Genomic DNA, 139,752 nt, shown 5'->3' with positions numbered 1-139,752 from the left:
TTCCAGAAAGCCAAGAGAGATCCATTTTCCTTTGAAGCTCTCCTTGGCACAAGGCACTGCACATATCAGAAGGCTCAGGCACCCAGACACAGATGATACAGCCTTAAAAAAAAACTTTATAAACTCATCTATTTCATGAACCTGCATGTAGAAACTTTGTCACTGCCACGGGCATGTTACAACTTCCTCCCTGGAGTGAACTAAAGCTCCGTGAAAGAAAAAAATCTTTAAAGAATCTGGAGTAAAACCCAGGGATGAATCCTCCTGCAGCCAGTCTTTATAAGAGATGTGGTGTTGAGACTTCAAGAGAAGCATCTCCAACTTTTACACCCCTTCAATTTAAGAGCTACAGAACAAATAATCACTGAATCACTTCAAAAGTACTTTAATACCTTCATGAAGTGTTCAAATGAAAGACCCCAAACTCTGTGGCAGATGAGAAAGCAGTCAAATCATGCTGAACAAGCACACTCCAACCTATCCAACCCTGCACTGATATTGCCTAATCAGGCTCAAACTTGCTCTTTGGGAGTCTGACCTAATAGTTCTACTCCAGCCTGAGACAACAGGGAGTGCAGAATATTCCACGAAACTCTGGATGGGCTCTTCCACCTCTCAGGCAGGTCCAGGCTCTCTCAGTTTCCATGTATTACTGCTCCTTTAAGAGCAAATCACTCCAGAAGGGGAACAAGCACCAAGTTCACAGAAATCAGGGATCCTGTTTTCACTCTCCTGGTTTATAGCAAAGCCCTGCATCTCACTGGAGCTCTGGGAAACATCAGAGAGGGAGAGTGGGAAGTGCTGCTGCAGTTACTGCAGTCAACTACCTGTGCTTTTGATCCTTTGGGGACAACAATTAACCACAGGGAAAGAATACAGGGAAGAGACAAACTGACAGGGCTGCAATCACTCTCCCTCCAGAGCAGGAAATACCCACAGACAGAACGACTGCCTGATGAGCACAGCAGCTACAACATTCACCTTCCCCAGCACAGGAAATGGGAAAACTGACAGCACACTCCCTCTGCCCCCATTACTGGAAATCACCCCTCTCCAAAGGGTATGGATGCTGTAATACACTGGCAGCTGAAGGAGGGACTCATGAAAAGAGATCCATTGTGACAGGCACTGAGGGCATGACTTTTTTTCATGGGTTTTTATTCAGAAACCACTCCTTGGACAGCACAACCTGGACACCCACCTGAGTGGCACAGAGCTCTTCTCCTAACAGCCAACAAACCCAAACTCTTGGGTAATACTTGTTGGGCTGAGGAGGTTCAGCCTGGAGAACAAAATTTTCCGAGGATACTTTTCTGTAGCTTGTGGATTGTAAGAAATACTGAAACAGACTTTTGATCATGGCTTGCAGGGACAGGAAAAAGGGCAAAGTTTTAAACAGGAAAAGGGTAGATTTACATTTGATATAAGGAAGACAATTCTTTAAAAATTAATTATTTATTCTTCCTTATGAGGTCAGACACTGGCACAGGCTGCCCAGAGAAGCTGTGGCTGCCTCATCCCTGGAAGTGTCCCAGGCCAGGCTGAACAAAGCTTAGAGCAACTTGAGCTAGTGGAAGGTGTCCCTGCCCATGGCAGGGGGGGGGAATGGATGGGCTTTAAGGTCTCTTTCCAACCCAAACCATGCTGGGATTCTAGGATTCTCTTGTTATGGCTTTAAACCTGGAATTTCAACTCCCCTAATGTCAGAACAGTGTCTTCAGTTTCTCAAGCTCGGATCCTGGTGAGAAAAAAAGAAGTGTTTTTTCTCTCCAGGAGGTTATTCTTCCTCACAGTACCTACTCAAAGAACCTCAGTTCACATTTTGCAAAGATCTGGAATACTCCACCCCCACTCCCCATTGTTTCCTGGCATTTGGGGCACCACTGGACTTCATTTTATCACTTTCAGAATGCACCTCTGGGTTAAACAAGGCAGTTGTGGAGCAGCTCATACTTTTGGGAAGGGATAATTTAACTCCATAGACAAAGCTTTTATTCCTTGTCTATTTTCCATGACCCTCAGGCTTCATTGCCTTCAGCAAAGAGATACTTTAATGGCTCTCATACCCATCAAGCTTTTATGGTCCTGCCCTGCTTCTGCTTGTGCCAGAACAGCAGTGTGTGTGTGGCCACAGAATGACTGAGATCAAGGAAAAACTCTGGTTACAAGAGAATTTTTGCAGTTTTTTTCTTCCAACCAGATCAAATTCCCAACTTATCACATGTCCCAGCCACACACACAGCAGTAACAGCCAGGGTGTGAAAATGAAGCTGTGTAATATCAGCACTGCAAGTGAGCTGCTGTGAGGAGAGGGGATGGTACAGGTTTTATTCCTTGCAAAATTCTGCTGCCCAAGCCAACCTTAGCAGCAAAACCTACTCTACTCTTTTTACACACAGATCCTTTTTAATGCTGGGAAATTCTCTACAGGGATGAATGCCATCACTGCACTGAATCCTTCCCTGCAAAGGGAAGAGCTTTTTTTCCTATAGCACATGAATGTGCCACAGACACAAGCCACTATAAGGGAGAATTATGGATTTAGGAGTGCATTGGAAGCCCCATTTTGGGAAAGCAATTCAGTAAGAGGTCATGGGAGGCAGCTAAATTAAGATCACTTTTGACAAATGTTATGTTGTTTAATCCAATGCTATAAAAAGTAGCTCGCGTGCCAAGGGCCAAGTTTTTGAGAACTGTTATTAAATAAGAGCCAAGAAATAAAAAAGACGGAACTGTTTGGCAGTGAAAGGGAACAGAAGAAGGCAGAATTCAGAAAATATTCCCCAAATACTAGAAAGAAGCAAATTTTTTGGTTTTTAAATAAGAGAAGCCGGGCTGGGAGAGCTGGGGGTGTTCACCTGGAGAAGAGAAGGCTCCAGGGAGACATTAGAGCCCCCAAAAGGAGCTCCAGGAGAGGTGGAGAGGGATTTGGGACAAGGGATGGAGGGACAGGACCTGCTTTAAGCTGCCAGAGGGCAGGACTAGATGAGATTCTGGGAAGAAATCCTTCCCTGTGAGGGAGGTGAGGCCCTGGCACAGTTGCCCAGAGAAGCTGTGGCTGCCCCTGGATCCCTGGGACTGTCCAAGGCCAGGTTGGACAGGGCTTGGAGCAGCCTGGGACAGTGGAAGGTGTCCCTGCCCCTGTCAGGGGTGGGACTGGGTAATCTTCAAGGTCCCTTCCAACCCAAACCATTCCATTATTCTATTTCATGTGAGAGGGAAGAGCACCAGAAACATTTGATTGTGCCAGACCAAGGTGGCTGCTTCCTTTAAGCAACATATTTTCCTTAAAGGTAGCAGAGAATAAATGGGTAGCAGAAAGATTCAACAAGAAAATTCAGCATCTTCACCATTTCCCAATCAGGATCTTCAAAAATTAATAGCCAGGCAAAAAAGAATTAAAGAAGTTGTCAAATGAAAAGCCAAAGGCAACTAAAATGAGAAAAATAAATGAAAAACCAAAGGCAACAGAAATGACAAAAACAAGTGGTAAAACAACCACTGCACTGGGAATTTGGCAAAAAGAGAACTTGTGATGATTGCAGAGGAAGGGATAGATGCAGGATACAGGGATACATGTAGGATGCTTGTAATTTACACATGGCATACATGTGACAGACATGAGGACATTTGCAATACTTTCATCTACACCCACCCTGCTCTTTAAGTCTACCTATGCCCATTTCAAGGTATTTCCTGAACACAGGTGCTGTATTTGGACAAATTCAGTTCTAAATGCCAGCTCTCACACTTCAGCTGCAAAGCTTAAGGAAGGCAGAAACTATGCCCTGTCTTTTGTACAGCCATGCATTTGTAAAAGATTTTTAAGATACATTCCAGGTGTTTTTCCAGCAATTTGCAGGGGACAAGGCTGTGACTGGGAAGACAATGACATGCTGAGGAAAAAAACTCAATATAATTTTCTACTTAGAAGAATAATAAACAAAAGTATTCAAGGGTGATGACTGAAAGCACTGGTGGAGAACACATGCATTTTTCTTCCATATAAGATTGCTGCTCCCTCTGGCTGAAGGAAGCATCCAAACTGCTTTTGCTTTTCATCATTTGCATATTTTGGGGAGAAGGGGGTTGTTGTAAAGCCAGGCTTGGCACCCTCAGCCTGCAGCACAATTCAAACCCCTGCACACAAACCCACTCCTTCATGCAAACATACCTTTAACAGTTTTGACAAAAACTTGTTTCTCTTTACTGGGGTCTTTTTCTTCGATTAGAATTCCATGGAAAATGCGTCCAAACGTGCCTGGGAACAGAACAACCAATCAGTAAAGTAAAGAAACACTGATAATATTAAGAGTATCTTGAGCAAACAGTACCTTTCAGAGCAGAAAGTGAGGATTGCCTGCAGTTAAAGTGTCTCCAAACCAAATAAAGTCACCAAGAGAGAACTCAACTGCTCCCCAGCACGAGGGGGATTCACAACTACAGGCAGCAAATGTGAAGTTTTACATAAATAAAAAGGGGAAAAGCATGAGAGTGAACTAGTGAGAGTAGCAGAACTCAGAGAAATTAAATATCAATATGATGATGGTTTATTTGTGGCACTTCAGTCAAAACTCTCTGCACTAAGAACTGGAATTCTAAGCCAAGGCACTGCTCACAAGGATCAAGTTTTTTTGGAAACATTCACAAGCAATTGTGGCCAGCCAGCACACATGGAACACTTTGAAACAGCCAGCACCACATTATTCACAAGTTTCACCTCAGCTGGAAGGTGCTGGGGTTGTTTGGGGATCATTCAGGCTCTCCAGCATTTTTCCATTCACAAGATGTTCCTGATGCTATGGCAGGAAGAGGAGCTAACTCTGAGGAGCTGGGCTGAGAACAACTGGTAACACACAGAGAATTAATTGGCTTTTACTGCTCAACTGCTCAGCTTGGCAACACCTTCCTGCACCAAGGTGAGCATCATCTCCACACAGTCCATTCCAGCATAACAGCTCCTTCCCAAAGATCCCTCCTGCCTGACTAGGTTGAAAGGTCTTTGACAGTATGAAATACAGGTCTTGTTTGTTTTTAAATACCTTAAACAGGGGCAGTGCAACACTTCTGTCACCTGCCCTGGGGTGCAAGGAAACCCTGCATGACAGGGATCTTCAAACTGCCATCTCAGTAAGCAGAAGCTGAACTCAGGAGACTCTCAGGCAACCACAACACCCTGAATTACTTAATAGCAACTAAATTCCTCCTGTCTTGGTTTTTGAAGACTTTGAGAAAGTGCCTGAATATATATTTCCAAAATGTAAAAGCAGGTGAAGCTACGTGAAGTTTATAAACAATCTGTGGCCAATATCTGTAAAAGTTCCTTGCATGCATTTACTTCATCCCCTTCTTCCCCTCTGAAGCTCTTTTGTTCTCCAATGGCAGAGACTCAGCACCACTATGATCCTGAACTAAAATTGGTCAGGATGTGGCACTTGGGGACATGGGTGAAATTGGCAGTGCTGGGGGAGTGCTTGGACTCGATGACCTCAGAGGGCTTTTCTAACCTTAATGACTCTGTGATTAACTTTTGAAGGTTCTGACTCAAAGTACCAGCTGGAGGCTAAGAAACGAGATCCCAGGATTAACTGGGTGCAAACTGCATTCAACAGCTCCTTATGCCTCATCTGGCAGAGCAGGACAGCTCTGCCACCAAACATCTGCTGGGGCACTGAGTCACTTCTAGTCGTGGGTGACTCCCAACATGCCAGCTCCAGGCAGCCCAGAGCAACACAAAGCACACATGCCAAGGAAGGTTTTTGCAGAGCCCACACTGGGAGTGAGAACAGAGCTGTCACCCCAGAGGTTCAGAGGCACACACTGAACAAGAATGGGAACATCCTCCACTGCTGCTCAGACTAACACAAAGCATTCTGCCTCCAAAGGATGATTATCTCCAATCTCCAGCTTTGGGAAGTTTGATTTCTCAGGGAACAGAGACTTGAAATTGCAGCAGTAAAGGTGAATGACAAAGTAAATTAAACATTTAAGCCTATTTTTCAAATTCAGTTTCAACAGGAATTAATTCATGTTGTGCATGAACACTTTCAAAGTGCACAGGAAACAAAGAGTGAACAATTCAGAAGGCTGGATGATCCTTGTGGGTCTTTTCAACTCAGGATATTCCAGGAAAACAATCAAGGAGTCTCTGAATCTTTTATATCAGGGCTGTAAATATTGCATCTACCAATTAGATTTCCAAAGCAAAGTTATCAAACTGAGACACCAAATTTGGACAACCAGAGTTTCTCTGAGCTTTGGGTAGGTTTTGCTTTGATTTTTATGTTGTTAAGAGCAGTTCTCCTGTAGGAACTCCCAGAAGTGAGTTACCTTGGCACTGAGAGCCCTGAGTGAATCCCTTTCTCCTCAGCCACCCTTCATTGCAGGCAGCAGGTTATTAAGACAGACAAGCTCAGTGACTTACTGAGCACACCTGGTCACTCCCCCAGCCTAATTAACTCTGGAAGCTGCTTTCCCCACCCCCACACCCCAAATGCAAACATAACTCCTCATTCCTCCCATCCACCAAAGCTACAAAGATCAGAAACACCATCCGTGAATGATTTCAGAAAAATCTGTAAATAAATATCCATCTATTTATATTTACATATCTACAGCATGTTGTAGGAATGAAGGGTCTGAGAGCTGTAAATACCTTCTTGGAGCACATCTTTGAGGGTGATCCTCTCCCTGGAGATGGCTATGTCTTTCACTTTAGCTTTGGCCTCCATGAGAGTGACACTTTTCAGATCATTCTTCTCTATCCGTAATGTGGGATAACCTGAGGAGCCAGCAGAGCCAAACAATCCAACATAAATACCCTTGGAATGAGACCAGGCACAGGGCTTCACCTCTGACCACCTATGGCTCCACACACCAGGGAGCAGCACCATCTTAAATATATGATAAATAAATTATTTTAAAATATGATAGTATTTAGCAAGGAAAAACACAACAATAATCATCTGCAGGAAAAGAAATTGCACAGGAATTCTCTGTAGTGTCATGCAAACAACTTTGATTATTAACTCTGGGTGAAGGAAACTCCTGTGCTGAAGGTGATCAACACTGCACTGCCCTCAGGAGGAGGAAACAGACTGGGAAGATGCCTTACCCCAGCAGGACATTACCAAACTACCAGTGCCCTCTTCTGGCACTTTCCAGACATCTGGATACACCAGGAAAGTCAGAAAACCTGGAATATTTTGGTACATGTGTATGAATTATTAGAGAAATCTTGAGAATTACTCTGATAATAGTTTCTTCAAAATTAAAATGTTACTGAAAGCAAAATTATGCAACTGTGGAATGACCAAGAATGTCAATCCTGCTTTTTTTCCACACATCCAACCTTTTCTCTTCTTTTCCCAATCTTCACTATTTCCAGGGGTGCTGGGGATGCCCCAAAGCAGGTAAGAGACACAGTGAAGCAAGGGCTGTCCCCAGAGTAAACAGGTGCCACTTGGGCACAGTGGCCACCATCACCCTGGGCTCGGTCCCCTGCCCGTGGCCAGAGGATTGTGGGGAACAACATTCCAGCAACTGGAACTCAGCCAAACTAACCTGAGTCACTTGGAAAGCCAAACAAAAAAACTGAGGGTGACAGGACATCAGCAGCTCAAGCTGAGCTGGGATAAGACACTGAGAGGCTGGAGCATGTCCAGGGAAGGGAACAGAGCTGGGGAAGGGGCTGGGGCACCAGGAGTGGCTGAGAGAGCTGGAAAGGGGCTCAGCCTGGAGAAAAGGAGGCTCAGGGGGGACCTTGTGGCTCTGCACAACTCCTGACAGGAGAGGACAGCCAGAGGGGTTGGGTTCTGCTCCCAGGGAGCAGGGACAGGAGGAGAGGGAACGGCCTTGAGTTGCACCAGGGGAGGGTCAAACTGGATATTGGGAATATTTATTGACAGAAAGGATGGTCAGACATTGGAACAGGCTGCCTGGGGCACTGGTTGAGGATTTGTCTGGAGGGGTTTACATGGGTCAGTGGTGGCCTTGGCAGTGCTGGGGGAACACCTGAACATGATGATCAGGGCCTTTCCAACCTAAATGATTCTGTGCTTCTAAGAGACAGAAAATCAAAAGGCTGGGGAGGGACTGAGGTGACAAGAGGGAAACCAGCTCTAGGACCAGCTCTAGGATAATTGCAGGGTAAGGTCTCTTCCAAACTCTGTGAAAAGGAATTTTTAAAACTTTTTTAACATTTCATATATTAAATTTTTATAAGCCTGTTTTTAAATTAATGCTTATACCAAATACATTTTAAAGGCAGCTCTTTGCAGGGGAAAGATAAACTCAGATGACAAATAAGTTTGTTGGGATTTTTTTTAGGGAGATACAGTACAATTTAGAAGTGAGCCAAATCTCTTTCAGAGGTGCAGTTCAACCTCAGGTAAACACCTGTTTCCACACAGGGGGAGGAAAAAAGGAGAACACAGGAGGGCTGAGATGACTTTTCTGCTGTGCTCCCTGAAGATGGGACAGTCACTAAGTGCCATCAGAGAACAATGGGAGAGACTTTGGGGTCTTATTAGCTGGTTTAAAAAAAAAATCTATGCTGGTCACCTTCCCCCCCAGCTGGAACAGTCCCTTCCCTGGAGCAGGGCTGGATGGGATAGCCCTCCATCAGACAGTAATTTGAGGAGTAAAAATTCCACAGGTAACAAATATGTTCATTAACAACAGAATTAACTCAGACACAGCTGAGAGCACTTGGTCTGTTCAACATGGAGGAGACTGAAAGGCCTAGTCCCAGTCTGCAGCTCCTCCCAAGGGGAGCTCTCAGCTCTTCTCTCTGTGACCAGGGACAGGACCCCAGGAATGGCTGGAGCTGTGTCAGGGGGTGTAGGCTGGAGATCAGGGAAAGGTTCTTCCCCCAGAGGGTGCTGGGCACTGCCCAGGCTCCCCAGGGAATGGGCACAGCCCCAAGGCTGCCAGAGCTCCAGGAGAGTTTGGACAATGCTCTCAGGGATGTGCATGGTGGGATTGTTGGGGTGTCTGTGCAGGGCCAGGTTGGACTGGATGATCCCTGTGGGTCCCTTCCAGCTGGGATATTCTGTGATTCTGTGGTATCAGTTACTAGGTCAGTATCCAAACTGCTGCCACTCTTCCTTCCCTCTCACTGCTCTCTTCAGCTGTTTTCTATCATTTCAAGCAAAGCTGTAAGCAACAGGAGATGACAGGAACAGCACATCAGGATTCATGCACATGGCATCACCTGCTTTAGGAACTGATCCCAGGGTTGGGTGGACACATCCTGTTCCCTCTCCTCTGCTTGGACTGCATGAGGCAGGCTCTTCCCAGGGCTAAAACAGATACTTCACAGCTACTGGTGAAGTCTGGCTGGCTGCTCTGGGTGCAGGGAGAATAACCCAAGGCACAAACACAGCCTCATGCTCATACAACCACTCACATCCCCCCGAACTCACTCCTGACTATGGCAGGGCTGGATAAAACACACTCTGTGTGAATTCATGAAGCAAAGTGACAGAGCCAGAGAATTATTCACGTTCCTTTCTTGCATTTGCCACCCAAGCAGCGTGGCAGGAGGCTCTGTGCTTAGATTAACACTTACTGGTTACTGGTGTGGCGTTGTTGGGCGTGTCAGCCCGCAGGTACTGCGTCGTCTGCGTGGAGGGCTGCGACAGCCCCTGCGAGCTGCTGCTGTCACTGATGCTGTGGGGAGACAAAAATGCGCATCAACATCACTGCTTGCCACTCCAGCACATCCCAAATTAACCTGCTGAGGTCAAAACCAGGAGATTTTCCAGGCAAGACTTCAAAATCTCTGGTATTTTAAAGTCACTCACACACGAGAATGTCTTTCAGGTGACTCAAAAATCTCGGTACTAAGCATGAACAGCTTCCTCCTATTTGCTTTCCAGAACTTGCTCTATCTTCTGGTACTTCTCCCCACTTTTGAATAATCAAAGTGACAAAACATTCCTTGCCAGAACCACCCTGTCATACCAAGAACAACTACTACATTCCAGGAAAGATTTGCACACATTTCTCTCATGGCATTGATGTTCCACTCAGACAAGGGCTCTATTTCACAGCCTACCCTACTTTGCCACTGCCCTCCCTGAGGGTACCTGTTGCCACTTCCAGCACCACCTAAAATGTGCTTTTTGAGATGCTTTCTTTGGGCAGAAGGACCCAGGGGCCCACAGAGTATCCATGAAAAAGGCCCACAGAGTATCCATGAAAAAGGTAAACCACAGCCTAATCCACAGCTGGCTCACTTCTGTCTTATTTTCATAGTCAAAACCCTAAAAAAAGGGCTGTTGCAGCTGTAATGGACCAAAACTGCTGTTAGCAGGTCAGATGGCAGGGCCAGAAGGTTTTTTGTAGTTCTTCCCCTCCAAACACACACAAACATCTCCCCCTTTGATCCAACTTCAAGTGGATTTTTCAATGCTGTCTGTATTGGGAGGACAAAGAGAAAACTGGTTTGGGATATGACCTCTGATTTGCCAAATAATCAACATTTAAGGTTTCTTGAGCTGCTGCTGAGCACTGGCCAAGTAGGGCCAGGATTGTCAGACATGGCTGGTGATGCCCTCTAGGCCCACTGCTACCTTTGAAGCCAGGCTTCCTTTAGAAACCAGAAATCCAAGTCCACTCTTCCCTATTATAGCCCAACCATGGATGAACCCACTGAATTTTTTATTTGGAACAGAATCTACTGAATCTCACAATACAAATGTACTCATTTATAGCTGGCCTCAATCTCTCCCTGAACTTTTTTTTTACAGTTATTCCCACTTCCAGGTGCAGGGTTCCAGCACATCACTTAGCACGAGCCTAAAAACCACAGATGCTGGTCTAGCTCCTCCCCTTTAACTTCCTTCAAAGTTTTTGAATGAATATTCTTTGGTGCTGGCAACTTATTACTGCTTATTTGAACTGCTCCCACTGTTGCATCCATGAGCTGCCTCACTATGATCCACTCTGCAGCAGCTCCCCAGGAAGGAGAGTCCTGGCATGGTCACCACATCAAACACCAAGGCACAACTTGCATTTCCTTTTCTTGCTCTGGCTGGAAACTCCTTTTGTAACCTGATCACTCACTAGCCCTGTGGATTCCTTTGGCTGGAGGCAAGTGTAAGGAAGGAATTATTCTTTTAATGCCTGCTGCAAGATTGAAAAACTGCCTTTTGGGTTGGCTTCATTCTGGTTTTTAGGTCTAACTCACTTCCTGAGCTTCCTCACTTGCATATTCTGTCAGCTATTTGAACCATGCCTTCTTGCTTTAATGGCTCCCATTATCCCGCTGTTAAGCCATGCCAGCTTTCCTGGGCACTTTTCCAGTGCCTTTGCTCTGAGGTTTGCAGATTGGCTGTGGACTTCCAATACAATGCTCCTAAATAATCCATGTGCAGCCTGTAAACTCGGCTTGAGCTTCCAGTTAACAACCCTCCTTGGTTTTATTTAGTTCTGGGGGTTGAAATTAAGAGCACCAGTGGGTTTTCTAGGCTCTGTTGTTCCTGGGAGGTCGTTAACCCTAATGACATTGTCATATTCCATTCAGGAACCTTTCACAGAAACACTCTGAGATTATTCACAATTAAATCAGAAATTTTTGCTTTAAAACAAATCCCACACACCTCCTCATTTCCAGGCACATTTTGCTTCTGTTACACCTTTGCTCTGGCACTGCCTCAGCAACAGTTCTTACACAGCAGCACATCCAGGCAAGGCATCTTCAGGCTCAAAAAATAAGTCATGGTGTTTGAAGAGCTAAACCCCAGGAGCTGCACAAATTTCATAAAAATCACACAATGGTCTGGGTTGGAAGAGACCTCCAAGATCATCTCATTCCAAACTCTTTCCACAGATAGGGAAAGTGCCCCGAATTTATACAGGGATTCAGAGCAAATTAACACCTGCAAACCACAAAGGACTAACATCAGATGGATTTTTAGCTTTATCTCCACAGAAAGCCAGTTGGTTTTTCAGGATTTTTACTTTGTATCTCCCCAGAAATCCAGTGCAATGGAGTAGAGGGGAGGACATCTGATCACACTGCTGGGCTGGACACCTCAACACCTCACTATCCCACACCACAAATGGAATGTTCTTCCTTTCTGAATTAAAGCAAGCTGCACATCCTTTAACACCTCCACCTGATTCAAACCCCTCCATCAGACAAGCAGGCACAAAGGAATTGAGGAAGGCTTACAAGTTCATTTGGTTACAATGAAGAAACCACAACTGCTCAGTGCAGTGACACTGCCAAAGCCACACGGGCTGGGGACACCAGGGGAGGGAAGGGCAGGGAGAAAACTGAAAGGAACAGATGAATGGATAAGGAGGAGGATGAAAAGATAAAACTACTCCATGAGGCTGCAGGCAGCACAGAAGCAGTTCAAGACATCCTTTAGTTCAAGATATCCTTTCACAGGGGTGACCACCCACAGGCTGTTTTCCAAAGGATCCAGTTTCACACTGCCTGCTCCTGAACAGTTGCATCTGATGCAGGCTGTTCACACAGCCTCACTCCACCTGCTTTTCCAGCCTCCCTTCTCCTTGGTGCTTAATCCCCACTCCAATGCCCTTGGACTCATGTTACAACTCCATTTTCCATGCATGTGCTACATTTTTTCCTGATTGGAAATATATTTGAGAGAGCCCAAGACTGCCAGGTTTATAACCAAGCAGTTGTAAAGCTCAGGCTGTACCCTAAGGCTGAACTGAATACTGGAAAATCAATCAAAGCAGGGAAAACTGAAATTCAGTCTCCTGCAGGTGTCAGTAAAACCCAAATGTTTTCATCCAATCATGTAAAAGCATGGAATGGTTTGGGTGGGAAGGGACCTTTAAGCTCATCCAGTTCCATTCCTGCCATGGGTAAGGACACTTTCCACTACCCCAGGTTGCTCCAAGCCCTGTCCAGCCTGGAACACTTCCAGGGATCCAGAGGCAGCCCCAGCTTCTCTGGGCAACCTCTGCCAGGGCCTCCCCACCCTCCCAGGGATGAATTTCTTCCCAATATCCCAGCTAAGGCAAAATAAAGGTAAAAACTCTCTGGCAGTGGAAAGCCATTCCCCCTTCTCTTGGCATTCCAAGCCCTTATCCAGGAGCCCCCTTAGGCACTGAAAGGGACTCTAAGGTCCCTCTGGCATTTTCTCTTCTCCAGTATGAACACCCCCAGCTCTCCCAGCCTGCCTTCCCAGCGAGCCCAAGTCCATTTTTCCTTCAACCCTGACAATCCCTTATTCTGTCTGAATCTTCCCACTCCACACAAATATTCTGGCAAAACCTGAACAACCCTTCCACCTCATAAACAGCAGAGCACCTGCAACTGCTGCCTTTCTGCAGCACAGCTCTCACCACAGCCCCACACAGGCAGCATCTCAGCTTGCCACTGAGAGCAGAAATTGCAAACCTCCACAGAGTGCTCCTTTTGAGATTGAACTCCCCCTAATCTGAGTAAATATGTCCCAAAACCACACTGGGAAAGCTTGAACACATACCTGTCATCCAACTCTATCCTTTTCATGCTGTGGAGGTGCAAGACAGCCAGGATGATTGCCACCAGGAATATCACAGCACAGCACACACCCACACTGATATAGAACACTCGGGTCGAAGTGGTGGGAGCTGCATTTACAGGATCAACTGCAACAGATGTGGAAAGTTACTGAACCCTTCTCAAAAAGGAGAAAAACCAACAAAAAAACCCAAAGAAACAACATTTGTTAGTTTGTTATGGCAACACAAGCAGAGGGGCTGGAGGCAGGGAGAGGCAGCAGCCTCAGCCATCCCCAATGTTCTGTAAGGTATCCTGGAGAACAACTACCCTGGAGGAGACAGTGGGAGGTAAAGAGAGCACTGAGCACTCTTTCCCACTGCTTTCCAACAGCATTTTGGCAAAAACACTCCCATTTTTGGGTATTATGGAGCAACAGTCAGCCAATGATATTTCCAGCTAGAAGAGGAGGAAAGGAAACTACCTCATTCTATTCCTTCAATAGTGATAAATTGAAACAGCAAACCAGACAGGTCCTAAGGTCAAGAAAACAGATCAGAGCCATGGACAGAAACCAGAGCCCCTAAGATGTGATACAGAAGTTGTTACAAGACTTGGAATAGGGTTTTTTCCTCTTCACCAGTTAAAACAATTAATTATCAAAAACCCACTGCAATACTGGGTGTAGTACAGACTACCTGGGGGCTGTTTGCATAGGGAAAGCTGTGGAATCAAAGCACATGAAAAGTTTTTCGGGTTTTAAACCCCAAGTTGTACATTCAGGATTACTTACAGATAGCCTTGCTGCTGTTTTTATCAGCTGTTGGAGATTTGACTTCTGGTTCAAGCTCTAAAGAGATGAGAGGGAGAAAACCATTAAGTTTGGAGTACATTTATTCCAGCAGCCCTTCACATTGTCTCAGGCATGGAAAAAACAGATCTGCTTTTCCAAAGGGAAGAGCTGATTCAAGGACTACACTAATCCCGACATTTCCATTTAAATACCTAACCAGGTAGAATTAAAATCACACTGAAATACATGTCCAGGGAGGCAAAGTTTGAACCCACTGAATCCTTGTAAAACCCTGCAGCTTGTCCAAGTTCCAAAGAAGAGGTGCAGAGAATGTTGAGTGCCTTAGCAAACACAAAGACCTCACAGAATCAGTTCTTACAGGAGAGAAAATCATTGCTGGGATGTTCAGTGAAGACTACCCTGATCTTTTGGAGGAAATCCTGGCTCCAGTCTAATGTTGCTCATCCTAGGAAGGGGTCAGAGATGCAACCACAGGCACTGTGCCTTCTCAGTTGATGCCAGTCAGGAGTCAAAGAGTTAAAACAGAAGGATGGAAGAGGTGATGTCCATTTAAATACCCAAAAATATGCAAGTGAAGGCAGGAGGACAACACAGCTCATGTGAGGAGCAGTCCTTTAGAAAGTGGGTAAATCTTCATTAAGCTTACTCTGAGTCTGGTTACCAAGAGGAGCAGTGCAAACCTGGGGAATGCAGGAGATACCTCCAGATAAACCCCCCTGAGGATCTGCAGACAGCAGAGGGAATCCCATGGATTTCTGCAGCTGCACAGGCACAGTCCCACTTGCACACCCCCCTTCCTGCTCTCAGTTGTGTCAAACAGTCCACAGCCCCTTCCCACTCCTTGTTAAGCCAGTGCAGCTTAGGAAAAAGTAATCCAAGGGAGTGAAAAATCAGTTTTTCTTTTTTTAATCCCTTTTTTGAACTTGAGGAGGAGCTATCAGCAATGCCCTGAGCAAAACCACCAGCAAGTTCCTGCATATTCCTAACTTATGCATTAAATTCAGTCAGAAACCCTCATATGCTCTACACCCATCAACACACAGCAAACAAAGCCATCTTTTTGTTTTTATGAACCTGCAGAAATGAGATCTCTGTAAGGAACACTTCTGATGGATCAGGCAGTGGCTCTGTCTCACCCCTCAGTAAACTGTGTGGTGCTTCTGGAAAGCTCCATCATACATCCACAGCTCAGTAAGCTGTGAATGGCTCAGCAGGGCTGACTTCCCCCACTTGGAGTATTTGAAAAAATACCCAGGAAAACATGAAATAAAGGTAAAAATATCAACATTATCAGCCAGACCTCCATTTTACTAGAAGGAGATACACCCTTTCAATTAAGAATGGCCTTCCTGAAGAAAGGAACATGAGCATCCCAACGTTATGTGCTACAAGGCATGGTTGACTCTTCCATCCACACCTTCTCCAAGCTCATCCTTTGATATTTATACTCAAGAGAAGTGATAAACCCCTCTTTGGAAAGACAGCTACTGTCCTCAAAAGCTCCAGGTAAGTTGAAACAGGCAGGAGGGGCATGCAAAGAGAGTGGTGGCCATCCCCAAATACTACCTAGGAGTGGAACACCACAGGCATTTTTAAGGAGTGCACAGCTCCTGGGATTCTCTAAAATAATCTTCTTCTGATGCCTATGAAAATACTAGAAAATCCTAGGAAAATTCTAGGAGGCAGCAACAGTAAACAGGAACACTCCAAGAATAAATTATGCTTGCAGATTCCCAAGTGGTAACACAGAAGAGTCAATTAAGGATTTCCAAAATCTGGATTATCTCCCAAGATCATTTTGTACTTCACATCTAACAGACTAACACCTCCTACACTCCCTAAACAGCAAATTTTATCACAGTTTATAAACTTAAGTAGATTTTCTTGGTAATTTTTAGGACAATTTGAATTCTTAGTTTTGAGGGAACTGATTTCTTCTTTCCAAACATTTTCCAAGAGAGAAAATGTTTTTTGTTACATATCTGTTAAAAGGTCAGTCAGTGCAGTGGAACTCTTGGGGAAAGTTGGTTAAAGCAGAAGCTGATGAATGAACAAAAGTCCTCATTCCTCTCTGAAAGGCAGGATTTTACCTGGTTTCTTCCAATCCCCCCCAAAATTCACTCTGTCTCTCCCATCCTGGATCAAACACCATCCCACTCCCTTTTCCTATCACACTTCAACAGCAAAAACTTTAAAATATCTGAAACTCAATCTCTTACTCTTGTAGCACATTTTCCTCCGTTTGAAATTTAACACTGTGATGTTTTTTGAGGAATTTATTGTTAAGTTGAGCTGCATCAGTATTGTGACGTCGGAGTCGAGTCTGCCGGTGCAGGAGAGTTCGACACGGAACACTGTGAACACAGCACAGGGGTTACAGGGGAGTGGAACACTCTCAGACTCTGAGATAACACTTAAATAAGGGTATCTGGAGATTATGTTCATGAAGTACATTACAGACATCATAAATTATCACATTATAAAGAACTCAATACTAAGAAATGCTGTTTTAGTCTTCACGCCTCACCACTTCAGCTATTAGAGCATTAAAGGACATGGATGTTAAATTCATTTTTGTCAACTTTATGAAGTGTTCACAGATCACTAAAACTGCATTTGTGGCTAAATGACCATTATTCATCCTTCAGCTGGATGGAGGGGGGGGAGTTTACCTGAGAGGGTGCGAGGAACTTCTCCTTGTAGAGAAATGTTGGCCTGGGGCAGAGCCATAGCCATGGGATCATGGACCTGAAATCCCAGCTTGTACTCAACCTGTAACAACAGATGGGAGAGAGAAAACACATCAGAAATCTGTCTTGCAGTATAAAGAAATGCAACATCCCTTTTCATAATTCTTCTTGAAAATAAAAACCCATACTTTTTTTCAAGGAGTTCTGGTAATTTTAGGCAACCATATTCCAAGTTGCTTATTTGACATTTTAGTATCAAGACTTCTGTGACAGTTCAAATGAAGAAAGCCAAAACAGAAGCTACTCTTCAAATCATTCCTTAAAATCTGGGGTAGAATTCAAAGTGCTTGTATTAAAAAAAATCCCCCACAAACTTCACTCAATCATACTTTTAACCTTGTTCAAAGTCAGTTTGTTAAAGCTGCTAGAATTCAAAAAACTCCCCCTCCCAGAATCAGTTTAAGAAACAAAATTGCTTAGAAATAGTTTATTCAACTATAGTCCAAGATTTTGTTTCCACTTAAGAAGCCGACTCTGCAAACATTCATTCAAAAAAAAGTACAGGACCTACTCTAAGTCAAGCTCCTCTTGGAAATTCATCCTACCCCTCCACTCTCAGCTGAATTAATTTGACTTTGTGCCAATAGTTAGTTTTCCCCCCCTTTCTAAAACAAGATATGGTTCATTTCTGATATCAATTTATTTTTTAGTCAAGATGCCAAGGGAAGAGACACAACCCTCTTTCTGAGCTCCTGCAAATCACACTACACCAGGTTAGAGAGGAAGATGCTGAGGGATGGAATCCCAGGAATGGGAAGCTCCAAAATTCCTCCTCAGAATTCACAGCCAGGCCCAAGGAAACACAGGGCAGGGCCAGCAGTGCAGGGAGCCTGGGCTGAAGCTGTGACAAGGGAACTCCTCTCAAATGACAAGAGACTGAACTGTCACTGTGCATGTGGAATATGGGATCAGGGCTGGCTGGCACTGGACCCAACTCCACTGCAGGCCCAAAGTCACTCCTCTTAACAAGGCACACCTCAAAGGGAAGGACAATGGCAGGAGGAATCTTCAGGACCTGCACTGGTGGAGTTGTTTAACACTACTGCTCCTGCTGCAGCCTTTCCTACTTAAGGGCAGAAGAGGCATCACTTATGTTTAAAAGAACAGAATGAACATCTGGCCGAGACTAAACAGATCATTTCATATATGAAAATAAATTGTTCAGTAACTGGAAATGTTTCAGAATGTAAGAGCATACGCAATCTCTCTGACAGCTGCTGCTGCATGCTCCAGGCACTGTGATTAAGTGACATAAAAAGCCTTTCCCATTTCATCAGGGCTCAGTAATAACACACTGGATGCTGCTTTTATAGGCTCTCCTTGTCTCCAAGCATATGTTTCTAGAAATCTCTACAACAATTGCTCTACATATGATTTCCAGAGGCTTCAGTTCATGGCTGCCCTTCTGTGTGTCCAGTGCACCAAGGGAAAAGATTCCAAAGCCAGTGAGTTGGATGAAGAAGTATAAAATACTTTGAAATAACTGCTTCAACTTTCCAAATTAAGGAGCAGCTTGGATGTATTCCATCTTAACTTATTGCCTGCAGTCATATAAATAAGTATTTTGCACCTTGCATATGCTAATTTTTGCAAAGAAAAAAGCCATTCAGTGTGGGGTATTCACCAAGCAGCTCGTGTCTCAAGTAGCCAGAGCAGAAGTCATGCCTGCTCACCTTGGATTTGGCATGCCAGGTGAAGTGGAGATTGTTGGTCTCGCTGGGTATCAGGAGATTGAAGGACAAGGCATAGTGATTAACCACATCATTCCTCACATAAGACAGCTCTGCATCCAGACCTGTAAGAAAAAAGAGGAGAATAAGACAGGGAAGAACAGGACCAAACACATTGGAACAGGCAACTTTCAGGAGCAGCAGCTCCACTTATATCTGCATGTTGAAGCAAACACTTCCTCCAGTCCCTAAATTCCAAGGCAGGTTTGGAGACCAAGGCTCACACCCAGCAGCTCTCACAGAGTGCTCCAAAGCCTTACAGAGCAATCAGAAAGGTGCCACAGCCCTAAGGAACAGGTAAAAGCTAGAATGTAATGGAAGGAAACACAACTTTTCACACAAACATCCAGGAGAGTCATTACAGGCTCTCCTGAACACCACCTGTTCTGCTTCTGGGAATCATGGCTTGTTTTATTTACAACTGTGCTCACTCAAACCAAACTGCTCTGGATTATCAACTGGTTAATCACAGGTAATTCCTTCTGGAATAGCTCATTTCTTCAGCCCAACACCTAGGCAGTATGGAATTAGCTTCAAGGAAATTAGATCACAGAAACACAGTGTTGGATTTAAAGCCCCTGCCATGGGCAGGGACACCTTCCACTAGCCCAGGTTGCTCCAAGCCCCACCCAGCTGGGCCTGGAACACTTCCAGGGATCCAGGGGCAGCCACAGCTTCTCTGGGCACCCTAACCACCCTCTCAGGGAACACTTTCTTCCTAATATCTAATCTAAATATCTCTTTTATAGTTTAAAGCCATTCCCCCTTGCCCTATCACAGTCTGCTTGTGTAAAAGATGAGTCCTCCTCACACAGAGTGAGAGGTGACATTGGTACATCCAGCAATACCAATGTTTTGTGCCAACCCTTTGCTTTCTGAACATTTAAGTACACCTAGAGACCTGAAAGCCCCACAAAACTATTCATGTCAGGACCCTAAGGTGCATTTCCCTCCATAAGACACAGCCTGTGATATGACAAACACTGCAGCTGCTGTTACTTTTTGTGGCACAGGATCCAAGGTCACACTGAACACAGGACAGGACCTTGCAGCTTGCCCTGGGTGTCAATAGCAATTAGTGCTAGGGCAAGCATTGCTTCTCTGCAGGGGTAAAATTAATCCCAGCTCCATAACCTCAGGACAAAACCACAGTGGATTTGCAGGCAGTACCATGTGGCCCTGTCTCATCCAGCTCATCCTCCCAGTTAAATGCTATCAAGGCTCTTGGACATGCCAGGAGAACAATGGGGTAAATCAGACATGGAGTATTCCACACTGAGAGAAGAGAGCTCAAACAGCCACTGTCCAAATGGGGATGGAGATAGCAGATTCTGGGATGCCTCCTCATGGTCTTCCAGTACCTAAAGGGGGCTTTTAAAATACAGGAAGATATTTTTCAAAGTGAGGCAGTGACAGGACAAAGGGGAATGGTTTTAAACTAAAAGAGGAGTGATTTAGATGGGATGTTAGGAAAAAATTCTTCCCTGTGAGGGTGGGCAGGCCCTGGCACAGGGTGCCCAGAGAAGCTGTGGCTGCTCCAACCCTGGAAGTGTTCCAGGCCAGGCTGGATGGGGCTTGGAGCAACCTGGGATACTGAAAGTTGTCCTTACCCATGGCAGGGGGTGGAAATGGATTAATTTTTTCCAACCTAAACCATTCTGTGATTCCATGAATTATTATCTTTATAGCTAGAAAGTAGAAAATATTGGAGAGGCTGTGACTTCAAGATGACAGCATTTCAGGCATCCTGAAATCATTTCAAGAATACAGGGAACCATGAAAGGCTGGGTTTTCTTAAGAAATTAAGGAAAAATAAATTCAAGCCAACCACTGAACTGTGAAGATAAGCTGCATTTGAAGAAGGGGAGCATAAGTTCAAGAGAAGAAATTCCTCCTGTTTAGTGCAAAAGCTGGGTACAGATCAGTACAAAGTAACATTTTCTCTTATTTCAGAACTTGATTTAATCCACCTTGTTTCCACAAGTACAAAAAAGCAGACAAGATGTTCCTCTTCATTCTTCTTGCTGTTAACCACTTTTATTCCCTACTGGCTCATCAGGGTCCCAAAATTTAACCAAAGACCCACAGTTTAATCAAAGGTACTGGGGGTGGCGAGGGGGAGAACTCCAAAGACTGGATGCACAAAAGGAATCAAGATCATGGAGTAATCCCAGGGAGAAATGATCTCACATGAGATGTTGAGCAGAAGATGATGCAGGTGCTGCTCTAAGTGTTAATGTAAACAGCCTGAGACAGATCTTGTACACACAGCCCCTATTTCCACTTAAAAATAAATGGGAAATGCAAAAACGTATCCACCAGCAAAAGAGGGAGGAGGGGGAAGCCCACACAGCCCCAGAAACAAAACTAAATTTTGAAAACACATAAAAGCAACAGCTAACTTCAAAAACCCCTGCCTGGATAATTTTTACATGTCTACATGTTTATACATGAAACCCAACTCAGAGTAAGCAAACACAGGAGTGTGGAGAAGAGCTCACTACTATGAGACACTTGGCATTAGATCCAACCAAGATGGGAAGGTTTAAAGGCAGAACTTTCATTCAAATTAACACCATTAAGTACAAATAATTTTTAAAATTATGGAAACAATGTGAAACAATGCAACTGGAACAAGGAAGCTGCCTCTGGAATAAAGAAAACCTTCTCTTGTTGATAAATGGTCCCAGCAACTAGAGGTTTACAGAAACATTTCAAAATTTCAGGATGATAATCCTTGATTTAAAAGAAACTTTGTAGAAAAACTGGTGATTGTAATCAAATGGGTACACAGCAATAAAATTGCCTATTGCAAAAACACAGCTTCATAAGAATAATATAAAATGCAATCCTAACTGAGGCTGTCAGAAGTATCTTGATGTGCAATATCATCCAAAGATGTACAAAACCAAGTTACCCTATCAAACCTCTAAGCTTTAATAGTGGTACAAAACTGAGCAATTTCATTTTATAGGACACCAATGTTTTGTGCCTGTACTGCCAGAAAAAGCTCTACACTAATAGGAGGCACTAATTATATGAACTTCACAAGTAAAATATAAAAGCTGCATGAGCATCAATGTTGTGTTGTATTCAAAATCTTATGCTTCAAGACTGACATAGAAAAATAATTCTAGAGGTTTTGTATTACAGCTCTGAATTCCTTAAAAAAAGGCAGAAGATTGTCTGGCTCAGAGTTCTGTTCCCACCAGGGAGCTAAAGAAACTGCCTAGGAAAGGACTCAAACCCAAGGACACAGTGACACTTTACCAGCAGATCCTGTGCCTCCTGTGTTCATGGGTCACAAACTTCAGGAAGTTCCTCAAAAAGGCTGGAGTGGGACCTTTTAAAAGGGGCTTCCCACTGCCAGAGGGCAGGGTTAGATGGGATATTGGGAAGGAATTCCCTGTGAGGGTGATGGGGCCCTGGCACAGTGTTTTAAGGCCAGGCTGGATGAGGTTTGGAGCACCCTGGGTTAGTGCAATTGTGTCTCTGCCCATGGCAGGGGGTGGGACTGGATGGGCTTTAAGATCTCTTCCAACCCAAACCTTTCCATGATTCTGTGATTAAACTCCCAGGCAGTATCTCCCAACTGCTTCTCACTAGATAGTTTTTCTCCTAGGAATCTGGGTCAATGTTTTCTCCAAGCCTGGAAGCAGATGGATTCACTCTTGGGAAATGTTAGTTTCAAAACAGTACAGTAATTTCCCCTTTTAAGCTTATCAAGGATTAAAACATTTCCCCTCTAGAACATCTTTTCCCATCAGTGGACTCAGACAAAATCCCTTTTCCCATGCACAGCTAAGAACCAGGGTCCTCCCCAGACAAGCCAGCTCCCATCTCCCCACCTCCAATTCACTACAGGACAGATGTGCTTCCAGACCATCCTTCCATTTCTAATTTTTCATCCCCTCACTACCTCCCCAACTCAATCCTGAATTCCCCAAGCACTCTGTCTGTATAATTTATCTCAATCAGGCCAGCAAAACACACAGAACTTTGCAGCTGAACCTGCCAGTGAGAAAGAGCCCCAGCCTGTGCTGCAGGCAGGCAGCCAGACAGGCAAGTGTGTTCTGCAGGCACAGGGGAGCCCAGTGCCCATCCTGGGAGCTGCACCACATTCCAGCCCTAGGGGATGGCACTGGGAAGGTACAGCCAGGGCAGGAATCACACAGAGCACTGCAGAGAACAGCAGTGAGAGGCCAGAGCCCTGGTTCACTGATGGGGTGTGGGATCTGAGACTGTGACAGCTGAACTCAGAACTGATTTAATTCTGCATTTCCCCCTCTTCCTTCAAACTCACACATGACTGGCAACATTTCTTATTTAAGCCTTCAGCAAGCCAAGTGCAAGGAGTCAAGCTAGCACTATGCAGGGAGAGAAAACAAGTGGGGGAACACTCCTCAGTGAGGTAAACTCCCTGGATTAATGAGGATAGCCAGGAACATCCACATGGAGGGTGAGACTGCAGCAGCACTAGATGGAGTTTACACTGAAACAGTCCTGTGACTTCATCAGATGCTGTAAGGTTTTTCCAAAGCATGCTTTGGACTTAGGTAGCTTAGAAAAACAGCATCAAATGAAGCAGGTCACTGCCAATACAGAGCCTAAAGCAGCAACCTCAAGGTTTCACTTTTTTAGTGTAAATCTCTTCCAAACTCAGCAGCAGCACAAGATGCACCAGCTGAGGTAGCAGGCTGCAGAGGGAAAGAGAAACAAGTTCTACTTTCTCAGTTGTTTCAGATTTCAAGAATGCTCAGTAAACTACTAAACCTAGCCCTCCTTACTGGTGGAGGGGAGGGAAATGAGAAATGAGAAAATGTCATTCTGCAAGATGCTGAGTTCCTCTGAAGGTGCTCAATTCTTCCTTTGCACTATGTAGGGTAAATCCAAGATGAATTTAATGTTTTATGTCCTAAATTGAATAATAAAAGGGGAAAACAGGTGACTCTGGGAGGAAAACACAGATGCAATAGAAACAGCTACAGGAAATGGGCAGCTCCTCAGTAATTTTCTAGGCAAAGTGGCAAAACATAAAGAAAGGGGTAGAGAGCCCTACGAAGAAATATCACAAAATGCAGAGGAGGAAAAGCAGCTTCTGTTGGTTTAAGCAGAATATTGGTGATCAATTCTGACCAGTTTGAAAAAAGCTGGGCTGCAGCTTTGCTTTGGCAAAGCTCCCTAAACAAGTCCATATGCAGACAAGGCACAGCACAGAAGGATCTGGTTTCTCCTTACTTGGACTTGACTAACCTACACCAACACACATGAAATCAGAGCAATGCTCTGCTGGATTTCGAGGCAAAACCACCAACCTTTTACCCAGGCAACCTCTAAATCTCATTATTAACTTCCCCATCTTTGTACCTTGGGCACAGACTTGAAAGAATAAATTAAAGTTGAAGGCAAACAAAAAAGTAAATTTAAGCAGCAGCACAGAGAAAGTCTGTCATTCTTTGCACTGTTTAACATAACAAAGCATCTGAAGAAGCTCAGAAAGGAAGGGGAGAGGCCAACTTTCATTCCTAGATGCCAAGGATGCTGGGCAGCCCTTGTGTTCATGAAAAAATTGAATCATGTCAGTCTAGCAACCTAACAAAACACTTCTTTTCAAATGCCCCTGTGCAAATGCAGTCTAGCTTCAACTTTTTTTTTCTTTTTTTTTTCATTTTAATCACAATATACAAAAGGAACTTGCCTCTGCCACCATGGGAAAATTGGGTTTTATTTTTATGAAGAAAATAGATCCTGCAACATGCACCAGTACTTACATGATCTTCTTAAAGATGACAGCAGTGTTTAGGGATCTCTTACCTGATTTTCTTACTAAATCATTTGAAATCTCCATAAGTCTGGCAGATTTGTCTTAAATGAGGAGACAGAAAATAAAGTGTGCAATGCAAGAGTTTCCTATTATTTTTGCTGCCTTCCAAAAAGCAGCATTTCAATAAAAGCAGTCTGGTAACAATAGCTGACAATTATCTGTCCAGTGGCTACCCAGCAGAGAAATGACTGAAATTGGGAGTTGTTTTCTTAATGCTCTAGTCTGTAATTTAAAAGAGTTTCTTCATCAGCAGCTGAGAAATCTCTGTTTGTGACATCAAACTACCACAGCCCACCCAGAGCAGAGCCACTCCTGATCCTGACTCACAGCCACTGAAACCAATTAAAGGCAAGATTTACCCAGTTCAGTGAGTTATGATCTTTATATAAATATTTTATTTGTTCTATTATGTACTCCAGAGAACGAGGCCTCTGCTCCTGAGCTGCTCATCTGAGTCAGTCCTCTGGCCACAGCAGAATTTTCCACGCCAGGATGAACACTCTGAGAGAGTGTTCTCACACTTTGAGAGAGTACAAACCCCAAGGTTCAACACCCCTCCAGCCCCCCCCCCCTCCCAAGCCTGCTCATCCCACTCCATAAACACACTGGATTCTCCCAGCACTGGACCACTTACCTTGCTGAAAAAGACAGCTTTTTTTAACTTCAATTTTCCTTTAATTTAAAGTGCACCTTAAGTCTGAAACACTGACTTTAAATGCTAAACTTTTCTGGTTTTGCAGCATGTTCTGCAAATGTCCATTGGAAAATACAGCCCAAACACAAGGCAATGTGACGGCAGAATTAAAAATCAGCTCTTGACTACTGAAACTTCTTTTTTTTTTGTGTGGTTTTTTTTTTTTTTTTTACAGGGTAGAAAGAACATGTTCCCAGAACAAGCCTTATTAGTTTGAATTAATTAACTTAATTAATTCAACAATCAGCTTTGCCCAGGGCTGAAACTACAGCTGGGAGTTCAAAGATACAAGGGAAAAAATGAAAACTGATCCACATGGATCAATGTAGTTTAGAAAATAGCAAACTACTGGGAATGCAATACTAATCCTCTGAAAATATTGACACACAAAAAACTACTTACATCATATTTGTGCATATCCAGTGTATACAATCATAAAGTGAATTTTGTTTTAATAAAACAAGTAACTGACCACAGCCTTCCACCTGCATTTTTACTTAAGCTTTCCACAAAGCTACAGTCTGTCAGAGTTGCTGGTCAGGATTTTGGGCTGAAATACTTGTTTTTAAACACCTTACACGTTGGGAGTATGTGGAAAAGATGACTGATGAAAAATAAAACAGGAAAAACCAAGGTAAACCTTCAGCAACATGGAGATGATGAAGCAGCAGCATTTCAGTCTCCTAACACAGGCACCAGCGACTGTCAAAGGATGGTGATCAGTGTCAAGCCAAAAGACAAAGCTGCAGCACAAACCCAGCAGTGCTCACACCTCTGCAAGCTCACCCAACTCCAAGCAGCAGCAGCAGAAGGAAAACGGGCTGTGGTTATTTGTTACCTGGGCAGAGTTAACTTCTCATGAGCTGACGGGGAGAATACAACGTGCAAGGCATTCAATTTGAGGAAATATCCAACATAACTTCAAGGTTTTCAAGGGTGCAATTAATGCACCCTTGAAAACCAACCAAGACTGCCCGGCAGGAAATCTTAGCAGGAAGCTTCCCAACATCCAGCAAATGGGAGAAAAACTCTTAGCTGAGAGCTCTCATTAAGTCCTTGTGAATCTTCACAGGCAGTTTACCCCCAATTCACCTCATTCATACTGGTAAATACAATTTGCAAATTCAAAGCCCCAGGCAAATGGGATTTTTTTTTCCACTGAAAGGCCTTTTGGAAAGTCAGAGGGAGGACTTCACTTCCACAGGAAGAAGCTCCCCTAGGAGATGCCACCTGCTGAAGTACAATCAATATTTAACTCGATCCATACTAAACAGAAAATATTTATTGTTCCTATGACCCACCTGCTTACCCTTTATCTCTGAACAGCAACAACCACATTTCAACCACCTGCTTGCTCTTCTCTCCACCTACAGGAAAAAAAATCTCCACTTTTCTGCTAGGTAGGATATAAAGATCCCTGCAGAAATAGTTAAATGACCCTTCTTAATTGGGGGGGGGGAACCCAAACCAAAACTATATATCTCACCTCAGAGCAAAATGGACACTGCTCCTGAGAACATCTTTCTAAATGAAATTTGGCCATTGCAAGAATTAAAAGAAAACCTAGAAACTCACCAAAACAGCAGCCACGTTGCTGTTAATAGGCAGGATGATGCACATGAGTTACCTGAAGCACCAATTCCAAAGGAAAAATCCAGCAGAGATGAACAAAATGAATACTTGAAGGCATAGGAAAATTAGTGGCAAGGACTTACACACAGGGAAAGGGGAAATGGGACAAGTGGGAATAGGAATGGCACATGTACAGGGCAGGAAGCAACTGAAAGGAAACTCAGTAATACAAAAAAATAAATCTAACTTCAGGGAAAAATATGAAAGAACTTTATTCTTAGGTGTACTTATGAAATAAAAATTAAACTTAGCAGCTATGGCAAATATCATAATTACTGTAATATTAAGTTTGATGCTTCTTTTGAATTAGAATGAAAGCAAGCACTGAGAATAGAAAAAAAGCTTCCCTCCTCATGAACTGCAGTTGCCAAGACCATAGCCCTCAAAATAAAACTTCTGATCAAATGCTCAGTAGTGCCCCAAAGCTTTGGGAGGGAGCTGCTGTCACCTTCCCAGCTAAAACACCACCACCTCACAGAGGTATGCCAGGTGTCATTTGGGCTCGTGAATAACATGTGTTTGTGGTGTTTCAGTGTCACCTACCCAGAGAAACTGTGCCTTTTTATTTTGTTTAGTTACAGCAATGCTCCCACACTGATTTAGTTATCCCTGTAGACAAGACCCTAAGTCACCTCAGGAACAGTGTCTGGGCCAGTGCCATGGCTATTCCAATAATGAGCACCTGGCAGAGTAAATTAATATTAATACTAAATAAATAAATATTACTATTAAATAAATTAATATTAATAAATAAAATTAAAATAAATTAATATTAATATGAAATAAATTTAATATCAATTAAGAAGCACAGACACAGCCTCTCCCTCAGTGCATCATGTGGGAAATGGATTTATAGAAAGTTTTTAAAGTTTGATAGAGGGTTCATATAGTGTGTATTTGTTTGTAAATTTTTAGATAAGAAATGTTGATTTAGAAATGTTATGGAATAGGACAGATATTGTTGAGAGAGAAATTGAAATAAGTTTTACAAGGTGGTTTTGTAGAAAAGATTAGATATTTTAGAGAAATAGAACTATGAAAGCTTTTGTAGTAGGATTTATGAGAGGTCATTTTAGATGATTGATTTTAAGGTATTTGTGGTATAGTGTGGTAAAAGTTGATAGGTTAAGAAATGTTTATAGTGTATTGTAATTAAGAAATAGTTGGGGTTTGATTGTAAGGGTGTGAATTAAAACATTTGTATTGTTTTACTTTTTATATGAGACTGAAAATGGAATAAAAGTTTTTAAAACACCACAACAAACTCACTTCAGATCCCTCAGCCTTTAAGTCTGTACTCCTAGTTCTGTGCCCGAAGGGATTGCTGAAGGGATGATGGACTGTCCACATCTTTTGAGATGTTTTGAACACTCTCATCAGTGACACAGATTGTTTAACACAAAACCAAGCTCTAAACAAACCAAGACAGGCCTGTTCACTCCTGTGGCCATCTCTAAACCTACAGAGCTTAGTATTTTTTTCTTTTATTAGGAATTACTCTGCGAGGCCATCCACTTATTTCACAAAGGCCCAACCAGATTGGAGAGGATAACCATCATTAGTTTATTAGTCTGCTCTAGATTCCCAAGCCACAGCTCCCATGCCTGTGCTCCCGCTCTGCTCTTTCCCAAGCAGCGTGCTGAAATCAATATACTGGTTAATTTAATTACAGCTATTCAACACCCAGTAAGTGGCAGGGAAATTCTAAAGCATCACATTAGTTTCATGCTGTTGCTTCTGCTCCCAGCTCTCTGGAGCAGTCAGTGCAAATATGTGAGTTATCCGCTTGAAAGAAGGACAAAGGCAGCGATGGAAGAGGAATAATGCCTTTGAAGCCTCTGCCATCGAGCCCTTTGTGCCACCACAAGGCATTTGCAGAGAGTGTTAGCATTCATCCCGACATGGGAGCTGCTGGTGCTGCTGCCATTCTGGGGGAAAAAGGGAAAAGAGCTCAATTCACCAGGCACAACTCATTAAATACACTTCAGCCTGTACTCCCTGCTCTCATGGCTGAAACCTCGAGTACGATTCAATCCTGCACGCTAAAGTACAGAGGAGTAACTCTGACTCCACTGCAAGGAAAGCAGGAGCCTCCACGATATTCCAGTCTGGATAGTTTCAGGTAGGAATTAGTCATCAAGTCATTTCACTAGAGCTCAGCACAACCGTGAATCAACACATTTGGAATCTGCCTCATTAATTCAGCTTTTCCAGTATCCAAACACAACTGTGAATAGCAGAAGGGGAGGAGAAAAACACAAGGCTTCATCCTTTAAAATACCCAGAGTGCACGGTACAGCTGCCTCCCCAGCTCCCACTCTCAGGAAAACACCACCCTGGGATTTTCTGTGCCTGTGAACATGACCCCTATCTCCTTTATTTCCCTCTGCGCAGGTGGTGTTTAGGAGCAGCTTCGGTCCCTGCCTTCCTCTCAGTATCCTGAGCCTTTCTTGCTGGCTTTTCTCATGCATGCAGGGAGCTGTGCCTCCATTTCCTCTCTTTCGTTTCCATTCTGTCTGTGCACTGGAGGGAGAAAGAGACCGAACAATCAGCAGTGATAAATAGGATGCTGCCAAACAGAATGCAGGTGTAAAGTCACAGGAGTAAGGAATGCAGCTTCGGGAATTTTTCCCCTCACCACCACCAGGACAGACTTCAGAGGTCAGGTTTCTTCCAAGTCCCCGACACACAAATGTTACAAGAGCCACAAACATTTATCACTAGACAGACCTTGGCCTCTGGGGAGCTGAAATGGCTGTTTCCTCCCAGGCCTGAGCACAGACAGAGCTGCACCAGGCAGCCCAGCTGCACTCCAACCTTGCATTCCCCCCGAACACTGATTTCCAGAAGGAAAGAGCCTTCTCCAGGCAGGATTCAGACAGACCCCCCAGCACTGGAAATCCCAACACATCAGCTGATGTGGTAAAGCAGGATTCAGAAATCAACCACCCACCTCAGCAATGCTGAGCAAATCAACACACACAAGGCCTGATGTTTATTTCAGACTTCCACCTTAGTGGCATCACAGAATATGTTTTCAAAGCAATCCTAATCCAGGCCAGAGGCTGCCTCCTTTAGGAAGAAGGCCTTCCACTGGCTATTTCAAGCTTCTAGAAGCTTATTCTTCTGCAGGTGTGCAAGCATTACCAATACTACAGTGGCTTCTACAATTTCACACATCCCCAAAGAAATGGCACTGTTATTAGAAGTGTGCAAGCTAAAGGGGAGGTAACAGAATGGAAAGGGACAGAGGAGCCCCAACTGCAGCTGGTTCACAGAAGCCTCAATATGGACATGAACCATGGTGCTGGGTCAATCAGATCATCAGACACCCAGGCACAGTGGGAGGCTCCAGAAGGAACACAGGTAAATCAGACAGACACCCAGGCACAGTGGGAGGCTCCAGAAGGAACACAGGCTGCTGCAGGGAACGTGTCTCAACCTGCTGCTGCTGCAAAGCCCTGAATACCTGCCTGTCCCCAGCCCCACAGCTCCAGAGCAGGCTGGGTAATGCCTGTCCACAATCCCAAACCCACCAGCTACTGCCCAGCCATCACAGACTGTCAGTGGGTTAAAGGGCTTTACAGAGCAAAGTAACAGAATTATTATCCTAAAAACAGCACCTGCACTTCACTGGATATATTAGAACATTTTCAGCAGTTCAGTTTTGTTTCAGCGTGTGGTGTCTGCCAGGATTAGAAGTACACTTTCCATCCAGGTGTGCACCTATGTAAATCTTCCCTTTCTACTGGTGCCATGAAGTGGGATTTTGTACTCCTGCAAAGACAGGCATGTGGAACACTGACAAAGTACAGCCTGCAAAAAGCTTCTGTTCTTCAAAGCCAAGCACTTAAAAGCTATGAAATGAAGATTTCAGAACACATATAGAAGAGAACCTGACCTTGAACTCTACCTCTTGTACCACACACACATTGGCTTCTACACCTTGGGGTACTCAAACATCTGCTCCTTGGGGGACATCTCCTTCATCCTGCTGCAACTTTAGAGGCTCTTTGCTGCATTTTTTCCAGTACCTCTGAGTTCCCCAACTCCCATGGAAAATTATCTTGGGTGCTGCTAACAACCCTCACAAAGAGCACAGCACTGGCTGGCTGGTGATGCTTCAGGCTGTGATTCTGTCCAAGGCAGGCTGAGTGGGATTTTAACAAGGCCCTGAAGCTTTTCAAGAATCACAAAGAATACACACTTTCAGCTCCCTTTCATAACAATCAGGCAACAAAGGAACAAGAGGATTTCTAGTCACTATAGAGGCTGTGCAAGTACCATAAAGCACTTTTGATGGGAACTCCTGTCTGTAGCCAACTCCCCAAAACAGTGACATCAACAAAGATGTTTCACAGTATAAAATGAAGACAATAAACATCATCTGCTGCAATAAGATTATGTTTAGATTACATTTCTAACATATAAAATTGCACTTGGCCTCTAACTTCCCAGGGCTCTGCTCAGCCCTGGTGAAGGCGCACCTGGAGCACTGGGCTTCCCAAGAGACGAGCAACAGAGCTACAAGAGAGGGTTCAGTGAAGGACCACAAAGAGAATTAAAGGAACTGCAACACCTCTACTGTGAGAAGACACTGAGAAAGCTGGAGCTGTTCAGCTTGGAGGAGAGCTGGCTCAGGGGGATCTCATCAATGTATATAAATATCCAAGGGTGTGTGCAGAGAGAATGGAAGCAGGTTCTTCCCACCAGTGCCCAGTGAGAAGATCCAAAAATCAGGCACAAACTGAAACACAGGAAGGTCTGCCTGAGCAGCAATAAAAATTCATACAGAGAGGGTGACTGAGCACTGGCACAGGCTGCCCAGAAAAGTGGTGAAGTCTCCATCCTCTGAGACATTCAAAAGCTCCTGGATGTGGCACTGGACAAGCAGCTCTGGGTGGCCCAGCTCGGGTAAGGGGTGGGACCAGATGACCTCCAGAGGTCCCTGCCAACCTCAACCACCCTGTGAGTCACCACCTCAATTTACAAACCAAACAAACAACCTTCTGCTGTAATAGATTTTGCATCGATGTTGCATCTTGCAGCCAGACAACTCATTTTAGTAAACTGCACAATGGCTTTTAAAGAAACTCTAGAACACATAAGTACAAGTCACATAAGTGAAATTAATTTAACTCTGTAATTGAGTGAGTGCAAATATAAAACTAACAACAGACAGCATTCAGTGATTGCTCAGAAGAAACTAGGCCAGAGAAAACTAAATTTGGAAACTCAATGTAAACACTGCAGGACTTCTGACTTTAAAATTCCCCTGCAATTCTAATTTATCCCCCCCGTATACATGCATTATGATAGCCCTTAGTTATACAATAATGTGGTGGTATTTTCCCCCCATGGGACTAAAGTCTCAGTTAACATCCAGACCAGACTCCTAAAAAGATCCAGAGCCATGTGACAGGAGGGCTATCCACAAGACCAATTTCACAGCTGAAAGGCACGTAGTCTCTAAAAAAACCCCTGCAGGGACAGAAAGGGTTGTCCTCACTGCTTAAGCACCTTATTGCTGCTATGAATGCTGCAAAAGAACAGCATGCAATGCCAGGAGAGCTGCTAAAGCCAAGTTTTCACAGGCAGCTATTGATTCTGGTCCTCAGAATCAGAGGGCAGAACCTGTGAGGCTGAGCTCAGAACTGCTGGGAACTCACAATCAAGGTCTAAGAGATGCATCAGGAATGTACAAAGTGCCAAATAACACCGTGTTCTGAAACAGACGAGATCCAATCCTTAATAATTAAAGTGAGCTACCTAATAATAATGAGTATTTTCTACCTTATTCTCTAAACCTTAGATTGGTAACTGCAAAACAGGGATATACCAGCCTTCACATCCCAGGATCCTGTGAAAAGCAGGACAACGGAGCATTTCAACACGAGGCAAACACCACATTCTGACTTCATGGGAAAACTGCAATGAAAGTCACTAAATCAAGTAGAGACCTCCTACTGAGTAACTCATCACTAACTCCACACCACTTGCACACTCAGCACCACAGGGTGGTCACTGGAAAAAGGAACAGGATCAGGTGGTGCTCTCACACCTGTTCAGTCGCTACATAAAACTAACAAAACTTTCTTTGGGTCTAAGCACAGGCCCAAAAAAGGTTCTCCAGACGAACCAGCTCTAAAAAGCTACAGATGATGGTGCCAAGAGAGTTCACAGACACCCCTAAAATTATTGTGGTGCTCTGGATGTCTCTCTCCAAGAAGCAGCACTTCCCTTCCTCCTCCCCAACTCCCCCTCACCCTGACACCTCTGCCTCCTGCTGCCATCGCTGGAGTCATCTCAGCCAAGTCCCCTCAGCTAACTCCTTCCTACTCCATTCCCTCTAGTGCCGAATCCTGCCTGGTTTAAGTGGAATCTGACACATTCAACTATGTGAAAACCACAGATTATTTTTCCCAAAGGCTTGTAGTCTGGATGGCTGGGAATATTTTCCATGGGAATGGCAAGAGATATTTCTGACAGAGACACCATATGCCTGCCATATAGCAAGTCTTGCTTTCAGACCCTGAGAACTCCACAGTGTTTCGAAATAAAAATTCACCTCACACAACAAGACAAGCCAGTTTCCTCTGGTTTTCTTCTACATAAAGTCCTGAAGACTACAAACCAATTCCTCCTAAGGCAGACACATGGTCAGAATTCCACAGCCCGACGGTGGAAATCTGGCGTGTGCACAGAGGAAAGGAGCAGGCAGCTTTCACTGTAAATCACTGTATCTGTCCTTCCTCTGTGCCACAAAGAACAGCAGCCACAAATAATCTGCAACAAGCTCCTATTTCACTTCCAAGAGCCTCAGCCTGATTATAACACAACGCATGGTTCTGCAAGACACTGAACCCCGAGTTTGGGGAAAGCAGCAGCACCAGATACTCCACTGAGCCGTGTCAGCCTGGCTGATGGAGAGACCACATGGGGATATGGCCCCACAGAGTTTCCACCAGACCCTGGGATGCTCCAGCTCTGCATTGCTGTCTGTGACTGATTCAGCAGCCACATGTGTGCTTACATTTATTCCTAATCAAATTTGTCACCTAAAGATGTAGAGGGGGGTTATTTAGAAGCATGAAAACAGCACGGGCTGTAGTAACTGTAGTAATTCCACGTAACATTTGCGTTTATGAGCAGAAAATCTGAGAGTTTCTGTTCAGCCACAGCAAGACAGTAGCAGACACAAAGTTGTTTAGAGACAAAAGGTGAAAGAATCCAGTTTTTATTAGCAGCTTCACTGAACTTAACACTTCACTTCACAAGCAACCTCATTTTCCTATCCCCCGTGACTGACTATCCCAGCATCTGCTGACCCACAGCTTTTCTCAGGGGAGCTCCAGAAGCTGAACCCCCTCATTGCTCTCTGCAAGTTCACACATCAGTATGAGACCTTAAACCATGAACTTGATTGTATGTAAATCCCAATCAGATACTACTAAATGGAACATATGAAAAGCTGGGTTTGTTTTCAGAATACTGAACACCTGGAACAAAACTGTCTGTCCCTCTGGATTTTTTTTTCTGCCAAAAGAATACATGAACCTATTGATAAATTGGCCTGTGTCTAAATGCCTCCTTAAACTACATCTCACCTACAGCCAACAGCACGTGTAGAGATACCCCTAAAATTAAATCTTCTTATGCCAACAACACCATTTAGATCATGAAAGCTTAGTTTGCAACAGATTTCCAGTGATCTGAACCCCACTAACTGAAGGAAGTCCCAGTTTACCTCCACATTAGATTCCAATTTACCCAAGTCTCTGGGGTCACAGAGGCAGAACAGATCATTCATGTCAGATACTAAAAGTGATATAAACCAGCTACAGACAGCTGAGTAGTAAGTGCAAGTGCCTTCAGCCACGTAGTAACAGACACCCATAAGGGAAGCTAAAGGAAGAAATTCAGCTCAAAAAATACTAACAGCACATCTTGCCTCCTCAGTTGCTACTTCATGATGAATAATTATGCCAGTGGGCCACGGAAGCCTGAACAAATCCAACTAAGAGAGAGTTCAGGCACTAGACAGGGGAGAGCTCAAACCTTACCATTCAGTACTCCCAAGATTAACTACTTATTTAGAATCCCAGCTCAGCAGCAAGCCAGACGTTTTACCCTCTATCTGTACCAGAGCACCTGGCAGCAAGCACGTGCCACATACAAATGACAACAGCAGGACACTGATCACCAGGGCAAACCATGAGGGAAAAATGCTTACAGTGTTCTTCAGTCCCCAGATCCCCTGACTTGGGTCAGCTGTGTGCTCACAGAGTGCAAATTAACTGGAGATATTTTTATTTTGTCCATTGGACGCAAATAAAATCCTGCCAGTTTTCCAGCTTGCAGAGATGCAGAGCACTTGGGAAAAACAAATCACTGGGGACACCAACAGATTTGTTTTGAGACTCCAGCCACCAACTCTAAACAAGAGCCTATAGAAGGCAAAGCCTACAGAAAACAAATCTTTGTTTAAGTCAGACTCTCCAAGCACAGAACTCCTGTGAAAGCCTTCCACAGCGGGCCAGATGGGGGACTTCAGGAACTGCCTCCAAGTCCTTGCGCAGCAATTGTCAGCCTGCCTAGAAATTAAGATTCCTTTCACACACACACCCAATTATTGCCAGGTCTCCTCTCTGCCCTCTGCATGTCGCTTGCCTGGCTAATTAAATCATGGGCCTGAGCTCACCTCTTCCAGGGCTTACCCTGCTCCCACAGGACACCATCCCCAGTTGCTCCAATCTGGGGAGCCTCTCACCATAAGGGTGAAGCCTTTTCTTCCTCTAACCACACACACACAAAGCAGCACAGAGACCCCTTTGACTCATCTATTCTCACCATGACCCCAGTCCTACAAAACCCACAGATCCCTGGGATCACCCACCCCCACCCCAGTTCCATAGTTCTCCATCCCCTCCTGAGCTCCAGGTCCTTCATCCACACTCACAACCCTTTCCATCCTCCTCTGCACCCCCAAATCTTCATCTCACAGATATCCCCCGTCTCCTGGAGGCCCCAGCAAAGCCCTGGTCCTGCTGACACCCACCATTCCCAACCCAGTGCCTCAGCCCCCCACCCTCCCGAGCCCCAGGTCCTCCATCCCCGCTCGCAGCCACTCGCACAGAACCCACACAAATCTCTGGATTCACCTATTCCCACCGCAGACCCCCATTCTCTCATAACCCGGAATTCCTTCATCCCCACTCACAGCCTCTCCAGCCTCCCCAGCATCCGAGATCTGTTTCCCTCTCAACATTCCCATAGACACCCCAATTCCCTCCTGGACCCCACAGCCACCTCCGGTCCTGCTAACGCCCATCATTCCCAGCCCAGTCCCACAGCTCCCATCCTTTTCCAGATCCCTCAAACTTCCACCCCGGCCCGCAGAACTCCCCTCAGTCCCTTCTGAGCGGCCGGACTCCCCCCGCACCGGCCCCGGGCCGCCCAGGGGCTCACTCACCGATCAGCTGCCGCACCTCCTCCTCGCTCAGGTAGATGCTGAGGCTGGGCCCGGGGCCGCTGGGGGGCCAGTCCGGGGCATGCGGGCCGGGGCCGGGCTGGCCCTGGACGCCGGCGGGCAGCACCAGCAGCAGCAGAAGCGGCAGCGGCAGGAGGCGGAGGAGATGGCGGCGCGGGCCCCGCACCCGCCGGCCCCGCCGCGGCCCCGCGCCCGCCTCCCCCGCCGCCTCACGGGGCCGGGCCCGCCGCCCCCCGCCGGGCTCCCGGCGCCGCGGCACCATCGCTCCGCGGGGACGGAGGGACGGACGCAGGGCCGGGGGGAAGCGGGCGGGACCCCCCGCCCCGCCGGACCCTCGCACGGCGCGGCCGCCGCCAGGCCCCGCCCCGCGCACGCGCCGCTCCCGCCGCCGCGGGCGGCCCCTCAGCGCGGGCGGGAGGGGCGGGATCCCCCTCACGGCTCTTCCCGCCTCTTCCCGCATCCCTCCCGGCGCCGGGAGGAAGAGGAGGAGGGAGAGAGAGCATCCCCGCTCTCTGCGTTGCGCTAGTCACAGAATGACAAAATCGCTGAGGTCGGAGAAGACTTCGAGACCATCGGGTCCAAGCTGTGACCGATTCCCGCCTTGTCACCGAGCCCAGGGCACTCAGCGCCACGTCCGGGCCTTGCTTGGACACCTCCAGGGATGGGGGCTCCAAACCTCCTTAGGCAGCCCCTGCTAATTCCTGACCACCCTTTCCATGATGCCCAATATGAATCTGCCCTGGCACAGCTTGAGACTGTTCCTTCTCTGTGGCATTCACATTCTCTGGAAAAATCCTTTCACCCAGGAATTTTCTCCTGGGAAGTTGAGAAGCCTCAGAGAAAAGGGAAACAATTGTTATCTCATTTGCTTCTCCTGTGTTTTTCCCCTTTGGAATGTGTTTGGAGATTGTTTACCCACAGGTGATTGTTCCATTGGATTTGTGAGTTGTTTTCACTCATTGGCCAATCGCGGCCGAGCTGTGTCAGGACTCTGGAGAGAGTCACAACATTTCATTATTTTTAGCATTCTATAGGTATCATTTCTGTGTTCTTTAGTATAGTTTAGTGTAGTATTCTTTAATATAGTATCATAAAATAATAAATTAGCCTTCTGAGAACATGGAGTCAGATTCATCGTTCCTTCCTGCATTGGAGCACCCTGCAAATACTTCTCATCCTGTCCCTGTCCCCTGGGAGCAAAGCCTGACCCCCACCTGACTGTCCCCTCCTGTCAGGGAGTTGTGCAGAGCCACAAGGTCCCCCCTGACCCTCCTTTTCTCCAGGCTGAGCCCCTCTCCCAGCTCCAGCCCCTTCCCCATCTCCGTTTCCTTCCCTGAACGCGCTCCAGCCCCGCAATGTCCTTGTCATGAGGGCCAGAACTGGACATAGCACTTGAGGAGCCTCACAGTGCCCAGTCATTGCCACTGCCCTGGTCCTGCTGGACCCATTGGCCTCTTGCCCACATGGGCACACCTGGGCTCATGTTCAGCCACTGTTGACCAGCATCTCCAAAGCCTTGGCGTGGTCCTTTATGGCATCTGACCCCAATCCCCCATCAGTGGGATCCACCCACTGAATCACCTCATGCTCATCCTGAGACCCTGCACATCCCCATGCTCCCACTTAGCTGTGGCTGACTCCATCCTAAATCCTTCCAGCCCCCATTCAGGATGGGCCAGGGGGTCATGGCCAAAACTGGAAATGCTCTGCCAAAATATCCCTGAAAAAAGATAAACCCCGAGTGACAGACTGTGGGATGCCTGGTGCCCACCAAAGCTGCTCCATCAGCTGGACAGGGGAGAGAAAATATAATGCTCCTAAGTTGAGATAGAAACAGGAAGAGACCACTCAGCAATTACTGTCATGGGCAAAACAGGAGGGAAGTTGCAGGAAATTTATGGAGTTTATTACCAGATTTGTAGGATAATGAGAAGCCTGTTTTAGAGCAGGCCGACATCAGCTCCATAAGACACAGGGGAAGCCTTCTGGCAGCTTCTCAAAGAAACCACTCCTATAGCTCCCCCACTGCCCAAAACCCAACACACTGCCCAGAAGCTTTCCCAATTGGAAATACTGCTGGAATGCCAGTGTTTTAGTTTAAGAGAATTTCCTTTTTTGGTAATTTTTTTAAAACAAGAAATTGAGGGTGTTTTTTTTTAATGCACTGTTTATAAGTATAAAAAACATACTGATGTTATATTTAATGTTTTAATCTGCTTTTTTATCTTACAGTCCTTTCGAGCTAAGAAGCAGCAGCATTTCATTTCACTGTAACAAAGGGCCTTTGGCCCACAGAGGATGGGGATTTCAGCTCCAGCCAAGCCATTGCTGCCTGTAATGATCCTGAAGTAAAACCCAAACTGTAAACACATCTCCTGTTCTGTTACAGTATGGAATGCCAGCAGCAGGGCTGCTTGACAGCTGATATATTTTAAAAGAATGCAATAATAATCAAATCCAACGATGCAAACAACATTAAATTCCAGTGTGAGGCTTTGAATTTCCTATGCAAACATTCCTGACCTTTTCCCAAAATCCTCTGCTGTGCAGTATTTCAAAAGTAAGGATTTCTGTGGCAGTTTGGTGCAAAACCCTTTCTCAAGGTGTCCACCTTTCCCCCGAAACACAAAACCTCTGTTCCAATTGGCCTAGGAAGGGGATTTTGTTTTTCTGAGCTGGCTGCTGGCCTAAACACACGTTGTTCCTCATTTGTCAAGGCTGAAGAGCCACCTGCATTGTCACCTTCCTACCTGCTGTCACACCTGGCTGCTCTCCAGCTCCTCTAGAATCCCTAGAGCAGTGACAGCTTTGCTCTTAGCAAATCCATTCCTGGGAGCTGCCTGCTTGGTTGAGATTTTCAGCAGAAGCATCACAAAATTCACTTATGACCATTAAATCCCTTAATGTCTTTAAATTCTGCGCTCCCTCCTGACCTGCCAGGAGGAATTTTTTCCTGTGGGACACCGTGACAAGAGGACACTGCAGGCTAATTGGTCACAGCAGGGTTTAATCACTGAGTCTTTCAGCTCATAATCATAAGAGTGGAAAGTGTGTAGGAAGTTCTGTTCTTCTAATCACTGAGGTGAAAGAGAAATTGCTCGCACTCCTCCCCACAATATCCATCACTTACTTAAACAGTGTGAGGTGAAAAAAAAATAAAATACCAAACTGGGATGGAGCTGGAAATTACATGCAGGCCTGTAGTAGGGGGATGTGGCCCAGGCTGCTGAGCCCTCCACACCACAGCTTCTCCACAGGCCATTTCCTCAGCCTGGAAGCACGGCGCCTGGGCATCTGTGTTTATTTGCCCTGCAGATGTAGCCTGAATCCCAGACCCGGCGTGGTTTCTGATGCACCTCACTTAGGGACTCACGGACAGACAGACAACGTGTGGGATCTGATGTGATCAAAACCAAGACTGAGGCTCACCAGCCAGAGACCAAGCAAAATTTTGATGCCCTTTTCTGGTGACTTGGGCAGGCAGCTTATGTGGGAAGGCACTGACAGAGTGTTGGCATGGATTTATCTCTTGGAGGGACCCCTGCTTCACTCACAATGAGCGTGAAGGAACAGCAGAAATTGCTGCTGCTCTCTGGAGGCTGGATGAGCCCAGTGAGGTCGAAAACGTGGTGTAGGCACCAGGCAGGTGACAAACAGCTCTTTTTATCTGTGAGTTTTTCAAAAGTCAGAAGAAGAAACAGAAAAACACAGACACTCCTCAGCTGTAACAGCCTGTAATGGTGGCAGGACCCACAGGAACCCCAACATGGGGGTCCATTTTTCATTTTCCACTACGCCCCATTTCCCCCAAACTTATTTCTGGCCTGTCCTTCTTCATGAGGACCAAAGGGTCAATATTCATGCAGCCACCATGGATAACAGACATGAATTTAACCTTAACCTCAGCCACCCCTGCCTTAGGCATAAGGACAAAATATTCAGCACAAATGTGACGTTCAGCAGAAGGGCCCGTGCGGGGTTATTTCCCTGCATTTCTTTTCAGTGAGTATGTAACTTTGCCTCCTGGAAGCCACTGGCTGATTTTAACAAAAGGTCACCAAAACCACATAAACCAAACACAAATAAACACATTCTTGGGCTGCAGCTGCCAGCCTGTGCACGGCCACTCACGGGGCTACAGGCCTGGCTGGGCCCCCCTTGCCCATGAAGCCAATTGCTTGCTGGGCTCTGATGTTGTAATTAAAATGCAGGCTGCAAGGATAATTGGGGGTATTAGAAGCCAAATGAAGGTTTCATGGATGTCAAGAAACATCTCATTGGAAAAAGGTGAAAAATGCAATTCACGGGCCAGCTCAAACACTGAAGATCTTGTGTTGATTTTTTTTGGCTGCACAGACTATTTTTGGCAGGATCGAGTTCACGGTCTTTCAAAACCATTCTGGGGAAGATTATATTGCAAGAGGATACACAAAGTCTGTCCGTGGCAAGCTGCTAGCAATAGCTGTGAACTCGCAGCACTCACATGGAAAAGTTTTGCTTGGATAGACACTGGGATGCCTCACTGCATGTGCTCCCAGCCTGATTGTATCAGCATTTACCACTGCCGTGTCCCGAGAGGCACAGAGGAGCTGGGATTCATTTCTGCATGTAAAACAAATCTGTAAAAGCAAATAGCTGACAATTAATGGCACCGATAGGAATTTGATACATGAGGGCCTCATGGAAGACACACGATATTGGGATGTTTATGTGGGTGCTGGAAGATGGGAGACAGGGCTTTGGGAATGATTGCTCCCTGTCCAGACTCGCTCACACACGCTGCTGCGATAGGGGCTGGCTTTTCCCACCTCCTCTTTATGATTGTCAGTGACTGTGCAGCATTCCCTGGGGAGGAGAGCTGGCCCCTTCACACAGACACAGGAATGAAGCCCTGCTGCCTCTTCCAATCAGTCTTCCAACATTTTCCCCTTCAAACAGCTTCTCTCCTTTACGAGTACTAGGTGACCTCAGTGTTTGGATGGCTTCCAACTCAACTGCACCTTGGTTCTGTCACCCAGGAATCTTCAGCTCATCATTTGCTTAAGGACCTCTGCCCACAAGGCTTCTCTGCAGAAATGCTCTGGAGCTTTGGTTTTACTCGTGGTTGAGCATTAGAAATGGGCAAGAGGGCTTCAGATTTAGAAGTGCTAGGAAAAGATGGCACAGCTGAGCTTGTGCAAGCAGCAGGCTTCCTTAACTATTTAGTATTAATTGACCTCTTTATTATTTAGTATTCCCCTTTATTTAGTATTTATTTGTCCCACCCATGGACAAGGATGAATCCATACACCTCTGAGAAGGGATAAACCTATTCATTCGCTCTGCTTCACTTCCTGCCATTTCCTGAGGGGTTGCCCTCTTCTGTCTTTCCCAGAGCATGGTGCCCCAGGATTTCCAGTTCTCCTTGCTCATCAGGGTGGAACAAACTGGCAGCTTGCTGCTCATTTTCTCCCACATCCCTGAATTTGTCATGCCTTTACCCAAAGCAGGAGGAGAACTGAGAATGAGGGAATGGACAACATATTGAGTAATCTAAATAGACAGATGGCTTCACTCAAATCAGCACTGACCCATGGAGTCTTCCAGGGGAGGGAAGAGCTGAAATTTCAAAGTTTAAAATGTACAGACCTTCCCACAAACTCTTTTTGTCCCATTACATCAAGCATAAACAGGCAGCACTGTTGGGAAGACCAGTGTCCCCTGTCACTTGAATAGCACTGAGGGGAAGATCAAAGCCTTCAGACTTCCAACCTGCTCCCCTTTGCATCAGATTTCTATTTTTCTTTTATTTATTTCCTAATTGTGCACACAGGTTCATAAAGCTGCCCTGGAGAAGGAAGAGTTGTCTGCTCCATTGCTGCAGTCAGACTGCTTGGGCTGGGATATACAGAGAGGAAATGTCACACAACAGCAGAGGGAAATGTGTGTACAAGTTCCTGGAAATGTAGCATTTAATGGCAAAAACATCCTGGGAACATGAAGCTGGCTGGAGCTGCTGTGGCATGAAGCAAGGGAGGCTGGGGGAGAGCAGAGCCTCGGAATACAGTTTCAGCATGTGGTTGGGAAGGCACATGCCATTTCTGTGTTTGCCTTAAAAGGGGAGTGTGCATGCCATGATATTGCTAAATATGAAATAAATTGTTTGGGGGCTGGCTGTGTCACCTCTTCCCTCCCCAGGACACCCAGGGTTGATGGCTGATGTTTGTGTGTCATTGGGATCCTTTTCCTTGCCAGTGGATGCCAGGATTTGGGGCCATGGATGTTGCACAATAAGGCTTATAATGCTGTTACAGTTTGTTCTGCACTCGATCAGAGCTTGATGCTCAGGTGAGTGTTGGTATCAGGACAGAAAACTACAAATCAAACCATTTTCAATGGACAAATGGAGGGGAAATTGAGTATCTGTCAGCGGGAGAAGGAAAGCAGGCACCTGAACCTACTCCTGCTTGGTCTTTTGTTGGCTTTTCAGTGCAAATGATCCTTCAAAATTTGTCTCCAGGGGTTTTATCATGTCTCTGCTCAAACAACAGACCTTTCATTGTAGTTCAGCACAAGACTCCAAACACAGCACCCATCCTCAGAAAGCTCAGTCTTCTCCATGACTTCCCCTTTCCCTTGGGAAGCCAACAGAGCAGCAGTTACAGACTGATGTGGTTGTGTTTTACAGGTCACTTATGCAAGTGTTTCCCTGTGCTCTGGCAGTTGGAGCTGGTTTCTGGTTTACCACGGTTTTTCAGAGCCCACACACAATACAGGAATGGAGATAATTAATTGTAGGAGTCACTGTATCCCATCCCTCTTTTACAAAAGCACAATTGGAGCATTTGCCAAGGAAGTGGAAAATATTTATGTGACTTTCTCTCTGAGAATGTATTAAAATCCCCATTTTCACTGGGATAAATGAGAAGCAGAGAGAAGTTCTGAGCAAACGCCACATCCTCTACAGAAGAGATTGTGGAGCCCCTGCATCCATCAGAACTGGAAGCAGGAAAGAGCAGGACTCTCCCACTCCTCTCAGGATTTAGATTGCTCTGGGCAGCAGCAAGCCTGAATTGCTTCAGGTGGCAGAGATCTAACTCTTGTCTCCCATTTCCTGTGCAAATGGCATTACAATTCTTGGAATGTCACCAGCACCACCCAGCAAAGGGGCTGGGAAGCTGCAGACCCAGGTACCTTTCTCTTTTCCCAGCACTGGGCAATGCTTTTGCACCTGAGCTCACCTGGATGCTTTTATTGAAGACAAATATATTCTATTTCTGAAAAAACCCAGATTCCTCTGGCTGATATATTCTCATATGGATAAAAATAGATGGATTTTAATCACGCTTACATTGCAGATCCCACAAGCCAACTATTTTAATAGATTCAGAGTCCTTTTCTTTGGGCTTGGAACAGGCTCAACACCAATAAACCAAAAGACTTAGCAGGATGTTTTTGCCTCATTAAAATGCTTTGTGCCTTTGGCTCTATTCTGTTCTTCCAGTGATGGTGTGTTTTCATAGATCCTCATCTTGAAATTGTGGGAAGAGTCAGGAAAAAGGCTTTGGAAAGGCAACCTGTCCTCCTCCCATCCAACCATTCCTGGGTGATTTCAGAATCCTGGGCAGACCATTTGCTCTGCAGCAGCTCCCACCATGTGAAGTCCTGTATACCTGAAATTCAATGAAAACTTCTTTCAAAAAAATAAAAAAACCCAAAATATTTTTAAATGCTTCTAGTAAAACCTGCAGTATTCCCACATTGATTTCTGTGCTAGGAAATTTTTTAAAGCCCCAGAGACAGTGAGAAGGGATCCTGGAAGTGAAAAGGGATCCTGGAAGCAAGAAGGGATCCTGGAAGCAAGAACTTGCACAGGTCAGGTCTTGCCTTAGTTTGGATGACGACTGCAGGATCCTCACACATTTTCAGCAGCTGATTAAATTTTGTCTCCATTGTGGCAAAAATCCACAGGCATTTTCTTGCTTTGTGATGATTGTGCTCAGCTGTTTTGCTTGCATGAGTTAAAAAAAGCTGCATTTCCTTGGGCTTTCCCTGTGAAGTGGAAGTCTGACCTTGAACCAGTTCCATAGATCTTATTTCAGCATTTTCTTGAGCTGTGGGTGACAGGGCTGGACACTGATGGGTCACAGCAATTCATTCTGTCCCGTTTCCTACTGGAGGCATCTCCTTGTCAGGCAGGGTGAGGGTTAGGTCAGCTGGAAAGGAACTTTCTGCTGCTTAATATCTCTTGAACCCCACGAAAAGCAAAAGGCATGTCTTGGAAAACCATCCACAGGCATTTTTAATGGGTGAAAGCTGTACAGCCATGCATTTCACTCACAAAATTGCTTTTAGATTGGTGATATTTGCATATCACTGCCCGTGCAGTGAGATTATCCCTCCTGGACTGGGCAACAGATCCCCTGTCTCTCATTTCTCAATCCTGTTGCATGTTGCTTTGTCCTGAACATGCAACAGGATTGTCATTAAAGACTCATTATTGTGAGCAGAATGGAACCAGCCAGGGAGAAATTGTCCTGAATGAATCATGGGGGAAAGGCCTTGGCTGGAAAACACCAATGCCATGCTCCACTGTGGGGAATGGGTGACTAAACACAATATAGAGGTCGTCTCGTAGACTCTTTTAAGTTAGAAAGAAGACTAAAGAAGACTCTTTAAGACTAAAGATTCCAAGAGTTCCCCTAGCACTGCCAAGGCTTTCACTGACCCATGCCCCCAAGTGCTACATCCACCTGGCTTTAAGCCCCTCCAGGAGTGGGCACTCCACTCCTGGCACAGCTGGGCAGCTGTGCCAGGCTGAACAGCCCTTTCCATGAAGAAATTCCCTTCACATCCAATCTAAACTTCCCCTGGTACAACTCGAGGCTGCTTCCTCCTTTTCCTGACCCTGTTACCTGGGAGCAGAGCCCGACCATCCCCAGCTGTCCTCTCCTGTCAGGGAGCTGTGCAGAGCCACAAGGTACCCCCTGAGCCTCCTTTTCTCCAGGCTGAGCCCCTTTCCAGCTCTCTCAGCCTCTCCTGGTGCCCCAGCCCCTTCCCCAGCCCCGTTCCCTGCCCCGGACACGCTCCAGCCCCCGGGATTGGCGGGGCCCGGGCGGGGGTGCAGCGGCGGCGCGGACCGCCAGGTGTCGCTGTCGGCGCGGGAGAGAAGGGAAGGGAAGGGAAGGGAAGGGAAGGGAAGGGAAGGGAAGGGAAGGGAAGGGAAGGGAAGGGAAGGGAAGGGAAGGGAAGGGAAGGGAAGGGAAGGGAAGGGAAGGGAAGGGAAGGGAAGGGAAGGGAAGGGAAGGGAAGGGAAGGGAAGGGAAGGGAAGGGAAGGGAAGGGAAGGGAAGGGAAGGGAAGGGAAGGGAGGGAAGGGAAAGGGAAGGGAAGGGAAGGGAAGGGGAAGGGAAGGGAAGGGAAGGGAAGGGAAGGGAAGGGAAGGGAAGGGAAGGGAAGGGAAGGCGGGAAGGGAAGGGAGGGAAGGGAAGGGGAAGGGAAGGGAAGGGAAGGGAAGGGAAGGGAAGGGAAGGGAAGGGAAGGGAAGGGAAGGGAAGGGAAGGGAAGGGAAGGGAAGGGAAGGGAAAAGGAGCTGGGATCACCTCATTGCACCTTCCAGAGCTAAGGGGGATCTGGGAGAGCTGTAGAGGGACCTGGGAAAAGGACCTGGAATGACAAGACAAGAGGGAATGATTTCCCACTGCCAGATGGGATATTGGAAATAAATTCTTCCCTGGGAGGGTGGAGAGCCCATGGCACAAGTTGCCCAGAGAAGCTGTGTCTGTTCCATCCTTGGAAGTGTTCCAGGCCAGGTTGGACAGGGCTTGGAGCAACCTGAGATAGTGAAAGGTGTCCCTGCCTGTCTCAGGGGGTGAAGATAGGTGATCTTTAAGGTCCCTTCCCACCCAAACCTGATTCTGATTTTATCCCTTGGGAAATTGTTCCTGTTCACATCCAGCTCCAGACCAGCTCTTGCATGTGGTCAGACAGTGCTGGCACTCCCGGCATGGAGCAGAGACCATGGCACCATCGTTCCATATCGTGTAATTAACAGTGGGAATCCCAGGAGAGAATAAACATTGCTGCAGATCCAGATTCCTCCAGGAGATATGGGAGTCAAATGTACCGGATCATTGCAGGGTTTTAAATCCAGCTGGATTCTGGCATGCCTGTGGCTCCCCTGTGAACTCCAACTGGTACCACAGGGATACATGAACCAGACTTGCATTACTGTGGCCAGAGTGGGAACTCCAGGCTCCCGATGTTGTGCACTGCCTCTGCATGAGAAAGGGATGCTTTTCCAGAGTGCCACGGACACGAAGCACAGGAAGGAATCCATGTGCCAAAACCTGCTCATAGAAAACTGCCCACAGAGTGGGCACTGATAGCAACAAGTGCACTGATAGCAACAAGTCCCTCCTGGATGAGAGGAGCCAGGATACCTCACTGCCTGCAGGTGTGCATCTCACCCTCACTCAGGCTCGGCTTGCTGCTCAGCTCAGCTCCATTCTCATGCTGGAGCCAGCCCTTGCCTGTCTTTGCCCAGCCTCTCCAAGGCTCTGATCCTGTAACTTAGGGGTTGATATCCCACATTGCTGTTTGCCAGCTCTGCACTGGGTCCTGCTCTCAGGATCCAGCCCTGCTGCCATGCTGCCAGCAGCTCCTCTGCAGCAGGCTGCCTTCCCCAGCCAGCAGGGATGTTTTGCTTCCAGCCCCTCTCCTGGAGCCCGGGACCAGCTTTTAACAACGTTCCCGAGCAGCGCGTGGTGCTGCAGAGCCCCAGCTGGTGCCAGGAGTCATGGTTTTAATAACACACAGTAAATATTGGAACAGCCTGAGCTGTGGAGAACTCCTCAGACACCAGTTTCTAAGGATGATCTAATACATTTCTTGGACTCGCTCGTCCTTCTCATTACTCTTCTGCATTTTTCCCCCTCCTATTTTTCTTCCCTCCCATTGAAATGTTTTGGTTTTCTCCTTTTATTTTTTTCGCTGCTTGAGTCTCTGAAATATGCAGCCATGGCAACAGGCTGGAGGAGCGAATTCCCCTGATCCGCCTGCATGTCCTTGGGGTCTGCTGGGGAGCGAGGGGGTGAATTCCAGCCATTCCCTCTCGCCGGGAGCAGTGTTTAGTAAACACACGGCAGCACACATGTGCTAACCCTGCCCGGCTCTGCCAGCTCGGCAAAGGCTTTTCTGCGGGTGGAGCCTGTCTCCCCTAATCCCCCGGAGCGAGTGGCACCCTCTCCCCGGCACTCTCCGGGCTGGCATTCTTTGGGAGCAGCATCGGGGAGGAATGCAAGCCCCTGGCGTCCGGACAGGAGCTGACATTCCCGGCCCTAGGCTGAAGAATGTGGACATAGTGTCCGCTCCAAACTCCAGCTCTGGAGTTCATTCACCCTGGAGGAGGGGGACGCTGGAATCTGAGCAGGACTTGGCCCTCGGTGACCAGGCTGTCATAACCTGGGGGTGATGGTCTCCTCTGTCACTCCCAAGGAAGAATCTCCCCACGTCATGCCATGGCATCTGGGGACTCGTTCGTCCTTGTTTTGGTGGCTCTGTGGCCTCTGCCCCTCAATCTGCAGCTGCGTCAGCTTTTTCTTGGAAAAGCTGGGGGAACATGAGGATGCTGCTGGCTGAGGAGTTGGGTTCAAGGCAGCAGGCAGCTCTAACTTAGGAGAAGCCAAAGCCATCCTTGGTGAGCCTCTGGCAGGGAAGGAGACCAGCAGCTGGGGACCAGCACCCCATTTGATGGGTGTTACTTAAAGACCCAGAATAGGCAGTACAGGCTGAATGTATTAAGCAAAGCCAACTTGTTTTAGTGTCTGTAACGTGGCAGGAACCAGAACTGAGTGTGAATTCAAGCCCCAGGCCCATAGCTGGCTCTCAGCTCATCTTTCCAAGGCAAACAGGACTGCTCTAATTCCCCCTGCCCCTCCGACACACCCGGCCAGGGCTATTTATACACTTTACAATGTTACACACCGCTTGGATTACTGCATGGCATCCAGGCTGCTTGGAGCAGGCTCCCACCAAGCAGAATAGTTTTGCATGAATACAGTTCCCACCAGCTCCTAGGTTTGACACTGCATTCAGAGGGGTTACTCTCCATTTACTCCGGCTGGATTGTGTGGGGCTTTGTGGATTAAAATAGCAAAACTTCAGCACTAACAGCGATACAACATGGTTTAGGCTGAAAGATCCCCACTGATTCACCACCCTCTTACATCAGCATTTCAACACCAGGAAATGCTGCTCATTCCACAGATTTTGGAGGACTGTGAAGCCCCGAGATTGCAGCGAGGCTGAGAAAGTTGGGGAGTTTTGAAAAAATTTGTGGAATTTTTGCACAAAACCTGAATACAAGAGGAGAGCTTCCCCCAACCCATGGGTAACTGTTCAAGAACAGGCTAAAACAGAAGAAGGTATCACAAAATCTGCCTTGGTTCTGCTGCTGGGGAGGGGGTGAGTGCAGCAGCATTGCCAACCCGCTGTGCCAGGAACCTCGAGGTGTGGGACTGCAGGCTGACCCGGCAGCATTCCCAGCTCAGGCTCCCATCCCTCCCTACCTGCCAGCCTCTGGAAAGGCTCCAGGTGTTGCACAAAAGCACAGCAGCAGCAGTTTGTTGCAGAACCTGCAGGAAGAGGCAGTGCTTGCCTCGGCACGTTGGAGCCAGCCAGCACTTTCTAGTCATGCTCTGAAAGTCAGGCTTGGGGAGCACACGGGGTTACCTGGCAGATTCAGTCTCCAGGAGGGAATCATTAAATCCCAGAGGGTTTGGGTTGGAAGGGATCTTAAAGCACATCTCATTCCACCCCCCTGCCATGGGTAAGGACACCTTCCAATGGCCCAGGTTGCTCCAAGCCTCATCCAACCTGGTTTGGAACACTTCCAGATTTGGGCTAGCCGCTGCTTCTCTGGGCAATCTGTGCCAGGGCCTCACCACCCTCACAGGGAAGAATTTTTTCCCAATATCCCACCTAACACTGCCCTCTGTCAGCAGGGAGCCATTCCTCCTTGTCCTGTACCTCCTTGCCCTTGCTCAAAGACCCTTTTCAGCTCTCTCAGAGCCCCTTTAGCCACTGCAAGGCTGCAGCATTTGGGTAACCCCAAAGCTCTCTCTTCTCCAGGCTGTTCTGTGGTGGTAGAGCTCACCCTGGAATTCTCCTGCTTTGTCATCCCAGGATTTTTTCCCTGGCCTGTGAGTAAGATGTGGCAGTCTGGGGCGTGCAGAGCTGTGCCTCAGCTGTGCAGCACATGACTCTGTGTCTGTGTGTCTGTGTGTCTGTGTGTCTGTGTGTCTGTGTGTCTGTGTGTCTGTGTGTCTGTGTGTAGGCAGCCAGAAGGATCCACAGCACAACAGGAGCCCGTATGCTCAGGATTCCATCCCTAAGTGTTTGTGCCATGCTCACCCCAAGGATCCCTAGTTCTAGCCCCGAGGATCCTGGTGCTGAAGCCAGGAGAGGTTGTGGAGCTGGAAATGTTCCAGCGTTGGGGTTGTTTTCAGTGTTCTCCCAGCTGGCAGGGCACCAGCCTTCAGGGAGCACTGGGAGTGGAGATGGACCATGGACTGGAGATGGTCTTTGGACCACGGGAGTGGGGATGGTGTTTGGTGGAGCATGAAAAGCCTGTGGTTTGGAAGGGCTGGGACTGGTTCTCCTGCCTGGAAGCGGGCGGAGGCTGAGGGGGGTGGTGTGATGGCATGACTGTCCTGCTTCACCACAGAATGACACTTTCTCCAAACTCTCTCCAAACCTCCCAAGCCAGCAGCCTGCCAGCAGTCTCCAGGGAGATGTCCATTCCCATTCACTCCTGTTCCCCTGACCACAAAGCCATGAGCTGGCTCCCTGAGCTCTGCTGCAGCCGTGGCACACATCCCTCTTTTCCATGGGTTTTCTCCTCCCTTACAGCTGTTTTGGACCTTGCAAAGGCAGAGTGGATTTTCCTGCATTGTCTGCCCAGCTTCCCTCACACTCTCCTGGATGCAGCTCTGTGGCAGGGCAGGGAATCACTGCCAGCAAATGCCTGGCATAGAAGAGGAGGACAGAAGGGATTACACCCTGTAAGCAGTTGTAAACAAGAGAGCAGAGTGCAAAAAAACTCCTGGAATTTACAATCCAATCTTCCTGATTGCCCTGTGCTGGGTGCTGGGCGATGCTGAGCATTCCTCCCCACTGATCCATGGGCATTCCCAAACCATGATGGCTCCAGGCACTGCTCAGCCTTGGAGCCAGCTGAACATGGGGAAGGAAAGCAAGGCTGCTGATTAAACAAAGACACAAAGCTGAGGGAGATGGGGAGAAAAAAGGATGGAAGAGAAAGGAGCAAGGAACAAAATATTGGGGCTTTTGGGCAGGATGAGCTGTTTGGGCCACAGGGACGGAGCCACCCGGGTGCTGGAGACACATTTAACTCTGCAGGGACACAACCCAAAATAGCTGCCATGGGGTAATGTCTCCATGGGGGCTCTATTCTGGGATGGAGCCGCTCCTGGTCTGGGCATGGGGCAGCAGCAGCTCAGGAATAGCCTCGGCTGGTGAGGGCAGCCCCACGAGCATCTTCCTTGCTTGTATGCATCCAGCATTCCTCAGGGAGGGCCAGGGAGAGGGACCAGCCAGCTAGTTTTCCATCTGATTTCATTTTCTTAGAATTTCCTCTAATGGTTCCATTTTTTTTTTCTCTAATTCCAACCCTTTTTTTTTTTTTTTTTTTGAGGCAGCTGGAAAAAATAATGTTTTGGTTGCCTTGGAAACACACTCCTAAACTTTTAGTAGATCCAAGACATGCCTGGAGTTCCAGGATGGCCAGTCAGGGTGGTGGGGGCTTGCCCTCCCTTCCCAAAAGTGGCAGGAGCTGCTCTCCAGTGGCTTTGGACACACGTGGCCCTGACCTACCCTCTGTCCCGACCCCTGTTTACTCTGCAAATACAACATTGCTTACAAATTCCTGGGACATGCCATGGGAGCTGTAGGCTGGGTAGTGTTACTTCATGCTGGACCCTATGCAAAAGGAAAAAAAAAAAGAAAAAACCCAGGATCACACTTTAAGGCTGTAAAAATGCGGGTGGGAATATTTTCCAGCCTGTGTCATTTTCCATCAAGGCCAAAATTCACATTCTGCCTTTCTCTATTTGTGTTTTTCACCCTGAAACTTGGATTTTTTTATTTTTTTTATTCTCCAGCTTTCTCGAATGAAAAATTAGGAAATTCAAGGAAAGTGATTCTCCACCTCACTGTGTTTCAAGGAAACTTTGTACATACACAGTTTCAAGTGTCAGGAGTTAAAACTTTCCTTTGGCCTGAAGCCAAATGTTTTCCCGAAGATTCAGTGTTTCTGTGATTTTCTGGGAAAGTGGGATACGGGCCCCTTCTCTTTCTTTAACCAACACACATTCTTAAATGCTTGTTTATTCAGAAGAGTTTCAGCTCCAAAGGAGGGAGGAGAGGAAAGGAAAATCACAATGAAATGTTTCCCCTGCAGTGGGCAGAGAAACCAAACATCCAATTTTTCCTGGAAGGAAGAAGACAAGTTTTTTTAATTAAAAAGAAAAGGGAAAAAAAAAAAAAAGAAAGGAAAAAGAATAACCAAAACACCCCAAGGCACTTCTGTATGAGAAAACACTTGAAACTGAAGTTTCACTTGAAATGGCCTGAGCAAAATTAGTGTGCAATGACTCTGTACTGGGAGAGAGGCCTGGGGAATGAAGCTGGGTGGGTTTGAAAGGCTTTCCCTTCCTGGAGTGATGGCTCCAGCCATCTCCATCTCCTGCAGCTGGATGTCGTTTCCCCTCCAGCTGAGGAAGTGCCCTTTCCAAACCCCTTTGCTTCCAAATGAGCTTCTAATGACCACAGTTTTTCTCCATCCAGTTAATTAATCCCTGGTTCCCTCCAGATATTATTCCAGAGCATGTTGCAGCACCCTGTGGTGGGACATGGCCCATCATCCCAGGGACTTGCCCTTCACTCCATGCTGCATCCAGCCGTGTGTGCCAGGACCTGCCACAAACCTCTCAAATTTTCCTGCTGCCGCCAAAATAAGCGAGCAACCAAAAGAAAAAAACCCAAAAACATTAGATCTAGCAGGATGTTCCTTTCCCTTTCCCTTTCCCTTTCCCTTTCCCTTTCCCTTTCCCTTTCCCTTTCCCTTTCCCTTTCCCTTTCCCTTTCCCTTCCCCCATGCCATGCTCTCTCTGGCCCCTGCCACCTCTGCCAAAGGCCCTGGTCCAGGGAAAGTTCTCCAAGGGAGGATGAGGAGGCAGGAAAGAGAAGGAAGTAGTCTCAGACCTGTCAGGGGACCTGTGGAGGGAACCAGGGAGCACCTGCTGCCTGCAAGGCCTGGATGGTCAGGCTGTTCTCATGGCCCTCTCAGCTCCCAGCTGCCCACACCATCCCTGAGCACACCTTCCAGCTCCTGGGGATGCAAAGTGAGGAGGCAGCACCCCATGCCCGTGCCCCAGATGTCCGTGTGAGCTGCACCCACCAGAGTCCCCTCCACCAGGGCCTTCAGCATCCCTGGCCTCCTCCAGCATCCCCAGCACCTCAATGAACCCCAGAAGCTCAAGGATCCCCAGCGCCTTTGAGCATCCCAAACCTCCTCAAACATCCCCAGCACCTCCAGCATCCCCAGCCTCCTTGGGCATCCTCAGCACCTCCAGCATCCCAGGAGCCTCCAACATCCCAAACACCTCCAACATCCCTAGCACTTCCAGCATTCCCAGCACCTCCAGAATCCCCAGCCTCCTTGGGCATCCTTAGCACCTCCTACATCCCAGGAGCCTCCAACATCCCCAGCACTTCAAGCATCGCCAGCACCTCCAGCATCCCGCTTCTCCACCAACCCCAGCACCTCCATCATCCCCAGCCTCCTTGGGCATCCTCAGCATGTCCACCATCCCGGGAGCCTCCAACATCCCGAGCACCTCCAGCATCCCCAGCACCTCCAGAACCCCCAGTGCCTTCAGCATCCTCATCCTCCTCTGGCATCCCCAGCTCCTCAATCAACCCCATCTCCTCAATCATGCCCAGCTCCTCAAGCATCCCCAAGCTCCTCTGGCATCCCTAACACCTCCTTGAGCATCCCTAGCTCCCCATCCAGGGGAGGAGACGAGCAGGATGCCCGGCTGGCCAGCGCTGCTCCCCCACCAGGCTCAGCCCCTAATTCCGTGGTTGCCGGCCCCGGGGAGCAGCGGGAGCGGCAGCCGGAGCACGGCCGGGGAGCGGGTGCGAGCAGAGACAGCCGGGGAGCTCATCCGCCTGGTTTTTCAAGGTCACAGAGGTGGTGGGAAGGAAAGAAAAGAGAACTAGGAGGAAAAAAAAAAAAAAAAAGTTGACTCAGAAACCGCAGGGAATTTTTTGCCTTTTTAGAATACTGGGAAGAGAAAAAAATAGCCGCAGTTATTCAAAGCATCCAGGATAATAACAGCCTGTTTACTGTTTGCATGCAAAGATGGCAGGCAGGCAGCACAGCGCAGGGAAGAGGAATGAGGAATTCGCCGCGCTCGCACCGCGGGTCCGACCGCTTCTGCTGAGCCCAGCAAAGCCCGGTGGGGATCCTGGCTGTGAGAGCAGGAGCTGGGCAGCCCCGCCGTGACACCTGGGCAGTCCCCACCTCCCAAGGGTCCTGGAGGAAGGGTTTCAGGTGGCCCTGATGCTGGGGACAATGGGGAGGGAGCTTCCAAGCTGGAATATGCTCCAAGGCTGAGTGGATGGAGCGTCCCAGAGGGTGTTATGGCCAACCCCTAAATAACGACCCCCATCCTGCCATCCCATCCCTGCCACAGAGCATCTCTGATGCTCAACAGGCATCTCCAGCCACCCCCTGGCAGGGTCGTGGGAAGCCAGGGGGACAGGGGTGCAAGGACTGAGGGCACAGGGATAGAGATCAAAGACAGAGGGGTGCAGGGTCAGGGGAATGCAGAAATCAAGACACGCTGATGTTCTGAAGGGAGGTGACACCTTGGGGTGGCTCATTCCGCAATGGAATGCAAATCCCGATGAAAGGAATTCGGGAAGGGAGCGTTGAGCCCCTGGCAGAAGAAAGCCTGGGGGGCACCTGCCAACAAGCTCTGGACACAGAGAGGAGCCTGGAAGCCTGGGGACCTCCGGGAAAGGGGTGGGATGAGAGAAGGAGGGAGGGGGAAGGGAAAGGTTCAGCAGGACCAGCGGGGAGAGCTTCATTCCTGCCGGTCCGACGAGCAAGCCGGGACTTGAGGCGAGAGAAAGCGCCCGGTTTGCCTGACTGGTTTGCTGGGATGAGGCTGCAGGGCTGGCCCACAGCCTTGCCAGACTTCCCCCAAGAGGATCGGGATTATTTGGAAGGGGGGGTGAAATTTCCTTTCTCCCAAATTCCAGTGAGGATTTCTTTGTTTTCGAAAGTTTTCCATATGGAGAGTGTGATGAGCTTGTCTTTCCCCATTCAGCTTTAGCATTCAGCAAGTGGAAAAGGAGTGGGAATGCATGAGGAGATGAGGAGGAGGAACCACGGCCCACAAAGGACATGCCAAAATTCAAGGATGCTCCAAGGACCAAGTTCCAATGCTCTCCAAAGAGAAATGAGGAAAAACAGGAACCACAAGCTGCAGAGAGGTTGCTGTGGTGTGGCACCAAGGGAATGAGGTGCTCCTGGCTGGGAATGGGGCTTGATGGACAGCCAGGGAGCCCCAAGGAAATCCTTGGCCTTGTCCCAGCCCACTGTGACCACAGAGGGACCAGAACTCCCCAGACAGCCCTGGAGCAGCAGAGCCATCTCCCTGTCACCCACAAGAGCTGCTGCCCCGGGATAGGGCATCCCACCCAAAGCCACCAAAGTGACACTGGTGGCTCTTGGAGCAGAGCCTGCTGGCCCTTCCCCATCTCTCCAGGGATGCAGACGGGCAGCCCACAGGAGGAGTCTCATGCAGGTGCCAACTCTGCAGGCACCTCCAGCATCCCCTTCCAGGACATGGGAGCCCTGTGTCCTAGACAGGATGCAGGGATGCAGGGATACAGGCATGGAGAATGAAGGACACAGAAACAGAATGACACAGGGCTGCAGGGACACAAGGATGCAAGGATCAAGGACACAGAGATCACAGGGATGGGAGCAGGAGGTTTGGCTCCCACCTGGCATTTCAGCTGTGCCATGGTGACAGGGACATGGGATAAAGGACAGACATGGGGTAAAGGACAGTGGGTCCAGGCAATGCTGATGAAATCCAGGGAGACGGTGTGGGAAGGGCAGACGGAAATGCCTGTGGGGACAGAGCAGGTGATAACCCACCCCCACAGCAGCTTCCATGGCCAAGGTGTGCAGCTCCTTTGGGATGTTGCTCTGGCTGAACAGCATCCCTACCAAAGCACATGACTCCTTAAGAAGTGTGGCAAGAAGAGATCTCCTGTCTACCTGCTGGATTTAGGAATCCTCTCCCTACAGCCCAATTCCTGTACCCACAGGTGGGCTTTGTACTTTTTTCTGACTGCCCAGAGACTGAGAGCTCGGGGGGTGAGGATCAATGGGAAAAGCTCTCAACAGGAGCCCATTCCCTGAATCCCTGGTCCCAGAAAGCTCCCTGCAGATAGCCAGACCTGCAGCCAGGCCACTCTGCATCCGGATTTGGGTAAATAAAGCATGGGGTGTGAGAGCTGTGGTATGCCAGGAATGCTGCCGGCCTTCCCGGCTCTGGAGCGGCTGGAGCTGGGGGAGGCAGGGCAGGTACAGCCCTGGCTGGAGGCCACCAGGATGCCCCAGACATATTCCTGACCTCAACAGTTCCCTGTGAGCTTCCCACTCTGTTCTTCCCATCTCTGGCCCAGTTTCAGGGTCCTTTTCAGGCTTCTGCAAGGGCAGAGCTGATTTCCCTGCTCACAACACCCAGGAGAAGCCATTGGTGCATAGGAGGATCCCAGCTCCCAGCTTCACGTTGCTCCCAGTCTCCCTAACCTGCTCCTCAGGGATGGAGACCTGTTCCACAGCCATAGAAAGACCCAAATTTTCATTTTTTAGCCATACTTCTTCCAGATTCCTGAGTGGGAAGGTTGGGGCTCAGGTGGGATTCAGCATCACTGTCCCACCAAGTGATCCTCCATGGAATCCTAAGGCATCCTGCCCAGGGAAGGGATGGAATCAGAATCCTTGGAAGTGTTGAAAAACATGTTGATGTGGTACTTGGGGGCATGGTTTAGTGGTGGCTTTGGCACTTCTGGGTTAACAGTCGGGCTTGATGATCTTGAAGTGCTTTTCCAAGCTAAATGATTCCATGATTCCATGGTTCCATGGAAGAGCTGGCAGCAAAACTGATTTCTGATGCTGTTGTTCCACATAATCCAAGCTAAACCCCATTGCAAAGCACAAGAGTTCCTGGTACCCAGGGACAGCAGGATAACAAAGAGCTCCCAGCTAATGCCAAGGAGTGGCACAAAGGGAAAGCCTTGGCCTGGCTGGAGATGGTAGAGTCCCTGGGGATGTTCCCTGGAAAGCATTAACATCACAGTTATCAGAAAATAAAAGTCCAAAAGTCCTGGAAAACTTCTGGTCTTCCAGAAGACGAAGGAGCCAGGCAGAGTGGGAAGGGCTTAAAGATGGCTGACAAAGCCAAGGAGAGCTTGGAGAACGGGTCCATCCATGCTGGAAGACATCAGGGAGTCCCTGTGGCAAGGGCTGAGGAGGGCAGGAAGCTTTGTGAGGAGGAGGAGGATCCCATCAGGATGCGGTTATGGGATGCAGAGATCAAGGCCAGCAAGGTGCAAGGATTGAGGATAGAGGGATGCAGGGTCATGAGGATGCAGGAACCAAAGACACAGGGATGCAGGGAAGGAAACCACACCAACACTTTCAGGCAACTCCATTCTTTTCCCCTACGAAGGTGAGGGGAATATGATCCCAATGGGATTTTGGGGAATGCAGAAATGCTCCTGAGCATTCTTCCCCTCTCCCAAATCCCTCTGCCCTGGGGAGCTGGGAAGGACATGTGAACCACGGGGTCAGCACTCCCAGACCCTCTTCCCCTGGTGGCACCTCCATCTCTCTGCTTTGCATGGAAAAAAAAGAGAATCCATGGATCAATATTTGGGTTTTTTTATTAAAATATTGTTATACCAAGTGGAATGCTACAGCAATCTCGGTATAGGGTGGCATAACGAAACAGCCAGGTTTATGTTTAAATACTTAAAGATAACTTAAAACGCACAAACGAGAACTTGTCATCTTTGGCAGGAAAAAAAGTTCACAGCACGAAAAAAATACTTAAAAAGAAATACCAATATTAATATAAAATATATTAAGTCATGGGGTTTGGGGTTTTTTTTCCTCTTTCATAATTTTTTGTTTCTTTTCCATTTTGTAAACAATGCACAAGAACCGAACGCATTTTTTACGTGTCTGGGGAGAGAAAAATAAAAAATGCAGTTGGCCAGCAAATGCACACGTTGAAAGGGGAAAGAAATAAAGAAAAATATATATATTTACATGAAGGGCAAGGATGGGAAGCTCCAAGGAGCAGGATGTCCGTGCTGGCTACAGGCAGAAGCCAGCTGCCAGTAGCCGGGGGATGCAGCCAGGAGAAGAGTGGCACATCCTGCTGCCTCCACCCTCAGAGCCTTTCACCTCCACTTTTCCTCCACCCTTCATCCCCTCCACTGTAATTTTTGTTTCACTGTCACCCCATCGCAAAGCCCTCACCTGCCCATGATGGGCAGGATGCAGGTGATGGAAATTTGGTGCTCCCAGTGCTTGTCTTGGCCATGTGGATCCAGGAGTTCGATGGGACGCACAGAGGATCCCTTCCAGCTCTGCCCTCGTGCAGAGAGTTCAGCTTGTGGGTACAGTTTGGGCCATCAGAGAGGGATTTTGCAGTTGTAAGCCAAGCACCTGGGTGGGTGCAGATGGCCGAGACCCAGAAGTGGGAGCTGGGATAGGGATCAAGTTGGGATAGAGCCAGGATGGGGGTGGAGCCACCTCGGGGTCCCCGGGCTCCAGCACGCTCTGCGCAGCCAGGGACCCGTGTGGGCACTGAGGGGACAGTGACCCTGCCACACCCCGGAGTCACTGCTGAGACCGAGGGGACACCGCTGAGCTCCTGGCTCGGCCCCTCCTTCCCAGACGCTTCTCCATCCCGACAGGCTGGCAGGAGGGGTGGAGAGGCCACCATGCAGCCCTGGGTGGCCTTAAATCAGGATCTCCACCATGTCAGACAGGTCCAGGGCTCTGGCAGCAGCCGAGCTCTCTGCAGAGAAAGAAAGGATTTACAGGGATTCACAGGGATTCGAACCCACCCAACTCAACTGGGGCCTCAAAAATGCCTTAAAAATTGCTGATGCTTGTGCAGAGCCCATCCCAGGGATGCTAAGCCCACATGCTGGGCCATCCCAACTCCCTGCCCCATGCCATCTGGGGGGACTCACCCAGCACTGCGGTGCCCTCGCCCTGCTCGCTGCTCCCAGCTGCTCCGTCTGTCTGTGTGCTGCCGTCCTTGCTGCCGTGCTTGGAGTGGGATGGCAAGGGAAGGGCAGTGGACACTGCTGTCCCTTCAGTGGCGGCTTTGCCTGCTGGAGGAGACTCTGTTAGGGATTCAAGGTAAGGGATTCAAGTTGTTAAGGCCACATTACACGGGGCTTGAAGCAACCTGGCCTAGTGGAAGCTGTCCCTGCCCATAGCAGAGGGTAGAACAAGATGAGCTTAAAGGTCCCTTCCAAACCAAACCACTGAGATTCTGTGATTGCTGGCTGATCCTGGAGGAATCATCCCTCCCCAAGCTCTCCAACTCCAAAACCATAGGAGAAAATTGCATGCAGGTCCCCACTGCCAAGTGAAGGTAGGGAGCGGGCAGGTGTCCCTATTTACCTGTGCTGCCACGGGAGCTGCCCTCTGGTGACTGGTCACTCTGGCCAGCCCCTGGCCAGCTTGGGGCGGCGGAGGCAGCGAAGATGGAGGGCACGGATTTGGCCGGCCGCAGGGAGCCCTGAAGGGCTTTGCTGGGGTCCCTCCGTGAGCGCTGCTGGAGGACCTTGATGACAGCATCCTTCTCCAGGATTTGGGCATGAAGGGCTTTTAACCTGGAGAGGAGGAAAGGCAGAAGCTGGAGGAGGAGCTGGATGGGAAGAGGAGGATCCAGGCACTGCCCAACCAAAAAGTTTGATGCCAAATGCCTCTGGCAAACTGGGACTAACCTGTTCTCCATCTCCTGGTGCTTGTGGCTGGCCAGGAGAAGGTCCTCGTTGAAGCTGCTGTTGGGGGAGTGCCGTGGGGAGTGGCTGATGAGGGTGGTGTCGCGCTGGGCGGCCGCCGTGGCCGCGGCGTCCATGGCGAACTGGCGCATGGTGCACTCCTCCAGGTACTTCTGCTCCCACTTGGTCATGTCGGCCTCCAGCGCCAGGATCTTCTCCTCCCTCTCCCTCAGCTGCTCTGACAGCGTGTGGGCACTCAGCTCCGGCGTCCCTCCGCTCGCGGTGCCCGCCTGCCTCTGCAGCAGCCAAAACAAAGCCCCGGTGAGGATGAGGAGGTGCCGGGAGCACGCAGCACTCGCCGTGCCTGGCTGGAGCCGCCGTGCCTCGCCAGCACCCACCTGCTGAGCCCGCAGCATCTTCAGCTCCTGCTCCAGGCGGGTACGGAGCCGCAGCTCCAGCTGCTCCCGCTTCTCGCAGGCGGCCTGGAGCTGCCCCAGGGCCGCCTGCAGCCGCTCCACCTTCTCCACGTAGGCTCGTTTCTTCCGCAGCTCGGCCTCTGCCTTGGCCGCCCGCGCCTGGGCGCTGCCCAGCGCCTGCTCCAGCAGCTCTGCCCGCCGCCGCTGGTCCTCGTTTGCGCTGCGCAGCAGGGACACCTCCCGCTCCAGCTTCTCCTTCTCCTGCTGGTGCTCGTAGCCTGCAAGGGAACCCCAGAAATCTCAGATATTCGGCTTTCCTAAGGCTGGTCTGTGAAGCCCAGTGGGGATTCTTTGCTTCCCAACATCTGGCCATGCCACCCCTTCCTCCAGCTCTTCTATCAAATGGGGGTCAGGACATTCCAGCCACTTGGGCAGATGGCCAGAAGCCTCCACATGCCATATTCCAGCCTAAATTTTAGCTCAGGAAAGGTGAAACCTGCCTGGCATTAATCCAGCCACCTTAGGGAAAGGCATGAAATTCTTCCTACTAACACCAACATCCTGTCTCTCCGCTAAAATTTAAGTACATTTTCCCCCCAAAAAGCCCAGGCTGGAATGGCTGCGAAGTGCAGGAGGGAGGAGGAAGAGAACGGCCGGGCTGGCGTGGGGCGGGAGTGCGGGCTTGGTGCTGGAAGAGCCGGAGCTGCGGCAGGAATGTGGGGAATGCGGGTCACGCCGCCGGCCGGCCGCCGGGATTAATGGCTCGAGTCCAGCGCCAAGAACTGCTCCATCCTCCCTGGGGAAGGGCGAGAGCTGCCGCCCGACACCCGCCTCCTCCTCCAGCCGAGCCCTGCTCGCTGATGCCCAGGGAGCCGGGCAGGGATGGGTGTCCCCCAGGACTTACTCTGTGCCAAGAGTTTGGCCACGCTGCCCTGGTTGCTCTCCTGGTTTTCCTGGGTCTTGCTGGCCAGCTGCTTGTTCGCCGATTCCAACCGCTCTGGTTCAAAACAATCCAACCCAAATAAGATTTAAATACAAGATTTTGGCTGGAGGAAGGGGGAAAAGCCTAAGGAAGGTTTCCTAAGGAAACAGCTGGGGGACACAGAGCACCCACAGGGGATGGGGACACAGAAGGTCCCTCACCTTTCAGGTCCCGGTTGAAATCCTGCAGCCGTCGCATCTCACAATCTCTCTTGTTCCTCATGGCTTTCTCCAAGGCTTCCCGCTTGGAAGACGCCTTGACGAGATTTTCGTAATCCTCTGAGATGCGCTGGATCTCGCTCTCCAGCTGGGGTGGAGGAAGGGACAAGCCAGGGTTAGACATTCATGGAATGAGGAAAGGGAGATGCCAGCCAAAGCCCAGCCGGGGTGCTCAGCCCAACCTGAGCTGCCAGAGGAGCTCAGTGCACCCCAAGCTGACCCCCAGCACATGTTTTGGGGGGGAAAACTGATTTTTTTTTTGGTCTTTTCTCTTATGGAAGAGTTTCTCCACAGATTTTTGGCTCTGCCTTAGCCCAGCCACGGGGAACAGCCGCCCCTTGTAGACGGCCACACAAAGGGCTTTCTGTGGTGGCTGGGATGGGGGGACAGACGGAGGGAGAGGGTCACTGGAGAATGGGCTCCTTCTCCCCAATCCCGGCTGCCGTGCTGCAGCTGCTCCGAGGGGAACAAGCCGCCAGAGGGAGGAGGAGAAAGGATTAAATCACTGAAGGGGGTGAATTTTCACAGCAGCTGGTCGAGCATCGCCCCAGGCAGGAGACACACGGGGAAGCCGCCACCATTCCCTCACCTTCTGGATGCGGCTCGCCTTCTCGGCATAGCCCTCCAGCTCCCGCCGCAGCTTCTCGCTCTCCCGCTGGAGCCTCTCGTTCTCCCGCAGGACGGCGTCTGCCCGGGCCAGGCGGCTGCCGGCTGACACCGCCTGGGCGCTGACCAGCGCCTCCACGCCGGCCGGACCCAGCGCGCCCGGACACAGCGGCAGGAACGCGGCTGGCACCGAGGTGGGCAGCACCCTGCAGAGAGCGAGGAGGGGGTGTCAAAGTGGGCAGGGTGGGAGAGCTGGCTGCAGCTCCAGCATCCCATCAAGCACGTGCTGCTGCCTCCAAGTCAGCTCAAAGGAGGTGGAAGTGCCTATCCTGCTTTTTAGAACTGGGAAGCACTCGCTCTCTAACCACAAATCCCACCTTGCAGGGATGCCTTGACCTGACCCCTGGGACCTGGCCAGTGGGTCTGGATGGGCTCCCAACCCCCCAGGTCCCTCTCTTGCTGGGAATGCTGCAGGCAGCCTGGCATAGGATGCACCTTGGAATCCGGCATTTTCCTTATTTTCTGTGCAAAGCAAAGGCTCCTGACACAGGTCCTCACTGCCAAACTGTGGATGTGTCCTTTTTACATTGGGAGGAGCCAGGCCAGCCTGGCTGCCCCTTGTGCCACAGCTCCAGCATCACACCACAACATCCCTCCTGGAATGCCCTGAACAGGGTGGCTGTGCACGGCCCAGCCCCGCTGCGCTCCCACACGGGCTGCCCGCCAAGGGCCTGCATTCCTGCGGGATGATATAGGAGCAAGGAAGAATAAAAACATCTTCCTCGCAGCTCCCCTTCCCCTCTTTGTTCCCTGGAAGGAGAAGGTTTTCCTGCTGGAGATGCTATCGCTCTCTGCCTGGATAGATCAGCAGGGCTGGGAGCAGTGTGTCCTCACCAGTTCCCTTCTTCCCATCATTTTCCACACTGGAAGAGGTTGTTTCCAGTCCTCCTCAAATTCCAGGCACTGCCTGGACCCCCAGATGTCCATCTCACAGTCACCCGGGGGCTTTGCCAGAGGCATTGAGCTGCCAAAGGGACCACAGACCACCCGGCACCAGCCCAGGCTCTGCTCAGCAGCAATTCCAAGTGTCTTGGACATTCCCAGCTCAGGACCATGGCATGGGTTTCTGTGGAGCAGGGAGCATATTTATCTTCCACCCTGGCCCATACCTATTCCACATTTAGCTGTTTCCTGGGCTGCTTCCAGCTCCTAGATTATCCCCTAAATTACCCCCAGCTCCCTCCTGGTGCATGGGAAGGAGGCAGGGTCTGCTGTGGGAATGGGATTTTCTTCACTGGTTGGAAAAGCCCAGCCGTGCTGGGGGAGCTGGGGACAGGAGCAGAGTGGGGGGCTCCCAGCAGACCCCCACGGCCTGGGCCAGTGAGGACAAGAGCAGCTGCTCTGGGCCCCCACCACCCTTCGCATCCCGCAAGTTCCAAGCATCCATCCTGGACATTCCTGAAAGGCATCCAAAAGCAGAGCCCAGGGGCCACAGTTTTACCTGATCTCAGGATGCTGAAATCCAGGACCTTCCCGGGAGCAGGGTCGGGGTTCAGCCAGGTAAGCGTCCTGGGAAGGGATGACGTAGGGATACTCCGGGGGCGGTCCCCGCGGCTCCGTGCCCTCGGGGTGCTGCCCGCGCAGGGGGACGAGCTGCCGGGAGAGCTGCGGGAAGCTGTGGGAAGCGCTGATGGGGCTCTGCGCCTTGGCCCCGTTCCGCTCCAGCGACATCCGCATGAGCCGCTCGCTCAGCGACCGCACGTGGCCGTGCTTCAGCTCCTTCAGCCCCTCGTCGGGGCGCCGGGCGCCGCTGTCGGCCCCGCGCGGGGCGCTCTCAGCCCGGAGCCCCGCGCCCGCCGCTCCCCGCTGCGAGGCCAGCAGCTGGGAATGCGCCTTGGCCTCCTCGTAGGTGGGCAGCTCCTCGCCCTTGGGCGGGCACAGCCGATAGACGCTGTTCTCCAAGTAGACGTGGTCGGAGTGATGCTCCTGGCCCTGCGGCTCCTGCCGCGTGGATTGCTGCACCATCTGGCTCTCCTCCGGGCTGAGGCTCTCCAGGGAGGAGCGGGGGCTGCCGCCGCCGCCGCCGCGCAGGGCCTGCTGCTGGATGGCCAGCAGAGTGCGGTTCTCCGTGAGATTCCCATAGCGCAGCTGCTCCTGGATCAGGCGGTGCAGCACCGTCCCGTTCGAGTCCTCCGCCGTCCTCATGTCCGTCCGTGCCGGCGGCAGAGCCACGTTTCCACCCGAGAAGGGCGTCCCGGGGGACCTCAACAGTGACTGGGCACGCCGAGACACCTGCGGGAGGGAGAAACGGGATTGTTGGGAAGCTGTCGGGGCAGGACGGTCCGGATCCTGGTGGACGCGGGATTGTTTGCCAGGAATCCGGCCCGGACGTGCCGGAGGGGTGGGAGCCCGTGGCTGCAGTGGGAGAGCGGAGCAGCCCCCGCAGTGCGCTGGCCGAGCACCGGCACTCAGCGCGCCCGGAGCCGGGGCTGCCACCTGGGGCTGGCTCCGGAGCTTGCGCCCCATGGAGTTGGGACTGGCACTGGCCCGGGAGTGGGGGATAAAGCAGCCCCACGGGACCGGGCACAGAGCCACCGGGAGATGGATAGGACCCCCTATCCCTGGATCCTTAGGTCCCGGACTTGCAGAGGTGTCCCAGTCCCGGTGAGGGTCCTGGGATTTTTCCGTGGGGCGGGGGCGGCTCTAGGTGCCGTGGGGATGTTCCGGTCCCGTTTGGGAGGGTTCCAGGAGAGTTCCCAGTCCCTGGGGGTGGATCCGGCATGGAAGAGGGTCTTTTCCCCGGGAGGGTCCAGGTGCCGGGGAAGGGGGGGTCGAGTCCCCGTCCCAGGGAGAGGGGTCTCGGTTCTGGGGGGCGTTCTCTTCCCGTGGAGGGATCCCAGTCCCCGCTGGGGGCTTCCTTGGGCCAGGGGGGTTCGATCCCCGTCAAAGAGTCCCAGCCCCAGGGGGATGTCTCAGTCCCGGCCGGGAAGATCTCGGTCCCGGGATTGCTGGTCCGGTTGGGTCCCGGTGCCGAGGGAGGTCCCAATCCCTGCTGGGGGATTCCCGGTTCCGGGGGAGCGTCCTTTTCCCCAAGGGGGATCCCCTTGCCGGGGGGGGGTCCCAATACCGGTCGGGGGCGACCCAGTGCTAGAGGGGTTCCCGGTGCCGAGGTGGGGGGGGGGGGAAGGGGTGTCAGTACCGGGGAATTCCCGGTGCCGGAGGGTCCCGATACCGGTCGGGGGAGTCCCGGTGCCGGTCAGGGGGTCCCGGTGCTGGGGAATTCCCGGTGCCAGGGGGTCCCCGGTGCCGGTCGGGGGTCCCGGCGGCGGAACTCACCGGGGCATGGCGGATCGGAGCGGTGCTGCGGCGTCTCTGAGCGTCCCGGGGCCGCGGGGGCCGGGCCGGGCTTTGCTATGCCCGGAATGCGGGGCCGGTCCCGCCCCGCTCCGCCCCGGGGCCGCCGCCGGCGCAGGAGCGCGGCCGGGAGCGGGAGCGGCAGCTGCGGGCGGGGGGGCGGCTGTGCCCGCCAGCTGTCCCGGGCCGTAAATCTGCCCCAGCCTTTGTCTGCGGGGTCGGGGCAACCCCGAGCCTGCCGGCCCCATCTGCTCTGCCCCCTCGGGCCCCCCCTTCTCGCATCCCCCTCCTTACATTCTCCCTTCTTCGCATCCCCCCGCGTCGCATTCTGCGTCCTCGCATCCCCCCTCCTCTCATCCCCCCTCCTCTTATCCCCCTTCCTCGTGTCCTTCTCCTTACATCCTCCTTCTCACATCCCCCCTTCACATCCCCCACCTCACACCCCTGTCCTCTCATTCCCCACCTCACATTCCTCCTCACATCCCCCTCCTTATGTCCCCCTCTTGGTATTTCACATCCCACTTCTTGCATCCCACATCTCTCATCCCCCCTCCTCACCTTCCCCCTCCTTGCATCCTCTCTTCACATCCCTCTCCTTGCATTCCTCCCTCCTTGTGTCCTCCATCCTCACACCCCCCTGGCTGGGGATGCCAGCTCCCTGTGGATGCAGCAATTCCTGCCAGCTCGTGTCTGCCTCGGCACATTTGCGTGTTCCCTGCTTCTCTTCTCTCCCAGCCTCAGTTTCCCCTTTTGGGCTCTGCCACCCCCTTCCCTGGGGGCACACAGGGATGGAGGAAGCCATCAGGGGCCGAACTCCCCCTTTATAGTGCCTCGGCTCACCTCTGGGGGGACACTGAGCACCCCCAGCCCCAAAGCAGTGAAACACCAGCCCCATCTCAGCCCCAGGCTGCCGGTGCAGAGTCCAGAGGCCCCGAGAGAGACGGCAGATGGCCAGAGGGGAGGCGGCGGGGAGAGGCAGGTGCAGGGGAAAATTGCTTATTAGCTCCGGGACATTAAGCTCCCATTCTTTTGAGGGAACTCAAAAAGCATCTTCTGACTGGCACAGAGCCGGGAGCCTGATCTGGGGAGGGGGACATGGGGGTCTCCAGCCTCATCCCCTTGTTTTTCTGCTCCATCACACGCTGGTCTCAGCCCCGAGGCACCCAGGGTGCAATAGCAGGCACAGGGCTGCAGGCACAGCTCATTACCTCTGGGTTATCTCCCAAAAAATAGGGAAAAAATAAATCTCCAATGTGTAGCAGGTACCAGACTCAAAGGCAGGGGAGCATGGAAAGAGAATGCAGAGAGATGGAGTCAGTGCTTGGAGGAAGAGGAGCACCTGGAAGCTCAAGAATCAGGTTTTCCAGCCCAGTTTTCCCAGTGACAAGTCAAATCCTCATGGATGAAGGTTGAAATGTGGGGATTGGCACCCTGAAGCCCCAGTGAGGGTCTAGCTGGTGTGGGGAGGAGATGAGAGCACAGCACTTGTCCCTGTGTCCCCAGGCACGTGCAGAGTGTGGGAACACTTTGGCTAGGCCCAGCAGCACGGGATGGATGGATGGATGGATGGATGGATGGATGGATGGATGGATGGATGGATGGATGGATGGATGGATGGATGGATGGACAGGTTGGATGGGGCTTGGAGCAACAGGGTCTAGTGGAAGATATCCCTGCCCCAGGCAGAGAGTGGAAGAAGATGGTCCTTTTTAACCTAAACCAGTCTGTGATACTATGGATAAACAGATGGATGGATGATGGATGGATGGATGGATGGATGGATGGATGGATGGATGGATGGATGGATGGATGGATGATGCACCACTCCAATACACCAAGCCCAGCAGCAGCATCTCCAAAAGGACCCAGCAGTGGCTCTGCCCTGCTCTTTCCCAGGTGGATGGGGCTCCCACCCGAGCAGCCCAGCTCCCCCAGCACCCAGGGTTCCTCTCCTGGCTTGTCCCCCAGCCTTATCTATGTCAGTGTCATCCTGCTTCCCTTCCTATCTAACCACTGCTCTATTTCTGACAGCAGGAAACCCCTCCTGGGTTGATAACACCCTTTGAAAAGTGATCTGAAGAGTTTCCTCTCCTTTTTTCTAATACTGGAGGTAAGAAAAGCCTCAACTTTTTTGTTTTCCCCAGGAGAAGGTGAAACAGCAGCTGGCCCTGGGGGCCGTGGTGGGGGCACCTTTGGCTGCCTGCAGGGACCCTCTTCCCAGGTGGAGCATCCTGGAGGATGGGGCAGGGCCTCGGGGACGTGGCTGGAGGCAGGGCAGCGCAGGTGCCGTGTCCCAGGCTGGGCGGGGTGACACACGGCTCTGCAATGCCAGACCCTCCCACTGACCTCAGCCCAGCCTTATCGCCGAGGCGTTGGAGCGAGGAGAGGGAGCCAAGAAAATACTCGTGGGATGAGATCACCTCGGCTGTCTTCAGGCTCCCGAAATGCCTCAGCCCTCAGCCGTGCTGAGCCTGGAAAACTGGGGCGTTGTGGGCAGAGGAAGGTGCCTGGGATGGAAGGGAGGTTTGCAGCCTCAGCACATCTCCTGGGGAGATGGTGACAGTGGTGACAGCATCCCGTGACCAGTGAGCCCCAGTGACAGTGTCCTGTGACCGTGCTGAACCCCTCAAACCTCTCCATGGCAATCTTCCTGCTAAAGCTTCCTCCAGGTACCTGCTTCTGTCCCAAACTCTGAATCCAGAGTGCAACCAGGAGCTGGAGTTCAAGGAATTGCACAAGTGAGGTTTCCCAGTGCCAGGATTCCCCAGGCTGCCCCCAAAGGGAATTTCATGCCCATGGTCAGGGAGCCAAGGCAGCACCCCAGCCCCTCCCCTGCTCCCACCATCCCAGCCAGAGGGATCCTGTCCTCCTGGAGATACCCCCACAAGCTGCCAGGCCTGAGGCCAACTCGTCTTCCCTGTCCTCTCTCTGAAATCTGCATCATTTTGGGGTGTCCCAGGTCTGATCCCCCCTGGGAATGTGTGACCTGGGGTGCTGCTGTGCAACAGATGAATTCCATTCCCAAAACTCCAACAGGGAACATGCCTCAATGTGACTGGGGAGGGTGCAGGTGGGATTGGGATGCTCCTGGCTGTGCCAAATCCCCTCACTCCTGTTGCTGCTTTGTGACTGATATGGCTCTTCCTCGATGGAGGAGGGAATGGAAAGATCCCTCTCCACCCAGGGGAAAACCTTGGTGGGGACACAGCTGGAGCAATGAGGGGACCAGGACTGATCCCATCTGAAAGAGGCTGGTGGGGACATCCCCATGGGCAGCCAGCCCCAAGAGATGAATCCAGCACTGTTCCCATCACTCTGGGGCCAGCCAGCTCCTCCACACCTTAGGTGTCTCTGCCAGAGTCAGACCCCTGAGATTCCCCTTTTTTCAGGGGAATGCTGGATCTGCCCCAGGTAAGGATTACAGAAAGCTGGAGTGCTCCTGCTCCCCCCCCCTCCACTTTCTCTTGGGTTCTCTCCTCTTCTGTAGCTGATCTGTAGATCCCATCTAGATAACCCAGGGCACATCCCACCCCCAGGACCTCCTGCCACAGTTCTTCATCAATCAAACACTCAGGGAGGTGATGCCACAGGCACCTTCACTAAGCCCCTTCTTAGGAATTTTGAGAGGGGGAAAAATGTGGCTGGAAACAGGGCCAGGACCCTCCTCTTTCTCATCTGCCCTGCATTTTAATGGCCCTGAGTCATTTCCATTCCTGGATGTTAAATTGTTCTTTTCTGCTTTCCTTTATTTCCCTGTTTCCTGCGAGGGGTTTGTTCCTGACCTGCCAGCACCAGTGGGACCCAGTCCAGGGGACGCTGAGGAGATGCCAGCAGGGACAAAGGTGAAGCCAGGAGCCACCAGCCCCAGGGGACACAGCTCTGCATTTCCATAGCAAAGCCCCTCACTGTTGTTTTGCCGCCTTTGAGGAATTTTCTCTTTTTCCTGAGAAATTCAAAGTGCTGGGTGTGATTTCCTGCCCACCTGGCAGGGAACCCTCCTGTGGCTCTGGGAGAGGGGAGGCTCCACCTCCTGCCCTGGAGCTCGGTGGAAATGTCCCCAGTGCAGGGTGAGACAAAAAGGGGAAGAAGGACAGCATTGTGCAGGAGTTGTTCTTCATCCCAGGATCCCAAAGGCAGCAGGAATTGTCCCTGTCTTGCTGCTTCACCCACCTGCTGCCTGCTCCCTTGGGCTCCTACCAGTGCTGGGGCCTTCCAGGCACTCTGGTGATGAATTAAAGGTGGTCTGGAGATCACACAGAGTGGGACAGAGTGGGACAGAGCAGCTCTGTGTCACCTCTGGGATCACTGCCAGCTGCATCCAAACACCAGAGCCATGCTGGGAGCTGTGTGCTGGTGAGAACACAAGGGAACAACGTGGAGCTGACCTTGATGGCACTGAACATCCCCTGGCACCATGGCAGCGGGGCTGTCACCAGGGTGGTCACAGCTAACAGGGCTGGATGGCTACAGGGCTCATTGCTTGGGGACACAAACTGCCTGGGAAACACCCCTGACCCTCTTGCCATGAGTTTTTGGGCTGCTGTTGATGATGGCTGGGAGAGAGGCTGGGGTGGCCTGGGGACAGGTGTGGAGAGGGGACAGCAAAGAGCAAAGAGCATCCTGTGGCAGGTGCATGGAGGGAGCACAGGGGGTGTAATGGAGGGGGGGAAGGTGGAGCAGCAACTCCAAACCCAGCACTGTCTGGGGAAGATGGAGCAGGGATGAACTGGCAGATGTGGAGAGACAGGCTCCAGGGGGACCCATCACCAGCACTCTGATATCAGCAGGATAAACAGGCAGGGCCTCAGGAGCAGTTTGTCCAGAAGCAGGGAGAGGCTGCAGGGCTGTGCCTGGCTGAAATGCTCCTTCACAGAATCACAGAATGGCTTGGGCTGGAAGGGACCTTAAAGATCATCTTCCTGTGGTCCAGGCAGCAGCCAGCATGTGTGTCCTGAGTGCTCCTGTGTGTCCTGAGTGCTCCTGTGTGTCCTGAGTGCTCCTTCCCACCAGTCCCTCCTCCCAGGACTCAGCTGGGACAGACACACAGACCCTCCTTGGCTGCCTGCTCACAGTGCTCTGCTCATGGAGCTCCTCACCCTGGCCCTGGCCCTGTCCTGGCACACAGCACAGATCCTGCCTCTGGCAGTGGGCAAAAGCCAAGGGAAAAGTGGGAAGACCAGAGCTTGAAAATCACAGAGTGGTTTGGGTTGGAAGGGACTCTAAGGGTCACCCAATCCAACTCTCTGCCATGGGCAGGGACACCTCCCACTATCCCAGGTTGCTCCAAGCCCTATCCAGCCTGGCCTGGAACACTTCCAGGGATGGGGCAGCCACAGTTTCTCTGGACAACCCGTGCCAGTGTTTTAACACCCTCATTGTAAAAAACTTCCTGCTAAATCTCACCATTTCCTCTAAAATGCCGAGTGCTGACCTCTCCCATGGCAAGTTTCCACCAGGCTCTGAAGGTCTCCTTGCTTACAGCAACGAGTTTGGGGCTGGCCCTAGGGTTGGCAGCCTGCAGCTCTGCCAGCTTTTTTCCCAAGCTGAGACCCTTCTGGAATCATGGGGACATGGGGACAGGCCCATGTGTGGCCTGCACAACACAACACCAGTTCAGGATCCCACAGCCAGCTCCAGGCAAGCTCAGGGTTGGAACAGCAGCTAGCTGGGACAAATTAGAGCCCTTTGGCCAAGATGCTGGAGCTGGTTTTGCTGTTCTGGGGCATAGAGCTAACTTGGAATCCCTGTGCCACATCCAGGCAGAGCCTGTGACACCTGGAATCATCCAATGGGAACATGGAGAAACCCAGGAACACCAACAAGGTGGTTCTTCTCTGCAGCCTCCCCTATGCTGTGTCCATTTCCTGGAGAAACCTTTATCCATGGGTGGGGTGAACCTTCCCCTTTCCAGCCCAGCCAAGGTGAGAGGGTTTGGCTGGGACAAATCTCCTTCCCAGCACAGCCAAGGTGAGAAGGTTTGGTTGGAATAAATGTTCTCCTTCCCAGCCCAGCCAGTGTGGGAAAGTTTGGTTGGGACAAATCTCCTCCTTCCCAGCTCAGCCAAGACAAGGAAGGAGGAAAGTTTGGCTGAGACAAATCTCCTTTCCAGCTCAGCCAAAGTGGAAAGGTTTGGTTGGTAGAAATGTCCTCCTTCCCAATCCAGCCAAAGTGAGAAGATTTGGTTGGAATAAAGATCCTCCTTCCCAGCCCAGCCAAGGTGGAAAGGTTTGGTTGGGACACATCTCTCCCTTCCCAGCCCAGCCAAGGTGGAAAGGTTTGGTTGGGACACATCTCTCCCTTCCCAGACCAGCCAAGGTGAGAAGGCTTAGTTGGAATAAACATCCTCATTCCCAGTCCAGCCGAGGTGGGAAGGTTTGGCTGGAATAAATCTCCTTCCCAGTCCAGCCAAGGTGGAAAGGTTTGGGTGGAATAAAGGTCCTCCTTCCCAGTCCAGCCAAGGTGGAAAGGTTTGGTTGGGACAAATCTCTCCCTTCCCAGACCAGCTGAGGTGGAAAGGTTTGGTTGGGGCACATCTCTCCCTTCCCAGCCCAGCTGAGGTGGGAAGGTTTGGTTGGGACACATCTCCTTCCCAGCCCAGCTACGGTGGGAAGGTTTGGTTGGGACAAATCTCTCCCTTCCCAGCCCAGCTGTGGTGGGAAGGTTTGGTTGGGACAGACCTCCTTCCCAGCCCAGCCACGGTGGGAAGGTTTGGTTGGGACAGACCTCCTTCCCAGCCCAGCTGAGGTGGGAAGGTTTGGTTGGGACACATCTCTCCCCTCCCAGCCCAGCTGAGGTGGGAAGGTTTGGTTGGGACAAATCTCTCCCTTCCCAGCCCAGCCAAGGTGGAAAGGTTTGGTTGGCCACTCATCCCTGCGAGCGCAGCCGCGTGTTTTATCCCGATGATACAATAGAAAATGCCTCCTAAGTCCCGGCCCTCCGGAGCATTTCCTTAGCTCTCTGGAATTTCCGTTCAGTCCTTCCTCTCCCAGGCTCTTACCGAAAACCGATGTCACCACGCGGCTCTGGAGAGCAGCCAGCTCACGGGGTCCCTTCCCAGGTCCCCCACCACCGTGCCCGGGATTTGCAAGGAGAGAGCTCCTGGAGGGTGTCAGCCCCGTCCGTGCCCCTTGATTAATCACCAAAGGCCACTCTGCCAATCAAGGAAAGATTTACAAGGCAGGCAGGAAGCTCTTGTTTTTACAGGAGTGCCTCAAACACACGCACACAGTAGGAAAAGCAAACATTCCAGGCATACCAAGGGATCCACGGGATAAAAATTCCCCAAACAGCCCTGATTAAGATACTTGGCTGCACATGGAAACACTAAAACCTGGGCTCAAGGATTTAATTGTCTTCTTTAGCAGCCAGCCCTGTGGAACAACCTGAGTGGCCTGGGAACAGCCACCCCGGGGGGCAGGGAGTGGGGTCAGTGGTGCTGCCCTCCCTACAATAAAGGTCAGGGCTGGCCCCCACCCCTCTCCCAGCTCCATATGGTCACCAGAGCCTTGTGGCAGAGCTTAATGCGAGTTTTTTCTTTGGAAAGGCTCAGCCCCGCTCCTGGGTGAGTCAGGCAGGGTCGCTCTGAATCAACAGAGTGCTGAATTCCAGCCCAGGGGAGCAGAGGGAGCCTCTGCTCCAGCCCCAAGATCCCCGGGCTCAGAGGGGTGCTCATCGTGCTGTGTCTATAACTGTGAGCTCCCATCCTGCCCTGAAGGCTCTGGAGAGAGTGGGAACACTCCCATCTTTTCCAGTCCCACATCCCAGCCCAGGAGAAGCCACAACCTTGCTGTCTGACATTTTGGTGAATGGATTTTACAGGACCATGAGAAAGGCAGGACGAAACTGCTATCCCTGGAAATGCCCATCCAGGCTGGATGGGGCTTTGAACAGCCTCTTCTGGGGGATGGTGTCCTCTCCCTGCAGGGTGAGAAAGCAAGAAGGCTCAGAAATTGTTGTGAGCTGGAAATATCCTCCCTCTGAAAGGGTTGGGGGCTCCCAAATATCCTCCCTCTGAAAGGGGATAAAGGCTCCTGTCTCATCTTTCTCCAAACCACACCACAGAGAGTAGAACTGGACCTCACCTGTTACAAATGGTTTGTCCACTTCTGCTCCAAATCCAGCTGCCAGTGGCTTGTCCCAGCAGGATGCTCTGCTTGCACTCGTGGATGGTTTCTGGAAGAGCAGAGGGACTGGCAGGGAAATTAATCACCTGGTGAAAACGAGAGTTAAAGGGAAGCCCGTGCTTGAGATCACAGAATCATGGAATGGTTGAGGTTAAAAGGGGCCTTAAAGCCCATCCAGCTTCACCCCCTGCCATGGGCAGGGACACCTTCCACTCTCCCAGGTTGCTCCAAGCCCTGTCCAACCTGGCCTTGGACACTTCCATGGATAGGGCAGCCACAAGTTCCCCAGGCAACCTGTTCCTTATCCCAAAGTGCAGCCCATGCTCAGGCACGAGTGGAGTTGCCTGCCCCAAAATCTCACCCCAGCCCCCCTCCTGCAGCCCAAGCTTTCCCAGAGTACCCATGACTGTGGGGATGCTCCATGGGACACAGGTGTGGGATCATGGCTTGCATGACTGAGGGTGTGCATTGCAGCACATCATATCATTCCTGTGAGCAGCTCCTTGTGCTCCTCCTCTCTTTCCCCTGCTCACCACCAGCAGCAGTCCAGGACCAGCTCATGGCTGGGACATGGATGCAGCCTTCAGGAGTTGGTTTTGTCCCAGTAAACATTGGCTTTTATGTGGATGGTTTCAGCATTCTCTGAACACTGCCAGGGCTGCTTTGAGTGTGCAGCCCTTTCCCAGAAGCCAGCACCTTCCCTTTCCACGGCTTTTCCAAGTGCTCTGAGGCTTCCAGCTTGGCAACTCCCATCTGAAGTCACTGGAGAAGCCATCCCAAGGGAGATGAGCACTGCACACTGCCCAGGGACCAGGGTTCCAGCAGCTGCTGGTGGAACAGCATAAAGAGTGGTGGGTCTGGAAGGAAGTCTTGGCAAGGATAATCCCTTGCTTGCATTGTAGGGGGTGAGGGAGGAACTCCCTGGAGTGTGGGGTTCAGGAGACCTGGTGTCAGGAGGGTCATTGCTGTCACCCAGCCTGGACACTGGGCAGGCTGGAGGACTCTGTCTTCACACCAGGAGAATTCCCAAGGGCTCCCAAATGCCTTTGAGCTCTTCCAGGAGACCTCTGGCATCAGGCTGCTCATCCTGGCCATCTTCTGCCCCCGTGGGCTCATCTCCTGGCTGGGAAGGCCTGGGAGGGGGAGGTGGGAAAATACCAGGGCAGGTAGAACTTCCCATCCTGTCCTCAGAATGGGGTTGGGAGACCTGCCCAGGCTGCTGCAGCTGCCCTCTGTCTTGCCTTGCCTTTCTTTACTTTGTCTTCCTGTTCCTCCCCACCCCCGCCTTTCTTTCCCTTGTTTTCCAGTCTCTTACCTTGCCATGCCTTCCCCTTTTCCTTCACCATGCCTTCACTTCCCATCACTTCATTTGCCTCCTCTTCTTCCCCTCCCCTTCTTTTCCTTCCCTTCCCACCCCTTCCCCTTCCCTCCCCTCCATCCAGGTTAACCCCCTGCCCTGCAGGCACAGCTGTTCCACCTGCCCTTGTGTAAAATAAAGAGATTTAAAAGACAGATTAAGCCTATTTGTCTTTATATCACTAAAATCACCCGTGTGCCTACAACCACCATCACTTCCCAAATTACCTTCTCAGTGGAATTACTTTGTTATCCCAATAATTTGAAACACCAGGTACTGCAACCCCACTGCTGTCACATGGGAGCTGCACTGAAGGTAGGGACGCTTTGAGCAATGCATAAATAATGAGCCATCATTAATAATTATTTATGGAAATTCTCTGCTCCCCTTCTGTTGTAGGAGATGGGACAGATGCGATCCAGGTCTGTTGAACAGCCAGGAACTGGATTTTGGTTTGCGTGCATCAAATATCATCACTTTGAGTCACAACACGTCAGTGCTCTGAGCAAGATGCTCAGGGGCAGAATAGGGATGAAGTCATGGAGGGAACCAGCAGCTGCAAAAATACAGGGATTGGGAAACGCAGCCGACGTCAAACTGCTCTGGGAAGGCATGGCAGGAGTTACAACACAGGCACTCCTCGTGTTTTTTGGGGGAAAAAATAAAAGGGGTAACTTTTGCTGCACGGAAAGCAATAAAAGAACAAAGTTCTCTCAGTCTGGTGGCATTATTTTAATTAAAGTTTAATTTATTCACGTATTTGGTTATTGATGTTTCAGAGATTGTGATAGTCTGCATATCAGCACCGCGGAAGAGAGAACCAGCTCACGGAATTCCACGTTCGTTATCCTGTGTTTGGGATAAACTCTTCCAGCTGCACAGGTTACAGGGACTTGGATGTGCAGTGATCACCCTCACCCCACGGACACGGTCCCCAGCTCACGAAAATCCTATCACAGGCGTTAAAAATCCTTTGGCAGCCCTAAAATCCTCCTCCATCCACTGCCCCGGGAGGATGAGGAAGGGATTGACGGGCGGCTCTGCAGGTCCTGCGTGGGGCTGCCGTGCCCTCTGCTGGGCTCTGCATCCAGGCTCAGCCTCCTTCCTTGAGGCCTGAAGCCTGGAAATTAAACTGCCAAAATTCCCAGGAAGGTCGTTTTAATTACAGCAGACCCGACCCCTCCTTAGATTCCCTGCGGGAGCTCCTGCTGGCAGAGCTGCCCCAAAGAGCTTCAATCTGCCCCTTTTCCTCCCTGCTTTCCTTCGAACAGCCCTTTCGCTCCTGAGGAAAATGCTGGAGCCAGCTTGGAGCGAGCAGCAGGGAAGCAACAGGAAAAGCATTAAAAACCGCTTTTGCCACCGAAATTCGGGAATAAAACCAAACACCAGCGCAGTGTTAAGGAGCAGGCATTGCTGCACGGCGGGCTCAAGTTGCTGCACGTGTTTATTAGCCAGGAGATACCAATTTATCAGCAAAGTGTTATAAATTCCCGGGCAGTTTGTTACTTCAGGTCCCCTCAACTGGGTTGGGCTCCCAAAAAAAGTTCCATCTCCGTGATGGGCAGCACATGGAGCAGCGGGGCCATTCCCGGGGCTCCGGGAGCGGGCGAGCCCCGCGGCACCGCCCGCTCCTCGCGCTGGAAGCCCCGGCTCGAGCCCCGCTGGCACGGTCGCGGTTCGGTCGCGGTTCGGTCGCGACAGCAGCAGGCGAGCGCGATGCCGAGGGGCAGCACTCACCGACGTGAGCGCAGCGCGGCTCGGTGAGCGCTGGGGAGGGGATTCCAGCCCTGGGGGCACGGAGAGGGCGGGCGGGGAGACACAGGGGCCAGTCCGTGCTTTTCCTGGGATGCCGGGGGGTCTGCCACCCGGGATAGCACCAAAGCCCCGAGAAACGCCCAGCGAGTCCCACCGCCCCGCAGGGACCCGCGGCGAGCTCCCCGCGCCGGGTCCCCACCAAAGCCCGAGGAGCGAGGGCCGGAGCAGGGAAAGCTGAGCCTGCGAGGGCAGGAGCTCCTGACCCCGCGAGGGGACAAAGCTCCCGACTCCTGGAGTCGGGAAAGCTCCTGACCCTCTGAGACGGCAAAACTTCCTGCCTCTAGGAGAGGGCGAAGCTCCTGAGCCAGCCGGGGCAGCGCTGGGCGAGAGGAAACGGGAGGGGGCAGGAGCAGAATGGGCAGAAATAACCCAAATTGTGGCCGGGAAGAGTCGCAGACCGCGCGCACGTGGCCCAGCCCGGCGGGCACGGCAGGGGCGGGGCGTGTGCGATGTGGGCGGGGCGAGTGGGTTGTGGGCGGGGTGTGTGTGGCCGTGGGCGGGGTGTGTGTGGCCGTGGGCGGTGTGTGTGTGGCTGTGGGCAGATCCATTAGGATTGTGGGCGTGGCCGGACGGGGGCGGGGAGTGTGTGGCTGTGGGCGGGAGCATCAGGGCGGTGGGCGGGTCCACCCGTGCCGTGGGTGGAGCGTGTGTGGCCGTGGGCGGGGCGTGTGTGGCCGTGGGCACGTCCATCAGATGTGTGGGCCGGGGCCATAAGGCGTGTGGGCGGGTCCATCCGTGTTGTGGGCGGGCCCTGTGTGGTCGTGGGCGGGGCCTGACCGCCGTTGGCGGCGCGGGGCGGGGCCCGGCGCCGGAAGTGCGCGCGGTCCATGTACCAATGGCTGCTCGCGGTCCTCCGCGCCCTCCGCGACGCCGCCCGCCAGGCCCCGGCCCCGGTTCTCGCCCTCAGCCCGGACCCGCGCCCGGAGCCGCCTCCCCGAAAGAAAGCGCCCCCCAGGTCAGCCCTTCCCGCCGTGCCTGCTGCCCCGCCGCTCGGCCCGGCCGCACGCCCCCGGGGCTCCCCGTGTGGCTCTGGGCAGTCCCTGATAAAGGCCAGGTGTTGCCCATGAGGCTGTCCGCCGGTGCGGAGGTGATTGTGGGTCGCAGCCACCGGTGCTCGCTGGCTGTGGGTCCCAGGTGTTCCCAATAAGCGCTCGTTCCTTTTCCGCCGGCACTTGTAGCGGGGCTGGGCGTTTAGGGCAGATGCGCTGGGGATCGGGGCTCGCACAGCCCTGGGGCTGGCGGGCTGGGGGCACGCCGCGCATCGGGGGTGCGAGGTGGATAAAAGGAGGGTGCCTGCCCACCCGTTAACCTTTTTGCTGCCGGGGGCGATGGCCGAAGCACCTCGGTGCCTGCTGCTCTGTGGGGTGTACGGATGGCACGGTGTGCTCTGGGGCTGGGGAGGGCGGCTGCTCCTTCCCTCGGTGCCCCATGGCAGCGACAGAGACCAGGGAGTGCCTCTGCAAGGAGCCGCGTGTTGCGCCAGGAGTTTTCACCCAGGAGCGGCTCAGGAGGAATTAGCTCTTGGGAGGGGGGAAAAATAAAAACAGGAACGTTCTTTGTGCTCTGTTCCTAAAGTGAGACGTTTTTACCGGACTCAACGATGGTATCAGCTGGTGAAAATCCTTGGGTGGGAAAGGGTGAGGCTGGTAATGGTTTCAAGGGTTTGTCCCCGAGCTGACTCAGCAGGAAGCTGCTGGAGTGGATGTAAGCAGGACTGGCATTCCCACCTTGCATTTCCTGTTCTACCTAAACTTTCCTTTGCAGCCCAGCGGAGTGACATGAACTTGGATGGCTTAGTGACCTCTGGGGTGCTTCTTTCCCGGAGGAAAGAGGGAAGCATTACATATTAAGGCATTTTTTGGTGGCAGGAACAAGCACAAAACAGAAGGAGAAAAAGAGGCCTGATCTGCTCTCTGGGAGATGATCTTGGGGAAATAGGAAACCCCGCTTTGGAAGTTGAATTGTGCTTGCAAAACATTGTTCTGTCTGTTCTTCCCCCAGTGTTCTGTCACCTGTGGAAGATCCTGAGGAGATCCCTGCAAAGAGGCCGAAACCAGGTATTGCTCCTTACAGAGAGATTTAATATGCCTGATTTTCCTTGGGTTTGGGGTACCTTGGGGAGCTCTGAATTTGGTACTTCAGCATGCTAAAGCTGAGGGGTTTTGAGCCACTTCTGTGGCTGGAGGGGGGGGGTCTCATGGGGCCTGGGCCCATGGATGATGTGTCCCAGTGTTCATGGATGTGGCCTTGGCAGTGCTGTGGGAGCAGTAGGACTTGATGGCCTGATAGGGTTTATCCAACCTTGATGATTCTGGGATTTTCAAACCAAGTAGAGGATGGGAGATCCTGGTCAGATGAAGGCAGGAAGAGAAGCAGGGAACAACTTTTTCTATCCTGGGAGGGCCATGTATTTGCCCCAAGGATGAATCCTGGCTGGGGCAGGGCATGTCCCAGCTCTCCCTGACACTGAGCTCTGCAGGGCAGCACAAAGAACATTTTCAGTCAAGGCTGTTGCTGTTCCATGGGGGATCTGGAGCTCCCTAATTCCTACTTAGGAGCAAGATCCCCAGTGGTGGGGTGGGGGTGCTGCTGGGCTGTGCTGTGTTGTTGAAATGAGTTGTCTGCTCCATGTGGGGTCAAGAGCTGGGCTTGGGTGGAAGCAGAATTCCCAAGCCCTGTTTCCAGTCCCATTCTTTATGGCCTGATGGTGTGGATTTTCCAGAATGTGTCTCTGGGGCTAACAAGGAGCCTGAAGAGGTTTCTGTGGCTGCCAGGTTGCCACCTAAGGCAACAAGTAGAAGCCAGGAGACTGAAAAGAGAGATGACTTCTCCTTCTCTGAGTCTGAAGATGAGGTGAGCAAGGGTTTTGAGGGGAGCTCAGGGATCAGCTCCCACAGTCCCTGCAGGTGTGAGAGCCTGTGTTTCAAAAGTGGTGCCATCAGTGCCCCTGCCTTCTGCTGCAACCCAAGCAAAACCATGGGCTCTGGGTCAGAACACAGCTGACTGAATTTCAGGAAGGGGAGGTGCTTGCTTGGATTCCACATTCAGGTTATGCTCACTCTGGTACTTGCTTTTATTTCAGGTTGTGTACATTTCTTCTGACTCCTCATTCGTAGCTTCTGCAGAGGATGAGGACACAACAGAACCTGGTAGGGCTGACAGCAAGTCCTTCACCTATTCCTGTCTCCTGCTGCTCTGAGCCTGGGCAGCTCTGCCCAGGCTGGGGGCTGGTTGCTGAAGGCAAAATATCTGGGTAGCACCAGGAATAGTGGAGGGTGAGCTCTGTTTCTTCCCTGCATCCTGGTATTGCTTCTGGATTGGAGCCAGGGCTGGGAACAGGCTCCCCAGGGAATGGGCACAGCCCCAAGGCTGCCGAAACTCCAGCAGCATTTGGACAATGCTCTCAGGGATGCACAGGGTGGGGTGGTTGGGGTGTCTGTGCAGGGCCAGGGTTTGGACTGGATGATTCTGTGGATCCCTTCCAACTGGGACATTCAGTGGTTTATCCCAGGATGCTCATGTGGTTGTGGATCCTGGATATTAACTGCCTTGGATGCAGTTCTAGTGTGTCCCACTGCTGGCTTGCCAGAAAGAAATTGTTGTAAGTGCTGGTTTTAGTTAGCAGAACCTCAGAACCCTTTTGAATTAGGTGTAGGCTGGCAACATTCTGTAGTTGCCAATATGAAAATATTCTGAAACAACATATCACAAATAATATTAGAACTTAAGGGATAAAATGAGAGTAATTTATCTTTGGTGAAGCTCTTTAAACTCCTATAACTCCTGTCTTCCTGACCAGTTGCTGATGGCTTGTGCTCTTCTCCCACAGACAAAATGCCTTGTGACACCAATCCATGCTTGACTGAGGAAACACCATCCTCTCTTTGTAAGAGAGTTCCATATCTGAGGTAAAAAACCCTTCTGTTTTCTTCCACTTCTGCTTTGAAAGGTTTCTTGCTCTTCACTTTCATCCTTGAACTTCCTGTGTTGCCCAACATTTATATTTGTGCCCACAGAGCAACATTTTTCCAGGGTGTTTTGGGGCTTCTCCTGGCTGCCCTACTGAGGGAGGTCTTCAGCTGTGGAGAGACAGCTGTGTTCTTGCCTTTGACCAATTTTAACTTTCTCTTTAAATCCAGTTGGTAGACTCAGGAGATCAGAGAAAGATGAACAAGTTCCACCCTCTCACCTCCCGTGGTAAGAGGAAGTGTTGAACTTGGGTAGAGGCTGAGACCAGGAATGCAAACAGAAAAAACACACAGCTATCAAAAAAAATCCCCCAAAAACCCCAGGGAATTTCCACTTCCCCAGAGACTTTCCATTTCCTCAGGGAATTCCATTGGGAAACACTTTTATGTTTTTCCTCTAAGGGTGTTCAGCTACTGCCACAGGTCACCTACAGAGATGTTGGAAAACCCTCCCCAACATGGTCCTGGGCAGCCTGCAGTGCCTCCTTGAATCAGGAGGTGCTAATTAAAACCTAATTAATAAATCAGGAGTTTTAAATGGTCTCTTAATACCATTTCTTCTGCCTTTGGTGTTTCCAGCCTGAGCAGGAATAACCACATCCGAGCTGCTCCAGAGAGCCCTGTCACACCCAGGCCCCCCATTAAGGAGCCAGGTCCCAACTCTCCCAGAGTCAGTGGCACCAGGAGGCCTTTGTGTGCTGCTGAAGAGGTAAAGTGGGGAGAAGGGAATTGTTTGGGGATGAAACAGCTGTGGGGTTCCTGTACAGTTAGGCTGAGACAAAAGGAAGGGCTGGGAATGCCTGCTAAAGTCTCTCTTTTCCTTCCCTTCTGCAAGGATGTTCAGCAAGCAGAAAATAAGAAATACAAAGAGCTCTTGAGTCTGTTCAAAGAGAAATATTCTGGAAGACTTACTTCTCCACGGTCAGCAAGACTCAACAAGTAAATATGAGCAAAATATCCCTTAACTTTCTGGTGGTGAGTTTGTTGTATGTGGAAGGGGAAGAGAATTGATCTTTTCTACTCTCAGGGTTCTGGACAGAATCAAATCTAATTATTTGAGTCTCTTTTGGAATAGTGGAGACAAAAAATCTGATTCTTGTATGTTCCTTATGCCTGAGCTGAAAGTGGCCAAACTTCTGGATGTAAACTCCTCAAAATGCCCTTTGCATGTTGTCATGGAACCAGGGACAGCATGGCTCTGTTAAGGATTAAACAGCCTAATTTTACTTTATATATTTCTGTTGCTTTCATTTAGCCAGTTGTGTACAAATAGCCGTGTCCTCTGCAGTGAATTGAGGTGCACTGGTAACAAATCACCTGTAAAAACTCTGTCCTTTTCTTCTGCCACACCAAAGAGTTCAAACCAAGGAACCAGGGATGACTGGGAGTCCCCTGAAAGAACAAAAACCCAGAGGTGCCTCTCCACCTGTGCCAGAAAGGACCAGTGAGTATCCCCAGGGCTGCTCCACTCTGTTGGTAGAAGTCCAGCCCAAACAGGGCATTTTTCTCATTATTGGCTAAACTGGGTTTGTGAGGGTTTTACTGAAGGGCAAGGACTGGTTTAAAATGGTGTTTGAGAACTGTGACAGTGGCAGTGCAGTTTGCAGCTGGATGTGACCCCGTTGCACAGGAGAAGGTTGTAGTACCTGTTTTACCTGCTTTTTTTTTGTACCAGGGGAGGGGGATATTTGACTCTGCACCCTCAGAGCTGCACTTCAATTTCTTTTTAATGCTAGACAGGACTGCTTCCATAAAAGCAGAGCTTCCAAAACAAGTAAACTAATTACGTGTATGTTTAATATTGCCCCAGGGTTTTTTCTCCCATGTTCATTACTTAAACATTTTTTCATCACTAACTCTTTTATATCTTGGACTTTGTGACATGATCATATGGGGATTGAAATTATTTCTGGGGAGGTGCCAGGGTTTGAACTTATGAGTTGAGAATGCTGATGAAATGTCTGTGATGTCACCCAGAAACTGAGAGCTCTGTGCAGCTGCTGCAATGGGAAATCACCTCCCCCTTCTCATATTGCTGCTCTTCCCTGCAGGTGTCAAACATGGGGATGTTTTCAGCCCCCAGCTGCCTCAGAGAGGTGTCATGATCAGGTAGGAGTCTCTTCTAACCATTATTTCTTTTGGCTCTGTCAGCCTCCAGAAGCCCAGTCCTGTGCAGTGTCTCAGTGCTGGGGGAGAGGAGCAGCTGGTTTGGGGAACTGATCACCAGTTGTCCCTCAAATCCAGCTCCCCTGCCACAGCTGGGCAGCTGTGGGATGTGCAGGCTGTTTTTTGGGAGAAGGAAGTAGGGGTAACAGCCCAGGTTGTCCTTGAGTTTGCAGAATCTGTTTTTGCTCCTGAGTGTCTTTGTGCCACACCATTAATGAGCTAACTTTGCATTTCCTGTGGATCCTGAGCAAAAGGAGTAGGGAGCTTGTAAAGCCTGCAGGGACTGAGGCAGTTTTTGAGGCTTGCAGGATGCCTTGGGCTGGAATGGACCAAAAAGGGAGCATTGCTGTCCCTCAGCAGGGGCCTGTGGTCTCCATGGTGGCAGGATGGGAATGCAGAAGTGAAGGGAAAGGGGCTTTTGGCTGCAGCTCCAGGGAGGGATTTTGGTGTGGCAGCTTGGTGCCCTCCTCTTCCTCCCCTCAGACAAGAGAGGAGAGTGCAGATGAGGGCAGAGAGAGGTTGGGTTGTGGCAGGTGTGGTTTGGGGTGATTCTGTCCCTGTTCTCTTTCCCCCTTAGACACAAGCACTGTATTGAGCTGTGCATTTGTCCAGTTAAATTGTCACTGTCCCCTAAGCTCAAGGGAAGAGAGGGCATAACTGGTGGAGTGGCATTTGTCACCAGGAAGTCACAAAGCACTTGACAGAGGAAGTGCTAGTTGCTTCCCTGTTTTCCAAATATTAAAACTGAGGGTAAAAAAAGAGAGTTTGGCACCTGATGATGGAAGAAAATTTGTGAAGCTTCCAGCTCTTCATCTGTCCTGGTCTGGCTGCTACAAAAGGAGTGGGGAAGGAGACTGAGATGTTGTTATGTGTCAGAATCGGCCTTGAAAAAGCATTTCTTATGCAGAAGGTGAATTTTGGAGAATTTCATGGGGCAGTGTGGATATCCAGCTCACTTCTCTCTCTTTTCTGACAGCTACTACACACCACCAGAAGACTCTCGTGGACAGGGAAAACGAGAGAAACGAGCTGCTTCAGTGGTAAGCTTGAGTTAGTCACCACTTCACTTTGTTTTCTGGAAAATATAACTCACCTCTGCTCAGGATTGAGATCCAAAATAAAATTTGAAGTGTGGAAGTCAGAAATACTTACCTTGATCTCACTTGATACCTGCATGTGGAGGCTTTGCTGGGGATGTTAGTCCAAGGCCAAGGAAAGCCCTGCCTCTCTGGGCACAGTTGGAATGCAGTCACCAATCAAATGTGACTTTGTGGATTGCTGCTGGGATGTGTTTACACAACCCCTTGCAGTTTCTTGCAGGATTCTCTGCCCTGTCCCCCAGCAAACCCCTTGTGCTTCTCTCTGATTTCTGTCCTTGTGCCTGGCAGGGCCAGTGTGAAGCTGAAGTCCCCCAAAGAAAGTTATTCCAGTTCCATGTGACACCTGTCCTGTCCAAAGACCTCTTCTTTGTGGACAGCGAGCCACTGCCATGCCTAGAAAAGCCAGGGGATGATCTGGCTCCACTGACAGAGGTACCTGTGCTCAGCAGCAAGCCAGTGCTGGGGCTGGTTCAGCCTGCAAGGCTCCTTGCTCTGGCACTGCAGCTGCTCTTGGAGGCCTTCTGGGGGGGGCTGGTGTGCTCCATGTGCTGTTCCACCAGCCCTTCCCCACTGAATCCTTTGTTCCAGGCTATGGAGAGTGAGATCTCTGCTGCCTTTGACAGTGGTGAGCCTGAGGACATCCTGAGCAGGGCCTTCAAGCTCACTGTCACCCGTGAGGACATCTGCACCCTGCAGCCCCTGGGCTGGCTCAATGACAGGGTATAGGATCCTGCACTTCCTGGGAAATCCCCCCTCCCTGGGCACAGGAGTCTTCCAGGAGCTCCACTGCAGAGCCCAGAAATAGCTGTACACTCCTTATTTTGGGTACTGTGTGGGCTGCTGTTTCTGGAAGCTTTCACTTGGATGATGCAGCTCCCAGGAGTCAGTCTGGGTTATCAGAATGGGTGTGGGGGCTTTAACCAGCAGCACAAGTTCTCCAGTGTGAAATTCTGGGAGCAAATGATGCCAAGCTGGAGTTTTCCCAGCTCAGGGGTGGCCAGCAAGGGCATGTTGTCTTTTTAATTTAGTGTCTTATTTCACATCTCACTTTGCCTCTCTCTGTTGCAGATCATGAATTTCTACATGGGTCTTCTGGTGGAAAGAAGCAAGAAGGAAGGATATCCAGCAGTCTATGCTTTTAATACCTTCTTTTATTCCAAGCTGAGCTCTACAAGCCACAAGGGAGTAAAGAAATGGACTAAAGGTGTGGATATCTTTGAGCATGATGTCATCTTGGTGCCTATTCACCTCAGAATTCACTGGACACTGCTGGTGAGTCAAACTGGGTTTTGATTTAGGGGATGAGGAGAACAAAACTATCAAGCCAAGCCCTCTGGTGTTTGGGGTGTGCTTTGTCTAAGTCACCTTTCAACCCCAGGTTGTAGACCTCCGAGAGAAAACCATCAAATACTTTGACTCCTTGGGACAGAAGGGAGACCACATTTGTAAAACTGTCTTGTGAGTAGCTGCTTTTTTTATCCCTTCTGGTTGTTTTTGAGGCCTTCTCCCCATGTGAAGTGTTCCTGCCCTGTCCCATGGTGCTCCTCACTTTGTACCTCTTCTGTTCTGTTTTGAATCCTCCAGAGTGTCAAAGGTGCAAGTTCTCACATGTGTTGCACATCCTGACTTGTCTTTGTCACTAAAAACCCTTCATCCAGCAGCTTTGTAGGGTGAGGTCAGGAGAGCAGCCCCACTGAGGAAAATCTCAGAATCACTGAGCTTGGAAAAGCCCTCTGGGATCATTGAGCCCATCCCATGACTGGTCCTCACCTTGTCACCAACCTTCCTGCCCTCCACACTCCCACCCAGCTTGGTGTCACCTACAAAGGCACTGAAGGGTGCCCAATCCCCTCATCCAGGCCATGGATAAAGACCTTACACAGGGCTGGACCCCACACTGGGCCCTGGGGAGCCCTGCTCACAGCCCTCACTGTCTCTAAGATGGGAATTTTCCCTCCACATTGCTTAAATTCTGTGCTGTGAGGATCCTCTGGCATTTCACTGCAATTTATCTTCCTGACACCTTTCAACAGCTTTTTTAATTGTTGTTGCTGCCTTAAATCAGGGAGATGAAAAGTGATTTTTGTGTTGTTTTCAACAGAAAATACCTGGAAGAGGAAAGCAGGGAGAAAAGAAACATTGAACTGACTGCTTCTGAGTGGACCCTTCACAGCATGGGCACAGAGGTATGGGAGCAATGCCTGGATTTGGAATGGGAGCTAGAACTCCTTGTCAGAGGATTTAACACTTCCCAGGCAAGCAGAGGGAGATGATGTGCAGTTAACTGGGACTGTTCCTTGGGTTTGGGAGTGGTAAATGGATTATGGAAATAGGTTTTCAGGAGTAGGTGTGGGTAAAATGTATGCTACAACCAGATTGCTGCTCTTTCAAGACAGATAAAAATCCTCCATGTTTTTGTATTCCTCAGGAAATCCCTCAACAAAATAATGGAAATGACTGTGGAGTTTTTGTTTGCAAATTTGCCGATTTCATCTCCAGAGACAAACCCATCATCTTCACCCCGGTGAGAGGGGGTGTGAACAGCTCCAGCCTTTCCCACACCCATGTGGGAGCCAGGGAAGCTGCACAGCAGCTGGGGCAGGGACTGAGGGTTGTTCCTCCTGTCTGGTGTCTCCTTCTTGGGCAAGATCATGGAATTGTGGAATCCCAGGGTGGAAAATGCAGCTGGGTTGGAATGGACCTTAAAGACCATCTCATTCCAATGCCAGGATGCTGCAGCCAGTGGTTTGGCATATCTGGCCTCTGGATCTCTTGGTGAAATAGGTTTCCCCCTTGGAAAACTTCCCCCTGGTTATTTGCCAATGTGGTGCTCTTTAATAAATGTCCCTGTAAAGAAATGTGGGTGTTTGTTGGGTGGTTGTGTCACCCTGGTGTGAAACCCACCTTTGTACCCAACTGGCAGGTGCTCAAAGACAGCTTCCCACTCAAGAATTCCCTGGCTGTTAATGGAGATTTCCTGCCTCTTTCTCCCCTGGCTTCCTATGTGATGGATTTTTCCTTTTTTCTTTTCAGGAACACATGCCTTATTTCCGCAGGAAGATGGTGTGGGAAATAATCCATCAGCAGCTGCTGGGAGACATGCACTGTTAGAAATACACTGTTCTGTAAAAGAGTAGTATTTATTTCTTATTGTTTAGGTAAGATAAGATAAATATTAACTTATGTAAGAGCCTTATTGTATGGGAGGTTACTTGTTAATAGAGTAATTTATTTTTTAATTGAAAACTGATCTGCTGTCTCTGTGTGGTTTTTAACTTGCTCCCCATCTGAAGAAGAACAGGGGCTGTCTCCTCTCCTGGTGGCTCCGGGGACATCCCTGTGCTGCTCCTGACCCCAAGACCCACATGATCCCTGCAGAGGGGCTTTGTCTGTCTCTGCTTTCACTGATTGGTTCAATCTGCCACAACCTCAGGGCAGGTTCTCCAAAGGATGAACAATTCCAAAATCACTCTTGTTTTATCCTCACAAATAATTAGTCAGGGGTAATTCATCTTCCCTGAGGATGCAGAAGATCTGAGCATCAGGACACAGCAGCTGGGAATATTTTTGGTGTTCTTTCCCCCTTCCCTTTGGTTCCTCCTGTTTGGGGTTGCAGTTTTGACTGTCCCAGGTGCCACCAGAGCAGCATTCCCAGTGCTGGAGGGGTGGGAGGGAAGAGCCTGTCTCTGGGGCTCATGGAGGGGGGGGGGGGGTTCCTCATTGTGGCACCTGTCAGCATCCCAGGCAGCCCCACCCTGCCCCCAAAAGCCATCCCAGCCCCCACTGGATGTTCCATCTGGGACGTGCAGGGAGGGAGAGGTGGCTTTTTGATGGCAACACTTCCCAGGTCCCAGGGTAAAACTGCATCTGGCAATGCCTACAACCCCCACCCAGCCCTTCCCTTCCTAGGCACTCGGCAGGGACTCCCAGCTGTGACCACCACAAGGGACCCCAAGAAAGCAACAAAGAGCAGGCTCAGGCTCTGGTTAGCTGGATATATTTCTCCTTTTTGTTGGTGTCTCGGGTTGGTTTTCACAGAACACTTTGCAGTAGAGGAAAACACGGATTCGCAGCCCATGGGAGCGGCGCTGGCACCAGCACCTGCGCTCCCATCCCTGCTCTGCCCATCAGCTTTCACCACTTCCATCCATCACTTGGATTTGCTTAAACCTTTTTTTGTTTATTGTGTTTAGCTTTTTTTATTTTTCCCTTTTTTTTTTTTTTTTTGTTCTTTTTAACCATTTCTCAAGGTTTCTCCGAAGGACAGCCACTGGCTCTCGGCTTGCAGGAGACTACAGAAGAGCTCTGGGACACGGGGGATGGTTTCCTTCTTCCACCTCGCAGCTGACTTGGTCGAGATCATTTTTTCCAACTCGTTTTTTTTTTATTACAAAAATAAAAAAATGCTCCAACTATCAGTTTTACAAGGCATACAAAAATCTCTAAAAGGGCAACACAAGCGCAAGGTGCTGAGGTACGAAAACCTGAGGTAGTTTTTCTCTGTGTGTGTGTGTGTGTTGGGAGGGTTATTTGGATTATTTTTCATTTGAAGCCAATTTTGCTGGTTGGGTTTTCCAGCCCTGGGCTGACAACCTCTTGTAAATGTGTTTTTTTTCACCCATTTCTCCCTCCTCTCCCTGCAACAGGGACCTTTTCCCCAAAGATCCCAGTCCAAAGCGGGCAGGGCTGGTGCTGCCCTTCATTTTCCAGGGATGTCAGTGCTGGGCAGTGATGGAGAGAGGACAGACAGACAGAAAGGGGGGACAGAACAGATGGAAACCCCGCTTTTGGAGTCCAAAGAAAAGAGGAAAAGGTGTGTGAAGGAGAGGAACAATTCCTACATGAGGAATCTTGGCTCCTACAGGCCCTGCTCTTCTCAAAGCCCTTCAGAAATTGCTTTTTAACACTTATTTAGTATTTTTTCCCTGCTGGCGATCCTACAGCTCTGCTCTACGGTGCATTAGAGAACCAATGAACCAGCTCCTGCCGTTAAACCTCTAGAAAAGCCTGCTTTTGCTAAAAACAAACAGCCCCCCTCCCCCAAAAAAACTTTTAAAAAGTGAGTTAAAAAATAAAATCTTACAAAACTTAAAAATCGGCGTTAGTTCTGTTACTGATATATTAATTCTAAATTAATGAGCGCCGCCCCTCTGGGCCGGGTGAGCTCCTGGGGGTGGAATGGGCAGGTTTGGGGAGAATTCCAAACTAAAAACCACCTCCCTCTGCCTGTGTTAGTCCGACTGACTGAGGGGGGAGCGACGGGGGAGGCGGCGGAGTAAGGCGGAAGCTGCGGGCTAGAGAGAGAGCCCCCCGTGCCCCGGCTCTGCGCAGCCAGGGGGCTCGGGGGTCTTTGGTTTGTCCCCTGACCTGCTGGGGGCCGGCGGTGGCGGCGGGGGGTTACATTCGTCGGGCGGTGCTGGCGGGAGCCTCACTTGCTGTGCTGCGAGGCCGTGGCTCCCTGAGCGTGTTTGTGCTCCTGCTGCTTCACCTGCTGCACGATTTCCCTGATCTTGCGCTGGGCAGTCTGGGAAGGGGGCGAGAAACGGGGGTAGCAACGCCAGAGCTGAGCTCTCACCAACCCTACAGCACCACAACCCTACGGATTCTAACAGCAGGCCAAGCACATTAAGTGATTCTGTGATACTTTAGCTTTGCTAAAGCAAAGGTCTGGCTTGTTCTTCCATCACTCAAGATTTTGGGGTGTCACCACGCCCTCGCCTGGTTAGATGCACCCAAGTGGGATGCAGGAGCCATTCCCACCCCGTGTCCAGATTTTGGCTGAATCGAGCCAATCTATAATTTTAATGCAGCCAAAAACCCCTTCAGTGCATCCTGGGTGCATAGAAACCACTCAGAATAGCTCAGGGGATGCTGTGCTTGGCAGTTTTCCTCAAACTGGGAATGCTGGGAGAGCTATGGCCAAACCTTACCTGACTGGCAAAGAAATGCCCAATGATTTTGACGACGACCTCCTCGTTCTCGTCCGGGGTTTGGTCTCGCGGCACGATGACTTCGGCGCTCGTTAAGTTCTGCAGTTCATTCACCTGAGCAAACAACAGAGAAACAGGTTTTGCTGTGGAGGAGCCAAAATCCTCCACTGCTGGTGCCACCCCGGCTCTGAGTCATGGCACCAGGCTGCTCACACCCCGTCCCTTTGGGATGGCTGCCATCCAAGAGCCACCCCCAGGACACGGGGACTGAGACATCACTGATCCCACAGAGCATCTGCACAGAGCTGATGGGATGGATAGGGGATGGATAGGGGATGGATAGGGGATGTCCAGATCTCTATTCCCAGGCCAGGTGGGATCCCAAACACCCCCAACCTACCGTCTTGCCACCTTTGCCGATGACACGGCCGGCAGCGAAGGAAGGCACCTTGATGTGTGCTTCGAGCTTCACTTCTTCTTTTGGGTTAAAGAAGTTTTCCTCTTTCAGCTTCCCAAATATTCGCCCCTGGGCCTGGAGAGGGCACAGAAGGGACACAGAGGTGGTGGGCAGCATCATGGAGGTGGCCAGCTGTGCCCTTCATTCCCACAGGCAACAATGTGGTCCCAAAACCATAGTCTCAAGCTGAGAAGCCCCTCTGGCACAGTGGGGACCAAGGGGATGCTCTCACCTTGCCCCTACCCATGTCCCCAAGCCAGCCCCCACCCCATGGCCATCGCACCTTGAACTGAGCCTCAGGTGGCCCCGTGATGATCACCATGCGCTCGCTGGCATCCGGCCCTTCTGCTGGGGCAATCTGCAGAGGGATGGGAAGGAGTGTGAGTGTGACCCCTCCTCGGGCAAGACCTCCCCTCTGTGGGACACCCCCCCCATGCAGGGACACCCCCCCACCAAAGCAGTGGTGACAATCAGGATGCTGCAGGACAGGGTTTCTACTCATCTGGGGAGCAAAACCATTCACCAAGGGTTCACCCTTCTCAGCCCTCAGCAGTGGGAAGGGGAAACTGAGGCACAAAGCCTTGACCAGCCCTTCATTCCCACTCACCTTGATGGAGGCACCAGCAAACCGTGCCAGCTGCTTGATGTGCTGCCCCTTCTTCCCAATGATGGCCCCCACTGCCTGGGTTGGGATGAACAAGTTCACCACCTCCTGCTCCGGCAGCTGGAAAGGGCACGGAAGAGCCAGAGGGTCAGGGGAACAGCTGGACCAGGGGGCTGCTTCCCCCTGCCAGCATTCCAGCCCTGAAGATGTGGTGGGCTGGGTTGAGTGGGGTTCTCTTGAGTCGAGTTGTGGTCCTGCCCTCCCACAAGGTGCCCAAGGGAAAACCTCATGGCAGGAGGTGCCAGGGCACTTTTGGGGAAGGGAAACTTACGGGGTGCTGATGGGGGAAGGCTCCAGCTGGGGGGGCTCCGTACAGACTCGACAGATAGGCTGAGGAACCCTGTGGTGGGAGAGAAAGTGAGGGGCAGTGACATCCATTATGTCCTCAAGGTGCCAACCCATTCCCAAAACACCCACCCTGACACGGGGAGTGTGTCACCACCAGGAGCAACACGAGGAACACAGTGACCACAGGCACATCCAAGGATGAGCTGCAGCCCGGATTCTGTGCCTATGGCACAGCACGAGGCTGGGATGGGGATGGGAGCTCCCAGTTATCCCCAGTCCCTCCCCACTGCTGGTTTTTTGGCTTTGTCCTGCTGATGTTTGCATCAGAAAAAAGATCTCCTGGCCTTACCAGGGGGCTTGGAAAAAGCCACACAAAGCTTCGGGGTGAAGGACCCCACACCAAACACTGTCCTTCAGGAGACCTGTCCTGCTCCTCTCCACCACACCCATAAATACTTCCCACAGCTGCCTCCCAAAGGTTGTGGATACAGGCACAGCACCTTCCCTCCACAAGCTGAGAGTGACCAACCAACCCTCCTGGAGCCCTCCAGAGCCACCACACACCCCCCACATCCCCCCAGGCACTCACCGTCCTCCTCCTCCCGCTCTGCTGCTGGCATTCCAGGGAAAGAAAACAGCAGAGGTAAATTAACCCACAGCTCATAATAAATTATTTAGGGACTAACAGAGGCAGCCCACGGCGCCTGAGTGACCTGGGATGGACCTTCTCCATCAGCACCTTGGCCATCCTGTTCTCCTGGCACTGCACCATCCCTGCTCCCTGGCACCCCAGGGGTTATCAATAGCCTTGCCCAGGTTCCAGCACCCCAAGAACAAGGAGAACCCCCCCACTATGAGTTGGGATGGAGACTGGCTCCTCACAAGCCAGGGCAGGGTCCAGGCTGATGGCAGTGGATGCACAGGGTGGGCTGCTTGTCCCCTGCACGTCCTGTGGCCACACCAGGGGGTTCTGGTGGCCACCAAGACTAGACCCACACAGCCAGTCCATACCATCACAATCCAGTGGTGGGCTTGGGGTCTGAAGACCACTACATGGTTTTTCCATGCTCTCTTCAGAGAGCAGCACCTTTGGGACACAGCCAGTCCTTAAAACACTGGTGGAACCCAGCTCAGCACAACCCAGGGATGCAACTAATCTTCCCAGGGGGTTGCCACCTTCATTCCCTGTGCTCTGCACTTTGCTGCTGCAATGAGCATCCTCCCCAAAATGAGAGTCAGAGCTCCCCAGGAGGTGGCTCCTACAGCTCCAGTGCCCACCCAAACCCAAGAGCTCCAGGTCCCAGGAACATGGCCCACTTACTGCAAAGGGGTGGTAAGGGGTGGCAGCCGCAGCCCCTCGGGCCCCGGGGGTGGACGGCAGCATGGACAGCCCTGTGGAGAAGATGCCCAAAGCACTGAGGTTCAGCCCTGGGATCAGGTTGGCCTGTTGCTGGGAAAGGAAAGAGACGGAGAAAAGTGAGAAAGGCGGAGGAGTACCGGGCTTCTCAACACAGGCACGGGCGAGGCCCACCCCTTGCTGTAAGATTGACCTCCCCTGTGAATTTTTGTCTGCCTGCAGTGGGGCAGGCACGGGGGAGGGCTGGGCTTACGCTGACGGCCACCACGTCGCTCTCGTAAGCCTCGCGCAGCTTCTTCATGATCTCCACCTCGGCGTTGGAGCACGCCTCCGTGCTGCCCTTCACCGTGATGGTGCGCTCAGGGTTGTAGATGGTCAGGTCCTGCAAGCTGCCCCACGGGAAAATCCAGAGACATGGTCACATCCCTGCTTCAAGTCAAGGGAAACCCCAGGAAAACTGAAATCGCAGCCGAGGGTTCCCCACGGGACAGAGCGAGAGCCACGCGCCCTCTCCCTGCCCGACACCTGGGATGAGGAACATCCACCTGGGATAGGGAATGCACATGGGAGGGCACAGCTGCTCTGCTTTTCAGCTCCAGCACTGCTTGTACCATGGCGGACAGAATGGGGTGGCCTGGTGGTCACCAAGACTTCACTGAATTATTAAATCATGGAATCATGGAATGGTTTGGGTTGGAAGGGACGTGAAAGCGCATCCAGTTCCACCCCCTGCCATGGGCAGGGACACCTCCCGCTAGACCAGGTTGCTCCAAGACCTGTCCAGCCTGGCCTGCAACACTTCCAGGAACAGGACAGCCATATCTTTTCTGGGCAATCTACCACCCTCACAATTCCTTCCCAATATCCCATCTAACCCTGCCATCTAACCGTGGGAAGCCATTCCCATGGTCCTGTTACAGGAACTTACGGGGAGATGGTGATCTTTGTGCCCGTGTCCTGCTCTATCTTCTTGAGGTTGCGGCCCTCCTTGCCAATCAACCTCCCCACTAGGCTGTTGTGTGCCAGGATTTTCAAGGGAATCTCTTCTGCTCTAAAATGGATTAAGAAAAAAATAAAATCTCAAGGTCCAGCCCGTCAGGCAACACAGAAATCTCCAGCCACAGGTTGTTTTGGAAAGGAGAAGAACAACCACCACCGTGTCCCACCACGCTGTGGCTGAGCCAGGAGCACTCACGATTTTGTTTCATCAGCCTCCTTCTGCATGATATCCAGGATCATGCGGCACGCTTCCGAGCACCCCTCCGGCGTGGCGTGGATGGTGATGGGCTTCTCGGCAGCGCCGGCGTTCTCCTTCCGATGGATGTCAACCCTGCGGCGAAACAACCAGCACAGACGAGCCCCTCAGATGGGTCTGGGGTCACACGGAGGCTTCTGAGAGCTCAGGAGCTGAGAAAAACTCGTTTCAACACTTGCTCAAGCTTTGGGGTGAACCTGGGTGTCAGCTGCATCTACCAGCACCCAGCTCACACAAGCCCGGGCAGCATTTGGTTTCGGGCGGTTCGGATCGGATTTGGACCACGTTCGCCTGTAGGACCCGAGGTCCTGGAAGCTGAGGGGTGTCACAACATCAACCAATGCTTAGAGGGGGCAGAACAAATCCTCAACTGGACAAAAGCCCTGAGCAACCTGGCCTATCACCATCTCTGACTCCAGCCCCGCTTGGAGCGGGAGACGGGATCAGAGGCCCTGCCGAGCTCCGCCTCTCTCTGCGCAACACCCGAGGCTGTCCAGCGGCCACGTCCTTGGGCACAGAGAGCACTTACCCGTGGGCAACGTCTGTCCCGACACGGAGGCACCCGGCAACAACAGCGCTGGTACTCACGCCCTTCCCGGGGAGACCAGCAGGCTCCCGTGCGCAGCGGCAGGGACCGTGCTCTACTCCTCTGGTCCTCCCTCAGCGCATGGCGGGAGGAGGCACGGCCTCCAGCTCGCTCCTCACGCTCAACCGTACCTGGCAAAGCCCTGAGAGAGAGGGAGAGAGGAAAGCAGGGTAGGAGACTCCCGCACCTCAACCACGCGCCTTGGGCAACAGGGGGAAGAACCTTCCCGTCTTCTCCGCGCGATCCGCGCGCTCTTCCCACCGGAGGGTGGTGCCGTGCGGCCATCCTGCCATCGGCCACCACCTTGGTGTCCCTGCCACTGCTGCAGCCGGGGCCAGGTCTTCCGAGCAGGTGCTGCAGTGGCAGCTCAGCCACTCTGGAATGCTGCCAGCGCTCGGCTCCGACACGGCGGGTCCCCTCCGGCCACGTCTCCGAGGTCCTGTCCCGACGGGATCATCCAGGGCGCTGCTGCTGCTCGTGCCAGGCCGAGGGCTGCGGGGCAGAGCCACCACACAGCGCCATGCTGGGACACTGCGGGGCCCAGGTGGGCTTGCACAGGTCAACTCTTCAGGAGCCAGCACTTTGGAACATGGATGGTGCAAGGGGAGCAGCTGGGAGAGCCTTCCCTGAGAGAAGAAGGGCAGGGCTGAGCCTGCCCGCTCCAAAGGGACCCAGAGCAGTTCCATCCACTGAACAGGGAAGGAAGACAGCGTGATTCCTTTCGTAGGCTCCATCTCTCCCGTGGCTTCAGCTGGTGCTCCCAGCCATGGAACTCCCTCAGGCTGGCCTGGAGGATCCATTCCCAGCAGGTTCAGGGACACCTGCTGCCACCCCTTCAGGGACAGGGTGAACACGTCATGACGGCCACATGAGGTGATGACAGACCAGGCTGATGCTCCCAAGGTGGGGGGAATCGATGAGGAATCCCAACAAACCCCACAGATGGGAGCCACACAGCTCCTTGGGCCCACGAGCAGCTGGGGCTGGTGGAGAGGAGAGCACGGCTAAGCCTTCGTGCCAGACAGGGACCAAGTGCCATGGAAGTGCTGACTGGAGGCACCGAGGTGATGAGGACCTTGGACAAGCCCCAGAAAGGGGCACAAGCCAGGTTCCCAGCTGACCAACCCATCCCATGGGATCACCAGGTTCAGGATGATGAGCACAGGAGAAAACACATCCCATGTCTAGATGTGTGGGTACAAGCTCACTGCCAGAGAGAAGGGATGCCAGGAAGGGGCCACTGCTTTCAGGCACATCCCACCCCAGAGAGATGGAGAAGGGAAGGCTCTGGAGCTCCCAGCACATCCCAGTGCCACTGCTGAGCTGCTCCATTCCAACAGGAGGATGAAGAAGGAGACTTTCAGTACCTTCACATCATCACCAGGTGCTGCAGGGAGGGACGACCAAGGCTGGGGGGACAGGGTTTGACAACGGTGCAGCAGGAAAAGCCTCCAAGAGAGCTTACAGGGGGCTGGGAATGCTTCAGGGAGTGGCTGCCATGAGGGACAGCCCTCTCCAGGTGGACAATAGTGTGCCTGTAGGATTATCCTGGTCCCAGGGCTGCTGGCTAGCCATGATCCTCTCCTCATGGAGTTCCAAGGGCTGTGGAAGGTCACCTGCTGAGGTGGGCTCTTGGTCTGGGTTTCTTCATGGAAAAACACAGCTCAGCCTGGGGACAGTTTTGCCTCCTGGGGCTCAGAAGCATCTCTGGGATCTCTGTGTGTGGAACCAGGGCTGAAATCCAACGTGACCAGAGGAATCCAGAATCAAACATCGCTCTGGGGAGGAGCAGGGGCCAGGCAACAGGATGTCACCCTCGGGTCATCACCGGCAGATGAGGGTGGCCTGGGCAGGGACAGAGTGTGGGATGGCACCCAAAGTGAAGGACAGGGGCTCCTGTCACTGCCTGGGATGGATTCTTGAGGTCCCCTTCGCCCAAGCCTGAGCAGAGGCAGTGCCTCAGTGTAGGCAGGGCAGGAGAGGGCAGAGCACTGAGCAGGACCTTCCTCCATGGCACCAGGTCTTCGGGGCAGGCACACAGAGCCACCCCACAAGGAGGGACAGTTCAGTGGCAGAAACTGCTCCAAGCAACAGCATTTGGCTTCATGGCTGGGAGAAACTGGCACCTTCCCACCTTCCTTGCTAGGCTCAAGGCTTGCAAAGGGCAAATTCCGTTCTTGGGTGGTGAGGACACAGCTACACCTGCTGCTCATCCCACCAGGACTCACCTGGAGAAGGGCTTGCAGCCAACCAGGATCTGCTCAGGGCTGCCAGGCCAGCCAGGCTCCATGAGCTCCTCTCCCTACTCCTCTGCCCCCTTTCCACACAAACCTATTCCTGCCAACCCAGCTCAAGGGTTTGGCTTGTCTTTCTACCTCCAGCCACACTGCTACTAAAAATTGGCCTCTAAAAACTCCTCTGAGAACTAGGATGCTCTGGGACAGGACTCCTATGTCCCATGGGATCACCAGGTTCAGGATGATGAGCACAGGAGAAGACAGCTTGGGGTTAAACACAAACACACCTGGGCAGGAACAAACCATGCAGGAAAACCATGCAGAGAATGAGTGGTGAGATCAGGAGAATAGCAACAAGAGAAACATGGAAAACTTTGGCAAGACAACCCCACTTTTTTGGGTTTTTTTTCCTTTTTTAGTTCAAAAATAAACAGGTTAACAGCTAAAAAGGCTTCAAACAGTTACAAAAGCCCATCCTTCTCGTGGCAGTGCTCCCACAGTGTCCCTTTCCCCTCAACAGCTCTAGCCCATACGGGATGCTGCAGGATGAGCAAATTCCAAGAACAAAGACCACTGCACCGAGGATTCACCTTCAGGATTTTATCCCCAGACTTTCCATTTCTCCCTAAAGCCTCATCCCCAGCTGTTCTCAGGAGGCTTTAGGAACTCATTCCAGGCCTTTTTCCAGTGTGCATGCCCCTCCTGCAGCACCCAGACCACCCTGGCCAGCAGGAACGGCTCAGCACCTGACAATGGTTTAGCACCACCCCCTGAAGGCTGGGCACCCCAAGAAACCAGCAGTGGCTGGCACTCCAAAGCCCCCAGTGCAGGGAGAACCCGAGCTGGGACCCTCCAGCACCCTAGGGAAGGAAACAAAACCATTGGAAGTACTTACTTGGACTGGGTTTGCTTAGTAAGGTTCTTTATGGTCAAGCCCTCCTTTCCTATGATCGCACCAACAAACTGCGTGGGCACCAGCATCCTCAGTGGGAACTCGAGCTGTTTGGGCTGTGAGGAGCCCCCCGGGGAGGAGCCCCGCTCCCTGGAAGAGTGGCCCCCGCGGCGGGATCGCTGGGGGGGCGGAGGGGAGCTCACCTCTTCATCCGGGATGTAGGAAATCTTGAAGGAATAGCTCTCAAACTGCTGGTCGCTCAGCTTCTCTATTGCTCTGCAAGGCAGGGAGATGCAGGGGGTGGGGAGGGGCTCCCCAGGGTACCTCCAGCACCCCCACCACACCCAGAACATGGTTCCCAACTTGCATCTTCCTCCCTCCCTCCCTCCCCAGTCTGGAGAAGGTGGCCATGGGAAGCCAGAGCCCCACACTTTTCCCGCGAGGAGCAAGCCCCATAACCTGGTGGGACATCATCCCTTTCCACGTGGGCCATGCCAAAGCTGGCACGTGACTTTTCCCCCCAGCAGGGGTGGGATGGCAGCCCAGGGACCTGCCCTTTCACCTGGGCAAAGTCCTTGCCTGGAGCTACCACGCAGCATGGGAAGGGCCCCACAGGCTCTTTGGACATGGCAAAGGTGACAGAGCCGCTCTGAGCCACCAGGGAGAAGGATGCAGCACAGATGGGGACAGTGGTGTCCCCTCTGCTGAGAACCCCAACTCTCTTCCCAGCTGGATAAGGCAGCACCTGGACTCTTCATCCCCCAAGCCCCTCCTCAGCAGTGATGTTTGGCCATGCTGGCATCTGCCATGACCCTGCTTGGCTCCAGCTTTCCCTGCTCCTACCACATCCCACTGCTGCTGCTGACAGATCAAAAGCAGCTCCTTGCCAGGCCTGAATTCCACATCGTCTGAGGACTTCTGCAGCTTCACCATCCTCTTCCTAAGTCCAAAAAAACCTCTTATCCCAAAGCATTAAGCACTGCTGTGTTGGGGAAACTCTTTGTCTTCCTTTACTGACACAACTCCCAAGACCATGGTGGGATTTTTGGGGCTTTCCTGTGCAGGACCAGGATTTGGACTCAGTGATCATTGTGGGTCCCTTCCAGCTCAGGGCACTCCATGATTCCAAGACACTCATGTCATGTTTATCTGTGGTCCACAGCACATTCAGCCAAGGCTGGAGGCACCAGAAGGATTCTCCTCTGCCCTCCTGGACCAGCAGATCACCGTCCCCATCTCTGTCCTCACTTATCCATGGGTCAAACTCAGATGGGAAGCTGGTGGAACACCCATCAACAAATGCACTCACAAAAGCTCTTTGGGGCCTGGGATCTGCTCTTGACCATACAAAAAATGCCCTGGCCACTAATAATAATAATAAGCTCACTACTTACTGGCTGGTCTCCAGCACAGGGCTGAGGTCTCTACAAGACTGGAACAAAACATTTTGTTTGGAACCAATCTCTACTGCCCCATCTCCCACGCCAGGGGAGAAGGCAGAGGACAGCCCAGTGGTGGCACACCTTGGAGAAGCCTGGAAGATACCTGGGACCCCTTGGGAAAGCTGGTGTGGTGTGAAATCACGGGCAAACCAAAACAAACCCCACTCACACTTTTGCCTCTTCCTTCGTGGCGTAGGTCACGTTGACAACGGCAGTTTCTGTGTCTGTGTTCACTGTGGGGGCAAGAGAAGCAGAGTTGGAGCAGGGGTGGGAGAGATGACTGCTCTCAGCATGCTCCAGAGGGGGGGATACAGCTGGGATGGGGGGAGGGACATGCCTGTCCCATGGCACGCCTGGGCACTCTGTGTTTTCCCCTGGGCAGCCTGTGTTTTCTCCCAGCACAAGGACTGGGCTGGATCCAAGGCTGGATCCAAGCAGAATGCAAGGCTGGACATTCCTGGCCCACCAGTGGACCCCAAGCTACGCTCAGCTCGTTTTTGCTTGCAGGGATAACAGTTTTTTCAATTTCTCAGGGACCAGGAGCATTCCCAGGGATGGTGGACGGATGACTCACATCATCCCACCACTGGAAAGGTGGCCCCACCTCCACCAGCAGGGTTAGTGTCCAAAACCCATTTCAGACCAGTGCTGCTGGTCTGGTTATCCAACTAGGTTTCATCCCAGTGGGCTTCCTGCAGTCTGGGCAGAGCTGGGGAGCAGCACAGGGAATTTTGCAGGGATGAGGACCACGCTGGACCATCTTACCTTGCTCTACATTCTCCACCGTGCCATACTGAGCTAAGAGGCCATCCAGCACCTGGGGACAGAGCAGCAAACGGGGCAGGTGAGGCCCCAGGCAGGCAGGGCAGGAGCCCACTCCACCCACAAACACCCACCTGCATCCATCATCCCAAAGCTGACCCAGCACTCCAAGCTGGCCCACAGCCCTGCCACCCAAAAGCAGGCAGGAGCTGGAGCCCAGAGGTTACTAGGAAGTTAAAGGCTGTTAACCCTCCTGAGGTTAACAGGGAAAGGTTAACAGGTTTTACTGGGAAGTTAAAGGGTGGCCCACTTGCTCCAGCAGCACAGCTCATGCTGCTGGAGAAGGAGATGAACGGGATGGTTTTGGGATCAGCCACTTCTTACCTCCCACTGCAGGTGGGGAGGGATGTTTCGGATCTGGATCTTCCTGCTCCTGCAAAGACAAAGCCCTGGGTTTGGGTCTGCAGGCACCTCACAGCAGAGGGAAAAGCCTCTCTGGAAATCAGACAGCAGCTGTGGACAGCTTCCCAAAGCATCCCACCTCCCCACACTGAGCCAGGGCAGCTCAAATGGCAAAGCCATTTCTCCTGGCTGTGCCCTGGTCAGCACTGGGGCTGAAGCTCTCTCTGGAATGCTCCCTCCTCATGCTGGCTGTCAGGTTTCCAAGGAAACCTCCTGAAAGGAGCCTCTGCAGAGTCATGACCGCACAGGGATGCACAGACAGCCCTGCCCACGCTGCTCTGGGCTGGAACAGGACCCCAGCCTGGCCAGGGCCAGCCCTGCTATAGCTTGAGGGGAGCTCTCCAAAAGTACATCCAGCTGAGGCTCAGCACTTCCCAGCAACGTGGGGCTGCTTTCCTTAGGGAAACCCAAATAAATATCCTTGTAAGCCCGAGCCTGGAGATGGCCAACACACTCAGCCTTGTCCATGGCACTTCCAAACTCACATGACAACATGGCTCACTCCCAGCCTGGCTGTGGCTCCACTCCCAACCTGGACATGGCTTCATTCCCAACCTTGTCATGGCTGCATTCCCAAACTGTGGTTGCATTCCCAAACTGGCCATGGCTTCATTGCCAAGCTGGCTGTGGCTGCACAGGAAGCCCTGCCAAGGCTTCCCAAGGGTAAGAGCCCCCAGCCATCTCCTCAGCCTGGCTGTGAGATGTGCTTGGGCAGTGACAAGTTCTGACACAGCCCAATCCATGGAGGATGCAGCCAAGCCATGAGCCACCCTGCTGCCACAAGGTAGGAAAATCATAAAGAAAGGCTTCAAAACATCAATTTTCCTCTCCTTGTCAGGCCAGCCCTTTGCAAGTTCCCATGTGAAAACAATCCTAGGGAGAGCAGCTTATTAGCATAACAATCTGTTCCTAGGTGAAACACAACTAACACTTGTATAAACTGCTTTTACACTGTTAGATGGAAAAATGAAAACTATCTCTCACCAACAACTTTTCCTAGTTTGGGAGTCTGAGTGACCTCCAAGAGACACATCTCCCCCCTGAGATGATGGGTGCCAGGCTGTGAGGCCAGCGGGCCTGAACAAATCCCAGCGGGCTCCAAACCACTGGAGAGAGCTGGACACGCTGCCCAGTCACCCCCTCCACCTCCCAGACCCAGACCAGGGTGCACCTTCATCCCAAGGTGCCACTGCTCAGCTCCAAGCCCAAGCATCACCACAGCCACCTTCCTCTGCCAGTCTGGGATGCCTGGGATGCCCCAGGTTGGTCATCCCAGAGCTGCTCTCCCTTTGGGGTTCATCTGGCTCAGCCCACCTGTCCCCAAAGCCCAGGAGCCCAGGGGACACAGGGCACTCGGATGGGGCACATCCAAGAGAAACCAGCACAGCAGCTGGACAAATTCCTCTGCCACTCCTGGAAAAGCCCTGCCTTGAACTGAATTGCTCCAGAGCCATAATTTCCTTACTCCTCTGCCAAGGGAGATGCCAGAGCAGCCTTGTTCTCCCCAGGTGCTGCCTCACCCTCCTGGCCAACCTCCCAAAACACCCAAACAGAAGGACCACAGCAGGTGCCACACATTCCCACTTCCCAAGGGGACATGACAGCACATTCCCACTTCCAACATCCACCCAAACCAGGGCACAGCATTTAAAGACACCCAAAGGACACTCAGGCTCCAGCTCCCACGGGCAGCATTCCCAGCAGCTCAACATCCCCACTCAGCATTTAAGACAAGGTTGTTACTCCCACTGGGAGTGCTTATGGCTCTTGTAACTCCACACCTGGGTGAAGCAGGGCTGGACCACACACAGCCATCACTGACGGAGCCAGGGATGTACATCTGGAGCCATGACAGGTGGGTGAGTTATTCCCAGGGGCATGGGAATAACTCATCCATTCCCAACACCCCTCCCAGGAGAACTTTGTGGCAGACACCCCCTTTACTTTGATTTTTGTTTTTATTTTAGTTTCATTTTCCCAAACCCCAGGGGGTGACTCCGGGGTGCGCACAGAACGCCGGCACAGGAGCTGATGGTGGCCACGTTTCACCCACCCTGCTTTGCAGCAGACTGGTGGGAATTTAAGGAATGAAATAAATCCTAATAACCAGATGGGGGGAAAACACTCAGCTGTGTGATGCAACTGGCCCTGCTGTAGTGAGTGCCCTCAGATAACCTGGAAAGCTGCATCCCTCTGGCTCTTGCCTACCTCCACACACCCACCTCGCTGCCTCAGCAGCTTCAAGGGCTGAAGAAACCCTTGGTTTCCAGGTTCAGCTGCTTTTTTCCCTTCTAAATTGATCCCAAACTAGTCCTGCTCACCAGCAGCTGGAGGAGGAAGCAGCTCCTCCACCCCAGAGCAGGGTTTGGGTACCAGGAGCTGCTGGCAGCACAGGGAGGATGAGGAGGTAAAGTGAAATAATCCAGGCTGGGGCTGTGTGTCCTCTCATGCAGAATCATGGGGCTGGCATCACAACCCTGCAGGGAAAGGGGATGGAAAACCAACCCCCAGCCATCCACGGCCTGCCAGCATCACCACTGCTACCTGCACTTGCTGAAATCATGCAGTGAAACAGGAAAGCCTCAAAACTTGGGGTTTATCCCCCAGGATCAGGAGGATTGAGGGGTTTTGGCACAATCCCTCCCTTTTCCAGCATGGCTTCCAGGGAAATAGTGGGTAACAACCCCCTCAAATTCCTGGGACACAGAAGGACAAGCATAAAAATGAAGCTGAGAAATGAGAATGAGCCGCCAATTCCCTGCCCAACATCCACGAGCCCTTCCTGGATTTTCCTATGCATCACCCACCCATTCCTTAGTCAAGGCAAAGCTCCAGAGGGGCTTTGTCTCCCACAAATTTGGGAATTAGAAACAAGCTAGCTTCAATATAAGCTCTATAATATAATAATAAAACCTCAACCAAATAATCCAATGATAAAATAATATTGTGATATAATGCTATGTAGTAATATCATTAAATAATATATAATGGTATGTAATTAATACAGTGGAATATAAGGGATGGCTTCAGCACTCTCTGCCCTAAAAAACACAGATTTTTTTCCTACTCATGCTTTGTAATATCTTACTATAATAAAGCTTAAAGGGATTTTATCACCTTCCACCTCGGATCAGTGCTGAGGGCAGAGAAAACACGCTCTGCCACCTCCTGTTTTCCATAAAAATCAATTTCCAAGAGAACTAGGGGGCAAAAGCAAAGAGAAAACACGCTGAAAACCCAGTGGGGGCTCTGCCTGCTTTATGAAATGTTTGTCCCAGGCAAGAAAACATCTACAAAAAAATGATTCCCATCATCAGGCAGGGACCAAGGTCTGTCCCAGCTGAATTTTCCAGCTCGGAGATTGAGCCAGCCACAGCCCCCTGACCGGGCAGGGAAGGAAGTGGCTGCTGGATTTGTGATTGCTCATTATTACATCTCTTTTCTGGGTCCACTGGGGCTGTCCTGGAGGAGTTTTGCTGCCTCCCAAACCCACCCAGCAGCGGATCCTGCGGAGCAGCAGCTCCGTGAGCATTAAAGAGCTGCCCCAGTTTCCACCAGTTGCCAGGAGGCTGCTCCAGTTCCCCTCCCGGCCAGCCCGGGGGCTTTGCTCTTAAGGAATTAAAATCCCCGGTTGGAAAAGGGATCCGTGCATGGATCAACAATGGGGATGGATGGAGGGGAATCGGGAATCCGGCCCATCTGTCACCGGCCCCGCAGAGTGCGGGGAAAACAAAAGAGGGTGGGAAGGAGGAGGGGGGGAAGGAGAAGGTGCAAAAAAGGAGGGAAAAAACAAAGAGAGGGGGTAAAAATGGTGGGAAAATAGCTAAATGGGAGGGGTGGGGGGAGAGAAGGAAGGAGGGGAAGAGAGGAAGGGGATTAAAGGATAAGGGGAGGGAAAAGAGCAGGAGGAAAGGAAGGTGGGGGAAGAGGAGGAAAAGGGGGAAAGAGAGGGAAAAAAGCTAGAGAAACAACAAAAAAAAAAAGGACGAGAGGAGAAAAAAGGAGGAAAATTGATTAAGGGGGGGGGAAGAGGAAAACAGAAAAAGAGGAAAAGAGGAAGACGGGGAGGGGGGGAAAGAAGGGAGAAAAGGGGGGGGGCAAGGAAACCAAAAGGGAAAAGACGAGGGAGGAAGAAAGGGGCCTGGGGAAGAAAAAAGGGATGAGAACAACGAGGGAAAAGAAAAGAACAAGAAAAAAGGGAGCAAAAGCAAAGAAAAGAAAACGAAAAGGAAAAGAAAAAAGAAAACGAAAAGAAAAGAGAAAAGAAAAGAAAAGAAAAGAAAGAAAAAGAAAAAGAAAAGAAAAAGAAAAGAAAAGAAAAAGAAAAGAACAGAAAAAGAAAAAGAAAAGAAAAAGAAAAAGAAAAGAAAGAAAAGAGAAAAGAAAAGAAAAAGGAAAAGGAAAAAAGTGGGAAAAGATAGAGAAAGAGGTGGATGAGAGAGAAGAGGGGGGCAAGAAAGGCAGCGGAAGGCAGAAGGAAAGAAGGAAAAAGAAGGGGGGGAAGAGGGAGACAAGAAAGTGGCAGAAAAGAAGAGCGGGGAATAGGGGAAAGAAGAGGGGAGGAAAAAATGGGAAGAAAATAAAGGAGGGAAAGAAGGAGGAAAGAAAGAGGTGGAAAAGGGGGGGGGAAGGATGGGAGGAAAAACAAGGGGGAAAAAGAAATCAGGGAAAGGAAATGGGGATAAATAAACAGGGGAAAGAAGGGATAAAATATTAATGGAAGCAAAGACCCACATGGAAAGGAATCTAAAGAAAACCTAAACTCAAACACCACCAACTCCCAGTTCACCCACACCTGCAAATAGGAATGAAATGAAACATAAAATAATAAAATGAAATAAAAAAAAAAAAAAATAAATAAAATAAAAAAAAAAAAAAATAAAATAAAATAAAATAAATAAAATAAAATAAAATAAAATAAAATAAAATAAAATAAAATAAAATAAAATAAAAATAAATAATAAAAAGCACTGGCGTCACCCCTGCTCAGAGCCAGCACTGGAGTCTGGGAAAGGATCAGTTCCAAGGGGATTCTCCTGGCCAGCTCCATGGGGAACAGCATCCCAGACCTATGGGAAACTGGGCACACATCCAGTGGCAGCAGGAGGGGGTTTCCCTTCCTGGAAGTGTGACCACCATTGCCCTGGCAACTTCATATGTATGTCTATATATAAAAATATATATAAAAATTCTCTTTTTGTACATAAAAGTGTCTTATAAAGTTTTATACATTATATAGGAATATTTGTGTATTTTATGGAATTTAATATCTTTCTATGAATGTTTCATATAAACACACAGAAATACAGAATCATAGAATAGTTTGGGTTGGAACTTTAGAGCTCATCTAGTCCATGTATCTCACAGAAAAATATGTATTAGAAGTATATTTTTATACTTATAAAATATATATATATATGTACCTTTTATACAGTGTTTTATACATGTAATATCCTTTATTTATATCTACATAAAAGATACCAAATACTTTAAACACACCACCAAAAATTACAAATTTGTACCAATATGTAACATATTAAAAGTTTTAAAATGTGTCTATTTCAGGACACAGAACTAGGTCTGAGAGCAGCCCCACTCCTAGCACCCCAAATTCAATTTTCTGCTCCCCCTGAGCATTTCCAGACACACATGGGGAGGTTCCAGGGGCTTTTCCTGCCAAAGCAAGGGGAATTCCTCCCTGCTAATTAAGCTGCTCGCTGATTAGCAATTATTGATAAGGAAAGCAAAGATGGGGTGTCCAGAGGAAGAACAAAGGGCCTGGATGTTTATCACAAGCTTTAACATCACCAACATTTCTGGGTTGAAATAAGTAAATCATTTCTGGGTTGAAATAAGCACAGGGAAATAGGTAAATAACCAATAAAGCAAAACCAGGCAGAAATGAGAATTGAATTGATGCTCAAAAGAGAATTATTTAAGGGTAATTGTATTTGAAACAGGAGAAAGTGTCCATAAAATCAGCCCCAGCAAAGCCACTCGGGCAGGCACCAGCACCTCTCCCCCTCCAGCCACCTTCATCTGGGACAAAACCACCCGAGTTTTAGACATAATGAGGTATTTGTATGTAGTCATTTAATATTTCAGTGATTTTCAGGCTCCCCTCACTGCTCTTCTCATCTCCCTCATGCTTTCCTTTCTCATTTCTGACAATTATGGCACAAGCAGACATTAAAAGGCACCTTCACAACCAAAACCCCCAAAATCTGAGTGGTTTGGGGACAATAACTGGAGCTCTGCTACTTTTCAGACTCTTCATATTAATACAATTCTTGTATACAAGTCAGCACTGGGTTAGCTCAGTTTTACTTCCCATTTTTCCCATTTTTATTTTTCTAAAATACTCTTTCTTTAGATAACTCTGTATGCTCTTTCTTTTCTGTCTTTCTTTTCCATTAACACGATTTTTGAAGGTTTTTAGGAATACACAACCAATCTTTAAGGAGGAAGATGCTGCTGCTTCCCCCACGGCCACATTCCAAAAGCAAAATACTCTTGGAGAGGGATTGCTTCAAGCAAGTCAAAGAAGTATTCCCTACTCCTGCTGAGCTCAATATCAATTTTAAAAGAATCCAAAAATTGATAATATTGATTAAAATATAAAATATGAAGTGGTTTTTTTCTTTAATTCCCCAAGGTACAAAATACAAGGGGAAACAAAAAATTGTGAGGCTGTTGGATACTTCCTACAGGAGCCCAGACCATTGGGATGGCAGCAGAAGGGCTGATTTCCAGCCCATGGGAGGTGAATCGATGGGCTGGGCAGGATTCAGGCTCCTTCCCATCACTGTCACATTTAATTCCTGCCTTCGGAGAAACAGAAACAACCCCTGTGCCAGCACCTCCCCTCGAGGAATTCCCTTCCCTACTTCCCGTGGCCAGACGTCCCAGGGGTTTTCCAGCCAGTTCCTTATCCAAATGTATTTATATGGATATCAGCCTATTGATGGTATTGATCTGTATTAGATTTTCATGGAAAAATTGAACATTCCAGGTGAAGTCGGGCACGGAGGGAAGCGCCGGGCATCGGCACCTCCTCACATCCCCGTGACGCAGGAATGCCGAGGGATGGGAGCCAACCCAGCTCGGGTTTTCCAAACCAATAACCCCAAATTCATTTCAGGAACCGGGGGCATTTTTTACCATGTCACTCCCCGAAATCCCAGAGTCTCTCCGGGACTCAACCGCCACCATAAAAATTGGATTTTCTACAAATTTAAAGAGGAAGAGGGGGAATAAACACGACCACGTGAGGCTCCGTCCCCTGCCAAAAATCACATTACAAAAATAAAATCTATAATCTACCGAGTCAAGGCACAGCCCCCCAAACTGGGGATATTAATATAAATTAGCAGGGTAGATTTTTTGAGCTGGGCATGAAAAGACACCGGCTTAAATTAGATCTCAATAGTCGGAAGAAACTTGGGAATAGAAAACTTGGAGCCAGCTGAACACAGAGCGATGTAAAATATATCAGTATTTATTTCTGGGCCGCTTAAATGGCTTTTTTTCTAATTTTAAAACTTGGGAGGAAAAGCAGGCGCACCCCAGCCCCGACGGAGAATTTAAAGATGAATTCCTTGTTTACATCCCCGGCTACATGGTAAAGGTCGAGCCCTGGCTCCGTACTATCGCCCCAAACTCCCCATTTCTGCCTCCATCCCTCTTCCAAAGTCACCGCCGGCCCAGCCTGAGGCTGCTGCGGAGCTTCAGCTCGGAAATGCCGCACCTGGCGATTTCTGGGGGGCTCCTTTGGATGGTTTGTTTTGAAGGTAAGGGAGCGTGCGATCCCTGCCGAAGACGAAATCCCACTCCGGCACACGTGATGCCGGGCACGAGCCTTTCCCCCCCCGTAAGCCTCAATTACACAACAGCATTTCCAACCCCCCCGTCATTTCCAAATTAATACCCCAGCAGCGATCCCGGGCCAAATCCGTACCCCACCTCCCAGCCCAGGCCAAGCCTCCGCGCCGAGCGGCGCCAAATTCCCCGCCCGGAGCGGCCGACGATGGTTATTTTTTTCTTTTTTTGTTCCCTTTTATCCCGACATATGACGGGGGGGAATAAACCTCGGGATGAGGTTACGCCACACGGTGCCGGGGTTTGTTTTCCCTGCGGAACGCGTGTGCCCATCAGCCCGGCCTCGGGCACCTGATGGAAATGAGAGGGCGCGCTCGCCACGATGCATTAAATAGAAAACGCTTCGGGTTTTGGGGTTCTCCGGCTGGATAAAGGGGGGGTGAGGTGTTTGGAGAGGGAAAATTGATTAATTACCGACTAAAAATAATAAGCCTAAGGGGGCGGGCGGCTGCGCTGCCGGGAAAAGCTCCGTCCGCGCCGCGGAAAGTGGGAGGAAAGGGGTTTTCTCGTGTTTTCCTGCTAAATAAGCGGCTGTTTTCCCCGGGAGCGGTGGGGAGCGTGGGGTGAGGGGGCATCACGGGGGTGCCCACTCGTGGGAACGCGGCCGTGGGCCGGCAGCTCCTTCCCCCGCCGCGCTGCGCTCCGGAGCGAAAGTAAAACCGACGGGGCTCCCCCGCCCCCCCCCCCGTCCCCCGCATCCCTGCTCCCGGAGCGGCCGGCGCGCCCCCCGTCCCGCTGGGATGGACACGGGCACCGGGGGGACTCTGGGGGTGACGGCGCGGGGTTACCTGAGCTTTTTGGGCACGGAATAATCCACTTCCATCACTTTGCCGTGCAGCTCCACTTTCCCTGCAGAGACAGCGGGGCGCTCAGCATCCCCCCGGGATGGGGCACAGCAACATCCCCCCGGCAAATCCCGTCCCACCCCATCCCACCCCATCGGGTCCCACCGCATCCCGACCCCCCGGCCCTCCCGGGCTGTCCCCGCGCCCCCCGCGCCCCCCGGCCCCTCGGCCCCCCCCGCTCGGCGCCCCCGGGGAGTTGGGGTTGGGCACCTCGTAATCGGGTCCCCGGGGGGCCGCGGGGGGCGGCGGGGCGGCGGGGCGGGGGGCGCCGCGCCCCGGGGGCTCCCAATAAAATCGGAGAAAAAAATCAGCGAAAAATAGAGGCGAGGTCGGGAAGAGCCGGGGCGGGAGGAGGGAGGGAAGGAGAGAAAGGAGGGAGGGAAGGGGGGACCGGGAGATGCCCGGGGAGGGGGCGGCGGGTGGGGGGTGATGAGGGGGTCGCGGGGGGATGCGGGGGGTGCGGGGGGGGGGTCGCTCACCCGAGAGGGTCTCGATGGCCCGGATGGCCCAGTTTTGGTCCGGGTAGTCCACGAAGGCGTAGCCGGACTTGAGGAGGACCTGGCCGGGCAGGGGCAGCTGCCGCTCCCCGAAGAGCTGCCGGAGGTCCTGGGCGGTGGCGGCGGGGCTGAGGTTGCCGATGTACAGCTGGTTCATCCTCCGGCGCCTCATCGGGAGCCCCCCGGGCTCCTCCCCGGGAGCCCCCCCAGCTCCTCCCCTCCCGGGAGCGGGACGGACGCGGGCTCGGGAGGGTCCCGCTCTGCGCCACCGGCCCCGGCCCGGCGGAGCCTCCGACAGCGGCGGGCGGAGCCCGGCCCGGCCCGGCCCCGGGGCCGCCCCGCGGGGGGGCAGGTGGAGCCGCCAGACCCCCACGGGGACGGGATGGGCTGGGGGGGGACTTACCCCGGGCCCCCCGCCCTTCTGTACGGGAACGCACCGCGCCCAGCACCCCCGAGCCCCCGCACCCCGTAGCCCGACCCCTCTGCCCTGGAACCCATTGAACCCCATTCCCCCCAAACCCCCGCACCCTGACATCACCCCCGAGCCCTCTGTCCTACACCCCACCGTACCCCATCACCCCAAATCCCTCTGTCCTGAACCCACCGCCCCACACCGCTCCAACCCCTTTGCCCTGGAAACCACCACAGCCCGGCAGCCCCAACCCTTCAGGAGTTCCTTCAGGGAGAGGAAAACTGCTTTGCTCAGGAACCAAAGAAAATAAATAAATAAGAAATACATCTTTATATTTATATATTTATTTACATATTACTTAATACAATTAAAACAAAGACACAAACATGATAAATAATGGAAATAATAATGTTTTTACAGTGCTTTTTTTTTGAAAACAAGAATGTGTGAACCCTTCCAAAGCCAGATCCAACCAGCCATCACTGCGTGTGATCCCATTGTCGGAAAGGCTCCAGGAGATGCCGAGCCTGTGCCAGACACTCCAGCCATGAGCTGTGCATGTTCTCTGCCTGCTGGTAGATGGCTCCTGCAGCCTCTGGGGCTATGCTGAAGGGTATCCTCAGGTCACCAGGAGTTGGTGTCACCACCTGCCTGCAGGTTAAGTGACATTTTTCTCGCTCCTTTTGAGAATAAAATCTCATAATCATTTGATTCCATAATAATTGTGGAATCGCATTGAGGACATGATTGGAGGCAGAAATAAGGTGCAGAATAATCCTGCCTGGGTGGGTGACAAGTGGCCTTGTGCTCTTGGAACACAGCATTGTGTCCAGGGCCAGGTGTCCCTTCCTGTGCTGCGGGGTGAAGGACAATAATCTGAATTCCCCAGATTTTAAGGCAATTAAGGACACTTTAACCACCACTCCTCCTGCTGCTCCATCCCACTGCCAGTCTTCCCTGGCATACGGAGATGGATGGAGTAGGAATAGCGGTGACGGGTGCTCAATGCCATGCCTACAGCAAAAATAGATGTGGTTGGGCTGTGATGATGCAAAGCCAGAAGAATCCTTCTCCTCCGATTTCTCTGGCTTTGCTTTCAGTGCAGCTCCTGCCTGGCTGTCATTTGTCACCGGTGCTCACAGCTCCTCCATCCCCAGCACATTTTTGGGGGTGATTTTAGGCTGAAATTGGTTGATAAAGTCCTTTTCAAAGATCTTGTTCAGGTCATTCCTGCCTCCTCAGGCATGAGCTATCAGCAGGAATGGGGTAGGAAGCTGCTGGTTCATTGTGTGAGGTCACTGCTACTGGGAAGCAGTGGGAGAAACACGAGATTTTGGGATTAATTAGTGCCCACGGGATGCAATACTCATTTACTACTCCTCAAATCAGCCTTCTGCTGGAGCTGGATCTAACAGGGGAGTCTCCTGCGGTTACCTGCAGGAGCTCATCCCTCTTGCCCCTGATTTTTTGCTTTGCAGAAAGAGCTCAACAAACTTCTGCACATGCTTTCCTAACCCTATGGAGCTGATACTGTTTCCTGGTTTTGGTGGATCTGTTTTGGTCCAGATGTGATGTTCAAGGGAAGTCTGTGCTTTGGGGAGGAAGATTTCAGAGCACTGGTACAAAACAGCTGGAGAGGTGATAACCAGATAGAAAAAAAAGTCTTAAAAGTGGTGCAGGATCCAGCAGGAAAGGGAAAGCATCTTCCAAGGGCAGCCTTGTAGGCATCATTCCTTCCAGGAAAGAGATGCTGGCATGGAATGAGTCTGGAATGCAGCAGTAAGGCTGATAAAATGAGCAAAAGGCCATGAGGGGTTGAAGGAGGGTTTGTTTAGTCTGGAAAAGGACAGGATAACCCACTGTGTTTGAAGGCCTGCCTCAAAAAACAGGATAAACTAGGAAAAAACAGGAGTGTTTGGTCAGTTGGACAGGAGGAGCAGGAGATGCTGTTCCTCAGCTGGAGATTTTGGGAGGAGGTCGGGCAAACATCTGGGACTACCAAATCCATGTTGGGGCCAGCCTGGGGGTTCCTGAGTCTCCTCCCAGCTCAGGAGAAACAGTCTAGCCCACAACTCCATGTTATCCCAACCCTTTGGTAAGCCTGTCTTGGAGCAGGCAGGTTGGGATCTACGAGGTTCCAGCACTCTGTTCTGGCAGACTGGTCTTACTGGGACTTGCACTCAGGGCACTGGTTGGGCTTGCTGGAGCACCTGTGTTGGGATCTCTCCTTGGATCCCACATCCCCAGAGTACCGGTATTGGGAACAGGAGAGAAAGGACAGCAGGGGGAGGGAGGATCCTGCCTCGAGCCAGCAGGGATGTGGTGGCTCCAGAAGTTACCCCAGGAGGCTGCAGTAATCCAAGTGGGAAAAAGCCAGTGACCTGTTCCAGGAGGAACCCACCTCACCTCTCTGACCTGCAAATTTTCCCTGAAGCCTTAAGGATATTTTTCACTATTCATCACACAGAGAATCTCAGGAAAGCTTCATCCCACCCCTGCACTGTTTGGATTGGGAACAAGGTGGGAATGCAGCTGCTCATTGCTCCATGGGGGACACCTCTGGCTGCAGAGACTGCATAGGCCAGGCAGTGCCAAAACAAAGCCCCGACTAAACCCTGTGCTAAAAATGAACCTGTTTCCTTAAGGAAAGGACTTGGTTTGTTGTCCTTTGTCCTCCCGAGCATGTGGCAGAGATGACTCTGTGCCACAATGAGCACAGTGGGATTGGGACATGCTGCCAGAGCAGCTCCCTGCCCCTCACCACTCTGAGCAAGCCACCAGGCAGCTCCAGGCTGGGCTGATCCCAAATTTCCCTCATGTGGTAGTGATGAACTGTCTGAAATGAGATTTTTGGCTTTTAGAAACCTCCCAGCTGGAGGATGGTGCAGCTGCTATGGAGGAGAGGGAAGAGCATGAAGGACTGGCATGGAAGCAGCCCACCTTGGAAGATAGGAAGGGCAGAGCTGAGAAAATAATTCACAGTTTGGTTGGAAAATGCATCTATGCTTTTCAACCATTTTGCTCACCCTTTGCTGGGACGTGAGTGAAAGCACTACTCACTGGGTTTCCAAGTCTGCAACAGTCAGGAATGCTGAGGTGGAGGCACTGGCATGGCTGGGTAATTAAATTCGTGTCTGTGTTAATTACAGCTGTGCCGGGGCCGAGCATGAGTGAGACATTAACGATGGCAATGGTGGACAGGCACCAGGAGCTGCTTCCCAATGAGCTCCAAGTTTTGCTGACTCTCCCGAGGTGATGTCAAAGGTATGGATCTGTGGGAAGACAGTGTGGAGCACAGACCAGGTGCCAGAGATGGGCACTAAGAAGGGTCCTGTGGAGCTGTTGGACACTTCCTACCCAAGCAGGAAAATGAAAGGATCAGCTTCTCCCAGCTCCAAAGCAGCTCCATTGGGATGGGAGCACCTGCCTTTAGTGTGATCAATCTGCAAAATAAATCACTTGAACCCCAAAGAAGGAGATGCAAGGAAAAATGGGATTTTTAGGAGCTCATGGAATTCCACGAGGAGCAGAAATCTACCGCACTGCTTGTGCAAGTGGTGCCTGAATGTACTGAACCCACAACTGCCTTGATACTGCAAAAGTCCCTCAAGCTCCACAATCCCTCGAGGGCCCCTCCTCATGTCCAGGGAAAAGCCAGGAGATGCTGCAGGGACAGGAGCATCCCCTGCACAGGGAGAGGCTCAAACTGCCCCAGAGGAAATTCCACCTCCATGTGTGCTGAGAGGACAGTGGCACAAACAGCTCCTGGTTTCCTTTTTCCCCTCCACGTGCTTCCAACGGTTTTTATTTGTCCTCTGCTGACAGGAAAGCAGGTCTGGAAAGGGCACAGCCTGTCACATCCAGCCAGCAGATGCTGCTCCAGCAGAGACTCCTCGCTGCCCTGGTGGGATCCATGCTGGGGGTCAGGGTAGGCTCCCCCCTGCTATGGATAATTCCTGCCTCACTGCTGGCAGAGCACCAGCCAGCTGTGGGTTCCAGCACACATCCCACAGCTGCCTGCCAGCCGTGCCACAGGGCAACACTAGAGCTGGGAGCACTGGAGCCTGGGCTGTCCCTGGACTGAGAGCCCTCGGAATGATTCAGCAGCAGGAAGTGCTGGACAACAGGCTCTCCTCCCCCAGGCAGCTACAGCAGCTGCTTCCCCAAATCCCAGAACAGCTTTAACCTGGGTTATGGGGTGCACCTCAGCAAGCTGCTGCTCACAGAAAACATCCATGGCCTCTGGCACCCTTGGTGGAATTTTCACCTGGCTCTGAGCTTTACCAGCACCCCTGGTCCTCACAATGACATTGAGGGGCTGGAGCATGTCCAGGGAAGGGAACAGAGCCAGGGAAGTGAATGGAGCACCAGGAGTGGCTGAAGGAGCTGGGGGAACTCAGCCTGGAGAAAAGGAGGCTCAGGGGGGACCTTGTGGCTCTGCACAACTCCCTGACAGAAGGGGGTAGCTGGGGGTGGTCAGGCTCTGCTTCCAGAGAACAAGGTCAGGACGAGGGAAAATGGTCCCAAGTTGTGCCAGGGGAAGTTCAAGTTGGACTTCAGAAGGGATTTCTTCATTCAAGGGGTGGTCAGGCACTGGAAAGAGTTGCTGAGGAAGGTGGTTGAGTCCCCATTACAGCAGGGATTTAAAAACCCTGTGGATATGGCTCTTGAGGACATGGGTAAGTGGTGGCCTTGGCAGTGCTGGGGAGTGGTTGGAGTCCACCTTAGAGGGCTTTTCCAAACAAAATTATTCCACGATGCACCATGGCATTACAACGCTCACACCAAGCATGGACCTGGCACAGGGATCTGGGACATGCTCAGCAGGGGGGCCATGTGACACACTGCAAAAAATGTGTCATCAGGAGCAGCCAACTCCAAAATGTGTCATCAGGAGCAGCTCAGACAATTTAAGATAATTACTGCCATGGTCCTGTTGTCCACTCTGGAGAGTAAAACCAGGGAAGTTCTAACAAATACCTGGACACCTGGTGTGCTGCTGCTGGCCACCTCCTCTCCAGGCAGCTGAAGCAGGTGGGGCCTGTTCCCTCAGTCTCTTCCTTTGCATGATGGCACACCATTCCTGAAACTCTGTTCCCTACATCCATAGAAATCATCAGCTTTGAGTCTTGAAATTTCCGTTATTTCCACAAAACCCCGCACTTTCACCACAAACCAATGTGGAAAGCTCCTCCAACACAAGATGAAAAAATAAGTGGATCACAGATTCAAGTGTACAAATTCACTATGTGGTATGACAGATACACATGAAGTGTTGGCCCAAAAGCTTTTAAATATAAGTGGCAACAGCTAAACATACAAATAAGGGATTCAGTGCTGATTTCAAAAGTGAGAAATGGACTAGAGAAGCACCTCAGGTGCAATTTACTTTTGGTACACCAAAAGACTGGTTCTTCCTGGAAGGAGTGGATGGCACTTGCCCTGGAATTACCTCCATGCTTTTATTTTCTTGGCAAAAATAAGAAGGGAAAGAAAAAAACAAACGTCTTTTTATTTTATTTTCTCACTTTCAGAAAGCATTTTACACAGGTTTGGATCTTGGGAATTACTTGGAATCAGTAGAAAAAACTTACTGAACAGTATTTGTCTTTACAATAGAAACCTTTCAGGAGTCAAAATGGAGACTAAAAAAATACATGCAAAACATACTCCTTTCAAAACACAACTGGAAACAAAGCACCAAACTACACAAATACGCAGAATGAAACAGCATTGAACACCACAGAAGTTGTCTTCATAAAAAGTGTAAAAGTCACCTAATTCACTAGGCACTGTCACTTGGTTAAACAGAAGAGACAATAAAAAAATATTGTCCACAAACTTGCAATTTCAACTCAAAGGCTGTAGCTAGAAATTCCTCTATGTGTCATGCTTTAATAGCGACCTGAAAGACAAAAACCCAAGAATCAGACTTCATGGATCGAGAGACTTCTGGCTAAATCCACCGCCTCTCCTCAAACCTACATCACATCTGAGATGATGTCCTAGAGGTAACCAAGCTCCCAAACTCCTGTTTTAACAGAGTTCTGGAGTAAGAAACAGGATCTCAGACTAAAAACAAGGGCTGTTACCTCACTTGGTTTTTCTTAAGTATTTACTCTGTCCTCAAGGTTTCTCAATGAAGCATTAAAGGAACTGTGGCTCAATAAAATTTCCAAAGTCAATCTTAGTGGACACAGAAGCTCAAAAGACGTTCAAGGAATGGGAAATTTACTTTTGAGACATGAACTCTGTGACTGGGCTAGGCCCAGGTATGGCAAGGTTGGAGGGGCTTGGAGCAATCTGGTCTGGGGAAGGTGTCCATGCCCATGGCAGGGAGTGGAATAGGATGAGCTTTAAGGCCCCTCCCAACCCAAAGCATTCCTAAGTCCATGGCTACTTACGAGGTGAGTAGGACCGGGATCTGGACCGGGATCTGTAGCCCCCTCGGCTGTAGTACGGGGACGGTGACCTTCTCCTGTGACAGGGGTGACACAAACAATCCCTTTGTTAAAACCTGCACAGGTGAGTGGCAGCAGCTTTATGTGGGTAGCTCTAACCCCATCCTGGTCTCAGGAATGCACTTGGAAAAGCCAACAAGCATGGGAGACCCAATCAACATTTCCAGTGGGTAAGAAAGCAAAGATCTGAATTCTTTTTTGTTGCCAGTATTATTTTTGACTAACACAACAAATACAAGCTCTTGCACTCACAATCTGCTTTCATGTGAATTTAAGTTTGAAGCCAGGAGCATCCCACACAAGCAGGGTAAGCCAAATCCACCTTCACTTTTAATCTGAATTACTTATCCAAGGTGAAGATGTCCTCGATTCACAGTCAGTGCTACAGCCAGGCACCCCCAAACCCCTCCAACCCAGGCACTCTCAAGTTTTGTGCTTCCCTGCCTAGTTCCACTAATCCAGTGCACACCTGTAAAACTGATCTCTGTCCTGAACAGCTCTCCAGCCTCCTCCGCCGCCGCCACCTCCTCCTCTGTGAAAACAAAAGCAGAACGACTTTTAGGAATTTCAAAATTAAAAAGTTCACTGTACAAACCCCCCCATTGAGTAAGAAAATGATTTGAAGATAAGACAACATTAGTTCCTACGCTGGGTCATGCTGAATTACTTCATTTAACATTGACTTTTAAAAACATACCTACTCAAGGAAAACCCTCTTACTTATTATTTTAAAGTAGCAAGATCGACTCACTATCCTGAGGAAAAACATTGATTGATTCCAAGGTGGAGGCAGGGAGCCCTCTAACACTTTAGACTCACACTTAAACAAGAACTGTGATGTAACTTCTTATGGAGAACAAAACCAACACATTATAGCATTAACACTGAGTGGCTGGACCGGAACCCCCTCAGATTCAGATCAGCAAAGCCTTACCAGGAGACTAAATCAAGTTTAAAGTCTTCCCCAGTTGGTTTTGAGGGATTGCTTTTTTTAAAGTTTATCCCCTTATTTACAGACAGTTTTTCAGGCAAAATTAAGCCTCCCAGAGCAACAAGAAGAAACTGAAGTTTTAACAGGACAATTCCCATCTGACACTGCATTTCCTCTAGGGCATTATTTTCAGAGAGGGCAGGGAATGCAAAGGAATTGTTACCAATGGAATTTTTAGGGTGGGGTATGCAATGCTCCACTGCATCTTGAACAATTCCAACTTTTTCTTCCTCAGGGAAGCCCTGACAACACAGCAACACTTCTCTCTTCCTCAACCAACTCATGTCTGTAGGAGGGGAAAGTAGCACCATGACATTTTTCAAGTAGCCACACACGAGTTATTTGTGGCTCCATATTTATTCACAGAATCCCAGAATGGTTTGGGTTGGGACCCTAGACACCAGCCAGGGGCACACCCCTGCCACAGGCAGGGACACCTCCCACTAGAGCAGGTCACTCTCACTGCCTTTCTCCTGACCCAATCACAGCTTCTGGTAACATCCATAAACCCCATCAGAAGGAAAAGGCACCACTTAAGATTTGGGCCCACACAGAATTCTGCAACTGCAGGATTGTTTGGTAGTGCAGACAGAAAAAAATCAGCTCTTCTTTAGGTGTTCAACTTAACAGTATCCCAGAAATTGTGAGGATTTTGCAGGGGACAAGGATTTTGCTGGAAAACGCTATCACCAAAATGAATCATGATTACACACACATCCAACCTGACAAGGGGTGTTAAAAAAGGCTTTTAATGCAGATGTCCAATCCCCAATTCCTTATTTTTGGCAACATTTGAGATGCCATCATTATCAGCAGGAGATACTGGGGACCACAGAAATTTCCCACTTTTTATCCACTACACTGTGCTCAAAATTTAAGTTGACACTATAATAGCAACTCAAATATTAATCTGCATCATTTCAGTGCTAACAGATGAACCAACTAAAGATTCTAAAATGAAAATGCAAAGAACACACTTTGTTTTCCAAAACTTAACGTGGATTCAGAAAACATTTTGGACTAAGCTAGGCCACAGATCAAACACCATCAAGTATTTCTCAGTCCAACCAATTTGATTTGCACTGAGCAATCATTCTGATGGAGATTTCACAGGAAGATTCCAGAATGACAGTGACTGCAAAAATATTCTGGAATAGTTATGTAGGATGAACTGCCTAATGCTTGCACAGGCAGATGAGAAAGCAGAATTTAGAAAGCAGCAAAATATTCCAAATATGCTCACCTGTATGACCTGCTGTAATAGTCACGGTCATCGTAGCCTCTGTCGTAACCTCTGTCGTAGTAATCTCGTCGCCGTGAGCTGCCACTGCAGGGAGTGAAGGAAATTGCATTGACTAAGATATAGAACTTTAACTTTGTTTGCAGTCTGGTAAATTTACACTATTTAAACTAGATTGTATTATTATGTCCCATCCTTAAGAGTTGGAAGACTGTGAGCACTCCTGTTTTCCTACCAGTGCAGGTGGGAACAGGACTACTTAAAAAATTGCTTTTTAAATGCTTGAACTTTCAGTTGTTTTCCTCAACCTTTATAAACCTCAACCTTTTGGTATTACAGGTACATGAGGAATTCCATTCTGAGACATGTCTTCATCCTCTTTTAACTCAGAAAAAGCTCCTGCTCAATCAACTGACTAAAAAAAAAAAAATCAGAAACCTGTAGTCTTAACATCACCATGACCATCAGTAAGCTGAAAGTCTTGGGAAATGAACTGGGGAATGACTTGAGAAAACAACTGACACTGTTGGTAACGAAGTCAAAAGTGCAGTGTGTGAACACAGCAAACTGCTAAGCCCTAATGCTAACTGAGCCACCCAGCTCCTTGACCAGCATTTGCTCATTCACTCTTGAAAACCTGAGCTTGCAAAGGACATAAATATTTGAAGGTACACAGGAAAACTACTTTAAGTAATTTAGAGATTGTCAAAATGTCTCCCTGTTGACACATGAATTACTACTGATGCTCATGTTTAGTGTTTTCAATGTACAGCACAGCAGCCATGAACAAGCAAACACCACTTGTGCATTAATGTGGAAGCCAAGAAACCAGGAAAACCACTCAGAATCAGGTCTCTCAGAGGAGAAAGAGGAGTTTTTACAAAACAATGAATCCTATCCTGTACTGCCTGGGGGAGAAAAAACCCAACCAAACCACAGATAAAACTTACTAAGTGGGTCTTCCCATATAGATTCCAGGGGTAGGTGTGTGAGGTCTTTTTGTTATGGAAAAGTCTACCCGGATCCTTCTTCCATCCAGCTCCATTCCATTGGCACGTTCCTTTGCCTAAGGAAGGACAGAAGAGCATTAGCTATAGGTATGAACTTTAGCAATTTCTAACCGCTGCTTTAAGTGTTAAAATGTCCTAAAAACCAGCTCAGTTTGGAGGCAGGTCTGAGTGTCACATCTTGCAGTCAATGTACTGTGTAAGACACTCTAGGCCAGCTGGACTTAAGTACCAGCAACCACTGAAAATGTGACTTCTGTGGCATTAAAATCCTGAAAGGAACATCACTAGGCAATTGTTTCAGTGCCTCTGACATGACTAAGAGCAACCATTAAATATGGTGATGGAGGGAGATGTAACTACTCCACCACACAACATAAACCATTTAAAGGTTAAGAGAACATCTCTAAGAGATTCAAATACATCCTTCAAATTACCATAACCTTGAATATAGTATCAAGAGTTACAAAGAAAAAATAAAAAAACAAAACCAATCGTGCTTTGTTTTATTTTTGTCTGGTAAGTAAGCAGGACTTACATATCAAGCTGCAAACTAAAATGGAAGACTTCATGCCAGATGTGGCAAAGACTGGAGATTTTCTGGAGTGGAGTTTATGCAGACTATAAGCCTTGTTCCAGCCCATAAAGGGCAGCTCTACAAGGACTGGTATGAGTACAGGATTCTCTACTCGGGTGACAACAGAACTCCCAATTCATTCTGCAGCACTAGTCAGCCCAAATTCCATGATTACAAGATTCCAAGTATTTTCCTGGCTATACCCTGTGACAAAACACACACCCCAAGAGCTCAGAGCCCAGCAAACACGGCCCACACTATGTACCCCGACCTACCTCCTTGGCATCCTCGACGTTCTCGAAGTAGACAAAGGCAAACCCTCGGGAGCGCCGCGACTGCTGATCGTACACGATGGAAACGTCGGCAATGGGCCCATACTTGGAGAAAACCTCTCGCAGGTCTCGTTCTGTAGTGTACAGACTCAGCCCAAACACTCCCAGACAACAGTTTGGATCAGGATTTGCCTAAAGGAAAGGACACAGATATTAAGATCAAATTGGGTTTATTTGCAGGGCAACTAATTTCTCAAGTTGGGACTGTCAGGGCTTCAAGAAGAACAGCAACAAAGGTGGGGCTGAGATTTGGGCCACCTGCTAATAGACAGTACTAAATTAAACCTAGAGGAGCAGAAGCCTTTCACAAAGCCCTTTGTGTTTCTCAGGGCACAGAGACTGATTGCGGGATGCCTGCAGGACCATGACTCATCCCTCACACACGTACCCTGTTCCCGATGTGACGTCTGCGAGTAGACATGGGGGAATGGCTGTGACTGTGCCGCCGCCGGTAGTCCCGACTGTACGACCTGCTTCTGGATCTCCTGTGCGAGCGGGACCGGGAGCGCGACCTGGTGTAGTGTCTGCGGGAACTCCTCCTCGACCTAGACCTGGGGGAAAGAGGAGAAAGGTACAGTGGTGGGCTTCTTGGGGTGTTCAACATTTTAAAAATCCAGCAGTCACAAAAAGCTCAAATAATTGTTTTCCAAAATCCTGCAGTACCATATACCTCAGCTATAATCCATTTACTCACTACTCTCAAGGACTGTGCAATCTTTACTATCAGATTACTGCAGATAGTCTCAGGGCATTCCTGCTGCAGTCCAGGAACTTGCACTTGATCACAGTCAGCTCTTCCTTTAACAAAGCTATCTGGGTGTGACCTGCCAGTGCTTAGAATATTCAGTGTTTAGGTAAAAACAAGTGGGGTGGCTTTCTTTTCTCAAGTATCAGTCAAAGGGAACAGTAAATATACTTCAACACAAAGCACGCACCACTAAGGGGGACACTCTCTTAGTGCTGCCTTGGGTGACACTGAAAAGCAAATGCCCCTGAAACAGAGCTGAACACAATCTGAAGAAATCAATCCTGAGCTGCCTCATTTACCTGCTGGTATTTCAGCAGTTATTTGGCACTGTTTGTTCATGAATATTTACATGTTCACACTCTTAAGTGCATTTATGCAAAGGTGCAACTGCTCACTAATTTCCCCCCCCAAATATTTTCTTACATCACAAGCTCTGTGGACATGAGGGTCTGAAATCTTTAATTCCTTCTCCCAAAGCCTCAACCCTCCTAACACAGCCAATCCTAGAGGAGAAGCTGGGCACTCACACAGGGATACTACACGTGATCTAGGTCTGCTGATGGCTGCACTGTGTAACCTGCACTCCACACCACTCCAAAGAAAAACCCCTCAAGGCTAAGAAGCGCAATAAACAGTGTAACAGTCAATGGATCTGAGTCCCAGATTCCTGATTTTCAGGCTCTTGTGTCTTAAATGTCCCTTTCCTCTAATTCCACAGCAGCACCACACCACTGGTGTGAGGGAAGCTCTGAACCTGAACTGCTGTTACTCCTGAGCATTTAACAGCTTCTTCCAGGATTTCTCACCAAGTGTCACCAGGCAGCCAAACTGTTCAATCTAGCTCCTCAAAAAACACCTCCAACCTCATCAGAAGAGAGCCAGAGAAGCTCAACTTAAAATGCATATTCATGTCCAGGAGAAATTAGTTCAGCATGTCCCATAACAGCACTTCTCACTACATATTTATAAAGAAAACATTATTTATGGCAACAAAATAAAAAAAACAAAAAAGAGAGAGAGAGAACTTCCCTGAAACTGGGGAAACAGTAAAAAAAGAAATTATAATATCAGTAACAAAAAAAAGAAGTTCCACACATGCACACAGCCACATTTCAGCCACTGATATAGGAAAAAAAATTAAGGCAAACACAGAACAGGTATTTCAGGCACCAGAATGGTATCAGCCAAAGATCAATAAAAGTAGATTTTAAAATCAAGTATATCCACACCCCAACTCATAAAAACACCAGGACACAGGTTGGTTCCCAAATCAAAGTTTAATTTATAAAGCTGGTAACTCAAAAATACATTTGCAACAGAAACTACCAAGAAATATAGAAGTTATCACAGGGTTATTTCTCTGGGAAAAGCCAGAGTTCAAAGATCTGCCCATGACCACATCCCTACGTGTGACAGCACTGAACAGAGATTAAAGTATCTTGTTTCTAAATATGTGCCTCGACACAATTCTGTCCAAATCTACTAATCAACGCTAACTCTGGCACATAATTCCATTATTTCCAGCCACAAGCACCTTCAAGACAGCTGTTAAATGCTCAGGAGAACACAGTAGTTATAAACTTCTACTGTTTGGTCATCAAAAAGTAGAAAGCCAGTTGCCAGGGTATAATTTAAACACTGTTTATTGCAAAAGCAAGATTTGCCAGGTCTCTTATAAATTCTACATCTTCTATTTGCTTCCTCAGAACTGTGCACCATTTGTGACTGTATTTTTACTCAGTATTGTGGTTATTCTGTAAGTAGGAAATATTTTAAGGAGTATGGAATCCCTGGAGTCATATGGATTAAAGGGCAGAAGAACATGCTGGGAGGATGTCCTGACTTTGCTGTTTTAATATTAAAAGGTTCCCCAAAGGTGCTGTGCAGCTTCCCTCCCCTGAGGTTTTCATACCCCAGCTGGATAAAGCCCTGACAGCAGGGTCAGAGCCCAGAGCCCTGAGCAGGATCTGGGACTGGGCCCTTCCTGAGCTGCCCCAGCATCTCTCGCTGCTGGCACTCCCACAGGTCACTCCAATTCCACACTTGGTAATGGTACTACTCTAAAAAATATTCATTCCTTTTAGACTGCCAGGTGCATGATATGACACTTGTGACTGCGCCTGAACTAAACAAAAAACCTCATTCTTCTGCTGTCAAAGCTTCCTAATTATATTCCTTCTCACAAAAGCCTTTCTGTTTGATCTTGCAAGATTTAACACACTATTTGATTATGTTTTCAACCCTGGGTGATTGCTGACAGCACAGTATCTTCCTCCAGCTTGCCCCCCAGGCTTTGGCAATGCACTGCCTGTTCACATAAAAAGTGTGTTGTGAACAGCTCACCTGAAAACCACACTGCTGAAACCCCAGCTTTTTTACCCTGAATGCCTACAAACGAGTAAAGAAATGATCAACACATTAATTTCTGTAGTCAGCAGTCAACTATCTACTCTTTTAAAGAGGAATTCTGACCCTGCACACAGCTTGTTTGGCAGGTGAGTATCAGGAGAGGTAACACAGTGCAATAGGCACATGGATGTTTGTGCTGCCACATAACAAATACAATAAGCAAGTTCTCCACAGCTTCCCTGGAGAGCTTGCAGAGCTGTCTAATACTTAAAGCTTCCTACCCTGTTAATTTTCAAGTTAAATCAACGTATTTAAAATGTCAGACTGTGAAATTCACATTTATCTCTACTGCTTCTTTCCACTACTCCAGGAACACCACTGCTTCTAGTGAAGGAATGCAATACATGAATGTGGCTTAAAATGGGAAATCTGCTGATGCACCACACTCTGTTAATGTAAAAAAAAACTAAGATCTAAACTCCACACATTTAGACAAAAGGCAGTATTCCAAGAGAAAAGGCAGGCACTTCCACAGTGTATCAGCAAGGATACAAAGCTACACAGCTGATTTAACTATTGCAAGAAGCAGCAAAAATATCTGAATTGATAGAATTTGGCTTTCCCAATCCTGAAACTATGCACGCCCCTTTGTATTCCATGTCCACAAAAGATCCACTAACTCTGGAAACAGAACTGGCTAAGCTGGGCCACCTCTGACAATCATCTGACTCGTGAGGAGGAGGAAGAGGTAAAAGAAGCAAACTCACCTGGATTCAGACCTGGATCTAGATTTTGACCTGGAGCGCCTGGAATCCTCCTTAGAGCGAGATCTTGCAGGGGTGTGCCTCCCCGACTTGCCAGACCCATGAGCACTTCCGCTTCTGGAAGCAGAACGGGATTCCTGCACGCAGATATTGAAAGCCTAATTTGTACACAATTCCTTGTTCACCTAGGGGCTGTAAACAAGCTCCAGTGAAATAAATGGTAAATATTCATAGCTATGTGTCCGGGCAGTCGGCATTAGCACTGCCTAGATTTTTAAGGAGGTTTTTTTTTTCCCTGGTAGACACTTCTTTACCCTGCATGTACTTTTGCTATTAAACAGATAATGCATGCATGTTTAGCAAAATATACAGGGACACATAAACAGACTAGTAATTACTTAGCGTAGTGCTTTCAGATTCCAGATTACTTCTTATCTTAACTTCATTTTTATTCCTTTTCTTCATTCTTCCGTTTCAAATTCTGACTTCTTTCATCTTCCCCACTTCACACAAATTGCTCAATATTCTACAAGTGGGACTTCTGGTCTGATAATTAGCATGCATTCACTTTCTTTTTTTTCAAATTTCAGCTTCACTTATTCCTGAGCTTCAAATAATTCTCATTTATAAAACTTGTCAAATGGCGACTTCCGCATTTTCCTTCTTCAACATTAACCTTAATAGAAAAAGAACAGGATGAAGAATATTTAAGAACTCCAGGATAAAATCTAGTGCCAAAACTGAAACTAGAAAAAAAAAAGTGTTGTGGACTTTTACTATAAATGCAGTTCAAGAATTGAATCTACCAAAGCCCTAAAATTTTATCAACAGGTTCAGTCAACTCAGTTTAACTTAGCCCTAAGTAGCTGAATTTGCTATTTATGCCTGTATTTAACAGCAAGTGCAACTGGATCAACTGAGTACCTACTAAGGAATTGTAGCATCAGGAAACTCAAAATAATTTGCACTATCAGCCACACACTGAGACAAAATCCCCAATGAGTGACTCCAGTGAGGTCCTGCTGGGGCCACTGATGGATGTGCTTTTGAATGCAGAAAGCACAGCACTGATTCTTCCATGAACTCCAATTATCTGAATTTTGGGCCCCTCCTGCAGTTTGGCAGCCTTGGCATGAAGGTTTAGGAGCACACACCCCCAGCTGCCTGCACAAGTGGGATTACATGTGCAGGCTTTGTGTTTCCACAGAAATCTGCATTCCCCACTGATCAGAACTGCACTGGAGCCCCACACTGCAAACTGCTCTGGACTAACACCCCACCTGCTCTGTTCTTTACTGACAATCTCCTCTGGCAGCGACATGACCTAATTAGCAGTTTCAACTTATGTATTTTTATTTTTAAATCAGTATAATGCTTGGCTTTACTCATATGCTTTAAACACCTGAACACACTAGTAGAAAGTATTCTTCATTTCAAGATATTAGAGAAAACTTAAAATTCAGCAGAATTATACTTCTAAAAACAATCCTTAATTTAGTATAAATTCTGATGAAGAAAGCTCACCAATGACACTGGGTACCAGGTTGGTTTTTTTTTTTCAGAAATCCCCTGTTTTATCTTTCTAACACCTCTTAAACCTGAGCACTAACTTAATGGGAATCCTGTACTAAGCATTCAGAAATTCATTTGCTAACCCGAAATTTACACACTTCAGTCACTTCCATACAATTTCAACTAAATGTTACCATTTTACAATTGTTACCATTTTACAATTCCCTATCATACCGGGGAAAGAAACTCAAAGCAGGCTTGCAATTAATCCCAAGAGCAACAGAAACAGCACAAAGTTGGCCAAGGGTGTATTCTTCATATGGATGTTTAATGTTTTGTTCTAAACTACAGTTTTCCCATGTACTAACACTGCAAAGGGCAGAGGGAATATTTAGGAGCAATTTAGGTTACAAATAACTAATTTAATGTAAATCCATTAGTACCTTCCAAAGAAAACACTCAACAGAGATGAGTTCTGAGTTAATATATTAATTTTGCCATAAGAAGTCTTAGCTCTTTAACAAAGTTAGAGAAAGCAAGATTGAAGAAGGATAAAAACCCAAACCAAGGCTGCTTTTCACCTGAGGAAAAATATTTCAATTCACAAAAGATAATCTGGGATAAACAGAAGGAGCTGTGTCCAAATACAGATGGAGACCAGAAAGAAAAGGAGAAATGCAGGACTGGAAGAAAGTAGTTGGGAGGATTTTGTCCACAAGCACACACCAAACCCTTTTTCAGAGCTTTTAAAAGTCAAAAAGCTTTGAAGAAATGAGTAGAGAACAGGCAAGTCTTCATATATTTGGTACATTTATCAGGCAGTCTTTGCTGGACTATGCTAAGGTTGATATGGAATCTGGACACTGAGGAGCTGAGCAGAAACTCAGGAAGAAAGTGTCTTAAAGACAAAATCAAAACAATTTAATAGCTGGCCTTTTTTTTTTCATTCAACTCCTTTGCATTTCACATTTCCCAGTCTTTAAAAATCCACTTTTTCCCCCCACATCATCCTTCGATCCACCCATTTTACAGGATTATTGCACTTTACTCCAGCCTTAAAGGAATTCAATGCACCTCACATGCTCTGGATATCACCAGGACTGGTAATCAACCCCAAAATTACCAAGTTACCCCTTTTCCACCCCAAGCCCCAGGAAATCCTCCCTATCCAAAATTCCAAGTACCAGGGGCCTGGAGCAGTGCAAGTTTATTTTACACCCTTGAGGGTTCATATCAGTCACTCCCACAGTTTTTTTCTCTCATCCTTTTTTGTTGATATTTATATTTGCTTTTCCTATTCTTTGCTCTTGCACTCTGCGAATTTTAAGTTATTGAAAAATACCCCAAGTGTGCTCCTGGCATGACATGGGGAAGAGGGAAGAAACAACCTTCTTACCCTGCCTCTATTCCAGCACTGCTGGTCAGCAGATCCAGACTGGTATTCACTAAACAAATAACTATTTCCCCCATCCCCAAACTTAAGTTTGTCAGGTGTGAATTTAACCTCCCTCCCAACATCCCTTGGTCTTTATCAACAGTTCTTCCCCTTCATCAGGCACTTCTGGAGTTCACGTGGAAGTCCTGAAGTCCAGGCTTGAGGATTCCAAATGGTTCATTCCAGACCTTGAGCACATTCAAAGCAAGTGCTGGGATGATTTTAACAGCTCTAAGCACATTCACCAAGAGCCTTACAGCCATGTACTCTGAGCAGGGAATGTCCCAAGGCAGGGTTATTTGGGGGGCACTAGGTGGGAAAGGCTTCCATGGACAGAAGCAGCTGAAAAGTAGATGATGGCCACAGTTCTTTGCACTTCTGAGATCCAGGTTTTCCTCGCAGGAATAAGACTTACAGATTTCAGTCAGTAATGTAAGATACAGAGAAATAAAAGTTTCAAAGTTTTATAATCATATATTCCTATGAAGTTATGTATCTCCACTTGTTTTCCTAAGGAAAGGTGCAGCCTCACATCACACTCAGATCTGCAGCCTCTTTATTCAAGGTGTCACCGTGCTGACTGCATATTCCCCAACCTCTCCCTTATGGAATTTGCCTCCCTTCCAATGAGGGACATGAGATCACTGCTGGGGGAGCTGGGGATTCACTGGAGGGAGAGCAGAACCATCCCTTTCCACAGGTTTCTAAACTCCACACAGAAAGAACAGTGTGTTCTGAAAAACCAGGCCACAGCTTCCTCCCACCACCTCTGCCACTGGCTCTCTGGGCTCCTCCAGTGCCCATCCTGGAAGGAAATTAACCCACCAGCAAAACCCAAATTGTCTTCTGACAGGTTTGGGCACTGAATGAGCTCCCCAAGAGGTCCCATCAAGTGCCAGCTGGTGAGGGAGGAACACAGGGCATGGTCCATCCCTGTGGTGGCACTGAGTGATCAGCTCATCTCTAACCTCTAACTGCTTCCTCAGACCTCCTTCTCACACTATTTAGCACTAAAAATCACTCTTTCTTGAAAATACATGCATTAAATACCTTGTAAGTAATCTGTAAAGTGACCTTTTAGACATAAAAAGCCCCCAAACAAATAAAACATCTCCCCACTCTGACTTGCATATTGAACAGCTTCTGACCACATACCAAGCCATCACTATCATAATTAACTAATTCACAGGGTAGGATTCATTAATTTGGCCTTTAACTCGTCTTTTTCCAACCTCTCCATGCCTGAATCCCATGTGCTTCAGTGAGAACAATTTCAGTGAAAACAAAATTAAGTTGGAAAACCATGGCATTGGGCATAACAACAGCATCTGAAGTATATTCCAGTATTTAAAAATTTGTCATTTCTTCAGTTCATCCCCCTATGGAACACAAGCTATGAAAGAGAATTCAAGTGGGGATTTTTTCTTCTTATCTTTCCTCTCCCTTTTTAAAAACGCCATAATCCGGAGTAAATTCGTGCTGCTGCTCAAACAAGTCCCATTCCTGGCAAAAGCACCTGGAACTTCTTCATCCCAAAAGCTGCCGTGAGGGCTCAATCAAGTCAGACCTGCAAACCAATGCAGCTGGAAATGGAGTGAAGCAAGATCCAGCTGACTGAATTCCCAGATCTGACTGCCTGAAGGAACATCACTACGGGAGAGAGCAGGAGCTCAATGCCTGCTGGCAGCCTGCACTTGGGACAGTTTAAGACAGTTGCAATCATATTCCAGATTATTTATCCAAACTCTAACTCAAGTCTGCAGAGACTCCAGCCTGGAAAAGCACAAAAGTCATTGACTCAGTAAAACATAAGCCTTAAGTAAGCAAAAATCCCCATAAATAACACTGGCAAGAGCAGAAGGAAAACCAATCCCTGCTCCAGTCTGGAACAGCAAGTGTGCAGCTCTATGGTTTCACCATTACAAACACGTTCATTTCAAACAACTTACCTACTTAAAGGTCACAAAAGTTCAGACATAATTCATTCCAGGCAAAGACTGCCTACAAATGCTTTAATACATTTTTTATATTAAAAATATAATAAAGCAGCAAACAACAATTTCTGCCCCAGTACTCTGCACGGTTGTTTCACACAAAAAGACTTTGCTACTGAAGCTTTATTATTTTCACTCCTTCTGACTGAAAATATAATGCAGGTTATCCTGGCAAACTTTATTAAGACTATATTGGCTTCCAATGTGACCTGTACAATAATTAAAGCATCTTAAAAAAAAAAACTAACACAGAAATAATTCACCCTGATCAAAAAACACCCCCTCACTAAAAAAACTTCAGAGTGAATTAAGATACAAATGAAAACACTGGTGCTAGGACAAGCCTATTCCTTAATCCCTGTCTTTCACCCTTCATTCCCATTTTTAGCTCCCTGGAGATCAATTTTTTCTTATCTTACCTACCTTGAAGTAGAAACACATATTACAGCTTCTTAAAGCGAATTAATAAGATAAAACCATATTCTAAGAAAGATATTGCTCAGAATTACTACGTTTTCTAATATTTCTTGCCCCCTCCAGTTTAAAACTTAGGAACTTATCACCTCTACAACCCCCTCCGATGCTGCAACAAAATATTTGAATTATGCTAAAAAAATCCCCAAAACACAGCAGTGACCCTAAATAAAAACATCAAAGGCAAACAAGGCTATGCAGTAAATAAAAAGCAACTACAGATGCGTATCACAAACGTGAAGCTTAGCACAGCATCTATATGAACACTAATAAACTCTTTTGGACAGTGAGATCTTTCCGAAGCTAGGAGCCCTGGGAGATATCTGCTGCAGGTTTCACAAAGCCAAGGGGCTGCCTCCATTATCAAGTTAAAATAAGAGCAGAGCCCGAGACACCTGGACACCAGGCCCGAGAAGCAGAGTTATTGTCACAGGGGAGAGGGAGCGAAAAGCGGTCTAAATTAGAGAGCAACTCAAGACTGGATTGCAAGCTGGCTCTGGAGAGAGAATAACAACAGGATTCCCCTTCCGCAGGTGGGATGGAGGGCGAGGGGCCCCTGAGGGCCCGGGGCCGCCATTTTGTCCCTCCCGGGCGCGCGGTCCCGGCCCAAGATGGCGCCGGGCGCCTCATGCGGGGAGCGGCCCCTCTGCCATCGACCCCGCCGCGCCGCCTCACCCGCCTCTCCGCTCCCGCGGAGGCTCCGCCACCCGCAAAAGGGCATACGGGGGGACACGGGGGAACCGGCGCCACCCGAAGGCGATGGAGCGCGGTGTCGGTTGGGGAAGGAAGGGGGGGGGGGGGCCCGGCCGCGCAGCGTGCTCGGGCTCCGTGTATTACCCGCTCGCCGTAGTTCTGCTCCCCGCTGTCGCTCATCGTCCCGTCCCGCTGCTCCCGCCACCGCCGCCCGAACCGGACACGACCGACCCCGGCGACAGCGCCGTCCGCGCGGGAAGTGACGAGACCGCGGGGCAGCGCGCGCGCGCTAGGCACGACACGCCCCCAGGGGGACATCCCTGAGCCGTAGGCCGCGCCCCAAAGCCACGCCCCACACGGCACCGCCCCCAAAGGGAAAACCACGCCCCCAAGTTTAGACCACGCCTTAAGAACACGCCCCTGCCCCGAGGCCGTCCTTGATGAGAGGCCACGCCCCCTTTTGGCGACGCCCACTCCCAAACCGCAGGGCCCTCCGCCCTGTGTGCGATGGCCACGCCCCTCGACTTGAGGCCACGCCCCTGACGCCAGTCGTGAGGCGACATCCACGACCCCGCCCTCAGGAAGCCCCGCCCCATTAAGGCACCGCCCCCTTCTTCCCCTCAGGTGAGACTCCGCGCCTTTGCCCTCGGTGAGGTCGTGGCCCTCGACCTCGCCAGGCCGCGGAAACGGTTTAAAAATGTGATTGCGAGGGTCTATTTTTTGAGTGTTAAAGCATTAGTTCAGATCAGGTGGGCAGGGAAGAGCAGGATATTTCTTAGGCACCCGCTCGAGGGCAGCAGAGTGTCGCTGAAATAGCGGGTTTCCCTCCGTCCTTGGCATAGTTTCCCACAAAATATGCACAGCGAGGAGTGTCACAAACACCTCCATTGTATCTATTTTATGTCATAAGCAGCACCAGTAAAGCACCGGCAGCCCCGAAGGGCCAGAGCTGTGCAGGGATTAGCAAAGGACACCCACACAGAGAGGACCACCCGGACTCAAAACACACAGCTGTGGTTTAACCAAAATACCAACTTCTTCAGTGCTTTTCAAACCACAACACCGCACAAAGCTTGGAGCTGGGAGACAGGAGGAGACATTGCACCTGCTCAGCTCATCCCAGGGAGTCCCAGAATTGTCTAGTGTGAAAGGGACCTTAAAGCTCATCCATTTCTATCCCCTGCCACGGGCAGGGACACCTTCCACTATCCCAGGTACTCCAAGTCCTGTTCAGCCTGGCTGGAACACTGCCAGGGATGGGGCAGCCACAGCTTCTCTGGGCACCCTGTGCCAGGGCCTCCCCACCTTTACAGGGAGCAATTTTCCCCCTAATATCTAATCCAAACCAACTCCCTTTCAATTTGAAAGTGCAGCTGTTATCCCACAATCTGCCACTGCAGGACATAATCCTGCTCCAGAAATGCTTCCATAACCACCTGACATCCCAGCAGGGAGTATTTTTCTTCACTGAGTATTTTTCTTCACTGAAACGCATTTCCTGTGCAGTGAGGGCTGGGTAATGCCCTGCCTGCCCCGTTGTGCTGTTAACAAGCAGCAAGGCAGAGACCCGAACAGGTCTGTACCTCTTCTAAGTGGGATTTTTGGCCACCAGGGTTATTCCTGGTGCCATTTCCCACACAGATTGAAGAAGTGGCAGCAGCTGAGAATGCCAGGAGAGCAGGCTGGAAGAAAAGTGCAAAGGGAAGAGAGCAAATCACTGATAGCTTCACCCTGCATTCCCAGGTGATGACTACAGAGGCACCCAGGGGGAACCCCAGCTCCATTTCCATCACCTCTGACACTTGTGAGAAGAGACAAGCCAGAGGTTGTTTGGCTGCCTTCCCTCTCCCTGGCAGCCCCAGAACACAAAGGTAAATTTATCAGCTAAAGAGGAAGGTGAGCAGTATTTTTGCAGCTTTTGGTGATTTAAAAATACCACAGGGTTTGTTTATGTGAGTAGTTTCATCTGAGTGCTTTGCTTGTGTTACAGCACAGTTACTGACACGCTGATCCTGAGCTGGAAGGGAGCCACAAGGATCATCCAGTCCAAACCCTGGCCCTGCACAGACACCCCAATAATCCCACCCTGTGCCTGAGAGTGTTATCCAAATGCTGCTGGAGCTCTGGCAGTCTTGGGGCTGTGCCCATTCACTGGAAACCTGGTCAGTGCCCCAGCACCCGCTGGAGGAACAACCTTTTCCTGCTATCCAGTCTAACCCCCACCTGACACAGCTCCAGCTGTGGCCTGGGTCCTGTCTGTGGTCAGAGAGAGCAGAGATTGGAACTGCCCCAAGGAAGCTGCAGCCCCTGATGAGCTCTGCCCTCAGCCTCCCCTTCCCCAGGCTGAACAGACCAAGTGACCTCAGCTCCTCCTGCCTTTCTTGCAGGAAGTTTAATGGACATGAGACTGCAAACCCCAGAACTGCCTACAACCCTCACTGCAGGGAGGCACTCCCCCCTCTCCTCAAGTTCTTCCCATTCACCAGCAGTATAAGAAGACACCAGCAGGGATAAATCATCTGGAATTTCCTAGGAATGAGGGCCTCTTCCCTGTCCCATGGTGGTAGACATCCCAAAGCTCCCAAAAATATTCTGAGCAGGAGAAGAGGGCATGGAGGAAAATAAACAACTGATGTGAGCATGATTTGATCCTTTCCCTCACATTTAAATGTGGGTAAGCAGCAGTTAAGGAAGGCTCCCTACCTTTGGGGAACACCTGAGCCTGCCTCTGCCTGTGCCTGGCCTCTGCAGCAGTGACAGAGATGTGTGAGATGATCCCAAGGAGATTATCTCCCTGCTACCAGCAGCACCCAGAGAGGCAACCTTTTGTGCAGGGAGTGCAGACGGATTGAAGAGGCATTTTTTGTTTGCTTAGGCCACTTCCAGCTTGTCAATCTGGATTTGGGAGCCTCCTGGCCATGGTCTCCACAGATATATTCCTGCCAGAGTTTGTGAAACACCTTTTGCAGTTAAATTTAAAGTCTCACCTGTGCCTTGGACACTGTTTCCTACAGCATTCTCCCTGAGAAACTGGTTGCTCATGGCTTCCATGGATGCACCATTTGCTGGGCAAAAACCTGGCTGATGGCTGAGCACAGGGAATGGTGGGAATGGAGTTACATCCAGCTTGGGCTGGGCACCACTGGGGCACTCCAGGGCTCAGTGTTGGACCCAGCACTGCTTAATATCTTTATCCATGATCTGGACAAAGGGTTTGGTCACCCTCAGTACATTCATAGGTGACACCAAGTTGGGTGGGAATGTGGAGAACAGGAAGGCTCTTCAGAGGGATCTGGACAGGCTGGATCCATGGGCTGAGGACAACAGGGTGAGGGTCAGCAAGGCCAAGTTCCAGGTCCTGCCCTTTGGTCACAGCAAGCCCATGCAGCTCCAGGCTGGGGACAGAGTGGCTGGAAAGCTGGGACAGGCCCTGGGTGTGCTGGTGACAGCAGCCAGACACGAGCCAGGTGTGCCCAGGTGGGCAAGAGGCCAATGGCCCCTGGGCTGTCCCGGCCATGGGTCCAGCGAGCCCAGGGCAATGACTGCCCCTCTGTGCTGGGACCTGTGAGGCACCTCCAGCCCTGGGGACAGTTCTGGGCCCAGCAATTCTGGAAGGACATCGAGGGGCTGGAGTGTGTCCAGGAAGGGAACAGAGCTGGGGAAGGGAATGGAGCAGCAGGAGGGGCTGAGGGAGCTGGGAAAGGGGCTCAGCCTGGAGCAAAGGAGGCTCAGGGGGGACCCTCTGGCTCTGCAAAACTCCCTGACAGGAGGGGACAGCTGGGGCTGGTCAGGCTGTGCTCCCAGGGAACAGGTCCAGGATGAAAAGAAACAGCCTGGTGGTTACAGCTGAAATGACAAAATAAGGAGCAAGTTCCACTACACCCAGGGCTCTGTAGAGACAGTTGTTATCAGTCCCTTTTGCCAATAACATGCATCCTGTGAATACATTTACATGGGAATTGGAATCCTGCTGATTTGAAAATCAAAGTAAAATATGATGTTTCTTTATGCAGAGTGTGTGATGCTGTGAGATGCACAGGAAGGAGCCTGAAGGGATCAGGATGATATGTCCCTCCCTTATAAAGAGACCAAAAAACATGGGAAAAGGGCAGAATATTAGAGTCAGGGTGGGCCCACGAGGCTCCCTCTTGCCTTCCTCCTTTCTGAGGATTTAGTGAAGGGAGCCTAAACAGAGTGGGAGCTATAAGGAATTTTAAAAGGATCTGGAGAAGGGCACAAAGAGGCACAGGGAGCTGAACCAGCACTTTTCTCCACCCAGATCTACCAAGGACAATGCTGCTTTGCAGCCAAGTTGTTTCACCTCTTAATCCTGTTCCTTCCTCACACACCCCCTTAGGAGGTCAGTGTCATCCAAGAACAAAGATTAAGTGACGATTAAGAACATGTAAGTGAAGATTAAAGATTAGGAACAAAGAGTGAGTGAAAAGTCATGAGTAGAAAAAAATGTTTGTGGCTCAGAGCTGCAGTAACAGCTCCCAGAACAGCAATTTCCCTCTATCTAGTTGTGTGTAATCCCTAAAATTGATCCCAGGTGGAGAAGACTGGCTTGTGCTTACACTGTTGAGGTGTCTGGGCTGCTCTGACTACATCCAAATCAACTCCTGGTGGAAACCTTCCAGCTGTTCCTCAGCTGAGCAAATGCTGAAGTACATCCATAGGTCCTGCTAATCCATGCTAATTGAGATTGAATTTTGATGTTAGGATAACCAACCAAAGGAAAAAAAATCCAGAAAACCATAAAAACAAAGGTGGGAATTACTTAAATTCCTGATTCCAAGTCCATCTTGGAAGTTTCACAAATCCACCTGCACAGTTTATTCTCAGGATCAATGGAATGAGTCACCTGCTATATTTGCCACATTTATCATGTAAAAGGCAAACAGGGATGCTCAGCTGGGGGGTTGTTGCATTTGCCTACTGAATTGCAGGCTGAAAAAGCCACACTTGTGGAAGTTATGGAAAGTTTGTTTGTTCCAGCAGCACACGTGTGCAGCTGCAGAGCCAGCCTGGCAGCTCCTGCTGCCCTCAGCCTCTCTTCCCCCACACCACCCACACAGCACATGGACACAATTCCAGAGCAGCAGGAACCACAGGAGGGAGTGAGGCAGCTCAGGAATCAGTAGGGAACGTGTGCGGCTCTGCTGCCGAGGGGGACAGACCAGAGTCTCAAACAGCTTTTCCCTGGAGCATGTATGGCACCTTTTCCATGTGACTCCCACTGTAGCCTTTCCTGGCTCTATGCTCCCCAGAGCTCTGCCACACCCAGCACCTGTGCAGCTCTCTGCTGCAAGGGGATCACAGAAACCATCCTGCTAGGAGTAACCTTTATCCCCAAGTCCCAGCTCAACTTCCTGCCAAAAGAGCAGAAGGAAGTGAGCAGAACAGATCAGAATCATTTAGGTTGGAAAAATCAAGTCCAACCATCCACCTTACGCTGCTGAGTCCACAACTTGTTCCCTGGGAATGGAGGCAGACTCCTGACCCTGTCAGGGAGTTGTGCAGAGCCAGAAGATTCCCCCGAGCCTCTTTTTCTCCAGGCTGAGCCCCTTTCCCAGCTCCCTCAGCCCCTCCTGTTGCTCCAGCTCTTTCCCCAGCTCATTTCCTTTCTCTGGACTCACACCAGCTCCTCAATACTCATTTTATGCTCTTGGCTGTGATTTCCCTTTACTGTGGATGTCTGCCTTGGGAATTTATATTTGTTGGGTGAGATAGATCTTGTATGTTGGGAAATTCCTCATCCTGCTCAGGCCACTGGAACTGTGCAGTGTCCCCAGGTAGTGTCAGGTGTGGCTGTGGTGTCTGTGCAGCTGCATTATGGTGAAATGTTAGCATTAGTGCTGGTGTCATCACAGGACAAGAGAGGGAGCAGGAACTTTCCTGGAAATCCTCTCCAAAGTTTTTCCCCAGAAATTCTGAAGAAGATCCTCTGTTAATTTGGCACTGGAGTGCTCATCTGCCTCCCTAGCTCTGGAAGTGTCTTGTAGACACAGGAGCTCCTCTTAGCTGGCTCTTCAGAGGGAATAAGAGGGGCTGTTTCCCAAACTGAAAACTGACAGAGCCTGTATGACGTGTCTGTCTCCATCCATCACGACACAATTATTTTGTTTGCTCTTGCCAAACTTGGGCATTTCCTGCACACAAGCAAGAAATGGCTTTCCTGCACCCTCCACAAAGCCATTAAACAGGTTCTAATAGGCTCATTTTATAAAACACTGATACAAAGCAGGAAAAGAAATGTGAGGCTGCTGTGTAGTACAGATCTGACTGAAGGTACTTCAGATATGAGCCCAAGTGTGCAAAGAGCTTTTTGCTCTCTGGCTCCCACAGACTCAAAAAGTGACCACAACCCACCACCAGGAATTAGGGGGTGAGGTGAGGCCTCATCAGGCCCATGGGGATACCTGACCCCTGCTCTGGAACATTGGAAGATCCACTAGTGACACTGCAGGGCTGTGAGCAGGATGTGGATGTGCCATGGATTATAGGTGATCCTGTGCAGCCTGGAGAGGCCACGTGCTCCTAGGCCTCAGGGGTTCTCCTGTTCTCTCCATGCACTTTAAAAGCCTAAATGCATTATTTAACTGCTCTCTTTTTAAAAGACTGGGGCAGAGGTCTGCCTGAGATGATTATTGCTACTGCTTGCAGAATTAAACTGTGGATTAAAATAGACTTTATTTAATTAACCTGGATGAAATAAATGTTTGTGTCTGATTCAGTCTCAGGAGAGGTATCGGATCAGACAGTGCCAGTAAAACTGACTGACCTGTGCTTTTTCCAGCAGGATGAGCACAAAAATCTCTCTGTGGCATCTAGAGAAGATTCCTTAATCTCCTTAGCCTGTCTCGGGGACTGGCTTGGCTGCCAGCAGTGCAGGGGCTGGGATTGCAGAGCTGGGTGGTTAGAATCATGCTTGGCTGTTCCACGTTCCAGTGGAAGTGAAAGCAGCCTGGGATTTGGTGAACAAAGGTACCACAAAGTCCTGGATATTGCTCTTCCTCAGCTCCTGCTGTTGCCCTCACTGACACACAGCCCAAGTGCCCCGATACTGAGTTTTCTCATTCCAGCTGGTCTGTGGACAGACACAGAAAACCTAAAAAATCCAATAATTGCTCCATCTGAGTCCTTGCATATCCAGCTCTAAAATCCTCATGCACCAACTCTGTCCTGGCTGTCTGTGGGTGTGATGGCAGCTAAGTGCAGTGGGATGATCTGCCTAACCCATTTATCCCACATTTTTCCTGAAAAGTGCATCTCCACTGATCCCAAACAACACACCCCTCAGCCCTTCCCTTATCTGGAAGTGCAGCAATCAGGAGGGGAAGGAGTTCAGTGCCACCCATCTCCTCTCCCAACACAAGGCCATCACCACAAACAAGGGTTCACTTCCAGTGTGTTCCATAGAACCATGGAATAATTAAGGCTGGAAATGCTCTCTAACTTCGAGACCAGCCATTAACCAGGCACCACCATGTTCACCACTGGCTCATATCAGGAACAGGGTGTCCAGCGAGCCCAGGGCAGTGACTGCCCCTCTGTGCTGGGACCTGTGAGGCACCTCCAGCCCTGGGGACTGTTCTGGGCCCAGCAATTCTGGAAGGACATTGAGGGCTGGAGAGTGTCCAGGGAATGGAATGGAGCACCAGGAGGGGCTGAGGGAGCTGGAAAGGGGCTCAGCCTGGAGCAAAGGAGGCTCAGGGGGGACCCTGTGGCTCTGCACAACTCCCTGACAGGAGAGGACAGCTGGAGGGTGGTTGGGCTCTGCTTCCAGGGAAAAGGACGAGAGGAAACGACCTCAAGCTGTGCCAGGGAAGGCTCAGGTTTGACATCATGAGGAATTCCTTCACTGTAAGGGTGGACAGGCCTTGGAAAGGGCTGCCTAGGGAGATATTGAGTCCCTATCCCTGCAGGTGTCCAAGGAATACCTGGACATGGCACTCAGTCCTCTGGGCTGGTGACAAGGTGAGGTGTCACAGCACATGTTGCAGTTGAGGAGGCCACAATATACAGAGTATCACCACACATTTCAGAAGGCTTTAAGCATTTACCCAAGCAGAGTAACACCTTACCACATCAGGAAGCTTCAGGCATCTGCCCGTACAGAATAACATTGTGTCACTCCAGAAAGCTTCAGCATCTGCGGCTCTTTGTTGTTCTACAGTACAACCTTTCATACACTTCATCCCACATGCACTGCACCTGTGTGCCCTCTGCTCCCTTTGGTGGTTGGTCAGTGCCCTTGGGCACTCCATGGCTCGTTGCTGTCCGTGCTGCTCACCTGCTGCTCACAGCTGTGCCCACTGGGGATGGGGCTCAGCCCCACCCCAATCACCACAAACTCTGTGCCTCCAACAGTGGGGATCGGTCACAGGTTGGACTTGATGAACTTGGAGGTGTTTTCCTACCTCAACGATTCTGTGATTTTGTAAATTATGTGCCGAAGTGTCCCATTTACACACCTGAACCATTCCTTTTGCAGCAGCACCCAAACACCCACACAACCAAACAGGGAACACCCAGCCCCCATCCTGCAGTTGTTTCTGTTGCCAAATCAGGTGGAAACACACAGAAAAACACTGGGAAACTGCATTAATCCCTTTTTTGGGCTAACCATACTGCTTCTCCAGACCTTTTTATTCCAGCTCTCCCATTTAACCACCTGCTGCTGTTACACCCACAAAGATACAAACTGGAGGTTTCCCTGCACCACATCATACGGTGGTGTAGAAACCCAGTAGTCCAGAAGATTCCTAAAGGACTTTGGCTCTGTAAAAACGAGTCCTGAACCCCTTGAGTCCGAAGGCTGAGTCAAAGGTGAGTGTTAGTTTTCTTATTGTCACATGGGATAAGAGGAGTAAGAAACTGTAGTGCTGTATTAGTCATTCTTGAGATAGTAATTAACTATTATTTGTACAATAGTTCAAGGGCTGAACTATCACCTGTTGGAATGTTTAGGAACTGATTGAGAAGAGAGGGGGTCAAGGATGCAAATGGGGAGCAGGCAGGGATGGGTGAGAGGGCATAAGTTATATATTTATTATAGAAAATAGATTTATTTATTTATAAATTTATTATAGAAAATGTAGATATATTTTATTTATGCACTCTGCATTTGTGTATTGATAGAGGGGTATATGGGGATATATGTGTAAAGTCACATAAACCACACGAGTGTTTAAAATTATACACTCATGTGTTATTTCAAGGGGAAATGGGTTCAAATTGAAGGAGTGGGTTTCGATTAGATATTAGGGAAAAAATCCTCAATGTGAGGGTGGTGAGGCCCTGGTACAGGTTGCCTAGAGAAGCAAACTGTGCCCAACCCTAGACGTCTTCAAGGCGGTCTGGACAGGACTTGGAGCAACCCGAGATAGTGAAAGTAGTCCTTGCCCGTGTCAGGGCTTTGGAATGAGATGGGCTTTTCCCATCCAGCCCAAACCATTCCATGGTGATCCTTCCACATAAATATACACCCACAAAGGCGCAGCTCTGTGTACAAAACATTCTCTAATAAGACATAATTAAACTCCTAATAGGATTTACCCGTAAACACGAATAACCAACCA

At 50.0% G+C, this 139,752-nt stretch overlaps 5 protein-coding genes across 10 annotated transcripts in view; 1 reads left to right on the top strand and 4 right to left on the bottom strand.

Moving 5' to 3' along the window:
- RYK (receptor like tyrosine kinase) overlaps positions 1-36,667 on the bottom strand; it is a 55,365-nt gene extending 18,698 nt beyond the window's left edge. The window contains exons 1-9 of the mRNA XM_050977799.1: positions 36,388-36,667; positions 18,709-18,830; positions 16,958-17,057; positions 16,505-16,639; positions 14,265-14,321; positions 13,476-13,620; positions 9,572-9,672; positions 6,656-6,790; positions 4,175-4,261 (exon numbers count right to left, since the gene is read on the bottom strand). Of these exons, the coding sequence (XP_050833756.1) occupies positions 4,175-4,261; positions 6,656-6,790; positions 9,572-9,672; positions 13,476-13,620; positions 14,265-14,321; positions 16,505-16,639; positions 16,958-17,057; positions 18,709-18,830; positions 36,388-36,667 (1,162 nt within the window). The remainder of the gene's footprint in view (positions 1-4,174; positions 4,262-6,655; positions 6,791-9,571; positions 9,673-13,475; positions 13,621-14,264; positions 14,322-16,504; positions 16,640-16,957; positions 17,058-18,708; positions 18,831-36,387) is intronic.
- Positions 36,668-57,419: 20,752 nt separating this feature from the next.
- Positions 57,420-65,153, bottom strand: AMOTL2 (angiomotin like 2). Of its 3 annotated transcripts, none has more exons than XM_030227333.2 (10): positions 65,081-65,153; positions 63,246-64,036; positions 61,728-61,950; positions 61,082-61,226; positions 60,843-60,935; positions 59,921-60,216; positions 59,526-59,818; positions 59,200-59,411; positions 58,761-58,916; positions 57,420-58,582 (listed from the first exon to the last, which is right to left on the bottom strand). In XM_030227333.2, the coding sequence occupies exons 2-10, from the start codon at positions 63,947-63,949 to the stop codon at positions 58,524-58,526; spliced, it is 2,181 nt and encodes a 726-aa protein (XP_030083193.2). In that variant the 5' UTR covers positions 63,950-64,036; positions 65,081-65,153; the 3' UTR covers positions 57,420-58,523. The 3 variants fall into 3 exon arrangements, with proteins under 3 accessions (XP_030083193.2, XP_030083194.2, XP_030083195.2); XM_030227334.2 differs by having other exon boundaries at positions 58,761-58,904; XM_030227335.2 differs by having other exon boundaries at positions 58,761-58,901.
- Positions 65,154-77,208: 12,055 nt separating this feature from the next.
- SENP2 (SUMO specific peptidase 2) lies at positions 77,209-88,002 on the top strand. 2 transcript variants are annotated; one of them, XM_030226994.2, is made up of 18 exons: positions 77,209-77,348; positions 78,395-78,450; positions 79,116-79,246; positions 79,476-79,542; positions 80,223-80,301; positions 80,941-81,070; positions 81,197-81,300; positions 81,717-81,805; positions 82,413-82,470; positions 83,504-83,567; positions 83,916-84,059; positions 84,216-84,347; positions 84,696-84,899; positions 85,006-85,085; positions 85,729-85,813; positions 86,056-86,151; positions 86,661-86,785; positions 87,878-88,002. In XM_030226994.2, the coding sequence occupies exons 1-17, from the start codon at positions 77,221-77,223 to the stop codon at positions 86,736-86,738; spliced, it is 1,725 nt and encodes a 574-aa protein (XP_030082854.1). In that variant the 5' UTR covers positions 77,209-77,220; the 3' UTR covers positions 86,739-86,785; positions 87,878-88,002. The 2 variants fall into 2 exon arrangements, with proteins under 2 accessions (XP_030082854.1, XP_030082853.1); XM_030226993.2 differs by lacking the exon at positions 87,878-88,002 and having other exon boundaries at positions 86,661-86,877.
- Positions 87,609-109,469, bottom strand: IGF2BP2 (insulin like growth factor 2 mRNA binding protein 2). Of its 2 annotated transcripts, none has more exons than XM_030226990.2 (17): positions 109,162-109,469; positions 108,626-108,686; positions 99,882-99,930; positions 99,501-99,552; positions 98,905-98,968; positions 97,297-97,569; positions 93,519-93,653; positions 93,252-93,374; positions 92,577-92,712; positions 92,288-92,416; positions 91,556-91,579; positions 90,950-91,018; positions 90,622-90,738; positions 90,298-90,372; positions 89,958-90,089; positions 89,558-89,671; positions 87,609-89,151 (listed from the first exon to the last, which is right to left on the bottom strand). In XM_030226990.2, the coding sequence occupies exons 1-17, from the start codon at positions 109,349-109,351 to the stop codon at positions 89,056-89,058; spliced, it is 1,839 nt and encodes a 612-aa protein (XP_030082850.1). In that variant the 5' UTR covers positions 109,352-109,469; the 3' UTR covers positions 87,609-89,055. The 2 variants fall into 2 exon arrangements, with proteins under 2 accessions (XP_030082850.1, XP_030082851.1); XM_030226991.2 differs by having other exon boundaries at positions 91,556-91,576.
- Positions 109,470-115,091: 5,622 nt separating this feature from the next.
- On the bottom strand, positions 115,092-130,483 carry TRA2B (transformer 2 beta homolog). Of its 2 annotated transcripts, XM_009089291.4 has the most exons (9): positions 130,313-130,483; positions 124,064-124,197; positions 120,588-120,750; positions 120,143-120,331; positions 119,234-119,349; positions 118,287-118,370; positions 116,522-116,584; positions 115,996-116,069; positions 115,092-115,496 (listed from the first exon to the last, which is right to left on the bottom strand). In XM_009089291.4, the coding sequence occupies exons 1-9, from the start codon at positions 130,346-130,348 to the stop codon at positions 115,486-115,488; spliced, it is 870 nt and encodes a 289-aa protein (XP_009087539.3). In that variant the 5' UTR covers positions 130,349-130,483; the 3' UTR covers positions 115,092-115,485. The 2 variants fall into 2 exon arrangements, with proteins under 2 accessions (XP_009087539.3, XP_009087540.3); XM_009089292.4 differs by lacking the exon at positions 115,092-115,496 and having other exon boundaries at positions 115,988-116,069; positions 130,313-130,471.
- Between the last annotated feature and the right edge of the window lie 9,269 nt (positions 130,484-139,752).

Source organism: Serinus canaria, chromosome 9, assembly GCF_022539315.1.
Source record: "Serinus canaria isolate serCan28SL12 chromosome 9, serCan2020, whole genome shotgun sequence".
Taxonomy (NCBI): domain Eukaryota; kingdom Metazoa; phylum Chordata; class Aves; order Passeriformes; family Fringillidae; genus Serinus; species Serinus canaria.
Note: the sequence above shows the minus strand (reverse complement) of the source record. Positions and strands in the feature narration are given on the sequence as shown.

Excerpts from the sequence above, each read along its gene's own strand:
- AMOTL2 (XM_030227333.2), bottom strand. The coding sequence starts at position 63,949 with ATGAGGACGGCGGAGGACTCGAACGGGACGGTGCTGCACCGCCTGATC. Across the intron at positions 60,936-61,081 it reads TTTCAACCGGGACCTGAAAG|AGCGGTTGGAATCGGCGAAC; the intron begins GTGAGGGACCTT and ends GTTTTGAACCAG. Across the intron at positions 59,819-59,920 it reads AGATGCTGCGGGCTCAGCAG|AGGCAGGCGGGCACCGCGAG; the intron begins GTGGGTGCTGGC and ends TGGCTGCTGCAG.
- SENP2 (XM_030226994.2), top strand. The coding sequence starts at position 77,221 with ATGTACCAATGGCTGCTCGCGGTCCTCCGCGCCCTCCGCGACGCCGCC. Across the intron at positions 79,543-80,222 it reads TGAGGACACAACAGAACCTG|ACAAAATGCCTTGTGACACC; the intron begins GTAGGGCTGACA and ends CTTCTCCCACAG. Across the intron at positions 82,471-83,503 it reads CAGAGAGGTGTCATGATCAG|CTACTACACACCACCAGAAG; the intron begins GTAGGAGTCTCT and ends CTTTTCTGACAG.
- IGF2BP2 (XM_030226990.2), bottom strand. The coding sequence starts at position 109,351 with ATGAGGCGCCGGAGGATGAACCAGCTGTACATCGGCAACCTCAGCCCC. Across the intron at positions 90,373-90,621 it reads TTGCTGGTGCCTCCATCAAG|ATTGCCCCAGCAGAAGGGCC; the intron begins GTGAGTGGGAAT and ends ATCCCTCTGCAG. Across the intron at positions 89,672-89,957 it reads TCGGCAAAGGTGGCAAGACG|GTGAATGAACTGCAGAACTT; the intron begins GTAGGTTGGGGG and ends TTGTTTGCTCAG.
- TRA2B (XM_009089291.4), bottom strand. The coding sequence starts at position 130,348 with ATGAGCGACAGCGGGGAGCAGAACTACGGCGAGCGG. Across the intron at positions 119,350-120,142 it reads ACGTCGAGGATGCCAAGGAG|GCAAAGGAACGTGCCAATGG; the intron begins GTAGGTCGGGGT and ends GTCCTTCCTTAG. Across the intron at positions 116,070-116,521 it reads GACAGAGATCAGTTTTACAG|GAGAAGGTCACCGTCCCCGT; the intron begins GTGTGCACTGGA and ends CCCCTGTCACAG.